We start from the raw sequence: 144,179 nt of genomic DNA on the forward strand, positions 1-144,179 counted from the left end.
TAATCTTCTGGAACTTCCACAGTGTTCCAAGATTTATTGAAAATCAACATTAATGGTCCAGTGAGCTCCTCAGCCAGCTCTTTTAAAACTCTTGGACGCAAGTTATATGGACCTGCTGATTTAAAAATGTCTGACTCTAGTAGCTGCTATTTAACATCCTCCTGAGATGGAAATGGAATGAAAAGGGTGATATCATTATCATATGATATGATTCTATCATCTTTTTTCCCTCTTCAGGACTCCTTGTCCCAATCTATTCTCCTGACAACCCCAGGTCTGGCTGTTTTGTCCCCTGTGTTCAAATCAGGCAGCTTCCTCCACTATGTTGCTTGGTCCCAGCAGGGAGAACACAGTAGAGAGAGAATCTGTGCTCTCAATTCCAGTGCCTGGATCCAGCCTAGGGATGCAATTGCAGGGAAAGTTCAGCTCAGCTCTGGGCTGTATTATGCTCAGTGATGACCAAATCTTTGGTGTTTTTAGTTGCCAAGCTGTAACACATTTCTGAGCATGTGAAAACTGCTGTTTTTCATAGGCTTATAACTTGGCCAAATTTGGGCAGACTTTCACAGGAACAGACTTTCACAGGAACAGCGAAAGATCTGTCCCAGACACAAAGGCCACCCCCTGCCAAATTTCAAGTCCTTGCTTCAACGTATGGGGATGCTAGAGCTTCTAAAATAAAAAGTTGTCAGCATTTTTAATATGGGCAAAACCATATCTATTTCAGTAGCCTCATTCTCAGAAGTAACTGAACTGTTTTGGCTGAAAGTTTTTTTTTTTTAAAAAGGAGCCTGAGGCAGACATGACATGTAGAATTTCAGCCTGAACAGTTAAAGTTCAGCAAAGATATAAGCAACTGAAAACAGGGTCTTAGAATGGGAAGTGTCGGACAACCTTAGTAATATGTGATGCTACCAGCCTAATCTACAGTATATTCGTACACAAAATCTCTGTTGTGCATTAGTTAAGGTTGCCCCACATCTACTATGCCTGACACAAACCCAAGGAAATGACAGGTTAAGTCGCCTAACAGCATATATCTTCTTCTCCACCTATCACTACCACAACTATTGTACACCATATACTACAAGCAAACTGTAACTCTTTTCCCACCCAGGTATGCCAACCTTCCAGAATGCCCTTTACCAAATTACTCCATCCAAATACACCAGGCTACTTCTTAACTGTCCTCTTCTGCATATATCCAAGATTACTGGTTATTTTATGTTTGGGGCAGAGGAAAGGAAATGTAGAAGAATCTGCCTAATGCCTAATCAGTCAACTGAAGATGCATAATATAGATTAAGAAGTCCAGAAAGTGTGTGGTCAGTCGATCTGGGAAAATAGGGTTAAAATCCTATTCATTTAAATGTTCAGATGAATTTATTTCAGCCATAATCATGCACCTTTTGTATTAAAGTTCAATGATATTTTATTGACACGTGTTTGTGGAAAGCAAGTTTTTACATAAATGTCAATATTCTTCCTAGAAAGGGTTAGCTTAGAACATTCTCATTCAAACAGAGAAAGCTGGCTGGCTGCCTGCCCGGACAAATTATGTTCCTCTTCTACAATACAGCCACTCAAATGAAGAGAATCAGAAATGGATGCTATAATTTTTTTTTCTTACTTTAAATATAGCATATACAGGTATTGAGATTTTTTCATTATGTGAACTTTCATAGGATTCATTCTGTGGTTATCTTTAAACCAGTACTGTATTTAAATAGGATGGAATCTGGTTTATCTTAAACATTGGGCACTAACTGAACTATTAGCCGTTGATAACAGAACACTTATCGTTCCATACTTCAGGATCAAAGAGAATGGATACTCCTGTTATATTGCAGGAAGTGGGAAGTTTTATCATAGGAGAATTTTTGCAACATATTATCATCATGACATTTTTTTCACTAATACAATCTGAAAAGTATAAATATGATTACAAGCTTGCACTGTATTCACAAATATTAATTAAGCAGAAATGTCACTGTATCATACAACTGACCTTCTAGAAAAAATGAATGGATTGCAATTTTCTAGTAACTTTCCAAAATTATTTTCAATCCTCATTAAAGGGGAAAAAGCCAAGCACAGCTGGGTAGAGAAACATCCGAGGCTGACTTTACTGATAATTTGTTAGTTTTGCAACAGCATAAACAAGCACACTCAGTCACATTTTTTTTTAATGCCATTCGTTTAAACTGAAGTTGCCAATACATCTTTTTAGAGTTGAGTGAACTTGCTTTATTTTCTTCATATCTACATGCATGTACACACTCCTGGATTTATTAAGTAATAGGGTAAATGCAGAATGGACTTTAAGGATACGATGCAATATATCTGCAATGGATACTTGATTTGGATTTCTTAACAAAAAGGGTACTATAGAACTTTCTTAAGCCAATATTCCTATATTACTGCAATGCATATAGTGAATTCATTAACTCTTTGTATAGTAATCCAAGTGTGAAAAGGATTAATACTAAACACTATTTACACGTATAATCATGCAGCCACTCTTTCTTTAAGTAAATTTTATAGGAAATAAAGCATAAAGCTTGTTAAAAATGTGCAAAAATAAAAATCTTCAGTTTATTGTTCCCTTCTTGGAACAATTTCCTAAACAAATTGAATCTTCTTTTCACAAATGATCAAGTGCAATCTTCTTAGCTATAGTTAGCCTCCTGTAAAGATATAAAAATCACATTTAATAATAAATTATACTTTGCACTGACATATAATGTTCCATCAAAGGATCTAAAAATAATGTATACATTTTAATGAACCAAGCCTCAACATCCCCATGAAGTTAGGAAATGATACAATTTTTTAAACACAGAGAAACAGAGGCACAGAGAGAATGACTTATTCAGGGTCACTGAGGAAGGCAGTATCAAAACCAGAAATAGAAACCAGGGGAGAAATCCTGGCCCCATTGAAGTCAATGGCCTGTGGTGTTCAGGAATCCCTTTGGGCCCACGGTGCTTGAAAGAAATACTCAATTCACCGACCAGTTCCACTGCCTCTGCATAACAGAACATGGGCGTCTGCAGCACCACTTCCCAAACTCCCTGTCTATGAAGCTATGCCACTAAAAGATACAGTCCTCAAATCACATCTTCCTTTCCCAGGCAAACTTAATGATAACAACACTTAAATAATGTGATACAACAACAATTCCAAAATGTATAACCCACCTGCTAACAAAACTTATTAACAATGTTCAATTAATCTCTGAGGTGCCTTGCACTGTTCCCTGGACTTGTGGACATCTCCCTTGAAAAATGAGTACTACTGTTGCCAGGAGATGGTAATTTGTTCCGGTAGTGTTATGTCCTGGGGTTTGTCTTTCTCAACCTGTTGTATTATCTCAACTCACTGCTTCATATCTCCCTCCCTTCTGGAAACTGGAAAAGAAGATGTTGCCTACTCCTCAGCACGTGTCTATCTGGTGCGATGGCCATTAAGACTGTGGGGCAACCTCATGTGATACCACTGTCACTGATCTCCATCATAGATGAATACAACATCATTTTCAGGAAGTGGTGGCAGTTCCCAGTTCCCAAATCAGGCTGCATTTTTATGTTTAGCTTTATCTGTCTCTTCATACTTCTGCAAGTCCCCACTTCCTCTGACATCAGCTTCTACCATTACAGGCATTCAAATTCTCAGTTTTCTGATAAACAATATTTCTGCAGATGACAAACCATATTTTATTGAGGCCATCCTGCAACTTTACAGTGCTAAGTACAGATTAGAGTCTGACTCTGCAGCCTTTTTCAGTTACGACTATTATTTTAACACCACTTTCCACCAACCTGTTGGATTGGTGATAATGGGGACTAATGATTACATGTCTAAACCCAAACTGTACTGTAAACTGCTTAAACCTATGCCCAGTAAGCTGTGGTCCTGTCAGAACATTATGATGTCAGAAATACTATGCCTAGCAAAAAAAGATTTGACATGTATCTTCTAGTACTATGTGTTACAATAATACAGATACAAGAGGAATACAGAGGAACAAGAGGACAGAGCTTTGACAGGGTGAGGCTATTTTCATCAGCATAGTTAATTATTAAACTGCTTTGATGCAGTGGAATGCAGAGGTGTTCTTTTAAGAGGCAATGTTCTACTTGGAATGTCAATATGTACCAGGAACATGGGGCAGCAGTTGCAGGTGCTTTTTGCCATCAGTGCCTGGTACGTTCAACACTGAAGGAATCAATAGGAAAGTATAGAATCATAGAACTGTAGGACTGGAAGGGACCTCGAGAGGGCTTCTAGTCCAATCACCTGCATAACTAAAAAGAAAACCCAAGACAAGATTATGGCTTTAAGTCTCTACCAGTACTATGTGGGTGAGGAGAATGAAGCAAGGCTTTTCATTGGCAGAAGCTCTCAAAGACAGACAAAGACTCTCTGAGAACTCAGAAAATGTACACAAAAGTAGTCACTACTGCATCATTTCCCAAGGGGCAGCATGCTCTCTCCCAGAATTCTGTCCACCAAATCTGCGCTGCTCATGTGGAGTCTAGTACTATTGTTCATGCTAGACTGCCATGGTCCTTATGCAACAGAAATGTAAGGTGCCAGATGCACCCTGTAATGGGCTTAACTCTCCCACATTCCCTCTGCAGTCATATTCGATTTGTCAGGTTGGAATGCAGCAATTTTGATCGAGATTTCAGTGTTAGGATTTTGTATTAGAAAAGTTTCAGAGTAGCAGCCGTGTTAGTCTGTATCCACAAAAAGAACAGGAGTACTTGTGGCACCTTAAAGACTAACAAATTTATTTTAGCATGAGCTTTCGTGAGCTGCAGCTCACGAAAGCTCATGCTAAAATAAATTTGTTAGTCTTTAAGGTGCCACAAGTACTCCTGTATTAGAAAAGGTACTGAGAAGATACTATCTCACACCTAAGGGGCACGCTAATAAATCTGACAAGGGTTCTCTAAGTAATCTCTTACCTATTTCGTGCATTTAGTGAGAGTATAGTTCATAAACCAATGTTAGCTAAGTCTAGGGAGGTTCTAGCAAAACTGTCACACAACTCAAAATATATGACAATCAGGAACAATACTATGAAGGATTTTACCCTGAAATAGGCTGCAAATTACAACTGCTAAATTAATGTGTATGCAGCCTCAGTCACGCATGGAAACCAAAAAAAGAACAGAATTGATAGGAGTGTGTATAAGAGAAAAATGTTTAACAAAAGGTAAAGTTTTTTAGTTTCAATGATACTACTGACATCTAATGGTAAAACATAGTAACTTTTAAAAAGCTTAAACACCTTTGCTGAAAGATATGCATTATAAATTAAATCGCTAATACCTAATTAAGTGATAAGACAGCATTTACAGTTTCATAACCTTTGTTTGTGACAAACACATTAGAAGTCAAAACACAAATGTAATTTACTCTTCCTTATTATTTTAACACTGGCTGAAAAATACTTTTGTTTTCTACCTGTCTTGAAGAATCACCAACGAAATTAGATTGCTCTCTACATAAATTATTAATTCCTATAATTTTAGCACTATGTAGCTATCAAAACCAAATGAAGATTAATATTTTGCAAGTTAGCATTTTAAAATTTGATCTTCATTTCCATACTCTTAAGATGTTCTGACATATTATCCTCCAAAACAAACAGGATTAGATAGTGACAACACACCTCTTTCATCACACCAAGGCGCTGATGTTAGGAGGGCTGGGGGTAAATCAGTTGTACTCTGGAGGTATAGTTCTTCATGTTGGTTTATTTACAATATTTACAGAATAGACCCTTTGGGTTTCTTTAAATGAAAAAACAAAAACAAAACCATTTCCTAACTTCCACTGGGGTACTGCCTCATCATATGCTGGCCCCTCCCCAAACAGAAATACACGCAAGATTTCCCTTATAGAGAAAAACAACTCTTTACCTAGGAGAAGCCTTTTCCCCATGCTCTACACAACCTTTCCACAACTTGCTTCCCTTTCCTTCCCTCCTATCCTCTCTTTCTCTGGAACAGGTTTTGAAAGGTCACAGGCTGCCCTTAATTAGCCCCAGGTGTCCATAATTAACCTGAGGTAACCTCTTTCAGTACACAGAAAACAGAGCTTTAACCACTCTAAGACAGATATACCTGCCCCGTTCCAGACTGTCAGGTCTGACTTTAGGGTATGTCTACACTTACAGAGTTTTTGCGCTGACAGTTTCACCAGTGATAGAGAACCAGTGAAAGTAAAGCGCTGGTTTGTGTACTCACTCAATTCCTCAGGCGTCAGAGAGTGTTTACACTACCAGCACTTCCATCGTGGATGAGAGCAGCACTGTAGGGCAGCTATCTCACAGTGCAGCTCTCTCCATAGGTCTTGTGGGAAGGGGGCAGGGGGTGAGCAGAAGGCATTCTGGGTCCCTGCTCAGTGCCCTGTGCTGCCATGCTTCATGTCTCAGGAGCCCCATTACTTCCTTGTTTCTTCCGTGGCATTTTTTTTTAAAACCTCCTGCTGTCTGGCTGCTTTCCCTGCCACATCTACAAACAAAGGGGAAGGGAGCTTCAAACTTCCTGGGGCTTATGGGGGAGGGGCGGACATCTGTGCATCAGAGCAGTGGAGATGCTGGCCAGAGTGGTCGCTTTTGGAACTGCGGGATATCCTCCGGAGGCCAAAAGGTGTTTACACTGCTAGAATGTGTCTTCACTTTCACAACAGCACAAAAAGAACAGCAATAAGAGCTGTATGCCTCCCGTGAAGGCGGTTTTCTTTTTGCGGTGAAACGTCTGAGTTTCACCACAAAAAGTCATTAACAAATGTAGATGCTCCCACGGTTTTAGCACAAAAAAGGGACTTTTTGAACTTTAAATGGTAAGTGTAGACATAACCTTAGAAAGATAATGTGGGTGAGGTAATAGCTTTTATTGAACCAACTTCTGTTGGTGAGATAGACAAGACACAGGTCTGACTTTATCATGCTGAGTCTTAAAGTGAAATAAATGTAGAGGGATTGAAATTTGAGGAATTTACATTCCTGTTCTGAGATTAAAAATATTAGGATAATAGTATACTGTATTGTGGCATGAAAACATGCAAGTTACTTTTAGCAAATTACTGTCTATTAGTGTGAAGTTAATATAGTCCCGTCCCGTCCCCTCCTTCCCCCGATTACAGGTCCTTGTATGAAGTGTCAGGCAGCACTACTTTTTTAATTTAAAGAACCTGCACTTGGGCTGGTTATATAGAAATGCAACCTCAATGCTGAACTGAACACTGTACAGAATTTCACTCAGATCCTTCTGTAGTTTGCTTGTAGTAACCTCTCTGCAGTCTTCTTTAGTCAAGTTAGCTATGTCAATATTTTTTTAAATTATTTTAGGCTTTGCTAATCTTATTGTTTGGTATCCTTCACCAAGGCTAGTGTATGAGATTCGTGAACGCATCTTTTGACTAGGCCAAAGTGTTTAGTGGCCATTACCTGATTACTTGATGTTTGGTTTGGTCTTCACTTAGCTTCAGGCTCCTGAGTTTCTGTTTGATGTAATGCTTCTATCTGAACAGAGCCTCGATGAGATGCTTCTGTTTGCCCAGCAGGCTGACCAGATGCTTCTGGATGATCAAACGCATCTAACCTCTTTTCAACCACCTCACGAATCAATGCTGAAATGACAAATGTAGTTACTATAGGGCAGAACAGACATTTTTATAGATAAAAAAATGCAATATTTAGAGATGATTTTATACATTATTATATTATTGGTTGACTCACAGGGCAACAGTGAAATGTAATAGTAAATGCAGAAAATTTTACCTGAGATTGTGATATATGCTTAGCCAAATTAGCTCTAGTTACCTCAAGGCAATTATTTTAAAAGGTTCTATTCAACTGTTTTATTGTCTCTCTTCTCTTATCTTTGTTCCTTCATAACTGCTGGAGCAGGTCACAATGCCAGGAATCAGTACTAGTGAGGGGACAGTAAATATTTAAGGCAAGGGATCCCTCCAAAGCAAAAAGAATCTAACATATCTCTGGAGAGCAGTGCAGTTCACTTTCACTGAAACAAAAGCAGCAGCAAAATAATACTGTTTATTCCCTTAAAGATCAATAAATATCACAAAGTGTGGGATCCCACTTCAAAAAAAATTAATAAACATGACAAATGAAAATAGCCCAAAAATTAATCAAAAAAGGTTTTTATTTTTAAAACAATACAGAAAATGGAACAATATAAAGGTGACAGTAACAGCTCTATGGTTAAGACTGAGTTGAGTTTTGCACTTAAAGAAGATTCACCCTCTCTGTTATGTATCCTCCCCAAAACTGTAGCACTTACTCTTTGAGTACAGAATAAATTTTCTTTGAATTTACAAGTAAATCCATTCATTAATTTCCAACTTAAAATTAATTTAAAAATGGATTCCATGAGAAATTAAGCACTGTATTTGATCTTTTATTTTTGTTCTAAATGGTCTCAGCTCATGCATTATCTAGCTACACAAAAAATGGGAGATGGATGATTTTTAGTAGATCTGATGCAATGGGCAATTTTTTAAAACAGACCTACTAAACACTGAAGGCAGGTGGAGAAAAACTAAGGTGGTGCAACAGAACGTAGGGGGTAGGAGGGCAAAGTACCTGTTAACTGGTCAGCATGCTCCAGCTACTTTGCACTGCTGTAGGATGGTGCAAAGCAGCTAGAACACATTGGTGAATCTGGCCCTAAAAGTTAAAAGCAAAGCTAAAAAAAAAAAAAAAAAATAAGATGGATACTACATATCTTCCAGTCATTAGTATATCACATGCTTGTGGAGTGTTCATGGATGAACTTTTTAATAATAATAAAAAAAATTCCTCAGACAAAATGTCATTAGTAAGGAGTTAAGTTTGAGAAATACATATCAGTAATTTAGGGTAAAATACATAAGAGGAAAGTTGTAATTATCAAAGAAATAAGGTCTAGATTATCGACCCAAGAAATTCAGAATTCAGACTAAATTTTAAAGAATCCAAAGTCAAGGTATAGAAATGCACAGTTAGGGTAGTCAAACAACCTTCTTGAGTCTGACTTGCAGTGACACCATGAGGAAGAGATATATGCAAAACAGGATGAATTTGTGTTTAAAAATAATTGTAATCTAATCTGGGACCACACACTGATATACATTAATTATAACTGTATGATTATTGCATGGTTTAAGATTGGTGCTTTAACTGCAGCCTGTAAAGGTAGACATTTTTTAAAATACTGTTAAGCTCTGAGGAGCCAATCAAGAATCAGAGACTGGTTCATTTACCTGATTAATTACTGCTTTAGTTCAGGGGAAAGTACAGTATTATTGATTACTGAGGAGCCAAGCAGATGTCTCCATGAAAAATGTGATTGAGTTACACTGTTCCAAACCACCATACTGATTATATCTAAAATTAATAGTGGAAAGTTACTAGCCACATGACTTTTCAGCCAATCATGACCAAGAATTTTTCTTCTGTTCTTATTCTTTCATTTAGAATGACCACATTGCTACATAGTTGGGATAATTTATACATGTGAGGCCATAGGCCTTTTGTTATATACCAATGGCCTTAAACAATGAATATGCTTTTCAATTTGAGGAACAAAAGGGCCTTCAGTTTGTTCAATGGAAAACTAAATACAGTAAAAACTTTGGTATCCAGCATGTTGCAGGCATGGGGGGTGCCGGTAAGTCAAAAATTTCGGTTAACTAAGAGGGAGGGAGTTTGGCTGTGAGGGGGGCTCAGGGCTGGGGGTTGGGAGGGGTTTCAGGGTGCCGGATCTGGTGGCGCTCACCTTGGGCAGCTCCCCACAAGTGGCGATATGTCTCTGCTGCGCCTAGGCAGAGGCGCAGCCAGGCGGCTCTGTGCGCTGCCTCCACCCACAGAAGCCGCCCCCACAGCTCCCATTGGCTGCGGTTCTTGGCCAATTGGAGTGGTGGAGCAAGTGCTCAAGGCAGGGTGGGGGCAGCGCACGGAGCCTCTGTGGCCATTCCCGCGCCTAGGAGCAGCAGGGACATGTCGCTACTTCTGGATATGGATATTAAAAGTCCAGTTGGATATCAGAAATACCAGTTTCTAGAGCTTTCTGGTTGGTAAACTGCAGGATAACACAGCTTTTACTACACAAGAACATAGTTTATATTTCTCATTTATTTCACAGACAACAAAACTATGTAAATAAAAAGAGAAAACAATTAACATTCATTAACCACTTCACTTCTGCTGAACATAACAGTAACCTCTGTCAGAGACATTCCACATATGCTGTGTACTGTCAGTAGAGATGTGCTGCTGAAACACGCTTGGTATTTCTATTTTTTTTTCACTTGATCAATAATTACAAATCACCAGCATAAAATGGGTCTGGGAATTGTCCAACAGTCAGAAGGTTAAAAAAAAGAAAATGGTAAAATACCATCCCATCTGGACAATTGCAACTGTTGTTAAAATATCATCTGCTTCTTTATTTCACAATAATCTGACTGAAAAAAGTTAAGCAGGGTACATTATATTCCATGACTTTGTAACTTACTGTCAAGCACTGCCCTTCCCAGAATCTTCTTCTCCAATGTCTTATCTACTTCTGCCATCACCCATGGAAGGAATTCTTTCTCAACATCTGTAAGATTTGTGGAGAGAAAGCAAGATAAAGTATTTTTATTAATGATGTGTTATAGGATCTTAGGGTCTATTTTTCACTTAATGTATGGTTGTTTCCCATTGTTGAATGACAACTGGTGCATTAAAGACACTTGTCCTGTAAAGATCCGATTTTACAAGGAATTGAGTCTGACTTTAGTGGTTGTTGAGAGTGCTCAGCCTCTTGCTCAATCAGGCCCCAAGTTAGAAATGAAAAATTGCATTTAGTTAGACGAAAATAAGGTTCAGTAATTTAGGATAGTAACAGTTCTGCTTTTAATTTGAACATATCCTGGCCTCTGTCCTGTCCAAACTGTTTAATTCTCTATGCCCAAGGAGTTCCTGCTTATCCTGGTATTTACAACATTATCATATTTTAACAAGGCAACCCTATGTCTTGCCATATTTGCAAGATATACACAGGTTCTGCTTGTGCCCAGTGACTGATGCTGTGTAAAAAACTTAGATTGAAAGTACTTTCAGGGCCCATGAAATGTCACTATGTTCAACATGATGTTTCAATGCAACATAACATTTGCATGTAATTGTCATACTGACAAAGTTTTCTCTCATTACTTAGGTCCTCAAAAGTGGCATTACTCAGGCAAAAATAAGTTGTACACCATAGCAGGCGGCTTGTAGCAAAAGGCCACACAGAATTGTATTGGAAACCTTGGGGATGCTTTAAAGTAATCAATAATGGCAGCAGTTTACTTATTGGAAGTGCCCTTAGGTTTTACTGTATTAATAAATTAAAAAGCAAGAATTACAGAATTGAACTCCTTGGACCTGACAGTACCTCTCTTCTTGCCAGCTAGACCTCTACTTACAAGTAGTCATAATAAGACTCTGAGTGTTTGTTTCTGAGATAGACAGATCAAAGGGTTAGCCAAATTTACAAGTGCAGTGTATGAATGACTGGACTGACCCACAAGAAGAATTACTGTTCGAGCTAACCATGTGATTGGGGTGATTTATTAGGCCAAATTGTTAAACCTTCTGGACTCATCATATGGGACCAGAAAAAAAGGGCATTCAAAGTTCAAAATTCTATTTCAGTAGTTTGAACTTCAGCCACTGGTAGTAGCCAAAATAATTCAGAGAGAGCATTTTCATTCAATTCTAAATATGTGATATCCGCAGACATCCATGGTATCAATGTGCATAAAAATATGCCATAGAAACTTTGTTTTGAAGCAGGAACCCAAGGTAGTAGGAATTTGGCAATACATCTTATCTGATTTTCTCACATCTTTTAATCTACCACTATTTATCCCCATCACTCTCTTTTTTTTGGGTAAGTGAATGTACTGTTTGTGAAAGATGGAATGATGGCATTGAGAAAAAGTCCTCTCCCCTTAGAAACCCAGGAAGGAGGGACCATTTCTAGAGCTGAGCATTTGGCTCATTTTTATGGCTGTTCAGCCCTAGATCATTCTTCTTAGACTGCCATCAAGAAAGCCAAACATGATGATGTTTTCTGTGTCATGGACACCTATCACTAGATATTCCTCAGAGACCCACAACTCATACCACAGAAGCCAAAGAAGAGCCATTAAGTGGTAATGACCTTCAGGGCCTAACTGAGACAAGAAGCAGAAGCACAGGTTTATATTTTGCATGCAATGCTGGATATACATGTAGATGTGCATAGCTAAACAGATGCCCTCTTTTTCATGCACAGAAAGGTATGCACCTACTTCTGGCAGAAAATCTGGCTCTCAATCACTGTGATTCACAGGAGTGACCTAAAGATGATGGGTTTCATGAATTATTATAAACTCCTTGAGCCATCCAGTTCTGTCTCTTGCACTCCCTTTTCACATCCATCCTGTCTCTTAAGGTGACGACTACTGGTTTTCAGTTAGGAAGAAGAAATTGCAGTTTTATTTATAGCTGGCTTTCACAGGGCACTCCATATGTAAGCTGCATGGAATTATAATGTCTTCACTACACTACAACTGTAAACATATTGTGGCAGCCAATTATAACATAGTTGCCCCCCTCCAGTCATTGTTTTAATACTTTTTGCTTTTTCCAGTATAGAGGGAAACAAACTGTTATAACCATATTAAGAAAACCATAATACAGCTCTGATTTTGTCAGGTCTGTAGTATGGTTACAGCAAGGTAGGGTACACAGACTAGACCAAACTAAGTTATAACACAACCTGGGCATTAAGTTAGATAGCTGCCTGCTGGTATGGTAAAATATTGTCGTGCAGATGGTTTCTTGGGCAGCAGTTTGTGAAAGATGTTCACCTCACGAGCTGAGGAGTGTGACTGTAACATGCAATGACCCTGCTGACAGAGGGTGGAAAAGCAATTGTGTACTTTTTAAACACCAGTCTCCCTCTAGGCCAATAATTGCAGGTGTGCCACAATGTTATTCTTCCAGGGACCTAAAAAGGTCAGACTTTGAAGCCACTGATTTGCATAACTGCTATTTCCTTTTTAACAAATTCTGAAACTTTCCATGCCAGAGAAACAATTCACTTTAGATTTAAAAAATGTAAATTCTTGATTATCTTTCTAATAACATATCTCTTTGTGTAGTGTCCAGTTTGAATGGCAACAAGGTTTGCTCTGATTGCACTGGCCTGGAAGTCAAATGGTTATTTTTTTGAATACCATGTACCTAAGTTGCTGAAACTAGTAGGCACTTGGCTAACCTTTTCATGCCATAATCGCTGAGCTTCTAGGGTGATCCAAGCTGCCAGAAATGGAATATTCAATCAGTAGGTTCTCTTTTGTGGAGTTTTTAGTGCTCATGAAAGCTGCCAGACTGATAGCTATGGAGACTCAGTCTTCCATTTGTTTGAAGGGCAAAGCACAGGTGGAGCAGTGCTGTATCCTCATGTCACAGAAGCCATGTGAAAGCAGGTGTTGGGGTAGGCAAGAGCCTATCCACAGCATCCTTCAGAAGCAGAATGGGAGGGTTTCAAGAACAAGGGGTGAGGAATCAAGGAGCTAAAGATAGTATGGGGCAGACTAAAGGAAGAGAGCAATTAGTGGAGTAAATCTAGGACTTCTGCTCCCCACACTGTTTTCTCACTGTTTACTCCCTGTCATCCATTCTGCCTTCTGTCCTCTGTTCCCCTGCTTGTCCCCTGCCTGTCTTCCATTCCGTCTCCACTTCTGCCCCTGCCTGATTGGCAAGATCCTTGTTCCAACCAATTCCTTCCCTCTTCTGATAATGTTTAACAGCATCAAATACCTCAAAAACATCTATGTGGGTGAAACCAGACAATCACTATGCTCTTGAATGAACTCACTCAGAAAAATGATAAAAGACAAAAACACCATCTCTCCTGTGGGTGAACATTTTTCATAAAGCAGTCACTCCATATTTGATCTTTCAATACTCGTTCTCAAAGAAAACCAGCATAATCACCTTCAAAAGGCAAACTTGGGAACTGAAATTCATAACTCTGGTAGATACCAAAAACCATAGACTCAACAAGGACACTGGTTTTATGGCTGATTACAACAATCTGTAACACACCACACTGCCTGCTACCCTTAATTGCCCATTTCAAATGCCTTCCTTATGCATAACAATCTAACCCTCAATTGCCCGCTTCATTTAGAGTGACTAGCTACAACGTGTTACCCCTTATGCTTAACAATCTGTCCCACCTTATATTTTGCTCAAATACTGATTTCCTTCCCCGAACTTGAAGAAGAGCTCTGTGTAGCTCAAAAGCTTGTACCTTCCACCAACAGAAGTTGGTCTAATAATAGATATTACTTCACCTATCTTGTCTCTCTCATATCCTGGGACCAGCATGGCTACAAGCAACACAGCAAACAATCTGTAACAGGGTTTTTAAATGATTCTCAAAAAATCTGAACTCTCTGAGCGTCCCACCTACAGCTCAGCCTATGTTTGTCTGTGTTCCCATTAACTTTCACTTTCCATTTAAATTAAGTTGCAAGTTTTTAATGCATTGAATTTAGCTCTTTTCAATAAAACATTATTAGCTACTGGTGTAACAAATAGGATCTAGTTGTATATGAGCGACCAGTAATGTTAGTTTTAAAATTGACTTTTTTAAAAAAAATACCAAATATGCCAGTCACAAATGTAAATAATGAATGAAATTTAATTTTATTGTTTACATCTAGATAACCAATACTAAATGAAAAAAGGATTGTAAACGTCTTAAGTTATTGTGAATTTTATGGTTATTTTGTGCGTTAGAGTTAGGACTGTTGATTAATCGCAGTTAACTCATGTGATTAACTCCAAAAAATTCATCGCGATTAATTGCAGTTTTAATTGCACTATTAAACAATAGAATACCAACTGAAATTATATATTTTGGATGTTTTTCTACATTTTCATATAGTATTCTGTATTGTAATTGAAATCAAAGTGTATATTATTTTTATTACAACTATTTGCACTGTAAAAATGATAAACAAAAGAAATAGTATTTTTCAATTCACCTCATACAAGTACTGTAGTGCAATCTCTGTGTTGTGACAGTGCAACTTACAAATGTAGATTTTTGTGTGTTACATAACTGCACTCAAAAACAAAACAATGTAAAACTTCAGAGCCCACAAGTCCACTCAGTCCTACTTCTTGTTCAGCCAATCACTAAGACAAACAAGTTTGTTTACGTTGACGAGAGATAATGCTGACCACTTATTTACAATGTCACGTGAAAGTGAGAACAGGCATTTGCATGATACTTTTGTAGCTGGCATTGCAAGGTATTTATGTTCCAGATACGCTAAACATTCGTAGGCACCTTCATGCTTTGACCACCATTCCAGAGGACATGCTTCCATGCTGATGACGCTTGTTAAAAAAATAATGTGTTAATTAAATTTGTGACTGAACTCCTTGAGGGAAAATTGTATGTCCCCTGTTCTGTTTTACCCGCATTCTGCCATATATTTCATGTTATAGCTGTCTCGTATGATGACCCAGCACATGTTCATTTTAAGAACACTTTCACTGCAGATTTGACAAAGCACAAAGAAGGTACCAATGTGAGATTTTTAAAGATAGCTACAGCACTCAACTCAAGGTTTAAGAACCTGAAGTGCCTTCAAAATCTGAGAGTGACGAGGTGTGGAGCATTTCTTTCAGAAGTCTTAAAAGAGCAACACTTAAATGCGGAAACTACAGAACCCGAACCACCAAAAAAGAAAATCAACCTTCTGCTGATGGTATCCGCCTCAGATAATGAAAATGAATATGCGTCAGTCTGCACTGCTTTGGATTGTTATCGAGGAGTACCTGTCACCAGCATGGACATACATCCCCTGGAATGGTGGTTGAAGCATGAAGGGACATAAGAATCTGTAGTGCATCTGACATGTAAATATCTTGCAGCAGCGGCTACAACAGAGCCATGCGAACACCTGTACTCACTTTCGGATGACACTGTGAACAAGAAGTGGGCAGCATAATCTTCTGCAAATGTAAACAAACTTGTTTGAGTGATTGGCTGAACAAGAAGTAGGATTGAGTGGACTTGCAGACTGTAAAATTTTACATTGTTTTACTTTTGAATGCAGTTTTTTGTACATAATTCAAGTTCAACTTTCATGATAAAGAGATTGCACTACAGTACTTGTATTAGGTGAATTGAAAAATACTATTTCTTTTGTTTTTATACAGTGCAAATACTTATAATAAAAAATAAATGTAAAGTGAGCACTGTACACTTTGTATTTTGTGTTGTAATTGAAATCAATTTATTTGAAAATGCAGAAAACATCCAAAATATTTAAATAAATGGTACTCTGTTATTGTGAACAGTGTGATTAATCATATGATAAATCACTATTAATTTTTTTAATCGCTTGAAAGCCCTAGTTATATTACATGCTTTCTGTAAAGAAAAAAATAGTACAAACCTCTTTCTACAGGATCATAGAAATATCCACTCTCACGAAGACTGCTAAAGACTGAAGGAATGAGATCAGCCAGGTAACGCTGAGCAAATGCCCTTGCTGCAATTTTCTCTGAAGTCTCCTTCTGCTTTTGAAGCAATTGTGACTGTTGATTTTTGCGACGTTCCTGTCAAAGGAATGTTATATGTAAAATTTTCAGCCTTTTAGCTGTTAATTCCAACCCCCCAAAAGGAGAATTTAATAAAACATGAACTTTTAAAACACACAACAGGCATATAAAATGGGGGAGGTCAATTGTTCCTTGGATAAGTACACATAACTTATATGGGGTCCACCTGTGTGTACACGGACCTGTCAGGTGGAAAAAAATGTTTTTAAATTGAAAAATTATATTCAAAACTGCTGAATGCCCAGAACCACATTATTCACAGCCATTTCAGCAAAATGGTTCCCTTCATTTACTTTTTTTATTTTTGGTACATCTGTAAAGCAGTGATTTTGCATTTGCTGACTTCATGCCCTTCTCTGGTGTCTCAGCATGAACTGGGCTAATGACATGGAAATCCCTATTGTTGATAAGGCAGGAGGTCTGCTTCTGGGGTGGGAAAAGGCAAATCTGGTTTTACTTAAAGATTTTCTAAAGTTTTCAGTGCTCTTATTTTCTGTTCTATTTAGTATAAAATGATAGTATTAAAAATACAAATAAAACTGCTGAATGTTAAACAAAAACAGTCACTATTGGTCAGAGCTCCCTAAGGGAAGAACCACAGGCAGAAAGTCCAGTTGGACATGCTGGGTAAGCACAGTCAATACACAGAGGTACTGTAGCTGAGGACTTCGTCTACGAGTGGGAGAATCGCAGAATTCCACCCAAGAGACGGTAAGGGTATGAGAATTGACATCTTATGGGGTGCACTCAGGGAGACCAGAGAAGGAGAAAGAGATGCAACTAGTCCTGCAACCATGACTATCACCGCCACTTTATGGCTGTCTGAGGATTTCCGGCTCTTTTGATTGCCACTACAGGATCTAAGCATTTTAAAAAAGATTACATCTAAAAAAAAGTTACTACGGTCTATGGTGTAATTTTCTAAATACTGCCCTTTGTTTCCAAAAAATGCTTATTGCTGAGAAGTTAAACACAATGACGGCTGGGCACTTTAATATACCTCATTTGGTACATACAGACCATGAAAGAAGTGTTTGCACACTCAGGATTTTGTGCATTAAAGAAGTTGGATGTTTTCTTTTTCACTTTAGAGCACTGCAAGCATTCATTTGAGAGGTATCTTTGTGGAAATCTCCAGTTAACTGCTTGACTAAATTATTTTATCAGATACATAAGGCAAAATGCTGTCAGGTTCTTTGCTATGTATGAGGTACATTTCTGTGAAGTGGTTACATTTCAGTTTGAATATCAGTACTTTACAGAAACCACAACATTCTGCTGATGTATGGAAACTACTAAAAATGCAGCAGTAAAGGCATTAAATCGAGCTATTTTTATAATGGTCTAACCTGAGGTTGCCCCTTTAAGTTAATCAAACTTATTTTAGGTTTTGTCTTTGTCTTCCAGTGGTGTAAAGCCAAATGAATACAAGCTTGCAGAAGACCGAAGGTCAAGACACTGACATTGCTGGACTGCTTTATCATATTGATACCTTTTCTTCTCTGTGTCGCCTCTCCTGCTCCTCAAGACGTTGTACTTCAGCGAGCTCGGCATTGCGTAGTTCCTCATATGCATACTGATGTGTCCGCAGATTGGCCAGCTCCTCTTCTTCCATGACTTCTAGCAAAGCTTGTTCAATGATTTTTCCAATCAAAACTTCTAGCATTGGTTTGACTTCAATGTCAAAGTCAAAGAGCTGAGGATGAAATCAAATTAAACAGAGATTTATGTATCCAGGTCCCAATCAATTTAAAGTCTTATCAAGGTGAACAGAAATGCTTACATCTGCAATAGCTGGTGAGATCACTAGTGTCTAACACAGGGCTGGGAAGACAGTTTTGTGCAGCTGTAATGTTACCAACTGTAGCAAGGAATGTATGAAATTCTGAACTCAGAATGGGACAAAAAGAGAAGCAAAGGATAAGGTGCTATTTGGTAGATGGGCAGTACCAGATCATATGGAGGACTTAGGTTATTTCACAGTTTTAAAAAAGAATTAATCCAGTCCTCACTAAGTGATGTGTATGATCCAGACTAAATACCACTAAACATGAATACTGGTAGTTCTGTCATTCTCTCCCCTCCTCTAACGGTAGTTCCTGCCACCTCAGCAGCTCAGCCTTTCTCTCTGTCTGAGACCCTTTCAGGCTCCCCTCTCTTTAAGAAAGCATCCATAGCAACGTGCAATAGGTCTAAGTCTGTCTGGTGAGCCCAATCAACAGACCAGTTCAAAACACAGTCACTTTTGCAGCCTCCAGTCAGAGGCAAAAGGCTAGACTGGACCCAAACCATGCTCACATGCACATCCCTAGTCCCCTCACACTGAATTTTATTATTCAGACATGCAGAGAATTTCTGAATGTTTTAATTTTTACTGCAAAGAAGTAAAACATTAGCATTCAGGGTGAGGCATTTTCCTTAACATTATCATTATCCTCACAGTAAAGTACTCTAGACATTATAGGGAATTTTTAATCTCTCTACAAAGAGTAGTTCCTCCATGTTTCTGAAATGTTTCTTGACTGAGTTAAACTCTTCATTTTGTATCACAAACTTATTTCGTACATAAGAAATGTTGCTATGGTTGCAGACCCAAATTTGCATTTGTACCTCTCCTTCTTCTATCTGTGTGGCCACATCTCTCCCTGTTTTGGCTGGGATGAAGAGTGGAGTAGGTGGTCTGTCCAGAAAAGCATCTGTTTGACACTCCACATCAACCTCTATTATGCGGTCACCAAGCTCTTCCAGATACAACTCTATGAAGCAATAGTGACGAATACTGTATGTAAGGTTGTTTTTCACAAAAAGCCAATGTGGCAAACTTATTGTTAACAGAGGTAAATTATCATATTAAAATAATGTACAATAAAATGATTACTACAAAGTTAAAGTCTCAATGTAATATTTACACCCATTTTTCTGTGTAGGAGCTACCATTCTCCTATTGTCCATAGTGTCTAATATATTTAATGGGATATGATTCATAAAGTGATATTTCATTTGTCAGATTTCAGAAGTTGACAAGGTCATTTTGATTACGCATAGACTATCAGGTTTTAGCTCACTTTGTGAAATACTGTTGCAGGTGGAGTTAATTCTGATAAAGCACGTTAAAAGAAAGGCCACAGATAGTATATCTACTACCAGCTATGTTTAAAATGTGTGTGTGTTTTAATTCTCCATGGTATGTTCATTCTGAGAGGCAGTTACTAAGTGGATGAGAGTAGGTCTGCTGTACTGAGACATGGGCTCTCCTTCTACCTTTTCAGAAATAACCTTCAGACAAATGAGAATCTGAGTACTTTCTCATCTGTAAAATGTGTGTGTGGAGGGGAAGGGCTGAGATACAAGACCTTGCTCAGTAATAAGGGCTGGGAAGTGTACAAGATTAACACTATTCAGTGGATAAAGTAAGAGATTAGAACTAATTGGGTCAAAAGAAATGTAAATGGAGGGAAAGCCATTGCTGCTGCAATTGGGAAACAGGAGGGCGGGATGCTCACTTGAGCCTGGGAGCAGGTTCAATGTCACTGGAAAATTCAGAAAATTAAGATCAAGTGTCCTGTGAGCATGTGCAAATGGCATTTTTCCCAGTGTACAGCTCAGCCAAATCTGAACAGATTTTCAGAGGCAGCTAAAGACACTGCACTGACCTGAAATCTACCCCCTTGCCAGATTTCAAGTTCCTGCTACAAAACCATTGAGGGCTAAAAAAAGATGTAGTTTTTCTTTATTTTCCTAACAGTAGCTTTAGTTTTGGAAATGGCTCCACCATTTTTGTCCAAACTTTCAAAAAAAAATTTCAACCTGCGCCAGATACCAAACATGGAAAATTTCAGCCTGAATGGATAAATTTGTTAAAGTTGTAAACAACTTGAAAACAGGACGTTATAATTGGAAGGGACAGACAACCTTAACTACTGATGTTACTATCAGCTCCTCCTACAATACTATTAACAATGTGAATTAAACTAAGTATGTTAATATGGATCAATGAAAAGTTTTTTGTTTTTAATGTTAGATCAAGATTTTTTCAACATTCTACCTGTCTGCACATCAACATGCTTTCTGCCCTCTACAGGCTCTGGAGTTCTTGACTGAAGCTGCTCTTTTGCTCGTTTTCTGGCAAGTGCTTTCCTGTGAGCCTCTCGCTGCCTTTGGAACTCAAGAGGGTCAGGCTGAGCAGTCTGGGGGTTGATACAAAAAGTTTCTTAGTTTTGCAGGGAAAAATTCCAGCACAAATTGTACACAAAATTACTACTAAATAATTTCTAAATATAAGTGATTTTTTTAAATTTCTACAAATCAAATAATTTAGATCTGCTCTAAGATATGGCCCCTGCAAAGACTTCCACAGCTTCTTAACTTTACAAACTGTGAGTAGTCCCATGGACTTCAGTGCATAAAATTAAATGGGTGTGTAAATCTTTGCAGGATAGGGGGCTAAGGAAGTAGTGTGCTATTTGGAAATATCTAATAGCTTAAAAGTGTGGTTCTATTTTGAAATATAAGCTGTTTAAAAATGGCATGAGTTTACTAACAGATTTGCTCTCTGAAATTTTTCAGTCATGCCTGCAGGCTTACTTTATTGTCTAAAGCAAGTCTTTACTCCAGTTAGCAGAGCACAGCCCAGACAGCTATGAGGGTGAAAAGGATTCTGTTCTAGGTTGCATATTGTCAACAGAATTGTTTACTAGCTTCTGATTACAGAATCTTTATTGTTGGTGAAGGGTGAGCCAGAAGGTACCCATGACTTTTAGATTCAAATATTGCATTTGCAGAATTGTCAGTTAGGAAACCATTTTTTAAACTTTATAAACAGAGCAAATTTGATATGTAATCAGAAAGAGATAATAACCATGGAACCATTTCCACAAAGTCACTTTTGAGTACAATGTCCTTTAAATCCAAAAGTTGATCTACTCTAAAAATGATCTGTTGGAGAACATTCTCTGGAAACTAAATCTCTCTAAAATATTAATCAGAAATATCACAAGACATTGAATGCCTCTGCTTCAAATAAGCATTGCTTGTGAACACTACGCCCAACAATTCTCTGTAAAGGGCTATAATGTATCCACCTAAACCAAATGGAACCAGACTGCTGGCACTTAAAATTAAAATGGTCATAGAGCAGTTTTTAAACTAAGGGCTGGGGGAAAGCCGACAGGTGCGGAGGAGCATGTAGCTCGGATAGAGACATCCCTTGGGGGAGGATCTATTAATGGAGCTTCTTTATGTCCTAGTAAGGAAAAGAGGATGGAAGATGATAAAATACAGGTAGGATCTAATGAGAAACAGTCAACTGAAAAAGAGACCCATTCAATGACATCATGTAATGGCAGACAGCTAAAAAGTGACAAGTTTTTAAAGTGCTTACATAAAAATGCTAGAAGTCTAAATAATAAAATGGGTGAAACAGAGTGCCTCATATTAAATGAGGATATTGATTTAATAGGCTTCACAGAAACTTGGTGGAATGTGGATAATTAGTGGGACAGAGTAATACCAGGGTACAAGCAGCAAAGAATCCTGTGGCACCTTATAGACTAACAGACGTTTTGCAGCATGAGCTTTCGTGGGTGAATGCCCACTTCATTGGATGCAAGAGTGGAAATTTCCAGTGGCAGGTAAATATAAGCAAGTAAGAAGCAAGCTAGAGATAACGAGGTTAGATCAATCAGGGAGGATGAGGCCCTGTTCTAGCAGTTGAGGTGTGAAAACCAAGGGAGGAGAAACTGGTTCTGTAGTTGGCAAGGCATTCACAGTCTTTATTTAATCCTGAGCTGATAGTGTCAAATTTGCAGATGAACTGGAGCTCAGCAGTTTCTCTTAGAAGTCTGGTCCTAAAGTTTTTTTTGCTGCAGGATGGACACCTTAAGATCTGCTATTGTGTGGCCAGGGAGGTTGAAGTGTTCTCCTACAGGTTTTTGTATATTGCCATTCCTAATATCTGATTTGTGTCCATTTATCCTTTTCCTTAGAGACTGTCCAGTTTGGCCGATGTACATAGCAGAAGGGCATTGCTGGCATATGATGGCATATATTACATTGGTGGATGTGCAGGTGAATGAACCGGTGATGGTGTGGCTGATCTGGTTAGGTCCTGTGATGGTGTTGCTGGTGTAGATATGTGGGCAGAGTTGGCATCGAGGTTTGTTGCATGGATTGGTTCCAGAGCTAGAGTTACTATGGTGCGGTGTGCAGTTACTGGTGAGAATATGCTTCAGGTTGGCAGGTTGTCTGCAAAACGTCTGTTAGTCTATAAGGTGCCACAGGATTCTTTGCTGCTTTTACAGAACCAGACTAACACGGCTACCTCTCTGATACTTGATACCAGGGTACAAAATATATTGGAAGGACAAAACAGGTAGTGCTGGTGGGGTAGTGGCACTATATGTGAAAGAAAGCATAGAATCAAATGAAGAAAAAACTTAAATGAACCGAACTGTACCATAAAATCTCTATGGATATTAATTCCATGCTCGAATAATAAGAATATAGCAGTAGGGATATACTACTGACCACCTGACCAGGATAGTGATATTGACTGCGAAATGCTCAGAGAGATTAGAGAGGCTATAAAAATAAAAAACTCAATAATAATGGGGGATTTCAACTATCCCCATATTGATTTGGTACATGTCACATCAAGATGGGATGCAGAGATAAAGTTTCTTGACCCCTTAAATGACTGCTTCTTGGAGCAGCTAGTCCTGGAACCCACAAGAGGAGAGGTAATTCTTGATTTAGTCTTAAGTGGAGCACAGGATCTGCTCCAACATGTGAATATAGCTGGATCACTTGGTAATAGTGTCCATAATATAATTAAATTTAACATCCCTGTGATAGGGAAAACACAACAGCAGCCCAACATGGTAGCATTTAATTTCAGAAAGGGGGACTACACAAAAATGAGGAAGTCAGTTAAACAGAAGTTAAAATGTACATTGCCAAAAGTGAAATCCCTGCAAGCTGCATGGGAACTTTTTAAAGACACCATAATAGAGGCTCAACTTCAATGTATACCCCAAATTAAAAAACATAGTAAGAGAACCAAAAAAGTGCCACCGTGGCTAAACAACAAAGTAAAAGAAGCAGTGAGAGGCAAAGAGGCATCATTTAAAAAGTGGAAGTTAAATCCTAGTGAGGAAAATAGAAAGGAGCATAAACTCTAGCAGGTAAAGTGTAAAAATATAATTAGGAAGGCCAAAAAAGAATTTGAAGAACAGCTAGCCAAAGACTCAAAAATAATCACAAACAATTTTTTTTTTAAGTACATCAAAAGCAGGAAGCCTGCTAAACAACCAGTGGGGCCACTAGAGGATTGAAACGTTAAAGGAGCACTCAAGGATGATAAGGCCATTGTGAAGAAACTAAATGAATTCTTTGCATCGGTCTTCATGACTGAGGATGTGAGGGAGATTCCCAAACCCGAGCCATTCTTTTTAGGTGACAAATCTGAGGAACTGTCCCAAAGTGGTCATTTTAACATGTTGATAGTGTCACTGTTTATCCGGATTTCTATGGTAATGGCACCACTTCACAGCTCCACATCATACATCATCTTAACACCGACATAAGCTTTCAAATGATGTATGATGTGTGTGTGTGTGTGTGTGTGTGTGTAGGGAGGATGTACTAAGTGTCTACTGCTCACTTACTGGAATAGTCCTGCATCTACAGGATAAGTGAGCACAAGTTAACTTAGAAACAATATTCCCAGAGTTGTGCTAATATCACTGAGATGCTGATGAACAAACCGGGAAGTAAATAAAGTTGTGCTGGCTTATACTCAATAGCATATACACAAAAAGGAAATGAAAAAGGAGAAAACATCTTAATCTAAAGTTTTCCCAACACTGTTAAAACAAAATCTGAACAGTGGAAGTTCACATGAAAATACATTACAGCATTTCTAGAAACTAAAACTGTGAAAACACCCACATATTAGTCCAAGAGGAGAATCCATGATTGTGCTTTATGTAAAATTAAAGTAGAAATGGGTAAAAAATATGATTCTATAATAGTTCTATGGACTCTTAGTTTTTAACAAAGCTATAATAAGATTTATGTAAACAGAACCTACCCAAGGTAATGTATGAAGGGCATAAGTGTTGCCTCGTACCACTCTCCTATCGTACATGAGGTTCGCATAGCGAACAGGTTCTTCCTCTCTGTAACACATCACATCATAAAGGAACAAAATCAACAGATCTAGTTATGGATTGAGTCACATTTGGGACCCCCGCAACAAGCCGGTTCTGAGAGCGTGCGGAGTCGGTCGATGCTACGCCCGGCTCATGAGACAGCTCATGGTGTCCGACACCATCAGGTGGTCCAGAGACATTTATACGGAACACATCACAGGACACCATCAATACCGCATTGACTAACTGAGACCGCTGACCAGGGAAATAACCCGCTTCCTTCCCTGACGAACCAAGGGTCGCACCCCACCCATTCACTTATTCACCACACCGTTACTGACTTGGGGGACAGGACGGGGCCGGGGAACCTGGAGATGGGTGTCAGGGGGACGCTGGAAGATGAGATGGGGGGTCAGGGGACGCTGGAGGTGGGGACAGGGGGGCGCTGGAGGACGGGACGGGAGAAGGGGCGGGGGCGCTGGGGGCGGGGGCCGAGGCTCCCGGGGGCGCGGTTGGAGCCGGGCTGGGCAGTGCGGGCTGCAGGGGGCGCCGCGGGCCGGACTCACTGCTCGCTGGGTCCCGGGGCGCCCCGGTATCTCCGCCGGGCGGGCAGGGCCCGGGGGCGGCTGCAGTAGCTGTAGGTGCCGCTGGCTGCAGCCGCCGCCTCCTGGTTGCGCGCGGGGAGCATGGAGGCCGTGGCCATGGCCGCGGCGGGGGCTGCCGGGCGCGGGGCTCAGCCCAGCCTCAGGGCCCCGCGAACAATCCTCGGTCTGTTGTTGCCCAGCGACGCGGCGTTCGCTCCTTGACAACCGTCTCCAGGATAAACTGCGACCCGGCCGGCAACAGGGCACTTCCGGTTCGGGAGGCAAGCCTAGCGCAGCGCGCATGCGCACGCCGGCCGTCACGCTTCACTGGGCTTGTGATGGACGGGAGCCGCTGTTCCTGACCGCGTGCAGCTCTGTCTGCCCGGCTCCTTACACACCTGCAGGTGGCACACGCGGGCGTGTGTGCGAGGGAGAGATGCAGTCTGTCCGTCCCCACTGTACAAAGATTATGAGTCAGGCCCTTTAAAAATCATAAAATAGGCTCAAATATGAGATTCAACAAAGAATAATTTGTTGGTGCTTTTCATGTCTGCTGGTTTTTTGCACCTTTAGGGTTTCAAGCTTTTCTCAGGGTGGCTAGAAACGTACATAATAAAATAAAATAATAAAAAAAAGCTGAGTCTCATATAAACACCTGACTCCAGGAGCTGGGTCATTAAGAAAAATATTTGATTCTCCAGTGACTACCCCTCTTTCTGCACCTCAGGCTAATGAGCCTGTCTGTACTTCATCACTTACACAGACACCCATTTGGTTTGAGGAAGAGGCCTTCTTGGGTTGTCACAAAAAACATGTTTTCTTGGAGCTAGTAGAAGTAGTATCATCCTGTAAAACATTAACTAAAGTCAAAACAAGTTTTGAGCCAAAATCAACTATATATTTTCTGTTTATAGCAAAGCACAAAAATGTGGGCAAAAATGGAAGCTGGATAGAGTCTCCTTGAAAAATTTGGTTCTGTAATACTGCATTTCTTCTGAGGAGTTATGGTTGACATAAACAATAAGATGAAACCTTGTGTGGCTTGTTCATGTTGTTAGATGCCAACTGGCCTAAACATGCATATCTGATGTACTGATAGATTGTCTAATATACAATAGAAACCACACTAATCCATATAATTTGCACACAAAAATTGCAATCTTTCACCCTTTCTCATCACATGTTTAAGGACTCTTATTATAGCTTCACAACTACTTTTACAAAACATATAGTATATTGTGAAGTATGATCATAATTAAACTGAACAATTGTGAAAATAACAAAATATGTGTTGTGGTGCATTATCTTTGATTTTTTAAATGTTCACTTATGCTCAGAATTCAATAAATCATGATTCGTTTTGCAAATTAATGAAGTTGTATTGTAAAATAGATCTCCCTGTCACATTCTTTTCTTCTACTCCCCATTTCTGTAGGTCAAACCCACTCATGTAAGGTATGTCTACACTGCAATTGGGCTAAAAATAACAGTGTGTGGGGCCTCCCCAGCTGGATCACAGATCCTTGTCTCCAGCCTGAGCCTGAACATCTACACTGCAATTTTATAGCCTGGCAGCCCAAGCCCCGTGAGCCTGAATCAGCTGACCTGGGACAGCTGCAGCCATGTCATTGCAATGCAGACATACCCTTAGACTCTGATCCAGTGAACATCAAGCTTGATTTCAGTGGGATTATTCATGGCAGTTGTCATAGAATCCAAGATCAGAAGGGACCAATATGATCATCTAGTCTGACCTCCTGCAAGATGCAGGCCACATTAGCCGATCCCCCCACTCCTTTAGCAAGCGACCCCTGCCCCATGCTTCGGAGGAAGGCGAAAAACCTCCAGGGCCACAGCCAATCTACCCTGGAGGAAAATTCCTTCCCGACCCCAAATATGGCGGTCAGCTGAACCCCGAGCATGCGGGCAAGACTCTCCAGCCATACCCTCTGGAAAAAGATTAAGAATATCATATCATTGACCCATTGTACTATTTACCAGTGTGGCACTTAATTAACCTATTGACTAAGCCCGGTATCCTATCATACCATCTCCTCCATAAACTTATCTAGCTTAGTCTTGAAGTCATGGAGGTCCTTCGCCCCCACTGTTTGCCTCGGTAGGCTGTTCCAGTATTGCACTCCCCTGATAGTTAGAAACCTTCGTCTAATTTCAAGCCTAAATTTCCTAACTGACAATTTATATCCGTTTGTCCTCGTGTCCACATTAGCACTGAACTGAAATAATTCCTCTCCTTCCCTGGTATTTATCCCTCTGATATATTTAAAGAGTGCAATCATATCTCCTCTTATCCTTCTTTTGGTTAGGGAAAACAAACCGAGCTCCTCAAGTCTCCTTTCATACGACAGGCCTTCCATTCCTCGGACCATTCTAGTGGCCCTTCTTTGTACCCGTTCCAGTTTGAATTCATCCTTCTTAAACCTGGGAGACCAAAACTGCACACTATACTCCAGATGAGGTCTCACCAACGCCTTATATAACGGGACTAGCACCTCCTTATCCCTACTAGAAATACCTCGCCTAATGCATCCCAAGACCGCATTTGCTTTCTTAACGGCCACATCACATTGCCTGCTCATAGTCATCCTACGATCAACCAGGACTCCTAGGTCCTTCTCCTCCTCCGTTACTTGCAACTGGTGCGTACCTAGCTTATAACTAAAATTCTTGTTAGTCATCCCTAAATGCATAACCTTACACTTCTCACTATTGAATTTCATCCTGTTACTAATACTCCAGTTTACAAGGTCATCCAAATCTCCCTGGAGGATCTCCCGATCCTTTTCCGAATTGGCATAAATATAAAGGGAAGGGTAACTACCTTTCTGTATACAGTACTATAAAATCCCTCCTGGCCAGAGGCACAAAATTCCTTTTACCTGTAAAGTTGTTAAGAAGCTCAGGTAACTTAGCTGGCACCTGACCAAAAGGACCAATAAGGGGACAAGATACTTTCAAATCTGGGGAAGGGGAAAAGGCTTTGTTTTGTCTCTTCTTGGTCTGTCTGTTCTGTGTGCTTGCTGGAGACAGATCAAGAAGGCAAGCAATCCAACTCAATTAGAATTAGTAAATAATAATAACAAAATGTGTTAGCTTACTTTTATTTTGGCTTGTGATTTTCCTTGTCTAGAGGGAGGTTTATCCCTGGATTTGTAACTTTGAGGTTTTGCCTAGAGGGGAGATCCTCTATGTTCTTGAGTCTTTTGTTATTCTGTAAAGCACTTACCATCCTGATTTTACAGAGGTAATTCTTTTATCTTTTCTTTAATTCAAATTCTTCTTTTAACAATCTGATTGTTTTTTCATCGTTTTAAGATTCAAGGGTTTGGGTCTGTGTTCACCTGTACCAATTTGTGAGAGATTATTCTCAAGCCTGCCCAGGAAAAGGGGTGTAGGGGCTTGGGGGGATATTTGAGGAAGGTAGGGCTCCAAGTGGCCCTCCCTAAATGTTTGTTTAAATCACTTGGTGGTGGCAGCGTTACTTAATCCAAAGAATAGGGGAGTTTTTAACCTAAGCTGGTAGAAATAAGGGGGTCTTCATGCGGGTCCCCACGTCTGTACCCTAAAGTTCAGAATGGGGAGGGAACCCTGACAGCAGTAAAGTTAGGCACATGAGTAAGTGTTTAAAGGACTGGGAATTTACTGTGTATTTTACCAGCTTTGTTGTACATACACCCACTTGTTTCTGGTCCCCTCATTAAGTGACAGTTTTCTATTCATTCATTCACTGACAATTTTTCTATATATCACAAAAGACGAATTACTTTTCATTTCATCATGTACCTTTATAAAGTAACTTTTTTCTTATGATATCAGCACTTGAACAATGCTAAGATGGAAAAGCCCAGTGTTTACATGTCTGTTCTAGAGTTTCATGTATTATCTAGCATTGATAGAATTTTCACAAGGACCTTTTAAAATAATAGTCCCATATGTATATGCATGTTAGAAATTAATAGCTCTCATATATGTATATAATCTTATCAACTTTATTACAATTTTAAGAACATCATATTAATATTGTTTTCTTCTGTTTCAAATATTTTTCCAATTGCACTGATACTTTAGAATTAATACATTATTTCCTTTTATATCAGTTACAGAATGATCACACATGTTGTCAAAAATGAATGGAAAACACATACAAATAAAACATTCTAAAGGAATTGAGAAATTATATACAAATAAAATTATGATTATTAAAATCCAACCAGAAAATAGAGGAGCAGGATCTGTTCATACATGATTCTTCTTGCTAGAATGAGTTAGCTTATTTGAACTTTAGGAAAGTTCAGGCCCAGATTCAATTCATTGCTTGGCTCCATCTCTACCAAATTTATGAGACCACCTCCTAATCAAATTCACTAACAACATAATATAAAATAGACTCTAACATTAAAGGATTGATTTTTAAACCTAATCTCAATTTTTATGGGTATTTAACAATCTGATTTGTGAGAAAATTTAGATAGTTGCACCTATAAATATTAACACAAACTCCTAAAATCAATCCACTAGATCCAGCTGCCACTCCAAATGATGGATGAATGAAGAAACATATGTTTCCATTCAATGAGAATAAGTGGTAATTTTTATATGTTTGATTTATTTATTTTATTAGTCATGTTGAAATATTAAGTAGAAGCTATAGTTCTAGTTATGCTTTTGGTTCAAACTCCTGGGCCAGTTGGCTGCTTAGATTATTTTTAGAAATAATCTTTTTAGTGGATATACTTCTACTTACAATACTGTATCTTGTGTGTTTTTTAGAAAACTTCTATGGAGCAGAAGAAATACTGTATTAGAAGCACCGGTATCAGCCGCTTGTTGTCAGACAAGTCTCAAGAATATCATAACTGATGTAAAAGGATATTTTCACCACAAGGTGTCACTGTAATTCTTTTGTCTTTACAGGAAAGTCCCTTGCTCTACAGTGAAGGACTCAGACTTTTAAGGTCAGAAGGGACCATTATCAGGGCCGGCTCCAGACCCCAGCATGCCAAGCGCGCGTGTGGGGCGGCAAAATGCCGGGAGGGCTGCAGGCGGGTCCGGCGGACCTTCCGCAGTCATGCCTGCGGGAGGTCCAACGGAGCCGCGGGTCCACCGGACCTCCCGCAGGCATGACTGCGGAGGGTGCGCTGGTCCCGCGGCTCGGGTGGACCTCCCGCAGGCATGACTGCGGAGGGTGCGCTGGTCCCGCGGCTCGGGTGGACCTCCCGCAGGCATGCCTGCGGATGCTCCACCGGAGCCACGGGACCAGCGAACCGAAGGTCCACTGGAGCCGCGTGATCAGCAGACCCTCCGTAGTCATGCCTGCGGGAAGTCCGCTGGTCCCGCGGCTCCCGTGCACCTCCCGCAGGTACGACTGCTTGGGGCGGCCAAATTCGTAGAGCTGCCTCTGACCATTATGATCATCTAGTCTGACCTCCTGCACAACGCAGGCCACAGAATCTCACCCATCCACTCTTGTATCAAACCTGTGTCTGGCCCATGGAAGTCCTCAAATCATGGTTTGTGTGAATCATATTTAAACTAATATTTACCTTTGCTCATTGGGAGGAATAAAATTTAACAGTAGGGTAGGCTCTGATGCCAGCCGTCTGACAAGTATGAGCATAAGCTTGACAGTCAAATTTTCCAGCTTTTCCTTTTCCTTTTACAGAGCTCAATCTGTTTAATATATCAAAAAGAAGACAGAAAGGTGACTTGATTACAGTGTGTATGCACTTTCTTGTGGAGAAAATACTGGGAGGGCTCTTTAATCTGGCAGAGAAAGGCATAAAAATAACCAATGTCTGGAAGCTGTAGCCAGACAAATTCATTTTAGAAATTAGGCACAAATGTTTAACCGTGAAGTTAGTTAAGCATTGGAACAAACTACCAAGGGAAATGGTGGATTCTCCATCTGCTGATGTCTCACATCAAGACTGGGTGCCTTTCTGGAAGATCTGCTTTAGCCAAACACAAGTTACTGGGCTCAATACAGGGGTAACTTGGTGTAATTTAATTGCCTGTTATACATGAGATCAGACTTTTGGCCTTAAAACTCCAAGACTCTATGAAAAAGCTTACCTGACACTTCCTATGATAAGATCCTAGTTTAAATTGCTTATAATTTTGCCAAACTTTAACCATTCAGACTGAAAATTTCCATGACCAGTGTCTTCCCCAGGCTGAAGTTGTTTGGAAGGTTTCAGCAAAAATGGTTTATCCATTTCAGAGAACAAAATTGGGTAAATAAGTTGTTTTGCCCATATTAATGAATTGGTTGTAAGAATTTTTTGGAGAAACTGTGCAGCATTGCCAGTTCTCATGATTTCATCACCAAGAATGTGTTTTTGGACCTTACTTGAGCCAGTCTCTCAATGATGCCGGAAGTTCCAGCCTCCACATGAGTTCCACCCCTCCCTGGGGAAAAACTCCCTCTGATTGGCTGTCTTCCCCACTTCCCAGCCTCCTGGGGAAAGGCAGCCAAACTGGGCTGCTACAAGAGGTGGGCAGAGCTCCCCCTTAGAAGCCCAGAGGAGATTTTTGGGTGGGGAGAGGTTAAAGGGGGCAGGTACCATTCTCAGGGGGGGAAGAGCAGAAATAGCTCCTCAGTCTGGCTTTGCTCCCTCCTCTCCCTCTCCTCACATGAACAATAGGTCAGTCTGTTCATCCTTCCCTCTCCATTCCGGCAACAACAGACTTGGGGGGGGGTGTTTGTGAAGAAACACTGCAACTGCAGAGGGAGTGGAGGTGCTTCAAGAGACAGATGTGGGTTTGGGAGTTTGAGTGCATAATACATTGATGGGCTGAAGGATGGGCAGATAGAGGTCTGGTGGTGCATAATTATTTCTGGGCTGGTGGGGCTGTGATAAATGAAGGTGGGGGGAGCTCCCTTTTATGGACACTCAGCCAGTTAGTAGCTATAAAATCCCTCTTAGTAGCTGTCCTCTAATTGCTCTACCTGTAAACGGTTAAAAAATCTCACTGCTATGTATAGGTAAAAAGAAGTGAGTGGGCAATTGGCCAAAAGAGCCAAAGGGAAGGCTAGAACTTTTAAAAATTGAAACAAGACTCCCCTTTTGTCTATCTGTCTGTTGTTCTCGGGGAGAGGCAGACAGGGAGCAGTTATGCTGTGAGAAGCTTGGGCCAGGTATGAAAAATCATCCATATCATACCTAGAAACTACTCATCTAAACCCCCAGATATGTAAGTAGATCAGGACATGTCTAGGAAGACGCGATTAGGTTTATCCCTTTTAAGCTGGACCTCAAGAGAGCTATTCTTGACGCTTAATCCTTGTAGCTGTTTTTTTTAATCTAGCAAAAGCCTAAATTCCCAGATGTATTTGCTTCTTTTTTTTTTACTAATAACATTTACCTTTTTTAAGAACAGAATTGGATTTTTGTGTCTTAAGAGGTTTGTGCACATATTGTTTAATTAGCTGGTGGCAACAGCTGATTTCCTTTTTTTTTCTTTCTCAGATCTTCACTGGAGGAGGGGTGAAATGGCTCGAGGGTACCCCACAGGTAGGAATTCCCAAGTGTGCCTTCCTGAGTTCTCAAAGGTTTTGCATTTCGGTGGTGGCAGCATCTACCAATCCAAGGTCAGAGAAAAGCTGTAACTTTGGGAGTTTAATACAAGACTGGAGTAACAAGTATTAATTTTTAGGGTCCTTGTGAGCCCCCCACCTTCTGCACTCAAAGTGCCAGAGTGGGGAATCAGCTTTGACAGGGGCACAGAATTAATTAATTAAAATTTTGGGATTTGGAAAGAAGCTGGAAACTCATCAACCAGCCTGCGAGAGCTCCAGTTGCAGCAGCCAGATCACTGTACTCTTACTCTGAGAGAGCTGACTACTAGGGTTGCCAATTTTGAAATACAGTAGAACCTCAGAGTTATGGACACCTCAGGAATGGAGGTTGTTCGTAACTCTGAAATGTTTGTAACTCTGAGCAAAGTGCAGTTCGGGCTCCAGATCCAGCAGCTGACAGTCCAGGCCAGGCTTCAGCAGCACCTGAGCTCCCTCCTCAATCCTGGCATGGGTTTGCAAGCTTGTCCCATTCTGGGCTCTCTCTCTGTGTGTGTGTGTGTGTGTGTGTGTGTGTGTGTGTGTGTGTGTGTGTGTGTGTGTGTGTGTGTGTGTGTGTGTGTGTGTGTGTGTGTGTGTGTGTGTGTGTGTGTGTGTGTGTGTGTGTGTGAGTGAAAACAGCATGTCACTCTCCCTTTCACATGGTGTCTGGTCGACCAGTCAGTCCATAACTCTGGTGTTCGTATCTTCGAGTTTCTACTGTATTTAAAAACTGTACACTCCAGCAGGAGTGCCAGAACCTCCCCCACCCCGCCTCTTCCCTGAAGCCCACCCTTGCCCTGTCTCTTCCCCCCAAGGCTCTGCCCCTGCCCCACCCTTTCCCTGAGGCCCCGCCCCTGCCCCACTCCTTCCCCCATTCACTCATCTTCCCCCGTCTCCCTGTCACTTGCTGCTTTCCCCCTCTCCCTCCCCTCCCTTCCTTCCCACCCCACCCCACCCTACCCAGGTTGGGAGGGACTCATGTGGGGCCGGGCTGGGAGCTGTAGCCACCCGATGCAGGTAGGAGGCAGCCCTCGTGGAATAGGGGCTGGCATGGCACGGGTGATGACCTGTTGCCTCCCTGCCTCCTCTGCCCACAGTAACTGGACTTTGAGTGTCTGGTTAGTAGATCTGATTGGATACTGTAACTGTCACACAGAGTTATGAGCCTTTTAAAAATAATCACAGTTTGCATATCCTCAGTAGAGACTTGTCAGAGTTTGGCCACTAAATTCTCCAAAGATTCTGTCTGTACTGAGCATGCACCAGCCCCTCTTCTCTCCTGTGTCATCAGACTGCATACACCATCTCTCCAGAGCAACTGAGCATGCTCTCTCCTGGAGCTGTAGTAGCTGAGCAGGACTTTTACCCCACTGTGATACCTGGCACCTGAACTAAGCAAGGAGACTGTTTTTCTTATGCTCTCAACGACCCTCTTGCTGGTACCCAGGCAGTGAGAGGAAATAAGAAACAGCCTGATCTAGAATGCAGAAGGGTGAGGAATGGTGTGTGTATGTTTTGGAAAACAGTGGGGAAAAAAGAGTAGGGCATTGCTTGGTACTAGGTCTCAGTTTGGTCCCTGATCTTTAAAGTGCAAATGGCAGTGAATCTCCCTGTCCACCCTCTTCTCAACCCTGACAAGAAGGACATTTTCATTTCCCCACTGAAACACTCTGTTTTCTTCTGCTATTAAGGAAGCCTTGAATTTGTATTCCAGCTACCTTTTTTCATCCTTTCAATTCCACAGCATCTATAGTTACTCCTGGGGGAATTGTGCACCACTGTGTGTGTGCAGAGTTCATTTCCCCTGCAGATTTCTTTGCACAGAAAAATGACTTTCTGACAGGGAAGCAAAGGGAAGCTGCAAAAGCAGTCATGCACCATTCCCTAGAAGTGCAGGTACATAATTTCAGGCAGCTGGCAGAGAGGTAAATCACCACGGGGCTATGGACACCTCAGCCAGTGGTTCCTACCCTGAGCTGGGATCAGCTGCTAGTCCTGGCTGGGCTGCAGGCAGGAGAAGATGGGACTTCCTCTTCCCCTGCAAGGAGTGGCTGGGGCTGTGTCAGACCCACCCCCAGAAACCTCCCCCAGCTGCAGGAAGCTCAGTATCCTCCCCTGCTTCCTGCCCCCCCATCGCTCCTCAGCTGCAGGGGGAGGGGGTCACTGTGTGGGGAGTTGCTCCCCCATCCACTCAACCCTGGCGCATCTGGACCTGCCATACCCAGACACCCCCTCCCAAGTCTCACCCTGTACATCCAGAACCCCCCTAGCCCTCCATACCCAACCCCTCCCCACTGCCTCTGGAGCTCCCCTGCACCCAGACCTCCTGCCTCTTGACCCCTACCTCTGAACCCAGACCACCCCCCACTGAGTTCCCTTTACTCAACCCCCCACCCTGATGAGTCCCACCCCCTGCAGCACCCTGAGCCCCCACATACAGACCCCCAAGCCACTGACCCCCAACTTGCTGCACCCAGACCCCCACCAAGCCCTACTCCTTCAGCACCCAGACCCCTCCACTGAGCCCCAACCACCTTCACCTGGAAGCCCCTGCAGAATCCCATTGCCCCTGCACCTGGAACCTCCCCCAAACAAGCCTCTGTGCTTCCAGATCCCCCCCACACATAGACCCCCCCCACTGAGCTGCCTGTACCCAGATTGCCCCACACAGAACCCTCTCATCCCACACCTCGATCCCCCCACACTGGGCCTTTCCACACTTGGATCCTGCCTAGTTAAGCCTGCCTGCCTCACACCTGGTGTGCCTGGTGCAGAGAGGCAGGGCCCCAATATGTTTCTGGGACAGGTCCAGGCCTTGTGTTGTGTCAGGGCTGGGTACAGCATCACTGCTGAGTCAGTGTCCCAGGGGGTGGGGGTGTCGCAGGGTGATCTCCCACCTCCGTGCAGCCAGTGGCCTGTGCTCCCTTCTGCCATGCTGGAGCCTCTGCATTTATTTATTGACAAATAAAACTTGCAGAATTTTAAAATATTATGCACAGAATTTTTAATTTTTTGGCAAAAGAATGCCCTCAGGCATATACAGTCATTATTCACCTGCATTATCTAGGGACAAATTTGTAGAGCATCAGCCTTGCTTATCCCTCTGTCTGTAGGCTGGGAATGAGATCTGAATATCAGTTTACATGACTCCTGTCTCTGTAATGTGATTGCCTAACAAGTTTCTAATGAATTTATCTTTACAAATCCTTTGGAAGTCAGAGGAATATAATCTTCATTTTAGAGATGAGGTACCAAGGCATGGAGAAGGTAAATAACATGCCCAAGATCACACAGAAAGTCTACGGCTGAGGCAGGAATTGAACTCCTATATCCTTAGTACTATCTAGGACCTTAACAAGAAGACCACCCTTCTGCAGTCCTACAGCATGGAACTATGCTGCACTACACATAGGAAGGTGGTGGCTCTCTCCTGTTCCCTAGACCATATGCATAAGGTCTTAGAGGCCTCAGCATGGGAATGTACAGTGCAGCAAAATATTGCAATATTTGCAAGAAGACATCTGTTGAACTGAGTATGTAGTGTTTGAGTTTTGATCATAGTAATCATGGAACCTGGAAGGAGGATCATGGATTGCTGATTGAATAAAGAGCTGTTTTTCTTTAATAAGTATGGAGTTGTCTCATGTCATTATCCAGCCTGTGAAACATAGATCAGAAGACAAACCTGGCTTTGGATTTTTGCTTGAACCATTTGTTCAGGTGTACACACCATAGGTGCTGGAACTCGAGATGTGGGGCGTGCTGCTGCACCTGCTGTCTTGAGGTGGTTTCCAGTAGATACAGGGTTTACAGCTTGGTTCAGTGGCTCTCAGCATCCCCGCTATACAAATTGTTCCAGCACCCCTGGTACACACTTGTAATTTTAGTTATTATTTGTCACATGTGCCTAGAGAGTGGCCTTCTCTCTCCTTTGTGGAAGAGCATGAAGAATCTAGAACTGGCTGCACCCAAAGCAAACAGGAAATGTGAATCAAAACACTTACCATAGCAACGGAGAAAGGTTAGCTTTAAACAGAAGTGAAGCATAGGTATAAGCTCTATAGAAAAAAACCCAAAGATAATTAGATAATTTCTATTTCAGAGTCCCCAGTAGGCACACCTATCGGGTAGTCTAAGCAGAGGACAAATCCAGGGAGAGTTGAAACTGGGTGTGTGTGGATGAGAGAGGAATGCACAAGGAGGATTATGCTGACTTTCACATGATAGAGTCTGTAAACCAAATAGATTATTGTTATTATTTAAACTGTAATCACCCCTCCTGAATTCTAGGCTTTAACAAGTTCTGCTAGAGAGTAGTCACACATTGCTCTGATGACACAAGAGATAAACACTGACTGAACAAAATTCTGAGAAACCAGAGAGTACTGTGGGTTTCCTGTTTCCTTTTAGTCAAAGTTAGCTCTGCTGGAGATTTATAAAATAGAATTAGGAGTTACTGTTGCTAACAAAAATTAATGGAGACCATAGGTATAATAGTTGCATGTGATTTGCACCTGGACTTTGTGATTTATAGGTTTGAAACACTTGTGAGGACAGAATATCTAAATGAGTCACTGTGTCAGTGACAAGGACATGGGTGATCATTCCCATTGGTTGGAGCAGGAGTCAGGCCTAGTGGTTAGCACAGGAGTTGGTAATTAGGAATTGGAGCCAAGGGTTAGAATCAAAGGCTAGGGGTTAACAGGCACAAGAAAAATCACAGCCATGGTCAAATGCTTTGAGCTGCCATTGAACTGCTGCTGGGCTTAAGAGCCAGTCTGCTAATTCTGCTAACCAATCAGTCAGCCTACTGCAGGCCAGATGTGCTCCTTAGGTTGCCTGCAGACTGGCTCTGCTGTAGTAGGCCCTGACCTGAGAGTTGGTTGCTCCACTTCCTTGCACCTCATGTAGTCACTTGCAAAGGGAGTGCAAAAATACGACCGGAACAGAGTGATAGCATTTGCCACCTACTCTGCCCAGGTCTAAGTGTCCACATGAGGTGAAAGCAGAGGGGAAGTAGTTCTATTAACAGAATCCATTCTGCAGCATTAGTAGAGAGGTGGAATGATTAGAGTGCATATTACGTGGCAACGGGCTTTATATTGAATAAAAATGTTGAATTATATTGAATCACAGTTTTTCATTTTTTCTATCTCTAATTTTCTTTCCATTAGAGGGAATGGATTAAGGGATTTATTGGAGTGGAGAGACTATGAAAATAGTATTTTTGCTTTGGAGGCTTTGGCAGTGTGATCTACTCAAATTTCTTTTGTATGTTGGTTTTGTGTGTCTGTCTGTTAGTTCAATGTAGGTGGCTTTTTTTCTTTCTGTGGATCCTGGGGAAAGGAGGTTCTCAAGAGAAATCCAGTTGATAGAAGCATAAGATGCCTGACAGCCCTCATGTAGTCATGTTTTTCTTCAGGGAATGGTTGAGATTGGAGCCCCTAGAAAAGGAGAGTAGAAGTTCCCTTTTCTTTTCCCCAGGATCCTTTGTTTCAGTTTTAAATCCTCTGCAGTTCAGGGAATTTTTCTACTTCATTCCGCTCAAGCCTTCATCTGTGTATGAGATGTGAGTGTGCTACTTTCCGTTCCCTTTTTGTCCCAAATCTCTGTGGCATTTCCCATCTTTGGTTCCCCAAGGTGGAAAGAAATTATTCTTCTTTGTCCTTGTGTGCTCTGGTAGGCCCTCCAAATGCAGCTCTGTGACTCACTACTTCGCCATTGGAGGCCAGTATGTAATTGTCTTCATGCTTAATCTTCCTTGTAGGTCCTGCTACTCCACTCAGGTGCCTAGTTTATGTGTCTAGACTTTTGTATTGGGCTCATTTCCCACTGGCCTGCATAGTACTCAACAGGACAATAGTTTCGTTCTCTGAGTCAAGAGCTCTGCTCAGGTGCAGTGGAAGGCTGCCTAAAATTGTGATCTGCAGCCCATGGGAGTGGTGTCGACATGTACTGGTGTGCAATCAAACAGCTGCAGCACAGCTGTGATATAGAGGTCAGGCAGCAAAAAGCAGAACAGATTGGAGACAGAACAGCAATTCCTGTTGTCTGTCTAAAAATAGTTCAGACAGGGGTTTTCCTTTGGGGTTTAAAATCTTTTTTGTTTTATGTTGTACTTCTGTATATTGGTATTTGATGCCTTAGGTTAGGAGAGAATGCTGTATGGAACTGTTTTGTGTATGTAAATAGGTGCACTTAGTAATTTTGAGTTTGGGTTTTTCAAATTTCAGAAGTACACATGAGTCTAAGCTGGAACCCTGGGTAAGTATAGCTTTGCACTTTTGGTAAATTTGTGTCTGGAACTAGAGGAAAACTTAGTTTCTCAGATTCCTTTCCAATCAACATTTTATGGAGACCCCAATCTCACTTAAAAAAAAAATCTCGAGAAAGTACTCGGCTTCATTTTAGTCCACAGCTCAATGGAGTGCATATTAGCCTATGAAGTACTCTGATCCTATCACAGAGGGTATGTCTACACTGCAATTAAAACCCCCCAGCTGGCCCGGGCTTGTGCTAAGGGGCTGTTTAATTGCTGTGTAGACATGTGGGCTTGGACTGCAGCCCAGGCTCTAGCACCTTGTGAGATGAGAGGATCCCAAAGCTCAGGCTGCAGCCTGAGCCCCGACATTGACACTACAATTAAACAGCCTCTTAGCCCAAGCCGCTGTGAACCTGAGTCAGCTGGCATGGAGCAGCTGTGGGTTTTTAGCTGCAGTGTAGATCTACCCAGAGAGAGTCCTGGTTGAGCCAGAAAGATGTTAGTGTTTCCTATACTAGCCTATTTAAAACTCTAGTGATCTTTGTCAGTGCAGGATGTAGAGTTCTTTTGTAACGTATATTATATCATGTAAAGTAAAAAACTTCTCGAAATTAATTGGATAGTGACAAAATCCAAGAGAATCAATCTTTAAAGCAAGGTAAATTTATCAAAATAAGAAACTTATTTGTCAGTGTTATCAGTGTCAGAGGGGATCAGGCATGAATAAAATTTGGGTAGTAGTAATGTTGTCAGTGTGGTGCTCTGCTGTGTCCACTGTTGATAACAGTCGGCTGTGTGCATGTGTTCCCTCTGCTTGCTGCCCTGGCTATGTGCAGATAGCTGGCACAGCAGACCCCAAGAGAAGCCCCAATGACCACAGACTCTGATAAGGTACGAAGGCACCTGGCCATGTTTATTGCCAAACAAAACACAGTCTAGCTCCCCGGATCAGATGTCTACAGTTCCGCTAGCTCCCTGACAATGGACCGGCTCAATCGGTGGCAGGATTCTCCACTGCCCCCTAGGCCAGACAAAGGCAACCCCTCAGGGGTGCATTCTTCAACACAGGTACAAACAAGTTACACCTCACTCCTGATGTATTGAGGTACAACCCCTCTACATAGTAAGGTGCTGCCTATCACCTTGTACATGTTGGTTCGATCAAAACAACCCCATCCATCATATTACCCTTTTGCCCCTGTTTTTAGGATGGGTCAGCATGTTCCTTGTTATCTGTGTGGAATGTGCTAGTATCGGAGTGTTCTGGTACCATCCTGGCATATGTTTATATCTCTAGTGTCCAGTACATTTTAGGTATGTGTGTTTTTGCAATATCAGCCCTGTCCTTGCCAGACTCTGAGCAGGGCCTGCCTCTTGCTCACAGCTTAACTTTGCTTTATGTTAACAAAGTCTTGACCATTACTGTAGTTCAGGCCTTAGGCCTCATACCGGGCCTCTGATACAAGGGTTTATGTTTCAGGGCCTCATCTTATTACATAAGGAACTACTGAATGTAAGAGTATTAGAATCTGGCCCTTTTATCATTTACACCTGCTTTGAGCAGAGTTAGACAACACAGTAGTTGAAAGCCAGCGATGGGTCTTCACTAGTGCTCCCACAGTTGCTTCTACTGGGAGAGGTGCACAGGTAGTAACCATGATGGGAAATGTTAGGAAAAAGGGGCAAAGGTAGACAAGCCAAAAATGGTGTTATGATTCCAAAAGGGTGTGTGTGTGTCCGTCAGAATTAAGAGTTTTATTTGGAATCCTTGTGCAGCAAAGTGAAAGACTTTCTAGGAGGACCTCATGGCACTGTGACAGTGGAAGGAATTCAATGCATTTGTTTGCTGCACACAAAAAATCTGACATATCCATGATAGTAACAGTGTATCATCGTTAATTATTCACATACAGCATTAGATCTTTCAAAAAACCAAAACCAAAACCAAAAAACAACCCCAAGGAATTCAGCATCTGTTTGGTTCTTCCATTTCCCAGAAGTAGGTGTGTTCCCCAGACAACAGGGGTGAGCTAGAATGGGAGAGAGCTGCTACTCCATGACCCTGACTGGACAGATAGCAAGCAGTGGTGTACTAGATTATGCTGGCAATCAGTATTCCCTCTAATTTTTTATGTCCATATGTGGAATGAATTTTGTTATGTGCACCAATATGGAGGTGGGGGTGAGGCCGAGGGGTTTGGCGTGCGGGAGGAGGCTCAGGGCTGGGGCAGAGGGTTGGGTGCAGAGGGTGAGAGCTCCGGCTAGGGGTGAAGGCTTTGGGGTGGGGTGGTGATGAGGGTTTCGGCATGTGGGAGGTGGCTGAGGCCTGAGGCAGAGGGTTGGGGTGTGGGCTCTGGGGTGGGGCAAGGGATGAGGGGTTTGGGGTGCAGGCTTCCCTGGGATGCAGTGGGGAGAGAGGACTCCCCCAGCCCTCTCTCGCTGCAGCAGCTTGGGGCCGAGGGAGAGGTACCTTTCCCCTGCTGCGGCAGCTCCGGTGGGGCTGGGTTGGGCTGAGGGAGGGGCTCCTCTTCCTGGCAGCTCTGGTGGGCCCGGGCCGGGGGAGGGGTTCCTCTTCACCAGCTGCGGCAAGTCCTGGGCAGGTCTGCGCTGCGTCCGGTGGGGAGGGGCGCGTTGCCTTGCTGTGGCAGGTCCAGGCATCTCTCCCTGCTGCAGCCCTGAGCCTCTGCATGGGGCTTAATAGCTGCAAGGCTGTGCAGCCATGGGAATTTAGCTGGCAATGCCTTGCCTCAGAGAAGAGAAAAACATGACAGGAAAGGTCCCAAAGAGCATGGTACAAGAAGACGACATTGCTTTGGTGAGGCTGAAGAAAAAGTGGCTTGTGATTTCAGACTAATCTTTATTTATTGTAAGGTTGTCTATAGCACACACCACTGTAGCATATAAGGCCTCGATCTTTCAAACAGCGATGCGTGGGTGGGCCCTTTCAGCTTCATGAAGCCCTGTTGAAGTCAAGGAGCTCCATTTGGATGCATCGTCTGCCTGTACTTGGTACCACATGATATTGTGATTAAAAAAAATTAGAATAATATAAAATTAACATAGCCAGTTTTCAATTCATTGAATTTGTGCCAACTGATAGGTCTCAAAATGTAATTGTAAAAGGGGAATCATCATCAAGCAGGTGTATTTCTAGTGGGGTCCTGCAGCGATCAGTTCTTGGTTCTATGCTGTTTAACATTTTTATTAATGACCCGGAAGAAAACATAAAATTACCATTGATAAAGTTTTCAGATGACACTAAAATTTGGGTAGTGGTAAATAATAAAGAGGACAGATCACAGATTTAGAGAGATTTAGATTGGTTGGTAAACTGAGCACAAGCAAACAATATGCATTTTAATATGGCTAAATGCTAATGTATGCATGTGGAACAAAAAATGTTGGTCATACTTAAAAGATGGAGGACTCAATCCTGGGAAGCAGTGACTGAAAAAGATTTGGGGATTGTGGTGGGTAATCAGCTGAACATTAGCTCCCAATGTCATGCTGTGGCCAAAAGAATGAATGCAATCCTGGATGCATAAACAGGGGAACCTCGAATAGGATAGGGATGTTATTTTACCTCTGTATTTGGCACTGGTGTGACTGCTGCTGGAATACTGTGTCCAGTTCTGGTGCCAACAATTCAAGAAGGATGTTGATAAATTGGAGGCGGTTCAGACAAGAGCCACGAGAATGATTATAAGATTAGAAAACATGCCTCATGTTGATAGACTCAAAGAGCTCAATCTATTTAATTTAACAAAGAGAACATTAAGGGGTGATGTAATTACAGTCTATAAATGTCTACGTGGGGAACAAATAATTAGTAATGGGTTTTCAGTCTGGCAGTGAAAGGTATAACAAGATCCAGTGGCTGGAAGTTGAAGCTAGACAAATTCAGACTGGAAAGAAAGAGTAGATTATTGACAGGGAGAATAATTAACCATTGGATCGTGTTATACTTTTCTCTGCTAGATTGAAGAGCCATTATTAAATATTTGTTCCCCAGGTAGATATATTAAAATCAAGATTGGTTGCTTTTCTAAAATATCTGCTCTAGGAATTATTTTGGGGAAGTTAAATGGCCTGTGGGGATCAGACTAAATGATCACTAGTGAGCTGCAGGATGGGAAGAACACTGTGCTTTCTAGTTAAGCTCCAGGCCTCATTTAGATCATTATTGGACTTCATGAATATTCTGCCTTTTCTCCCTTCCATGATAGGGAGATACTGTGTGGGAGATACATGTATGTATTTTCTCCCCCTCTGCCAGCTCCCATTAGTTTGGCTATGGTGGGAATGACTGACTATGAGCTCTGGATCAAGCGATTTTGGGTTGAATGGTTCTTGTCTCAGTGTATGTGGACAGAAAACTAGCCAATTGGGCAAGATAAATTTTGGCTTGAACATTCCTCTAGCTGAGTTTGAAAAAACATTTATATAGCCCTTGTAGAAGTGTGTGCATATCTATTATCAAATCTTTATATTAAGGTGGGGCTGGTAGCACCACCTGTTCTTAAGGTTTCCCAATATTTCCCATTATAAGACATTGTTTTCAGTTGCTTCTAACTTTGCCTAACTTTAACCATTTGGGATGAAGTTTTCCATGCTGCGTGGCTGTCTCAGGCTGAACTTTTCCAGAAAACGTCAGCCAAAACAGTTCAGTCATTTCTGAAACCGAGACTAGGGAAAATACAATTTTTGTCCATGTTAAAAAATTATGGTGACTTGAACTTTGGCAGGGAGTGACTTGTATATGGGGGGATGTGCCTTTAAGTGTTCCTGTGAAAATCTGCCCAAATTTAGCTGTTGTGAGCCTTTGAAAAATTGCAGTTTACACATGATCAGTGCAGACTAGCAGCTAAAATCTCAGGCTTCTGCCCTCACTGAGCATACCCAATCTCTCACAGCTTCTGCTGTGACTGAACCACACATGTGCCATCTCCACAGAGTGACTCAGAATATTGCAGCCCAGGAATGGCTGCCCCAGGCTGGAGTGGGTCTGGGCACTGGAACAGAGATCAAGGAAACTCTGCAACAATTAGGGCTAGAGTCTTAAGTTTTTAAAAATGAAGCTGAGGTTCTACATATCCACTTGTGTTCAGGAGCTGGGGCTTCAAGTAAAACACCAAGTTTCCCAGGACTTGTGGTAAAACCATAAGATCTGACAACTCTGGAGAGCTTTGCTGGAGGCAAGTTCTCTGGAAAGCGGCTGCCTCAGCAGTCTGCCATCTCCCTGCCTGCACCAACATTCTGACAAACATTACCAACCTTTCCCACAGCATCAGCCCCTTGCAACTCCCCCACCCCCAACCCCACCCAGAACTAATGCTGCTTTGTGCCAACATAACCTGGTTCCTTGGTAGAGATATTCTGAGGGCCAGACTCAGCTCTCAATTTCTGAAAGCTGCAATAGCAGTAGTAATGCTAATCAATAATTAGCAATTAGTTGCTATCCTATTACTCGGGTATGTCACATTATGCAGATAGTGTGTGAACGTTTGTAAAAAGAAAGAGACCATGAATAAAATATAACAATTAGATGTGCAGAAGAAAGTGCTTTATTGTAGTGAAATTACACGGGAGGAAAAACCAAAAAGTCTCCTCAGTCCTGGTTCAAGGCACTGAACCATAAACTGGAGATAAGTGCTGTTAACATGTGAGTTACTACATGTGAAAACACATTACACTTCCAGTCATTTTTATTCTTGTAAGGTTAAAAGACACTGTCAAGTATTTTTTATAACTAAAATGTCCCTCATTGTAGGTTTTAAAGAGCTGTTGGAAGCTCGAGTGTGAAGTGTTTTACTTGCAGGATTTTTCTTGTTCATGTGCTCTGTAAAACGGGGATAACAATGCTTCCTTTCTCCCACCTCTGTGCGCCCTGACTATAGACTATAAACTCTTCAGGGCAGGGACAGTCTCTTACAGTGTATAGGTACATGCCTAATAAAATAGGTCCCTGATTTTGATTGGAGATCATGACTGACTATATCATAATGCCGATTAGTTGTTGTAAGGTTGCACTCCTAACCACCAAGTAGGGAGAGGGATTGTTTAGGAAGGCAGTAATGAGTATAACTGGAAGTGATGAGATAAAAATCAAGAGAAAGGAAATTTAGCTTGAATAGTAGGAGCAACGTCGTAAGAGTAAGGGTTATTAGAGTGTGAAGTAGTATCCCAAGGTAAGTGGTGGAAACATTGCTTGAGTCATTTAAAACCAGACAGAGCTCTAGAAAAGTATGTTGTGAGGTGCAATCCTGCATTAGGAGAGGGTGGGACTGGACTAGATGATGAAACAGTTATTTTCCATCTTTAATGTCTCAAATTCTGGGACTGAGGGATTGCTGACCCATTTTTTAAATTAAAAAAAATCAGCAATTCATTATGTTAGAGGGGAAAAACATATAACAAATTACACAAAGCCTTCATACATATATAGGAGAAAAGGCAGGTGGGCTAAATTTTGGCCCTCCCAGCCCTGAAAGTGACCTCTGAAGGATAGAAACACAACACTCTATTTCACACAGCTCTCACATTTCTACTATTTTCTTTCAGTGTAATATATTATGTGCAGTATATACACTTTTTTACATTATAATGCACCACACACCCCCAATGCTGGAAAAACATGATACATTAGGCTGACACCCAGTTTCAGAAAAGCTTTATGCAAAAGAAGTGTTCACGCCAAGCTAGCTTAGTCTTGGTCATTTTAAAGTAAAATGTTGTGGATGATGTTTTGCAAGACAACTATTTGTACATTGTGTTGGGAATGGACAGTCTATTTAAACATAGGATTCCTTAGCATATTTGATCTGGTCAACCTCAAAGACTGGCTGACTGCATCGTCGTATCAGATACTCTTGTTTGTTCTTTTGATAGGACTCAGACATAGTCCTGAGACGATAAACTCGAGGGGTTACAGGTAAACTTGCACGGGAATTTATTCCAATGTCAATGGTTTCAGTTTGTATCTGAGAATCATTTACCACAAAAAGTCTGTCAGAGGGTAGATCCTTCTGATCCGTATCTGTTGTAACCTCTCTATTGCTGAGACATGGATGAGGAGGCAAAGAGTCTTGATTTGACACAGTTGCTCTCATATTCTGAACTGTTAAGGTACTGTATGAAGGGACCTTAGCAGCCAGGCAGTTTTTAGTAGCCTCTTCATACGATGGTGGTTTGCCAGGATTTTTCTGGTCCACTTCTCTAAACACCTCATCAGCTGACCTGAAACGAGATCTTGGTTGATATATCACAGATGGTTTGCCATTGTTGGTACAGTGTTCCTGGACTATTCTGCCTGAAAACTGATTTTCTTTCTTTGAGTCCTTCTTGAAGCTGTTTCTTTGAAAGCCCGTAGCTTTTCCAGGCTCCCAACTTTGGGTTTTTGTTAGCACTTTCTTGCGGGTTGCAAAAGAAAATGACATGGAGTGCTTTTTGATCTCTCTGATGGGTGTATCATTTTCATCGGCAGTCTTGGTGGAAAAGGACTGGGGTCTGGTTACGAAGTTTCTCTTGGGACTGGAAGGAGAAACTAATGGTGAGCTGGTAAAGACAGAGCAGTCAGAATTGGATAAGGAGCTATCCAAGGAACAGTTGGAGGATGTTTTGGGTAATGAGCCACTTGATAATTCTGATGGCAAGTTGGTTTTCACACTTAAGTTTAGTGGCTTTTTAGTCCTATAGTGACCTCCAGGAAAAAATTCCCCTGGCAGGCGCTTTTCCAGTTCTTGACCTTGCAACCTCAGTTGTTCCTGCTGGATGGTGAAGTTATCCTCACTTTTGGTTAGCTTCTGGCTCCTTATCTTGCCTTCAAGGCAGTCCTGCAAGGACATGTCTGGCTCAGAGAATCTCCTATCCAGTGTGCTTATGGAGTTTTTAAAAACGGTTAGTGAAGAGGCAGAGGGTGGGAGGTCCTGTGGTTTTTGGCATTGTGGGTTTCTACTGCTCAGGCTGCTGGTTTTCCCTTTGGCCTTCTGGAGCTGCTTGATTTGAGATATGCTGGAGCTGCATTCAGCCTCGGGATCAGTGCTTTCGTAGGCAGAGTCATTTTGCTGAGTGGGAGATAACAGTTCTGTGAGAGAGGAAGAAATTGTCAGTCCATTACATGCCAAGCGAAAACTACTTGAAAATAACCATTATTGATGTGCTGATCTCCATTTATTCATAGTTATGGTGCCAGATCCTCAGCTGATGTAAACTGACTTCAGTGGAACTACAGCAACTTATACCAGTTGAGAATCTGACCCATGTAGTTCAGTCGAACACCTCAAGAGTTCTTATCTGACAAATTCACTAAATTCAGGTATATACCCAACTAACTGTAGCATAATATTTTTTGGAGGGCTAAAGGGGGAGAAAGGAAGGTAAACAGTTTTACGAATGGGGATAGAAGAAAACAAGTAGAAAAACCCCCCAGCTATGAACAATCACTATATTCTATAGCTTCCTAATGGGGCACATTTGTTTCAATTTTCATAGTTATTTTTAGGAACAATCTTCTTAATCCATTTATATGAAAAAGGGTGGTGGGTCTCCTTAAAATCCATGGTGTCAGACTTCAATGGGAGCTGAGGGCACTCAGCACCTTGCAGCATAGAGTCCTATCAAAGGCTATGAATATTATGAGTTTATAAACTGTATGAGCAGCTGATGCTCGGCATTGGGAATGAGTCTGGCCTTGTGGGATATTGTCATTTTATGTGATTTCTTTAGCATGTAGAGCATGCTCCAATAAAATAACATTGTCAGTTTGTGTCTGGCACCCAGAAAACCTCTGCACTTTCAGTAAAATTTTAATATAAACGTGCTTCGAGAACTTGATAGACCAGATACCATGCATAAATATATACATGGATGTTATTTATCCAAATCTAAAGTGGGTCCAGTACACCCAATATATAAAATACATCAACACATCATAGTACCTGTGGAGCTGTCTGTGTGTTCCAGTGAATCATCAGCTGATGGACTGAAGAGCAGAGATATATCCTCCCCAAATACTTCAAAGTAGTTATCAATGAGGAATTCCACTAATGTCTTAACCTGTGAAAATAAAATAAGTATTTGTGTGTATTAAACTAAGCATTTGAACTGTCAGTTTCATAACTGGCACTGGTTTTGTTCTTATTTTGCAATTTAAGATCTAGGTTAACAAATTTATTTTAACCGAAGGGGTACAAAGAACATGTATAGTATATACTAATCTTTCATAATACGGTACAGTACTTTTGCATATAATACTGCAGCAGCTGGGTAGCTGCTACAACATTAGGTTAAGCTACTCCTTTATAAAGAGTTCCACATATCAGACAGCAAGGTATCTTTGAACAGAACCATGCTGAACGATGAAGGGCTTGCAAGAATGGATGGATCCTGTGAAAATGTTAGTCTCATGCTACATAATGGGCCACCTTGGAACAGGAGTCCTGGACCTATGGATATGTGGATCTGCTCAGATTTATCCAAAAAGACTTAACTCTCAATTGAAGACTGCAACTCAAATAGTGTATGTGTGTGTGTGTGTATCTAGATATACACACACACACTTTATATTTTATTGATATATATATGTGTTCAGTACATTTATATTCAGGAGCTGGAAATATGAGTAGCGTGTACTCTAGGCTAACTCGTTGTTTGTACAATGTAGATGATGAGTCAAGGAGACTTGATGACCCGTTTCTGAATAGACCAGTGAAGGGTTGACCCAGAGATGGTTGGTAGTGGTGCCTCACTTAGCTTCTGAAGGCAAATAGTAATGGTAAGGGTCTGTTTAGGGGAGCGGCAGAGGGAGGAAGCCAAACTAACCTTGTCATTCATCTGTTTCTGGACTTCGAGTGGTAAAGTTTCAGCTTGCTTTGGAGTCAGCAGGTTTGGCCCAATGCAGATAGCAAGATTGCTGGAATCCATCCGGTTGACCTCAGAGGTTTTGCTGAGATGGTGAAGCACAAAGACCAAATGCTTGAGCAAGAGGAGATTTGGTCTTGGTAATTTGTCTGCAACCCTAAGAAACATGAAAAAATGCAAAATTAAGTAGGTGACAATGACCTCTTCTTTGTGGGAACAAGTTTCAGTTTAGCTCCCATACACGACACTTCCTCTAAAAAGAGGAAAATCATTTTCTTAACTGTTTTACAAAACTACCATTCAAAAATCCCCAACAGCAGCTGACTGTGTGGTTAACCAGAACGTCTTGACTGACAAGCAAGCATTAGAATACTTTTAAAATAAATTAACAATCAATGTTAATAAATGATATGCCATCTAGAAATATCACTGGAGAGGTTCAATAATATTGATCCTTAACACGTCTAAAGTCATGTTATGTAGCTTTATAGTGATTTAATATAAGTCAGCTGTTAGTTATAAATTATATTTTTCTGGTTTTTCCCCCCCACAAGAATGAAAAATTTTCTTTTGTTTTCCCAGGACCAAGTTCAAACCAATGGAAGCTTTTCCATTGACTTCAATGGGCTTTGGATCAGGCCCCAACTGACTGTCCACTGTTGACGAACAGCATTAATCACTAAAACATTGCAAGTCTGTTTGTTCATTATTCTGGGGGGTCTTATGTTTTTTCAATCAATCTCACATACATTAGGATAGTATTGTTACTAGAGAAATGCTGTTCTGCACCGTTTTCACTCCAAAATTAACCACTGGAGGAGTTGCACCAACTTTCTACAAATGACATGAGTGGAAATGTTTCCAGGCAGGTCATTGGATTTGGATTCTCCATATCAATGGGACTGATTGCAAAACTTACTCTTTCAATCCTTCAATTCTGTCAGGATTGCTCTGCTTCTCCATCACTGTCATCCACTCATCATAAAGTTCAGATGAGAGTAGCTTATCTGGGATATTTCGGAGGAAATCCTGCAATGAAGAGACCTTTGGTTTAGCATTTGGATAATACCATTTACCATGGAATGAACATAAAGACGTTTCTTGCCTTTTGATTATTACTATGACTTTGACTCAACACAATGCTCATCAATTTTAGCTATGTGGTATATGAGGTACATCTATATATACACACAACCATTTATGTATGTTGTATGAATATATACAAAACAGCATGAAGTGCTTCACAAAGAAAGATAAAATATAGCTACCCCCATTTTACAGAGGGGAAAACTGAGGTTTTGAGGTGACTTGTCCAAGGTCACATAGGAACTGGAAGTCAGTGGGAGAAAAATAAAATAAGAAATGAAAAAGGTTATCAATTTTTTCTGAAGCTGAGAAAGTTTAGTCTAGCTTCACTTTGGTTTTAATTTTGGTTCCAGGTTAGGATCTGTTCTAGTTACTAGTTTGCCCATTCCTGTTAGAAATTTACTCTCACAGCTAGGGGTCAGGTGCATTTACCTTAAAGACCACTGCTAATAGATGCACGGGTTTGCTTTCCAAGTCAACCTTTGCTCCTGAGTTCAGTTCTTCCTTCAACTCCTTGCGTGCTTTTTCATTGGCAGCTTTTCTGAATATTCCTTCAGTGAAAGGTCCTTTAAAGTACAGTGTAGTAAGGATATCCTATAGGAAACACACATACCGGAATGGAAGAATGGTAAGGAAGGCCATATAGAGCATAACTGTGTTATTAAAGATATAAGTGGGAGCCTCACTGTTCTTAAAGTGGGATACCATCTAGTGTTGGTTTGCAACAAATTACACTTTAAGGGCTTGACTTTTCTCTCACTTTAACTTGACATCAGCTTCAGTGGAATTACTCCTGATTTCCAGCAGGAGATGAATTGGGCACTCATGTTTTCGTCCCCACTCCCATATTGAAAGTCTAGTGAAGCTCACTTTGGAAAAAAACATCCATTGCTTGAATGTGGGCCAAGTCCAGTTCTAAGCTTATCAGACAAGTGGCCTCGACACACGCTTCCTTTGCTGAGGAGGCATTTGTGTGGGTCAGAAGTTGTTTGCTCAAAAGCTGAGTGCTTTTGTCAGGGAACTATGTCATTCATAATGTCTTTATGCTTCTGAAATATTTTAAAGGTGAAGTGACTTCCTCAAGATCACACATGCCAATGACATGATCAAGAAGGTAACTCACTTTTCCTGACTCCCAGATCAGTGCCCTCGCCAGTGGACCACACTTCTAACCCAAGCTACAGGGGCTGAACCCAACCCCCCACACCTGAATACCCTCAAACTTTGGATTTGCATCTGAACTCTGCGACTAACCCCTTTTTCTATAGTGAATCAAGCCAAGCTTCTCCATCACCCTGAACTTCACAGCTTTTCAGCTGCTGCTTTTCTACTGACTTATGATGGTCTAATCCATGCAGTTTTTTGTATAGTCCCTTAGTCTGTAATCTTCATGTGTGTAATTCTCATTGAAGACAATGGGAGTTGAGGGATTGGGTTTTTCTAGGACAGAGGAAAATCCCCATCTTGCATAGTAGCACTATTATTTGCACATGAATATTAATACCAAGCTCTTATACAGAGATTTTCATTGGTAGGTCTCAAAACACTTTTCAAATTGAGGTATCATTAGCCTCATTTAACAGATGGGGAAACTGAGGCAGAGTGAAGTGACATGCCTAAGGTCATCAGCAGACCCAGAAGCAGAACTGAGGTCTCTTGAATACTAGTTTAGTACCCTACCTATTAGGAAATATTGCCCCCATTAGACATAAGAAGTACCAAATGACTACTACTAGCTGTTTGCTTACCTGGATGGGTTTAGGGAGTGTGTCATCTTCACCACAGACAATTGACAGAGGCTGATCAAATAGAGAAGTCTTCAGATGAGATTCTAAATGTCCCGAGGACTCTGATATGGTAGAGTTCCATCGCAGTGCGAAGGGCCATGATATCACCTTCTTTCTTTTCTTATTACCATCTATTACAAGCAAAAGCAAAACAAAAATGAAAGGAAAGTCTGTGAGAAAACTACAGTGGATATGATCTGGTTTGCTCTGTGACAGAGGAAATAATATCCACCATACACATTAAAACAAGGATGCCAAGCTAAACAGAGCAAAGCTAAACTGAAAGACAGCTAAGCTGTTACTAAGGAAACAAGTCCTTAAGCTGTAACACTCTGACCATCTCTATAAAGACAGCACCTTTCCTGTTTCTATGTCGTACTCACTGTTTCCTCTTAGCATTAGACTTACAGCAGGAACGTGCGCAGCCCAAGAACTGCTTTTGTGGTTGATTCAACAGTAGCGGATCCCCAGTTTGCAGTGTTATAAATTTTCTTTCACTACGTTATTTGACCCTGCTCAATGTCTCTATTAGTGGATTCATGGAAGTGGGGGCTCTTTCTTTCTTTCCAGCACCTTGCAAAGCATTGATTACAAGCACATCCTTTCATATCTTGCACCTTGTGGATACCAGTGCTCCAGGCCTCTCATAGATCACTCACTAGCCCTTTTTTCTTTAATAGATATGGACTTTTTTCTGTTTGGGGATGGGTGGCTCTGGCCATCTGCATATGTGTGTTGTTGCTGGCCCACTGGATGCAAGCTATGGATATGTGCCAGGGAACTCAATTCTTGTGGCAACTAGTCTGGGTAGTAGGTAGGTCCAAATGGGCATGAATTCTGTTTCAATGCCCTCTTTTAATGTTTCAGAAACTCAAATACAGTGACTCGGTGGGTCAACACCCGCTTTAAGACGTTAAAGGTTTGTTCTAGGCAGCCACAAGGGGGTGCCCTAGAACACAGCACACACACCTGGAGGATATCAACAACACTCCTTGCCTTCTGCTGTTTGAGGTTCCTAAATCTCCCATGGTTGGATTTGAACCTGGATCTTAAACATGGTGGCATGTTGGGAACTTGAAGATTGCAGTGTACTGAAGCTTATGTTTTCCCCATAAAGCGTAAATGGGAGTGTTTTCTAAACAAGTTGCCTTCTTTGCAGAAGTTGAATATCCCAACTCCAAAATGAAATGGAAAATTTGCTATGTGTGCTAGAGGTTAGCAGAACCTGCACCTGTGGCTCACTAAAGTCCTGATAATTAAGGGTTAAAAATAATAACGATGTCACATAATGTGATATTAACACACATAATATCAATTAACAACAAACTCTGTTTTCCTGCTTCCAGTACTAATATATATATATATATACACACACACACATATACACACACACACACACACACCAACTTCAGTTTTGCAGAAATACCAGCTTTCAACACTTATGTAAGAGGAAAGTTTTTTTTCAAAACTCACCAATCAGATGGCAAAGCCCATCTTCACTGTCACACGACACCAACAAGTGGCATTTCTTGATATCACCCTAAAATAAATGTTAATCAGTTATGAAGCAGGCAAAGATAAAAAAACAACAGCCAACCAAATCCGTATCTCAAAATCCCGTGATATGTTTCATATACAAAATGGAAAAATATAGCATCACAGAATTAATTATTAAGTCTAGCAATTAAATGTAAACTCTGTATTATATAGAACTATCCAGTCCTAATGTTTAAGTTGCTATTAGGAACCTAGGAATTGCCAGACTGGGTCATACCCAAGCCTGACAGGGGCTAGCACCGGATGTTTCAGAGGAAGATGTAAGATCCCTGCAGTAGGCAGATGTGGGATAATCTGCTTTCCACATAGCAGTAGGTCTCATTCTGATCTCTAATAGTTAGAAATCTGCTTAAATCCTGAAACATTCCAAAATATTTTCAATAACTATTATGACTGCATATTCCTGATATCCTTAAAAATATCCAATCTCTTTTTGAATCTTGCTTAAACTAACTTTAAACATCATCACTGCTGCATATTTGCTCTTTAGATGTAATACCTAAACAAGGCACAAATTAAACACACAACAAGGTCTGGATCCTCAGCTTGTGTAAATCAGCAAACTCCACTGACTTCAGCAGAATGATGCCGTTTACACCAGCTGAGGATCTGGTCCCAAGTTTGCCAAGGCATCAGACATGAACATACAATAGGAATTGGATGGCGTTAGAGATTGTTTACCTCTGACTGGCACTCAATCAAAGTCTCCATATTGCTGGCATTTAGAGGTTTTGGCTAAGAAAGAAAACAAATACAAAACGTGAGAAACTATTCCATTATTTGTAAAAATTAACATTTTGTAAAGTAGATCCTTTGACTCATTAAACATACTTACAGCATTGCAGCTGCTTAACACCTTCATTAGCAATTTAGTTGATGGAACTTTAGTGATTCTGGTTCCCTTGGTTTCTTTTGTTTGCCTGTGCAGAATGAATGGACAAAGAAATAACGATTACCCATCATAACATTTAATTGTTCTTTTGTGTCTCTACTGCAAGCCAAAATATCATTTAAAATATATCTTGAAATAAGTCAATTTCTCTATCCTTAGCAAACTATAAAACATTATTATGAGAGTTGAAATTGTATCTGTAATGCATTTAGTACAATTACCATAGATATGCCTTCCTTTAAAAAAGAGCTTTTCACTTTCACTACATGCAAAGAGTAGATAATAAATGCTGAAGGCTAGACCATATAACAAAACTCTAATCTGACATCAGTGCTAATTTTCAAATCTGACACTAAACTCGCTCAATCATCTATGCACAACAGCCACAATGGCAATGGGTGACCACCTCCCCCAGCACGTAATTTCTGCAGTCTAAATTTGTAGTATTACACTAACTTTAATATTCACTGGGTATCTTCATTTCATAGGCAGAACAGGGCTTACCAGAGGATGGTATCCAGCCAGAGTTCTTTTACCTCGAGCGAACTATAGAGAAAAGGAGGAACAGCATGACTCTCTCTGCTGCTACTAATCCTCTGCAGAGACAGAAGGAGACTAAACAGTTCTACCCCCACGTGTGCTGCATTATAAACGAATAGGGGAAGGTGGAAATTCACAAACTGAGACAGGAAGAAGCATCATGGGGCAGGACAAGATTCTCTGACCGACACTTCAAAGTTCTAGCTTCCTCTTTCCTTTTAGGGCAGGTGCAGTGCTTTTATTTTTTTAAAATCTTGTAGCTGTTATGCATGGAAAAGACGAGTCATCTGGCAGGTAAAGGTTCCATGTAACGTCACTGTCACCAGGTAGGATGTGTGAAAAGGATGATGCAATGTAGGCAGGTTAAAATTAATTTTTAAAGGGCAATTTGCACTGTTTAACACCCCCATGCGAGTAGAATGCCATAGCTTTCGCAATTAAAAAGACACCATCCGTTTAAATGTGACCCTACATTTAGGTTTGTCAAGCTTTTCATGACACCTTAGACCAATAGACATGTTTCTATGCATTATTTTTTAAAAACTACAATGGAAACTGTTTTTAAACAAGTGCAACAACAACCTTTGCAGCACTGGGCTAGTTTCTGAAAAATCTAAAAAAATGAAATGGACTAGAGAGTGACAATGAGTTTTTCATTGACACAGTTGAGTGCAATTCAAAAGATAAACACACTGCGCATAAAGTGAAAGGTGAATCTGAATTTTAAAGGCTTTTCCATTTTAATAATCTAAGTTATTAGTAGCAGTGGTAAGTAAATCTGTTTATTAAAAGTAAAACCAGTTTGTCTAGCTAATGAAAAGGGATTTGAATAAAACTAATGAAAAGTCAAGAAACTTGCAGTAAGAGCTCCCTGTGCCCTTTCTTTACAACAGCTTCTTGTAAGAAATAAATCTGAGTCTGACACTGACTTCTTTTGTGGCCTTGGAGAAGTCACTTCTCTGCCTCAGATTATCTGCAAAATGGGGATAGAATAAGAGACTCATAGGATTGAAAGGGACCTCGAGAGGTCATCTAGTCCAGTTCCCTGTACTCATGGCAGGACTAAGTATTATCTAGATCGTCCCTGACAGGTGGTAACAATGCTCAGATATATTGCTAGAGATGTTGTGCAGATTCAGTAATGTTTGCAAAATAAAGATGAAAGCTGCTACATAAGTGTGAAATATTATAAAGAAAGTAAAGGTTTAAATTTATTCCAGACAGGAAGAGAGAGGGGCCATTTTTCTCTCTTACTCATCAAAGGTGCATACATCCATTTCACTGTTGGTTTTTTTACAAGTATTAGAATAGTGTACTGAACACATAATCTGAACTTTCCTTTTCTTTAACTAGTAACTGGGCCAGGATACCTGTAGATCAGGGGTTCTCAAACTGGGAGTTATTACGTGGGGGTCGCGAGCTGTCAGTCTCCACCCCAGACCCCGCTTCATCCACCAGCATTTTAATAGTGTTAAATATAAAAAAAGGTGTGTTTTTAATTTATGGGGGGTCACACTCAGAGGCTTGCTGTGTGAAAGGGGTCACCAGTACAAAAGTTTAAGAACGACTGCTGTAGATTGTAATCTGATTAATAGGTATTTTAGACTTTGCTTTATCTCTAATGCAAATTCCATACGACTTGGTGCAGCACCTCGTATTTTCACTGGTTTATCACAGCAGTCCTGCAAGCTGTTCGGCATGGGTGGACCCTTTTCGTGCATGGAATTGTGCTGAAGTCAATGGGGTTCCATGTCAGGGGAGGGATCTGCTCACAGAGAATAGGTTGCAAGATCAGGGTCCATCTCTGTCCAGTACCTGACCCCATGGAGTCCTGATACTGATTGGGGCCTTTGGGTGCTACCATAGAAACAATAATAGCAATTAAGCCGTGCAAAACAATTGCAAGGGAGGTAACTGCTATTCATGTTATAAACAACAAAAGTGAATCACAGAGAGATTAAGATACTGGCTCAAGGTCACTTAGGGTACGTCTACATTGCAAAAAGAAAAGACCTGTGGCAGTGAGTCTCACAGCCCAGGTCAACTGACGGAGGCTCACACTATACTAATAAAAATGGTAGTTTAGGCATCCAAGTTCAGGCCGAGACTCATAGACTTTAAGGCCAGAAGGGGCGATCATGATCATCTCATCTGACCTCCTGCACATTGCAGGCCATAGAACCTCACCCACTCACTCCTGTAACAGATCCCTAACCTCTGGCTGAGTCACTGAAGTCCCCAGACCCTGGTTTAAAGACTTCAAGTTACAGAGAATTCACCATTTACACTAGATTAAACCTGCAGGTGACCCATGCCCCATGCTACAGAGAAAGGCGAAAAATGCACAGGGTCCCTGCCAATCTGACCTGGGGGAAAAATTCCTTCCCGACCCCAAATATGGCGATCAGTTAGACCCTGAACATGTGGGCAAGACTCACCAGCCAGACGCCTGGGAAAGAATTCTCTGTAGTAATAACTCTAGTGCCCCATCACCAGCTATTGAAGATATTTGCAGCTAGCAGTCACGAATCAGCTACACGCCATTGTAGGCAGTCGCACCATACCATCCCCTCCATAAACTTATCAAGCTCAGTCCTGAAGCCAGTTAGGTTATTTGCCCCCACTGCTCCTCTGCTGTTCCAGATCTTCATTCCTTTGATGGTTAAAAACCTTCATCTAATCTCAAGCCTAAACTTGTTGATGGCCAGTTCATATCCATTTGTTCTTGTGTTCACTGGTGCTTAACTTAACTCATCTCCTTTCCTGGTATTTAGCCCTCTGATGTAGTTATAGAGAGCAATCATATCTCCACTCAGCCTTCTTTTGGAGAACCTCCCTCTCGCTGGGTTTCAGAGCCCAGGGTCCAGCGCAAGCCCAAATGTCTGCACTGCTATTTTTAGTCATGTAGCGTGAACTCCATGAGCCTGAGTTGGTTGACCTGGGCTCTGAGACTTACTGCTGGGATCTTTTTTTGCAGCGTAGACATGCCCTTAGTGACTCATTGGCAAAGCTGAATTAGAACCAGGACTTCTGGCTTCCAGTCCCTTGTTCTAAATCATTAAGGGTATGTCTACACAGCAAAAGCTGTACACAGGTTAGCCTACCCAAGCTAGCTTGAATCCTACTAGTACAAGTAACGTAGCAGTGGAGACAGAGCAGTGCAGGCTTCAATACAGATAACACAACCTGGCACAGTCTCTGGGTGTATGCTCAGCCCCCTAGCCTGCTTTGAAGCCCATGCTGTGCCGTCTTCACTGCTATTACCCACGCTAGCTGGATTCAAGCTTGTTCAGACAGGCTTACCTGTGCACAGCTTTTGCAGTGTAGACATCCTGCAAGCCGAAAAAGGGGACTAAAAGGGATTGGAAATAGGCCCCAGGAATCTTTCATCTTTAGCCACATCTGGTAGTGCCCAAAAGTTATTTGAAATGAATTGGTGGTCTCAGTTCAGTTCCTAGTGGGCAGATGTCTACAATACTAAGCCCACTATCTTAGCCCATATTGAAAAATCCTATAGAATGTATTCGGGATGAAACTAATAGGGATCAAAAGCAATTATTCTAAAAACCTTAAATATTGATTAGTGATTTTTTAAAAATCCTATGGGATTTTATAGCAGATAAATGATTCCCTATTAAATTCTAGGTATGCCTTACAATTTCTATGGAAACATTATTGCTCTGTATTCAGTGCTTTTCCATAACAATGACAGGCAGCGGCAGGACCCTTGCTGGCAGTCTCACCAGAATATCCAAGGACTGATGCTTTGGGACAGGGAGCATGCTCTTTTTAATCCATCTGTTAAGTACATTGGCACACTATTTGGTGGGGTATAAATATATTAATATGTAAATAACAATGATTGAACAGGCATGACCAGAATAACCCTCTTCTCACTCAAAGTGGTTCCTCCAGGACAAGTTTCAGACACATAGACAGGCCACTGTGGGGAAGTTTGACCTGTTCCATGGATAAATAAGGATGCTGGAACTGATCCTTGAATTCAGTGGTGGTTCAGTGTGCAGTGCTTTGCAGGACCAGACAATTAGCTTAGTGTAGCCAGACATATGGGGTAAACCTTCTAATTTCCTAGAGGCAGTATTTCTCATGGGGATTGGTAGGTTGTTAGTACTTTCTCAGATCTTTAGTTAAGATACATTGCTACACCTCTCTATCTAACCACACTCCCTGTGTTAGCAGGCATCCTGTGTGTATTGCAGATCTGCTTTAGAAAATTATGGGCATGGTTTGAGCAGTGGGTGTGTATAAAAATTAACCAATGTGGGTTCAGATTTAAAATCCCCAACTATATCCCTCAATTATCATCTGGTGTATTTCATAAGCATTGAATTCATGCAGCAATAATATAAAAGCAATGTGTTTCACTGTAAGCAAACTCACTTCTGAAGAGCAAGCATCCCAAATAGGCATGTCTCTGTGTAGCTATTATATTGTCACATACAATTCACAGGATCACATTCACAGAAAGACAGCATTAACTTGTGAAAACTCAGCTTCTGTTCAGCCCCACAGATTTCCCTCCTTCCCTTGAGATCAGAACAGTTGCTACTAGGGATGATATCTCAGGCAGCACCAGGTGGATGAAAGAAAGAGAGCCAGTAGGGTTCGACCTTCCCTTGCAAGCAATGGCTGTAGTAGTTTCACAGCTGGCTCAATGAGAGTGTGAAGAGTAACACAGTACCAGCAATCAAAGCTGCTCTCACACCTTAGAGGTAACAGATGCAGGATAAAAAAATGCACTATCCACGTGGAACGTTCCCAGGCTATCATAGAAAAAGCTCTAAAAGAACTAGACCACTATTTTTTTGGTAAGTGAACAACTCCCTTCCCACCACAGATCTAGAGCTAAATCTTGAAGGCCTTTGGCATGGTGTATGCACAGCATTTGTGCCAGTGTAACTACAGGATGTCAGTTAGGGGTGTTTGTTTTTGTTTGGTTGGTTTTTTTTACTGATATAGTTATACAGTTACAACCCCTAGTGTCAGATGTCCCAACAGTCCTGGGTTTCGTGGGACTGTCCTGCTTTGACCCATAAAGCCTGGTCCTTTTGAAACGGCTCCTGTCCTACAGGGCTGTCTGGGCTTGGCTCCCTGCTCCCAGCACTGTGACCTGGCCTGTGGTGCACAGGCTCACAGTGCTGCTCAGGTTTGGCCCAGCCCCCCTGATGGGGGGGTGGCTGGGCCAAATTTGAGTAACCAGTGCTGCACCCCTGTGTGCCAGGGTCAGGTTGCAATGCCTGGAGCAGGGAGCCACGCCCAGCCAGACCCATAAGACAGGAGCTGCTGTTGCAGGGTAAGTTCAAGGTGGGCTTGCTTTGCAACCCCCCAGGCCTCCCATCCCTCAGGGGAAGGATCCCACTTTAGCATATGCCTAGAATGGATGCAGTTATGCAGGTATAAAGGTGCCTTATTTCGGCATAGTTTAATCTCCTTTCCATATGGAAATACTAGTGCTAAGCACATTTATATCAGTATAACCAGGTACAGGGGATGGGGGAAAATGGAGGGTTTATAAGGTGTATACTTTGTGTAGAGAAGGCCTGAGAGTTGGGACACAAGCCTTTAAAGTGTATGACAAAGACTCTAAGGTTGTGTCTACACAATAAAGCGTATCTTGATTTAGCTTTGTTGGCTCAGTTGTGTCTACACTGGGGGTTTTGCTTGCATAGCTATGTCCCCCAGGGATGTGAATTTTTCACAGTTCTAGCTGACATAGGTTTGCCAGCAGAACTCTGTAGTGTAGATCAGGCCTAAGTTTGGTGTGCAACGTGAAATAACAAAGGAGGAAGCTTGCAGTGAGGTGAGATGAATGATTTTTAGTTTGGTGCTCACCTTAATTTTTTTCTGACTGCTTTCAGTGCTTCTTCCTCATTGTGTGCTGTGGTGATCTCATGTGTCGAGGTGTGCTTCTTAGAGAAGTAAGAATGAAAAGACTGCAAGTTCATCCCCCGGCCAGTGCCTGTGGTACCTTTGTGAAGCCAGTTTTAAAGGACTTGAGTGACGGGCCTTCCAAATCATTTTAACCAAGTCAACTATATGCCAACTTTTTATTTAGTTATTTATGTTAACATTTTAAACCTTTACTTTGATCAGTGACATCACCTTCCTGCAGTTCAAATGATTGCTAATCGCAGCTCATTGACGTGCCCTAGACTATGACAATAAGAGGGAGCATCATTTGGGGCAGGGGAGAGAGAGAACTGATAAACTAATAGTCAACAATAGAAGGTAGAAGAAAATAATCTGCTAAAGTTCCTTTCACGGAAGTGTCTGTTTTTTTCCCTTATCGAACCACAAATGGGAAAATCCCAGCTGTGGTTTGCTTCTGTTTGTTTCAATAGGACTTTCACAAATGTGACACGTGATGGCTTTTACAAATCGTTCACATAAACATATCATGAAACGTGCCTTTGTTCTGATGTCTTACTATTTGGAAGACTGCAGAGGTTTAGCTGTGACAAGCATACAACAGGATGCTACTAAAGGCGGTGGCTCTTTCAACCCCGTATATAATCTAGCAGAAAGAGCCAGGTTCTGCATCAATGCCTCTGAATGTTGAAAACTGGTTGTATTCCAGCTTTCTCTCAATTGGCCCAATTACTGTCTCCCTGGGGACAATGGAAACATCAGGGCCGCCGAGAGCGGGTTCAGGCCCCGGTGAAAATTTTTTTTCGGGCCCCCCAGCAAGGGCGGACTGGCTAAACAGGGCCGACGAAGCCGGGGAAGCCGGGCCCCGGGCCCCCTTCCGGACCGCCGGGCCCTGGTAATTTGTACTGGCTTCCCCCCCGTCTCATCGGCCCTGGGAAATTTACCAAAATAAGGGGCGCCGTTACGCAAAAGCTAAGGACTGCTTGCTTGCTTTCCTTCGGGGGGTGAGGTGGGTGGGAAGGAAGAGACTGGACTGCGTGACCTGGCAGTAGATTCACACAGCACAATGCTAGTGTAGCTAATCGGGACAGGGCACACTCACACACACTTTCTTTAGCTCTAATCTTGTTCTGCTCTCTAGCACATATCAGATGAGTTTGGGGATGTTCGCATATGGAGCCTTGAGGCACAGAGTTTAAAGGCACACAGCACCACCAGATCTGATCACCTGTATATCACAGGCCACCAACACCACCCAGCACCCACATACGAACCCCAACAACCAGAATTAAACCAAAATCTTACAGCCCACAGGAGACTAAACTGTTAGCACCACAGGGAGAGAATAGAAGGGACTGAGATGCACCAATGCCTGAAGCCCCCCACAATGTCAGTAGAAGCAGCAAAGAATCCTGTGGCACCTTATAGACTAACAGACGTTTTGCAGCATGAGCTTTCGTGGGTGAATACCCACTTCTTCGGATGCAAGTAGTGGAAATTTCCAGGGACAGGTATATATAAGCAAGCAAGAAGCAAGCTAGAGATAACGAGGTTAGATCAATCAGGGAGGATGAGGCCCTGTTCTAGCAGTTGAGGTGTGAAAACCAAGGGAGGAGAAACTGGTTCTGTAATTGGCAAGCCATTCACAGTCTTTATTTAATCCTGAGCTGATGGTGTCAAATTTGCAGATGAACTGGAGCTCAGCAGTTTCTCTTTGAAGTCTGGTCCTAAAGTTTTTTTGCTGCAGGATGGCCACCTTAAGATCTGCTATTGTGTGGCCAGGGAGGTTGAAGTGTTCTCCTACAGGTTTTTGTATATTGCCATTCCTAATGTCTGATTTGTGTCCATTTATCCTTTTCCTTAGAGACGGTCCAGTTTGGCCGATGTACATAGCAGAGGGGCATTGCTGGCATATGATGGCATATATTACATTGGTGGACGTGCAGGTGAATGAACCGGTGATGGTGTGGCTGATCTGGTTAGGTCCTGTGATGGTGTTGCTGGTGTAGATATGTGGGCAGAGTTGGCATCGAGGTTTGTTGCATGGATTGGTTCCTGAGCTAGGAGAACACTTCAACCTCCCTGGTCCTGAATGCTGTATATTGGTATCTGTTACAGCAGCAGAGGAATTGCGACTGGAGTAGAATTTAACTGTTTGCTGGATTATGGCAAACAACTAAAACTAAGAAGGGTGAACAATAATAGTTTAATGCCATTATGTATTGAACTTTCTGCTTAGATGTGCCAAAGGGATGTGCTGCTAGTTCTTATTCCAAATTTAATGTTAAAAATATGTCTCAATGAGAAGTTACTCTATCACTTTTTTGTTATACCCACAGGTTTGGCCTCTTATTCTGTCTGGTAAATAAATTCTGCTTCTGCACATTAACCATTTAGGTACCAGAAACCTAGATATAGTTTTTTTGCCAAGCTTAGTTGCTTTGAGGGATAGACGGTGTTCTCTGTGCCACCGAAACCAGAATGGTGTGAATCTTGGTTTTGATTTGCAGTGATTCAGGTTAATATTTCCTTTAGATTTTGCTATGTGTGGGTTTGTCTCTCCCCTGCCTCTACACCCTGAGGTTTGCTTTCAATTTAGGCATCAAACTAATCCAAAATCTCAAAGTGAAAATCAGAGAGAACCTGGTTTTCATGTCAAATTGCAACTTGCACTTGATTTCTGGCCAGAAACTGGCCTACATTTACTCAAATGGTTTGCAAACTTTCACAGGCCTTTGAATAAATCTGGTATGAGTTTGTCACAAAACTAAATCTCAGTGTAATTTGGGGTTTTGTTGTGAATATTTCACATAGATGTAATAAAAAGAAAAGATGCCAAGGACTCTGTGGCTCAGGAAATTGGTGATGGAACACCATCTCAATTCACCCGTTCTTAGACTGGAACATGGGTCAAACTACCCTATGCCTACCAACCACTTACCATCACCAGACAATTGCTTAAAAAATATACCCAGGTAAGGAATCTCCAAGGGTAGTTAGAGTCTAATGGAATGTGGCCTATAGTATGAATAGTCTTGCTCTGGTTTCCAGCGGACAGGTGATGACATCTCAAAAAACATCACCACAATTGACACGGGCTGTCTCAGGAGAGCCACATGGAACGCCATAGAGACCAGACGAGCCCCGAAGAAAAAAGTTTTAGACACAGAATCCTAGAAGCTAAAAGACAAATACTACGAGCAGTATAGCAAGGCACACCGAGAGGTCAAACGCCTTGTGAGAGCAGACGAACGGCATTATATTGATAATCTGGCAACACAAGCAGAGGATGCAGCTGCTTGTGGTGAACAAGGAACCGTCTAGAAAATGACACGGCTTATCAGTGGTAAATGGCAGACACCAACAAACACTCTTATCAGGAACAAACAAGGCCACCTACTAACAAGCGAAAAAGAACAAGAAATGCACTGGACAGAGCATTTCAAAGAATTGCTGAACAGGGAACCACCTAAAGAGGAAGCAAACATCCAGGAGGCAAAAGAAGATCTTGATATCAACACAGACACCCCAACTAAGGAAGAGAACATTCAAGCCATCAAATCCTTAAAATATGGGGAAGCTCCTGGCAAGGATAACTTGAATGCAGAATTGTTCAAGGTAAATCCTAAATTAGCAGCATCTATCCTGACCCTTCTATTTACATCAGTCTGGGAAAGGGAAAACGTGCCACTTGAGTGGACCAATGGGATTATAGTGAAGAAACCAAAGAAAGAAGCTCTCAGTGATTGTAATAACTGGCGTGGTATCACACTTTTATCTGTGCCAAGCAAAGTACCGTGTAGGATCATAGTGCAGCGTATATCAGAGGCAGTTGATAGCATTCTCAGAAAAGAGCAAGCTGGGTTTTGGAAAGGGCATGGCTGCACAGACCAGATTTTTATTCTACGAAACATAATAGAACCGTGCTTAGAATGGCAATGGCAACTTGACATACATTCAGAGACTTTGAGAAGGCTTTTGATAGCATGCACAGGACCAGCTTATGGCACATTCTGCGGGCATATGGAATTCCTTTCCGTATAATAAACATCATCAATTTTCCATTTCTATTTCAACTTTACATGCAGTGTTGATCACAGTGAGCTCAGTTTTGAAGTCAAAACAGGAGTATGTCAGGGGTGTGTCATGTCATTGTCATGTCTGCAATCCTCTTCAACATTGCCATCGACTGTGTAATGCAGTGTACAACAGAAGATATGCCAAGAGGCATTAAATGGACACTCTTCTCATCCATTGAAGACCTGGACTTCGCAGATGATGTTGCCCTTCCATCACATACCCAACACCATATACAAGAAAAAACAACTTGACTCAACGCGTTCAGCCAGCAAATTGGACTGAAAATCAACTGCAAAAAGACAGATATCGTGACCTTTAATATTGCCTCACCATCACCAGTACGGATAGAGGATTATGTTCTCACCAATGTAGAAACATTCACATACTTGGGCAGCACCATCAGCCAGGACGGGGGAACAAGCCAGGGCATCTGGAACAAAATCAATAAAGCCAGGAACACCTTCAGGAGCTTAAATACAGTCTGGAAATCATCAAAATACAACACCAAAACCAAACTCAAGATTTATCAGAGCTGTGTACTTTCAACACTACTTTATAGTGTGGAATGCTGGTGAAATGAGAAAGTATGACATATCCAAACTGTCTTCATTCCATACAACCTGCCTCAGAAAAATCCTCCATATCTTTTGGCCCAGAACAATCTCAAACCAAGATCTATTGACACAGTGCAGCCAAGAGGATCTGAGCACCATCATTGCCAGGAGATGGATTGGTCATGTGCTTCGGATGGAAGTAGCAATAAGATGGACTCCTGAAGGTATGCGAAAATGAGGCCTCCCGAAAACAACATGGTGAAGAGCTGTAGAAGCTGAGCTGAAAAACCTGGGGCAGAGCTGGGAAACCATTGAAAGACTTGCCAGAAACAGGAGTGGAGGAGCTTCATCACTGTCCTAAATGCCAGAGGCGTAATAGGAACATGATGATGATGATGATGGTGTCTCAGGAGACAGTCCAGCAATTGACTCTACTGAGAGACACTACTGAGGGAGATTAAGTTAGCTTCTTACCCATAATAGTTCAGCATTGAGGCCCATTGTTGAGTAGAGTGGGGAAACCTGGCCTACCACTGCCTGTGTGATTCCAGTTTCCTGGATAACAAACAGAACCATCCGTGACAGAGCTCTTATAAACACTAAATTTTAAATGGAAAGAGCTATAATCCCATGGACTCTCTCCTCCAGCGCTATCCTCCAAACAAATCCCATGCTGAGGCCAGTTGATTTGTAGCATAACTCCACTGTCTTCAGACAAGCTACCCCTAGCTGAATTTGGCTCAGTACCTTTAGGTATTTAGGTGCAGTGACCAGTTATGCTTTTTGTGCATGCACACACACATACACAGAGCAGAACAAAATGTTCTGAGAGGCTTTTACCACTCATCAAAATCAAGATTACAGATTAGAAACAAATATCCCTAGATTAGATTGTGGTCTCAGATTGTTGCCACTAGCAACTGCTGCTGCTTTATTTAAACACTCCAGGTTTGTATGGCTGTCAGCATTTTAAAATTGGACGGCCCTACATCATTTTTAAAGAGCAAATTCTCCTTATAGGACAGATGCTGACCTCTGCCCCAGGGCACATGAGAATACCTTTACCCCTGCTCGGGGGCATGCTGGGAGCAGGAAAGGGGGAGGCTGGAGTGCCCAGCACTGATCCTCAGCTAGTGTAACAGCCCCACTGGGAACATTACAAACTGGCAGAATCTGGGGAATCCCTGATTTTGCTCGATGTTACACTAGGGGAATTGGTCTCTGATAGCTCCAGAGATTGGGGAAGCATAAAGGTGGCTTTAACTCACCATCCGGAACGCTGACACAGATGAAGTTATGGCTGCATATGATTATTCAAATACAAATCACAATGTGTGTGTTGTGAATGTTTTATTTGATCCCAGATTTGGTACAACTGACCAGAGATGATGATGATGTATGGTATAAAAATGGACTTTAGCCGCAACTCTCTGAAACTTTCCCTGGTTCAGTAATATCCTGCCTGAGGTTTGCAAACAGAGCCAAAGGTTTGCTTTTTTTCAGAACTTTCCCCCCTTCAACTGCCTTTTAAAGTTTCATTTTGGTTTTACCTTTTCTCTCATTTACCAGATGAATGAATTACTTTGGGACTTTTCACTCTGCAGACAATTGCAGTTTGTGGTCTTTCAGTCAACAACCGTGCCTTATTCGGTATTGACATAAAAACTCCCTAAAACTGTCTCAGTCAGGGTCTTCTCAATGAGATATCTACCAGACCTAGAGTGCAAGCAAAAGCTCCATTATAAAAGGTAAACTTAATGTTGGTTCAAAACTCCAACAGTCAGCCTATATGGTCTAGCGACTGTTATGACATTTATGCAGTATGACTCAACTGCAATATGCGGTTTTAAGGTCAGTTGTGCAACAGAGAGGTCCAGTTCTGACCTTGTGTAATCCAACTGAAGTCAGTGTTCAGAGGATAGAAATGAATATGCATTATACTATATGTGAGAAATCCTGAGAGACATAAGAGAGGGGTCCTATCGGGTTCCGGGAAGTGGGCGGATATATCAGCCCTAGAATGGTGAAGGCCCTGTTGTCTATGAGTGATAAAAGGTTACCTCATGTTAACCAGAGACACCTGAGGCCAGTTAAAGGCTGGCAGTGACTTTTAAAAACCCCTATTTTGGTGTGAGAGGGAAGGGGTGAGATGAGACAAAAGCTCCAGCAAGAACTTGCCAGGTTGCCAAGCTGTCCTGCTTTCTTACACGGAAAGAAGCTTGGGCCTGGTCTACACTAAAAAGTTAGGTCGAAGGAAGATGCCTTAAGTCGACCTGTTAATGTATGTGTCTCACTACCAGGTCCTTTACGCCGACTGAAGTCGCCTACAATTTCAACTTCTGTAATCCACCTCTGCGAGAGACGTAGTGCTTAGTTCGATTTTCATAGGTAGACTGCGAGGTAGTGCAGACGCAGCATTGTATAATTCGACTTAATTGGCCTCCAGGTGGTGTCTGCTTTGTGCATCGATGCAGGCGCTGCTAGTGAGGACGCACTCCATCGAGACAATGAGCATGGTGTGGCCACGCACAATCGACTTCATTAATTCGGAGGCTTGAGGTTGAATTAATTTTGTAGTGTAGACAAGCCCTGAGTTAACAGCTGCCTGGGGAAGGACTGGCAACTAGGAGCCAGTGTAGTAAGACAATATCCCAGAGAAGGGGTAGGGAAAAGTATTTCTGTTTGTGACAAACGTGTCATAATTGTCAGAAGACTGAAATGAAAAGACATAATATTTCTGTGATAGCCCTTGAGGAAAAATCCTACAGAATTTTCTAGGGTTGAAACAAGTAGGGTTTCTATAAAAATTAAATAGGATTATTCTAAAAATCCATAGAGTTTAATAGAGAATGATCTCCTTTCTATAGAATTTTAAATCATATCCCTGTGACAAAATTCTACAAGTGGGTTTAAAATTTTGTACTAGAGTTGTTATTCTATAGACTGCCCTATAAGGGGCAACATTGAGAAAAGTGTTTGAGCCAGTAGTTCCCTTTCATCAGGTAGAGCTGTGGTCCAATGGATGAAGCTCCTGGCTGGGTGTCACCTCTGCTCTGGATTTTCTGCGTGACCTTGGGCATGTATAACAGGGAGCTAATATAGCTTATCCCTTTGTGCAAAGTGTTCTGATATCTTTGGGTAAAAATAGTTACTGTTGTAAAATCCATTAAAAGTCAACATTTGTCAGTTATCACTGATAGCTTTTCCGGAAGTGGCCAATGGGAGCTGTGTTAATTCTAATTTCACTGTGAAACTGTTGACAAATGTAGGCATTCTAACTGTAACCACCGTAAAGGCAAAGTATTGTTAGGTTGGGTGTATACTGTGCTTGTATGCAATCATTAACCCTGAGTACCGTATCTTGAGGTCTTTGCAGCTGTATTATACCACATCTCCACTACAACATTCTTCACACTTTGCAAATGGCCTATTTAGAAAGTGATGGTCACCCTCTAGCTAGTTCAAATACTATATTATTTTGAACACAGAATTTAAAATAATGTTTGAACAAGCCTTTTTTCTCTTGTTGCATTTTTGTGCTGGAAAAGTCTCTGTGCAACACCCAGGGAAAAAGAGGGCCAGACGTGAAGGAGAAGGTGAACCCTTACGACATGTAATCGTATCTTAACCCATACTTTCAGAGTGGTCCAAATACAAGTCACTGCCATGGGGTAGGCAAGAGTCCCCATGGCATGCACCCTTTGCTTGGTCTGATCCCTGTGAGCCCCAGCCAGCTGAGCTGGGCCAGCCACAGGTGTTCTGTTGCAGTGCTGACATACCCATTGGTTCTTCATCAAACAAAACCTCTTCCAGATTTAACTGGATTGCCACTGCTGGGTTGAACTCCTTTATATCACATTTAATATATCACGTATTGGTTGGGTTTATGAGATCAGACATGTACTGGTAGGCATATTGAAACATTCTTGAATCCTAGGCACTGGCACTTGTAAACTTTAATTAATTGCAGTAGTGGTGAGGGGAGGAAATAATTACTTCATCTTTAAAAATATCTCTCCCACTGTGCTATTGCACATACAGAGTTAAAATTCTGCGGTCCCTGCTTAGAACTTAACTCAGACAACATCCCACTGAGATCACAGCCATGCTGTCTGCATTAGAACGGTGGCCCGACTTCAGCCAAGTATTTAAGCAGGGACTTCAGTCCATCCCTCTTCAGTAAAGCACAGAAATGCTTTGCTGTAGCAGGATGAACTACAGAATTGATGCAAGAATGGCAGGACTTCGTCCATAGATCAGAGTGACTATTTTGTCATTGTAGCCAGTATCTCATAGTACTTCTGTCACCTCTCATCTTTTCATCATAATACAGAAAAAAGTCAAAGGGCCTTATGCACCTAACTCACTTAGGTTGTTTTTATAAGTTTTTCCTGTTTTCCACACACTGAGCCACCTGGCCAAGGAGCTATGGCCCATTTTGTGTCTTGAGGAGTGTTTTATTTATGTTTAACAGTTAAAAGGAAGCAAAGGGAGAAGAAGCCACTAGGTGATTTAGTGGAAGCAGAGCAGGTACCCTATCTGTGATCGCATCTGACTATTCTTTATTGGAGGACGGTGTGTGCAGGAGTTTGGCTACATGTTTAGGTGGATAGTTTTAAGATTTTAATGAAAGCAAATTGAACTTGAGATGCTGGTGGTTTTCAGCTCAGGTCCAAGGTGCTAAATCATGGAAAGGTGGTTGGGGGAAAAAAAAATCCCCACCAACATTTGAATGTGATTGCTTAAGTTCCTATTCAGAAATAAACCCCAAAAGGAAATTACAGTCACTCCCTGATCTCTCTTCTTCCTTCTTATTTTCTATCTTCTTTAACAGTGTTTAGCAGACCTTGGTTTTACTTCCTTAAAACGAACCTTCTCTTTTTCTTTAACTGTGTCACTTCAGTGTAAGTTACAATAGTTAGCTGCAGTTTGAAGGTCTGAAGTTGAAAGTCCCCTGCCAAAAAGCCCCATTGCAGGTTGTGCTGATGTTTCTGTGACCCTGCAGATCTCTTAGAAGAGGGAGTGGTGACAATTAGCGCCTGATTCTCCACTCCCTTGCCCTCTGTGCAGTCGTTTATATCTGTGCTATAAAATACAACCATTCTAATTTGGGTTTCACATGTATAAGTGGCTACAAGAGGTGCGGGAAGAATCAGGGCCTCAGTGTCCAGACTGCGCTGTCCTCAGAGCAAACGCATGCAAGTCTTTACTGCTTTGAAAGGTTCTACCATTTTCAGTGCTATAATGGAGAAGTCCAATAGACACACAGCGGAGTCTTTCAGAATGGTACATATGCCCCCTGTGTGTAATCAAGGCCCTACCTGAATCTAAAGGGACACTTGGAGCTGGAGGTGTGATTCTCAGCTCAAGGAGACATTCTCACACTAGCTCTCATCAAGGTAGTGCACTAAAAATATTAGTGTCACTGTGGTAGCGTGGGCAGCAGCAAGTGAAATGATGGTAAAACCAAAGCTAGTAACAGGGTCCTTCATAGGAACCTCCCCCCAGCCCTGGGGGGAGGGAATTAAGAAGATTTTAAATTATTTTAATTGTTTTAATTATGTTACTCTTACCATAATGTGTCCGGGCTTGGAGTGAGGCTTGCTGGAGCTTGTGAATAAAGAATGAATAAAATAAGACCAAGTGATAAAAAGTATCAACCTATGAACTTGTCATGACGCAGCCCCTAAGGAATGGTAGAAATGTCTTTCTTTCGTGGTCAGATAATAATGTGCTCTTTCATTTTTCTTGGCAGGCCCTTCCACCTTTGCTGAGCAAGAGGCAAGGAATCAGAAACTCAGCTTACGCAGGAAGAGGAAAAGAATCAGCGATGAAAGGCTGCAGGACACTTTGGCCAAGGTGAATGAATAGCTGCAGAGGGAGGAGAGGCAGTTGCAGAAGGAGAAGGAGGCAATCCAGCATGAGGAGAGAATGGTGACACAGTTCCTGGAACATGACCAGATGTGGAGGGAAGCACAGCAGAAGGACCTTTTCGAGAGGTTGCTCACTCTCATGGCCACCAGGCTATAGGCCCCAGCTCCAGCTACTGTCCGAGATTCATGCACTGAGTCCCCACCATGCTCCCCCATCCTGCAGCCTAGGCAGCTAATGGACGATTCTGGGGTTGGCTGGATCATGACCTAAGCAATGAACAGTTTGTGGAACAATCAAATATACCCTTTGCAACAGTCCACCCTGTGCAATTGAAGCCCACATGTGCAGCACACTCCAGAAGGGCAAGGAGAAAAGGCACACAGGGGGCATACAGTTCTGCAACCAGTGAGACGTAGCGGTGGCACTGTATACGGCATTTGGCATTGTGGCACTTTTGTTGCTTTGGGTGTTTATTTAGTACTTTTTTTGTTGTATTGTCTTTTGCCTCTTGCTGGCAGCTGGGCAGCCTATAAGATTTGTAATTGTGATTTAAATACTTGTTTCAAATAAAGTGTTTTGTTTGCAAACAAGAACAAATTTTAAGGTTACAAGAACAGGCTTTATTAAATTCATAAAAATCACAATGCATGTTAGCAATACATCTGCTGTATATAGAGCTACATTAACAGGTTTTATTAAATTCATAAGCTTCATTGACCCCTAAAATTGTGGGATAAGTATGGGAGAATTTGTATGTGATAGCTACATTACTCATTCCCCTCATCCATAGCCCCTGCAAACCCTTCATGTGAGTGTACAAGGCATCCCTGATTTCCCTGGCATGTGGGGATCCCGCCCCTGTAAAGATAAGTGCACTTTCTGGTTGTAATGTTCCTGCAATCTAGCAGCGTCCTGAGTCCATGCCTGGCAAAATGGTTCTCCTTTCATCTTGCAAATGTTATGTTGTGTGGTGCACCACAGGCCACAGTAATGCAGAAGGCCCTGGTAACATTAGCATCCAAATGATTCTGAAGGCAGGGCTATTTTGACTTCAACCTGGCAAATGTGCATTTCGCCACCATTCTACAGTTACTGAGTGTGTATCTGACCCTTCTTTTGTCAGGTCCTCTGAAATCAGGGTACGGTTTCATAAGCCATGGCAGAAAGGGGTATGTGAGCTCCCCTAGAATAACAGGGGGGACAGAGACTCCATGTATAATAATGTCATTTGAAGGGAATAAGTTCCCTGCTCATCCATGAAGAAAAAGTCCTGATGTCCGAAAAACTTGTGTTTGTGGCCCTGCTTCAGAAGCGCTGGTCTCCACGTGGGGAATATGCAATGATGACAGCTGGCATCAGCTGCATCCATCATGTTGCGGATGCCATGGTTGTGTCCCTCTCTGAGAGCTGCTTTCTATAGAACAGATACTGCAGCTGAAACATCCACCAGCATCTCGCAGATGTTCTGCCTGAATCCTCAAATAGTGAAATTGCAAGCAGGGAAAGGTCTTTTACTGGTGCTGGACTGACCCAAAATGGCTCATCTGCTTGTATTGGTGGCCTAAGAACACTTCCGGTCAAGTGTCACGAGATGGACAGACAAGTTCTCCCACAATACACTATGAACCAAGCCCTAAAGCAGTTACCGTTATCTATGACCCTGGGATATATGTCTGAAATGTGTCAGCATACCACAGTATGGATGTGCCAGCATAGGTATAAGATGTGCATAACAGTGCAGTGTGAACACTCAAAGGAGGGCTTGGAATGAATAGGTTAGCAAGCACAAGTGCATGGATCTGGGTATACTACGCAAGACAGACATACCCTCAGTGTCATAGCATATCAGAAGTAATGGAAACTGAATTTGCCCGTCTTCTGGATTTTCACTTCTTTTGCCATTTTTCCATGATATGTACAATTTTAGGGGGGTGGCTTTAGCAGCTGGGATTAGAGGATTGGTATTGGAATGTATTTCAAAGGCAGGGATGGCTGTAGCTGGGTTCAGTAGCTGTGGATAACGGGGTCAGGTCACTCTGGGGGAATGCTGGATGATAGTTCACCGGTGTGAAAGTGGGATCAAGTCACTTGCAGGAGGAAGTTAGGCACATGCTGGCAGTGACAGCTGTAACTCCTGTTTTGATTCTGCCCTTTTTCATGACCCGTGTGCAGTGTAAGATCTCTGAATCATCACTCAGACAGGGCCACACACACAGTGGGAGAAAGAGTTCCAGACCCATTTGTTGTTGGTTCCTTTCATTGTTAGGATGACTGAAAGGAGGAACAGGGAGTCAGCATGGTGGATTGCCGGAGCTCTCTCTATAGGAAACAGAAATTACTGAAACTCAACCCAAACCTCCTTTGATAATTATCGAAAACAGGCTTATGACTATGTGGAGATGGGCCTGAGCTGCAAAATTTGAGGGCAGCAAGCTTCAGGATTTGTGTCTGGCCCATTCAGTTTTGGATCCAGATTTTAAGTCATGACTCATCTCTAAAAATATCATTGAGCAGTATGACTTAAAAATTGTATATAAGTCAGAAATGTCAGTCTGCAGGGACTTCACCGTGCCTCTGAAAACAACAAACATAATTACACATACCACACTAGCTGCTGAAGTGAGATGCGTGCATCCGTGTATCTGGCTGCTGGGTTACTGAGATTCCTTACCACGGCTCTTCCGTTGTGCCACTATAATGTCAAGCTTTTGCTGGACTTTGGCATATTAAGAATGTTACACATTGATACAAGCTATTCCATCTGCCAGAATTTGGTGCATTAAGAATAACATGCAAGATCCCAGCAAAATGAGCAGCGTATCAACATGTAGCAATCTTTACTATGCAATGTTGCAATAAAATACAAAGTCCTGTTGAAGTCAGTGGGATTTTATGAGGCATTCAGCTGTGCCCATGAAATAATCAAGGTTAAAGGCAGTACATAGACAAACACAGAATATCAAAAGTATTAACTAATCATGCACAACAACATATGTATTTTTTAGATTTAAACAGCTTGGACTATTTTCAAATATGGCTTTTGAATTGTAGTAATATCAACCTGTTGATTGGAGCTAATCTCTTGCTAAATGATGGGTGCATAACTCAGCTAGTTTTGATCTAGTGATGCTGGGTTAAAAAGCAGACAAATCTTACTTTTAATTTTTTGTTTTTTTCCCCCTGTGAATTTGCTGGTTAATAATGAGGCAAAATAAACAAACACCATGTCTGCTCTAAGAAGGTAGGTCCTTTCAGCCACTTGTGAATTTAAAATAGCTGAATTGTAATAAAACCCCTGGATTTATAAAGGAAAATCTAACACACAACTAGAGCAGTACTATAAGTGTCACTCTGACAAACAGCTATGATTCATTTTGGTGCTGCAGTACAATGCAGAAAAGCCTTCTGACATTAATTTTTGGGGACTATATCTGGCTTTCCAATATTGCATATGCAGGATATGGAAAAATGTAGTGGGAACTGGGTAAACTGCATTGCAAATGGATTTCTGGATTTTCACTTTCATAAACCGCATAAACCAATCACAATCTGCTGCTGTGGTGAGGGCAGGGATGTTGGGATTGATTGCATGGTATCATCAAGACAATGGGGATCACCATATCACCTCCTGGTCCATTCCTGAAGCAGCTGGTGATACTGGTGCGCCTCTGCACCTGCAGAAAATATTAGTCAGCAGACTTCACCAATCCTCACTGGGCCTTGCCACATTAGTGTGGAAATTGAGAAAACTAGTATTCAGCCAGTTCAGTTACACCTACAGTACTACATACAAGAAGCCATTAACAAAGTAATCTCCAATATTCTCCTTGCCCCTTTGTGCATGTGTATTATGAGATCATATTTAATTACATGATCACACACTAGTTTTTCCACAAGATCCCTGCCTCATTCAGGGCACAGGATGAATGCCCAAGGGGACAGAATTAAGGTTGCTTGAGCAACTATAACTCTGGCAGTCTTAACCTTTCTAGTACTTGACTTGGCAACCTAAATAACATTCTTTTAACATAGTTTTTGAATGCTTTTTATGTTTATATTTATAAATATAGGGAGGAATTTGTTGCAGATCTGAAGGTTCAAGGCAATTTGCGTGAAAGTGATCTTGAAATGATAGATTTCATGATTAGGAAAGGGAGGAGTGAGAGCTTCAGAACAAGGACAATGGACTTCAAAAACGCAGACTTTAATGAACTCAGAGAACTGGTAGGTAAGGTCCCATGGGAAGAAAATCTAAGGGATACAGGAGTTCAGGAGGTCTGGCAATTTCTCAAAGAGACAATATTAAAGGAGCAACAGCAAACTATCCTGATGCTTTGTTTTAAATAGGATGAATAGTAAGAGGTTAGTATAGCTCCAGCAGGAGCTCTTTAATGAACTGAAAATCAAAAAGGAATCCTATAAAAAGTGGAAACATGGATAAATTGCTACAAAAAATAGTACAAACATGTAGGGACAACATCAGAAAGGCTAAGGTACAAAATGAGTTACATCTAGCAAGGGACGTAAAAGGCAATAAGAAGAGGTTCTTTCAATACATTAGGAGCAAGAGAAAGATGAAGGAACGTGTATGCTCTCTACTTAGAGGAGAAAAAGAGCTAATAACTGATGACATCAAGAAAGCAGAGGTGCTTAATGCTTATTTTGCTTCAGTCTTCATTCAAAAGGTAAATTGTGACCAGAATCTTAACTCAAGTCATATTAACAACAAGGGGGAAGGAATGCAAGCCAAAGTGGGTTAAAGAATACTTAGATAAGTTAGATGTATTCAAGTCAGCAGGACCTAGTGAAATTCATCCTGTGTTACTTAAAGAATTAGCTGAAGCAATCTCATAACCATTAGTGATTATCTTTGAGAATTCATGGAGGATGGGTAAGGTCCCAGAGGACTGGAGAAGGACAAACATACTACCTATCTTTAAAAAGAAATTGAATTATAGACCAGTTGTCCTAACTTCAAAATGTGGAAAGATACTGGAACAAATTATTAAACTATCAATTGTTTAGCACCAAATGGGTAATAAGGTTATAAGCAATAGCCAACCTGAATTTTCCAGAACAACTCATGCCAAACCAACCTAATTTCCTTCTTTGACAGTTTTACTGGCTTAGTGGCTAGGGGTGAAGCTGTAGACATGATATATCTTGATTTTAGTGCAGATTTTGACACAGTCCCACATGACATTCTCATAAGCAAACTAGGGAAATGTGATCTAGATGAAATTACCATAAAGTGGGTGCACAGCTGCTTGAAATTCTGTACTCAAAGAGCAGAAGAGTAGTTATCAATGGTTTGCTGTCAAACTGGGGGCTGTATGTAGTGAGGTCCCACAGGGATCTGCCCTGGGTCCAGCACAAGTCAATATTTTCTTTAGTGACTTAGATAATGGAGTGGAGAGTATGCTTATAAAATTTGCAGATGACACCAAGTTTGGAGGGGTTGCTAGTGCTTTGGAGAACAGGGTTAGAATTCAAAATGACCTTGACAACTTGGAGAATTGGTCTGAAACCAACAAGATGACATTCAATAAAGACAAGTGAAAAGTACTTTACTTAGGAAGAAAAAAAATCAAATGCCTAATTGTCAAATGGGGAATAACTGGCTAGGTGGTAGTACTGCTGAAAAGGATCTGGGAGTTAGACTGTATCACAAATTAAATCGTATGAGTTAACAATGTGACATAGTTGTGAAAAAGACTAATATTCTGGTGTGTATGAACAGGAGCATTGATAAGACATGGGAGATAATTGTTCCTCTCTACTTGGCCTCAGCAGGAGTACGGTTTCCAGTTCTGGGCACCACACTTTAGAAAAGATATGGACAAATAGGTTGAGAGTCCAGAGAAGAGCAACAAAAATGATAAAAGGCTTAGAAAACCTGACCTATGAGGAAAGGATGAAAAAACTGGGCATGTGTAGCCTTGAGAAAAGAAGACTGAGAGGAGACCTCCTAACAGTTCTCAAATACGCTAAGGGCTGTTACAAAGAGGACAGTGATCAATTGTTCTCCATGTCCACGGAAGGTAGGAGAAGGTAGGTCTAATCTGCAGCAAGGAATATTTAGGTTAGATATTAGGAAAAACGTTAACTATAGGGATAGATGAGTACTGGGGCACTCTTCCAAGGGAGGTTTTGTAATCCCTGTCATTGGAGGTTTTTAAGAACAGGTTAGGCAAACACCTTTCATGGATAGTATATGTTTGGTCCTGCCTCATTGCAGGGGACAGGACTAGATGACCTCTCAAGGTCCCTTCCAGTTCTACATTTCTATGATTCTTTATGCAGATACTACACAACTTGCTGCCATTGCAATTCTATGAAATACCTAGTATTCCATTCTGGGTGAGTAGTTTGGACTTCTTAGTTTCAATAATCCTAAATTCCAGATGAGACAGGATCATACTGTCTAATTCCTTTGGTGCACTCCCTTGTGAGCTTTGGCCATGTCAATCCCGAGCTGCTTTCACAGAATCTGGATCCTCAAAAGTCAGGTTCTTTCCCTTATGTTTTCTTGGAATCTGTTATGTAGCCAGCTTCCTGAAAATATATTTTTCACTGGCTGGATCTACAAAATATTTATTGACTCAGATCATGGAGACTGATGTTGCAAATCAAAAAAATTACCCCATTGAAACTAAGTTTCGTTTTACTTGAATGTTACCCAAAGAAAGGAAGGTGACACAATGGAAACAAAGAGGAACAACCGAGCCAGAATGCTCAGCCTTGAGCCTGTGACTTTTGTATTTCTCAAAAGCATCCTCATCCTAATCTCATCATATTTGCTAGTAGGCGGGCAGCTGACTGAGGGGTTCTTGAAAGATGTCACACTACTGATGTGTGACTGAATATGTCTAAAACAACCAGACAATTCTGTTTCAAGAAGAGGTCAATGAGTCCAGAAAAGTTTGGATTTGGATGTTAGTCAAAGACAGGGGCGGCTCTTGGCATTTTGCTGCCCCAAGCACGGCAGGCAGGCTGCCTTTGGCAGCTTGCCTGCGGAGGGTCCGCTGGTCCCACGGCTTCGGTGGACCTCCCCCCGCCAGCAGAGCGCCCCCCGCAGCTTGCCTCCCCAAGCACGCGCTTGGCGTGCTGGGGCCTGGAGCCGCCCCTGGTCAAAGAGGATGGCAAACCTGAATCTCATCTGTCCTTAAATTCCAAGCATGGAGTGCAGGTCTCTTCTGGGCCAGACACACTGTCTGGGGAGAGGATGAGAGAACAAACAATACAAGAGAGATATGTAGTCATGTTGTTTAATGCACTCTCAGAAGGCCCTCAGATACTATGGTGAAGAGTGCAGTATAAGAACCTATATAGAATAGAATTGCATGTATCTGCATTGCAATATTGGGCCAAATCCAGCCTGGTGCAAGAGGGTGAAGTTCTAACAGGGGAAATCTAGGCTAGTCTCTTTCCCCGAAAATGCTCACTGTTGCTGTCACTGAGGGGGAAAACACTGCTGGCTGCCAGCATCCTATCAACACTACTGCTGCCCCTGTTGAGGCTGCATTAGTGATTGCAGAGGTCGGAACTGTAAGTCAAGTATGTCTAATGTAGATAATGATTTTCAGAAAGTAACCTCTGCTTTTCCACTACAGACTAGTGTCGCGTTGGTCCCTGCACATGCTGTGCAAGTTTCTTTGCAGTTTTTTTACTTAGTGCAGCACTTGCTCCCATCCTGCAGTGCAATACTTATTTTATCTGTTAATGAAAACAGATTTGCAATCTGGCCTCAACTGCAGTGGTGAAAGGCTTAATAACAATTCATCATCTGGTCTGTCCCTCTCTAGAATATTCACAGCTGTATGTCAAGGCAGTGTATTCTTTGATAATATCTTGCACTCTTATAACACCTTTTCATCTATAGCTCTCAAAGTATTTTACAAAGGTGTATAGGTATCAATATCCCTGTTCTATTGCTGGGGTAACAGAGATACAAAGAAATCAACTGACTTCTCCATGGTCAAACAGTGAATCAGTGTTGGAGTCAGATGCCAGAAACAGTGACAGTTGCACCTTAAGTTCCCAATTGAGATTGAGGCTGTACAAACATATTGTAAGAGACAGCCCTGCCCCAAAGAGTTTACAGTTTAAATAGACAAGAGGGACAAAAAGTGGGAGAAAGGAAGTAGTAGTATCCCCATTTTACAGATGGGGAACTGAGAGGCACAGAAAGATTCAGGGTCTGAGCCAAAGCCCATTAGAGCCAGCAGGAGTCCTTTCATTGGCTTATTTGGGTTTTGGCTCTATTCATCCTTTATGGTGCATATGTACTGACAGTTATTGTCATGAACTAATGATAGATCAGTGACTCTATTCTCCAGATCGTGTGTCAACATCCTAGTTCTTCCCAGAATTATTTTTTCACTGTTAAATGGAAAAAGGAAAGGTTATTGAGCTGGCAGAAAGGATGATGCTTATTGGTGCTAAGATGGTTTTATCTGACAAAGAAAGGCAGGGCCTCTGTGCCTGTAGTGAACAAAAGTGATTGCTTTTAACTGCTAAACAGTACACAGAAGATGTATAACTGTGTACCCTGCTGGTCTGGTTGCCTCTGTTCATACACACAACCTGTGAACCCCACCCTCACTTCCCAGGTTGAAACCTGACCTCTGCACTCTGATTCTGCATTGTCATGTTCTTATTTTAAAATGATGGTTACTTTGCAAAAACCTAGCGGTGTCTGCACGTTCACTTCCAATATATTGAAACAAGCCTGAGTGATAACAGAGGGGACTGAAGATTGTACCACAAACAGCCAACGTTGCAACTGGGAATGTCCCCAGGACTCATTGGAAAGATACAATGCAGACTCTGGTGGGCTAGATGAGGATGACGGAACTCTTAGAGTTGACACTGAAAGCACAAGCTTCCTCCTCCTGCTCTTCTTCCTCCTTCTCCTCCTCACTGTGTACTACCCACAACTCACAGAGATCCAACCTGTGCTTTAATCTGAAGGTTGTGCTGTCTCTGAAGAGAAGAACAGGGATTCAGTTCTAGATTTCACTCCTCTGGAAAACCACTAGGGTCATTTGTGCTAAAAACATTTCACTATAATTTAGCTCCACTTTCAAAGCTTTCATAACTCTCAGCCAGATTCTCAGCTGGTGTAATTTGGCATAACTTCATTAACTTCAGTGGAGCTACAGATTTACACTAGCTAGGTATCTGATGCACTGCCTTCTCCCATGCTGCCATCTACGCTGCTCTCTGTGGGATCCAACAGTTAACATTAAGCATTGGTTGAGCAGTTGAGAACATTTTGAGTTCTACAAGCATGATATAGATTCATTTTACATTATTCATTATTATTATTTATTTATGTACTATTTGTATAAGACGAGACAACAGATAGAGACAGACAGATTGGGGAGCAAGGAAACAATGAGACATTATTGATCAGCATGTTAGGCTGTGATCTCAGCACACCAGCAGCCTAGCCATAGTCAAGTTTTTTGTAGGCATAACGTGTTACTGCTTAAAGACAACATTGCAGAGCCTAAATTTACAACATACCCAGTGATATGTGCTCACTTATCTGAGATGAGAATTGGGACCAACATATTTTCCAAATGAAGAAGTAAGCCTTGAGAACATGACTGTCTTCTGTACTTTCTTCCTGAAGAAACTTGCCTCTTTCCTTGGCAATATTGAAGAAACAGTGTTATCCTTATTCAGTGCTGGGTGAATCATTTGATCATTTTCGTATTATATTATATTTAAAGAGACAGGCACATTTCTCTGCTCTTGTGTGTGTTCAGATGTGCTTCATTTGCCATGCCCCAGATTCCACTGGGCAAAATGTTTATGTATTAGCTTCATCCCTCTCTTAGCACAAGCTTAATGACAAAAATTTGGGATTCTCTTATCCAACCTTCAGAGGTGCCTGTGACCCCAGGGCCCCTTGGTGTTAACTGGCAGAGGGCATGGGATGTGTGTGTGCATAGGGTTTTACAGGGACCGCCTGTAATAATAGTTCACCTAGGGGTGGGCTCAACATAATACATAATAGACTCTACGAACTACCTAATAGCTCACCTAAGGTAGTACTCTACCAAGAGCCACTAACCTACTGGTTGTCACAATCATGGTGACGTGTATGTATGGATAATATTTAAGGAGTTATGTATCTATACTGAAAATTATGTTCTTAAGTTCCTGGAGTTAAGGGCAGGTCACCAGGAGGGGACATACCTTGGAAATGTTCTTTTCAGGCAGAGGTTGATTGACACTTCCCTCTCTGGTCACGTGCATATTGTGTAGCTTGTGCCTCACAATGTATGGCTGTTTGCATATATAGCCAGATGTATACAGTACTGAGAGACTGCAAAATCTACAAGAGAGTAAATCTGCAGGAACAAACAAACAGCATGGAGGTGCCCTGTTTATGAATAAAGACAAAGGAATGTTCTGGTATACCTATAACAGGGGTCGGCAACCTTTCAGAAGTGGTGTGCCGAGTCTTCATTTATTTACTCTAATTTAAGGTTTTGTGTGCCAGTAATACATTTAAACATTTTTAGAAGGTCTCTTCCTATAAGTCTATAATATATAATTAAACTATTGTAGTATGTAAAGTAAATAAGGTTTTTAAAATATTTAAGAAGCTTCATTTTAAATTAAATTAAAATGCAGAGTCCCCCAGACTGGTGGCCAAGACCCGGGCAGTGTGAGTGCCACTGAAAATCAGCTTGCGTGCTGCCTTTGGCACGCGTGCCATAGGTTGCCTACCCCTGACCTAGAAGTACAAAAGCACACACTGGATCCTTCACTTAGGAGGCAAGCTGGCAGCATAGTAGCCTCTGTGGAAGAAGTGTCACAGCCAGCCTGGCTGTAAATTGCTCCAGGGATTCTGGGTGAGCAGTACTTGGTTAAACAGGAGAGTATCTTGTTAATTAAGTCTAGACTCTAGAATGTATGATATGATTTTATTTGATAAGCAACTGTTTCCAATACTTCTGCTTGCTATCACTTGAATCTCTATGCTACATTAAATAAACTTATACTTGATTTCACTATAAATGAATGGAAGTGCTCTGAGTTAAGCAGAGCGGTGCTCTGAGGTGAAACTGGCAAACAGGGGTGTACTGTTCTTTTGGAAGCAGGGCTGGCTCCAGACCCCAGCGTGCCAAGCGCGCGCTTGGGGCGGCGTGCTGCGGGAGGGCGGCAGGCGGCTCCGGTGGAGCTCCCGTAGGCATGCCTGCGGAGGGTCCGCTGGTCCCGCGGCTCCGGTGGACTTCCCGCAGACGTGCCTGCGGAGGGTCCGCTGGTCCCGTGGCTCCGGTGGAGCATCCGCAGGCATGCCTGCGGGAGGTCCACCGGAGCCGCGGGACCGGCGACCGCCAGAGCGCCCCCCGTGGCGTGCCGCCGTGCTTGGGCCAGCGCAAATCCTAGAGCTGCCCCTGTTTGGAAGCAGCGGGTCTATGGATACTGTGGGTGTCCAGTGGCTGTGGGGCTGGACATTCCAGGGAGATGCTCAGAAGGCTAAAGGATTGGAGTGTGCCTACCGATGACCTGTAGAGTAACAGTGGGACCTGCAAGGTCTAGAGGGGAGTGTTTGTGCTGCCCGTGGAGCTGGGGAGTGACCCACAGCAGGCACAGACATGACTTCCTCATGCTAAAGGCAGATAGTAGCGAGGTGCCTCACAACCTTGGGCACCCCAGGAAACATCACAGAGTCATAAAATGTAACAACTGTGTGGAAATTGCAAACCTCAACTCAAATAGGTCATGCAGCGGTGCCCACAGTAAATCTCCTTTGCTAACATCTGAGCTTGTAGAATTGCAAATGCAGAGACTTTGGTTGCTGGGTCAGGGTCTCTGTTCCAGCTAAATTCTGCTTGGTAGAGACAGAGGGAGGGGGCAATGGTGGGTTTAAACCACTTCTATGCTTCCCTTACTCTCACTCAGGCTAGGGGCCTGCCTAACCCCTGGCGCAAGCTGTGTTGTGGTTTTGAAGGGGGATAGCATAGGTGTCCCTTAGGTGAGCTCTGCACCCCCTGGAAAACCCTCTTTTATCAGGGTTATTCCCCAGGGGCTGATTCCACCAGCTCAACTGAACCTTGATGCTCTTTTATGCTTGCAGAAGCACTCACCACTCGGCCCCTTTGCTCTTTGTGTTTACACCTGTGGAAAATGGGTGTAAAATGCTACCAGATCAGAATGATGGCCTAAATGATAACAGAAGGCAAAGGAGAATCAAGACTTTTGGAACAGGATTCTGATCGCACTTACAGCACTGTATTTCAGGAGAAAGCCCCTTGAAGTCAGTGGAGTTACCCCAGTTTAAAAGGGTGGGAGTCAGAGGAGAATCAGGCCCATTTTTTCACACCCTCCTCCTCAAGGAGAAAGGACGTGGGCTCTGAAATGTGATGCTTTTTTATTTGTATGTGGGAGGCTGTTAAATTGTGTTGCTTGGCCCAGAACACGCTTCTATTTTCTCATGCCAGATTAACTAGGCAGGTGGCAGGGAGGGACCAAGAGCTGCAACCTGACAAGATGCTGCAATTTTATATTTATGTCAGTGCTAAATCTGCAAATGAAAAAATAAAAGTTCAGCCACTATCATAATCTCATAGGGCTGGTAGATGTCTTTATCAACCTTCCTTTTCTTCTTACTTCTCTACTGAGGATTGTTGTTAATGCTGTTTGAAAAAAATCCAGAATGCTACCAAACGTGGGAGGAAACAGAGCCTGATAGGAATTAACCAGCTGATTAGCCCGAGTGAAAGGAACAGCAGTAGAGTTTACTCTGTAAAGTGGGCTCATGTGATTGATGGAATCACATGATCAGTCTGAGCCGGCTGGCATCTTGCTTCATTACTTGGTGGCTTGTTGTGAAATTGTGCACATTTTCTAAAACTAAATCCTTCCACAGCTTTTCTGCGGTGGCCTCTTCATCTCACCCACCAGGAAAATGGCTTTGCCTATTTCTTTGGTGCCATTTAAAAAAAAAAGAAATTTGTTGTTCCTGAAATGTGCTGGATTATAAAGCCCAGTGACTGAAATCCTCTATTTACAGGTACAGCATGGGCAGCAGCGGTGCAAGCTTCCCCACGCTGCCCCATTAGTGTGCCTAACCCTGCCTTGGAGAGCTCATCTTTAGTTTGAACCTCAGGCCAAATAGCCTGGTCTATCTGCAGAACCTACCATGAGTGTCAACTGCGGTGATGTTTTCTGTGATGGGGTTCATAGCTGTCTACTAGGCACTGGATTGTGTCTACTGCAGGGAGACGAATGAAAAAGCAATCTCAGAAAATACGTTCCTAGATAAACAACTTCACTTTGAATCATTGGTATTGATGGGCTCAGATTATTCATTGTTTATGAATATTTGGGTGACTGCCAGTAGTCATGAAAATATTTGTGAATCCTGAAAGTTTTGCAACTTCACAACTGACAAGGACGATTTGCTATTTGTCATTCTCCTGTTAAAGGGTTAGTCGTTCAAAGATGAAACAGAGACAATATCACATGGCCAATCATGCACCAGGGATTGGGAACCATGAAGAGTAAATAGTTGCAGTGAACCTCGTCGCACTGTCTGAAAATTGTTCATCCAACTATTTGGCGAATATTTTTAAACAGTGAATACATATGCAGGAGCCAGGAATGGGTTGCAAATGATTTGTGAATTAAAACCCAAAAAGACGATATTTGTCAGATTCTTGCTTTGACAAATACTGTCCAACTATCCTTGAGACAAAGTCATTTCATGCAAGTCAGTGAGAAACCATCAGCTACTAACACCAATTTAGTTGAATGTAAGTGATCCATTTCCATTTCTCACATGGGCGGGTGATTACAGCATAAACATTTCAGAAATGAATTCAAGACTTGTGCAGGCCTTAGGAAACCCGCACAGAAAGAGAGACTTCAGACCTGCTGTGTTAAATAGGGGGACATGCACAGGTGAAAGGATCCTCCTGTCTTTCTTACACTTACATTAAAACTCTGTGGGCTCCACTGTCAAAACTCAGCACATTGTTTGCACTTGTAATATCCAGGCACTGGGGCAGATTCTTTGCCTTGCTTTACTCCCCTTAGGCTGCTCAGGCCCAGATTCTCCTGACCCCTATAGCTGGGGATTCCCCTGGCATGGAAGAGCCCCCAGGGCGATGCACAGTAAGCATAGCCAGCTTCAGTGCCACCCTCCCCATGTTAGGGGACATATTAGGGGACAGGGATGGACATAATGAGGATGGAGAGGAGGCATGGCCAGAGTAACTGCACTCCAGCTATCCTCAGATGATGGATGGCTCCTTGTTGAGCACCGCCAGCTGGTGCATGTGACAAGGCCCCTATCCTAGAGGTTGCTCTAACCTAATTCCAGGGCCAGGATTGGGCAGAAAATCAGGGAACTGCAAGCGGCTCCCTAACAGCCCCCTTCTCTGCCGCACCCAGCAGGAGCTGGATACAGCAGAGAATCTGGCCCATTGTACCTAACAGTTCATGCCTAGCTGTCACATGACAATGGATGCGTGCAGCCACTTCAACAGACTAAAATCAGGTGCATTTGTGTGACTTTTTCTAGATCTTTTAAAATTGGTGGCGATCAAGTAGAGTTCTGCATATTGTTGGGCCAGCATAATTTGCAAAGAAAACCGTTCTGGGCAGCTTTCATTCCAGCCAGGCAACTGGAGTCAAATGAAAACCCTGACCATGAGAAGTTAAGAAGTGTTTTCCTTTCAGCTGTAGACAGGAATTCATCTGCATTTGTATGCTCCGGTCCTCAGTGAAAGTCTGTTGTCTAAAGTCAACAGGATCTAGCCCATTAAAAAGCATAATCGTGCTATATATAAACAGCACCCATATTTCTAAGCAATTTTATGTTTCTCATTTCTGACAGGAAGAAAAATAAAGACACTGCACAGATTTGTATCCCGTCAGGCTCTATTTGCAGCTTGTCTACATGCAGGGTGCTGCACCGAGCCCAGGTCAAAGGGACAGTTTCACTATTGCATTGCCCTGATTCTGCCACAGTTCTCTGCAGGGCTAGTCCCCAGGACCGCCCAGAGGATTCCGGGGGCTTGGGGTCTTCAGCAGCGGCGGGTCCTGCTTCAGTGGTAATTTGCCCACTGGGGGTCCTTCAGCCCTGGAGCGGAAGGACCCCCCGCCAGCGAAGACCGGGAGCAGAAGAAGCTCCGGGGGCCCGGGCCCCGCGAGAGTTTTCCGGGGCCCCCGGAGCGAGTGAAGGACCTCACTCCAGGGGCACCAAAAAACTCTCGTGGGGGCCCCTGCGGGGCCTGGGGCAAGTTGCTCCACTTGCCCCACCCTCTGGGCAGCCCTGCTAGTTCCCATGCATATTAAAACAGACTGAGGGCTTCCATAACTTATACAGGCAGCAAAAGGCCCCAAGGGCACATGGATATAGCCCCCTGCAGAGGTCACACAATCGCTTTGTACCTTGTTTAGAAGCGGATAATACCTCCCAATGGGCAACGTTCCAAAAGTTCAGTTTGCGGAAACACTCAGCACTGCATGTGATCTGGAAATCAGGCTGACAATCTTATAAGCTCAGTTTCTCTCATGAGCCCTATGCTACTTCCTGATTCTGTCTAGTTCTGCAATACCACAAAAACCATTGTTCTTGCAATATTATGGAACTTCTCCTTCCAGTCTGGACTGAAACCAAAGAGTATGGAGGCGTGTGTAGGGGGAAGAGCCTTAGCGGTGAGCCTGGACCTAACCTCTGTATCTGAACACTCCCAGACTTATGGAACGTTTGGATACAGATCTGAACTTTTCAGCTTAGGTCAGCTCCTAGAAGAAAAATAAACACACAAGAGAGGAGCACAGGAGCTGCCATTCCAGGTCAGATCTGTGATCTATCTAGGACAGCATTTGGTCTCCAATGGTGGCCAACACTAGATGCTTCAGAGGAAGTTGAAGTATAGAATATTGTGGCCATATAGGAAGTTTCTACCCAAGCTAACTAATTTTATTTAAGCTGAATAAAGCTTCCATTTCAGTTTGGGTGCAGGTCTGTTTTAGTTCTGATTACATCAGAAGCGGTTTGTCTAGCCCTAGTAAGAAGCCATTCCTCAGACAGTTTCTCTTTCATCAAAACATCATTTGCTTTTGTGGAAAGAGGATATTGTGTGCAGCTCTTTACATAAGAATGGTCATACTGGGTCAGATCAAAGGTCCATCTAGCTCAGTATCCTGTCTTCCGACAGTGGCCAGCCCCAGGTGCCCCATTGGGAATGAACAGAACAGGAATCATTGAGTGATCCATCCCATCACCCATTCCCAGCTTCTGGAAAACAGAGGCTTGGGACACCATCCCTATTCATCCTGGCTAATAGCCATTGATGGAACTATCCTCCATGAACTTATCTAGTTCTTTTTGAACCCTGTTAGAGTCTTGGCCTTCACAGCATCCTCTGGCAAGGAGTTCCACGGATTAACTGTAAGTTGTGCGAGAAATATACTTCCTTTTGTTTGTTTTAAACCTGATGCCTATTAATTTCAGTTGGTGACCCCTAGTTCTTGTGCTATGAAAAGGAGTAAATAACACTTCCTTATCTACTTTCTCCACATCAGCTCTTTCAGATAGCCTGTGATGATGCCACCTTTGAACAGGGGATCAGTGCAGAGAGGAAGAGACCCTCTTTACACCTTCACTGCAATAGCTGGGTGCTTATCAGAACACTTGATTCTATACATTTTAGTTCAGTTTAGCAGAAAGGTGTTACCCCTGACACCAGTGTTGTCTGATATTGTTCCTAATTCTGGGAGCAGGTAAAACATAGTTGATCAAATTCTGCTCTCAGTTATAACTGTGTCTCTCCCCTCCCCCACCTGCCCCCCACTGGCATGGCAGAATGTAACAAAGAACCTCTGTGGTCTTAAGATTACTAACAAAGGGAAAAATGTGTTTTGTTGTTTTGCTTCTCTCTGGTGTATAAAGAAGTTCTGACAATTTTTTCAAAATGTTTATGTTAGAAATCCAGGCCTTGTTGACTCTTCTCCCCCAGAAGACTCTATGGACAACTGGAGAACTAGTAGGATGATGACATCACTGCTATCAAGGAAGTGAAATCTGAGCAACCGAGAGGAAAAAAAGGCTTTTTATTCAGATTCTTTAAAATTCTGTTTTTGTTAACAACTATTTAACTCAAATGCCTAGCAAGCAGGCAGAAGAAAAACATTCTGTTAAACACTCAGCATTTCTGCTTCTTCAGATAAGGGCTAACAGTTCCTGTCCACTTTTCTCAATCCTTCTGGGAGAACTCTAGAAAAATGAAGAAGACAAGACTTAAAATTTCTGATATTTCTTAAGTCAGAAGCAAGCAGTGAAAAAACCCTGCAACACAAAGAAGCAGAAACAAACAGCAACAAATGCACAAACACAGGTTTTTTTCAATGGCAGATCATTTTTTAAAATGTCACTTCAAAGCATTGTTTGTAGCATTTCTGATGGGAAATGTACCTAATACTATAACTGAAACTTGTTTAACTGCCCCAAAACAATAGAACTGAAAAAAACTGTATCTGCACAGGCTCTGCTGAGAGGAAATCAGAAAGAAATTTCTTTTCTTTTTCAATCAATGCCCTGACAAGTGAGATGCTAACAGCAGAAATGAATGGTATTGATGGGAAACATGAGCTGCACTTTGCCTATTACTAATGTTAATATTGCAACCAGAGCTGAATCAGAGGTGTAGGATCTGTTATTTCCCGAGCCCTTGAGATCGATAAATAAAGCTTCACATGAGTAATCTGAGAAGTGTTGGGTTGATGGAGAACAACATACTTTTTTGAGTGTAGGAGAAGCGTGAAAAGTCAAACCGCACGGGGGGGCTTCTTGTCCATTGAAGAAGCTTGAGATCGTCTTGCCTGGTGCAAGTGGGAGGTTAATTAGGGTCTGCTGCAGTTCAGGGTAAGGCAGAGATTCGCTTGTGAAACTTCGTTTTCCCAAGTTTGGAACTTAGCTATCAAAATGTTCTCTTCTGGGCTCAAACTTGGTATGACAGTTTCAGCTCAGGAGATGATATTTGTTACAGCAAAAGAGTGAAGAATAATGGGTTTTGTGTTTTATTTTAGGTTGAAGGCGAGACAATAAAATAAAGTCACTGATTCCAGTCACTCCCTGGCATTCCCATAAGTCAGTCTTGAAACAGGGCTCTGATTCTGATCTCACTGACAAATATCAGGAATAGCTCCACTGCATTTAGTAGAATTACAGCGATGTAAGATCAGAATCAGGTTCTGAGGCTCAAATTCTCTTCTTGGTTGCACTGGTGAAACCCTTCTGACTTCACAGGAGCTGCACTGAAAAGAGAATTTACTCCCTATTCTTCCCAGAAGCACAAGTTCAAAACTTGAATTGACTCAGGCCTTCATTTTCTGAGCTAGATAACTGGACTTCCTATACAGTCTACTGTGAGGAGACCATTCAGATGAGGTCCTGTCTGCCCTTTGTAGACATTACAATCCCTATTACCCTTTTTATAAAGCTATTGGTTTGCCCAGCAGATTACGTGATCCAGCTGAAAGAAGTGAATAACAAAAGCCCAGTTTTTCCCACTGAGTATTAATGAACCTCACCCTATGTTTGATTGCTTATTTTAAACTGATGAAATTTGGAGGCAAATAGCACCCGATGTGCATGGGCGGCAAGTTATATACCCACGTGGTGCCTGGGCACCAGCAATATTCAGAGCCCAGGGCCCAGCTCCACCAATGTTTGGGGCTGGGTTCCCCCTCTGGCCTCACCTGCCACCCCCCTGCGCCTCCCCAAGTGTCCCCCAGCCCCTCCTTGCTGGCCCCGTGCATGTCCCCGGGCCCCGGAGCAGACCATCCCTGCCTTTTCCATGCAGCTCCATGCTGCCACCCTGCAACAACTGGTGCCGCAGGGTCCTAGTGCCCCCATATCGACTGCCTGAGCCTGCTCTTACACCTCAGACCCTTCCCTTTTCCATCGGGACCCTCCACCAGCACAGCCCCCCCACCCTCTCCCGCCCGCATTCACCACTTCTGCCCCATGCTGGGCAAGGAGGCAGCCCCATCCCCCACCCCCAGTGAGGTTACAGTCAGGGGCAACAGCAGAGGAGGAAGCACACACAGCACCCCCCCGGCACCCACCACAGGGGAGGCGAGGAGATTCCTGGACCTGAGAGGGGCCCCTAGGAGCACATGCAGTGACAGTGGTGGGGGTGAGTGTGCTGCTGGAGCGGGGAGAGGGGGCTCCTCCCCCAGAGCTTGCTGCAGCCACCAGGGAAAGGGCTGGGGGGAGTCTTCCTCTCTGGCCCCTGTCCCGGAGCAGCCTGCCTGCACCCCAAACTCATCCCCAGCCCTTCCCCACCCCAGAGCCCACACCCCCAGTCAGAGCTTTCACCCCCACTGCACCCTCAACCCTCTACCCTAGCCCTGAGCCCCTCCAGTACCCCAAACACCTCAGCCCCCGCCCCAGCCAGAGCCCTCACCCCCCACACTCCTACTCTCGCCCTGAGCCCCTCCCACACCCCAAACCCCTCATCCCCAGCCCCAGCCAGATCCCTCACCCCCCACACTCCTACTCTCGCCCTGAGCCCCTCCCACACCCCAAACCCCTCAGCCCCAGCCCCAGCCAGAGCCCTCACCCCCCACACTCCTACTCTCGCCCTGAGCCCCTCCCACACCCCAAACCCTCATCCCCAGCCCCAGCCAGAGCCCTCACCCCCACACTCCTACTCTCGCCCTGAGCCCCTCCCACACCCCAAACCCCTCATCCCCAGCCCCAGCCAGAGCCCTCACCCCCCACACTCCTACTCTCGCCCTGAGCCCCTCCCACACCCCAAACCCCTCATCCCCAGCCCCAGACAGAGCCCTCATCCCCCACACTCCTACTCTCGCCCTGAGCCCCTCCCACACCCCCAAGCCCTCATCCCCAGCGCCAGCCAGATCGCTCACCCCCCACACTCCTACTCTCGCCCTGAGCCCCTCCCACACCCCAAACCCCTCATCCCCAGCCCCAGACAGAGCCCTCATCCCCCCGCACCCTAACCGTCTGCCCCAACCCTGAGCCCCCTCCTGCATCATGAACCCCTCATCCCCAGCACCACCCCACAGCCCTCACCCCACTCCCCACCCCTCTGCCATAGCCCTGAGCCCCCTCCCACACCCCAAACCTCTCATCCCCAGCCCCACCCCCAACCCAGCCCCACCCCTGCACCCTCTCCCATCCCCAAACTCCATCCCAGAGCCTTGGGCAGGTGGGGGCCAGAGTTTGGGGGGTCAGAGTTGGGGGGGCAGGTTCTGGGCACCACCAAAATTTCTACAAACCTGCCGCCCATGCCGATGTGGGCTGCAGCCCTTGTATATCTTGAAAAAGAACAAGTCAGTTAAGTAAAAGATGTGGTCTTATGTGTGGTCCCCACATTTTTACATCAGAAATGTACAAAGCCTGGTCCCACTGAAGTCAGTGTGAGTGTTGCCCCAATGCCATTGACTTCACTGGGAATCTGCCTACACCTTCATGTGTTTGGAACCAGTTTCTCTGTACAGGGGTAGAATTTGGGGAAGAAGTGCAAGTGCAAATCTCTTTCAGGGCACAGAGCCGAATCCATAGGGACTCTACTTACTGTTGCTGTGTCTGTCTGAGGCAGGATAGTGAGGTCGGACCAGAAGATCTGTCACCAGCTGATTCCTTTCATTCCCCCACTCTTAGAGGTGGGAGTACGTAGGGCCATGGGACATATTCCAGCACCTAGACTGGGACAGTGGCTGCAGAGCCACTCCATTTTTGCGATGCTAATGGGACAGGGAAGATTCCTCTCACCGCCAATGAGTTCCCCAGTGCCTGGTACAATTATCTGGCCTGGGGCCGGCAGGATTTGGTTCCTAATATGTATGTGCTTCAAAACACATGCTAATGCCTGCTAGCTTTCAGAAAAAAATGTCTCCTTCTAGTGTTATAGATGAGCTTTTTCAGTGTATTGGGCACATACTTAGCTAAAAGTCCCTAAATAATCCTATTTATTTATAGTCTACAACATCACAATTAATCCCTCAGACACCTGTTTTAGTAAAATGACATTCTCCTGTTAATACACGTTCTCTAAAGCACTGTATACTCTACATGATAGTCACAAAATAAGCAGTTTAAAAAGGCTCTAAGGACATTTTCCCTCAATGTGCAGCACTCCTCTTAATATTAGTGTTCCATACGCTTGTGAAGGGAAGAAGGGAATCCAAAATATGCAATTGCATAGCAGTGTCTCCCAAGAGCTATTATAATCTTTCATGCAGATAAAATGTGCTTTAAAAGTGGTTCTAACTTTTCCTACAAGTCTCTAATCCATTAGAGCTAGGTCACAGCCACCTAGGGGACACTCCCTCCCCCTGAAGTATCAACTTGAGTTGATTGAATTTCAAAGTCCTCTTTAAAATAAGTCAGCATTGGTAGATTTCTCACATCTCCTTCTGTGAAAGCATGAAGGGTTCTGGCTCAGTAGAAAGAACCCTAATTAAAGACTGTCTCATGCGGGTCAAACTTAGACCTCCAGATGGAGATCTGTATCTGGATGATGAATATCACTGCCCTATTCACAATCTTTTATCAAGAGCTGATCCATATGTGAATTTAAATAATTTTTCTTCAAGGTAAGTGCACATATTTTTGAGTCATTCTTGTGAAATAAAAAAATATTGTCTTCTGTATAATACTTTGAAACCATAGCACACTGCAAATGTGAGAGTCAGTGTTTGATATTAAAATATCAGGTTAATAGCATTCCAGTTTAATGCAAAGATTTCCTGAGTTCTTTGCGTTGCTTTGCTTATATCCACCTGAAAACTTGCCATGTCAATGCTTCATCTATTGAAAACCTGGTTTTGAGATTATTATCATTATTATATTAATCATGTTTATTACAGTAGTGCCTAAGGGATAACAAAGAATAGGGTCCCAACATGCTTGGCACTGAACAGACAGATAGTAGATGGTCCCTCCCCCAAAGAGCTTACCATCTAATAGACAAGACAGACACAGGGTGTGGGAAGGGATATAAGTTTCAAGTTGATCTGGTGAACCCCTTTCCTATTCTGATATTTTTCTATCACTTTCAGGGGAAATATTTTTGTAGCCTAAACATAGCGGTCATCCCTTCAGGATTATAGTACTTTCTTCATTTAAAAAAAATGCTACAGTAGTCCCAGGTAGTATGAGGCAGACCAGTGATAATTAAATGGGGTTTTTAATAGGATCAAAGTTATGAGGATGCTTAGGAAAAATCAGTTTAATGCAGCACCTCACACAACAAACTCAAGACTAAAGTTGGTTGGGAAATGATTCCCACTCCTCACCCCCCTGGAAAATTTCAATGAAAACAAGTTTTTTTTTACAATTTTTGTTGAAAATTTTCAGTGTTCAGCAACTGAAAACTGAATTTTTTAGGCAAACCAATTTTTTTCCACAAAAACTTCTGTTCAGTTTAAAATACATTTTTCATTTTTAAAAAGTTTCAGTAAAAAAATTGTGAATTTTTGATTTTTTTCTAGAGCCTCTTTCAAGTGAGTAAAACAGTCAATGTTTGTTTCAGCAGAAGAAGAGGCTAGCATTCACAACTGCTGGTTCCTGCCATAGAGCTCCAAATAGCATAGAGTTTCACTTTCAGTTTGGCCTCACTCACTCATGTGCTAAACTTTGAGAAATCCCCACTGAAACAACCACCAGAAATACTACTATTGCTTCAGTGTAGGGTTTTCCCAGCATCTGTTTACAGCTAACTGGGGGGATTCATGTTTTTTTTTAAAAATAAAGAAAGGGGAATTTTTAGTTAATTTTTAGAAATATCTTTGGAATCACAGAAATAGAAGAACTGAATAAATTAATTTTACTTCATATTCACCAAACACAATTAGTGTAAACTTAACATTGCAAAAGAGGAATGTTTATTTTGTTAGCTGAAAAGACAGACAGTTCCTTGTCACTCGGGTTATGATAGGGTTTATCAAAGGGTCCTTTCAAGGCCAAATCTAGCTTGCTTTGCTCAGGAGCAGTTTCATTTTCTGTAATTAAATAGTGTTACTGGCATGAGGTAGAGGAGCAGGATTTGGTTCTTAACCTAGCTCTGGAGGTGTTTTGTCACTCCCAGGCCTGGTCTACACTGGGGGGAGGATTGTGAATAACGTAGCTGAAGTCGACGTACTTAGATCGACTTACTGTGGTGTCTTCACCGCGGTGAGTCGACTGCTGCCGCTCCCCTGTCGACTCTGCCTGCGCCTCTCACGGCGCTGGAGTACAGGAGTCAATGGGAGAGCGCTCGGGGATCAATTTATCGCATCTAGACTAGACGCAATAAATAGACCCCTCTGGATTGATCGCTGTAGACATACCCTTAGAATGCTGTTCACTTTGCTACCTTGCAATCTATGTGCCCAACCCTCAGGGCTGGCTTAGGGAAAATGGTGCCCTGGGTGAACTTGTATTTTGGCACCCCTGGCCCTGGCTGCTTCTGCATCCATCCCTTCATCGCCACTAGCTCCCACTGCCTCCCTGGACTCCCCACCATCCCCTCATCCCCTGCTGCATCCCCAGGCTTCCTGCCTCCCCAATCCCTGCCTCCCCAGGACCCACTGCCTCCTTGGGCTCCCCACCCAACCCCCTGACCCCCGCTACCTCCCCAGGCTCACCACACCCCTGCCTTCACCCCCAGGCCCTGCTGCCTCCCCATATTGCCCTGAGCTCCCTTTTGTGGCCTTGCACTCCAGGCCTGCCCTGCTCCTTGTCTCTTGACCATGGCACCCCCTGACCACGACACCCTGAGTGGTTGCCCACGTTGCCCACCCATAAGGTTGACCCTGCCAACCCTATTCTCACTGTGGAGAAGTGAGAGAGGGGTTTCAGTGAGAGCAGGATCAAGTCCTAGGTTAGAAAAATAACAAAAGTGTAAATCTGGAGTCTGATCTTGAAGCAATGTTTCAGTGAAGTCCATGAGAGTTTTGTCTCAGTGTGGACTATGGGATCACTGGATGCCAAACATTAAAAATAAAAAGTATAGATTTTCCTTATTTTTTTTTTATTTAATAAATGTAGCACACCTAGAATCATAGATTTTAAAACCAGAAGGGACCATTAAATCATCTAGTCTGACCTCCTGTATAACACAGACCATAGACTTTCACCCAGTTATCCCTATATGGAGCCCAATAACTTGTGTATGACTAAATCATAACTTGTGTTTGGCTAAAGCATGTCTTGCAGACAGGCATTCAGTCAGTCTTGATTTGAAGACTTCAAGAGATGGAGAATTTACCACTTCCCTTGGTAATTTGTTCTAATGATTAATCACTGTTACTGTTGAAAATTTGTGTCACATTTCTAATTCAAATTTGTTAGACTTTAACTTCTAGCCATTGGGTCTTGTTACACCATTCTCCGCTAGATAACGGAGCCCTTTAATACCTGGTATTTTCTCCCCATGAAGGTACACATATGGTGTAATCAAGTCGTCTTGTGATCTTCTTTTCATAAGCTAAACAGATTGAGCTTCTTTAGTCGCTCTCCGTAAGACATTTTCTCCTGCCCTCGATTTTGTGGTTTTTTTCTTCACCCTCTCCAATTTCACAACATCCTTTTTAAAATGTGGACACCAGAACAGTATGCAGTATTCCAGTCCCAGTCCCATCAGTGCTGTATATAGAGGTAAAATCACTTCTCTTCACTTATTCACTACTCTGCTGTTTCTACATCCAAGGATTGGATTAGCCCTTTGCGTCACAGCATTGCCCTGGGAGCTCATGTTCAGTTGCTTGCTTGCTATGACTTCTAAATCCTCTTCCTTCACTGCTTTCCAGTCCTTTTCATGTGTACAGATACATTATAAGTAGATAAGATACATTTAAAGTAACACACTGAAGTGGCCAATGTTCACCGTATCTAACTGAATTGATACAATGCATTATTTTAGAGGCTAAATTGTTCCTTTATGAAGCAGACCGTAGTAGGTGTGGTGTGATGCTGCCTCATTGCAACAGGAACTTAACATGCTTCTGCATTGTGCCAACTCTTTTGGCTGGTGAGAATGACTGCACCATTGCACTTCGTCTCGCCTCTGTTGGAGAAGCTACAGTTCACAGCAGCATTGGTCTTTCATAGTCCTTGTCTCTTGTGCACTCATGCAAGTCCAGACACACCTGAGGCCTTAATGTATTTCATTTATACATACAGGCCGTATAGATTAAGTTGCAGGACATGGAAATAAAAGGTAATCTGGATACAAAGTTTCCGAGAAGAAGGGAAGGTTCAACGTACTCAATATACACTGGGGACGAGTCTGCATTTTGGATGAGGGTTATTTTTGGATAATTGAGGTGTAGCTGAACAAGGTTTGACAGTATTTATATTATTTGTATGGCTCATATTGTTCAATAAGAAACAGATACCATGATCTTGACAGCAAGTCCTTCCCCTTGCCTTATCATGGGGAATCTAATCCTGTTTCATTTTTCATTACATCATTTTCATGTTGGTTTTCAGGCTGTTCCTGATTTTTTACATGGAAAATTAATGCAACTAAAATAGAATAGCCTCTCCATCGAGGGGCATGTGCTGTGCAGTAAGTATAGTGTAAGTATTGTGTAATCTTGCTGTATTTCCAAATGATTATTCTCAAATTCTCAACTCTGTACAAACACAGCATCCAAAATCTCAGTCACAATAAGTGCTTTCATCCTCAAGAACAGCCACATTGCATTGGGTTGCAGCTATTGGGCTTAATTCTGCTCTCAGGTGCCCTGGAGTCAATCCAATAACTCCACTAAAGTAATTCAATGGGAATACTCCGGACTGATACCAGTGTAATATAGGAACATATAATGAGGTCCTTTATCAGGGCCTGATTCTATCAACATTACTCTCAGTGAGTGGTACCTTACTCTGTGAGTAGTGCCATTGATGACACCAGGGCCGGCCCTAGACCAAATGGCGTCCAAGGCAAGTAGCATCTTCAGAGCCCCCCCTATTTGTTAAACTTTTGAATACCTTGTTTTTTATTGCATTTGTAGCCCATTTCATGACTTTGAGGCACAATTTACATGTGTGATTTATCCCTGTCATATAAGACCATTAATGTGCACACTAGGATCTGTACAACAAAAACAGCACCCCCAGCCTGGCGCCTCCCCAAGCCTGGCATCCCAGGCAGTCGTGTAGGTTACCTGGTCCTAGATGTCAGTGGAGCAAAGTACTACTCCTTGTAAGTGTGGTAGAATCAAGCCCTCAGTTCTTATTCAGGAAAAACTTCCAGTGACTTCAGTGGGTGCTTAACTGAATAAAAGCTGAAATAAGGGTGTTAGGATTTGTCCAGTGGTTTCTAATCTCAGCTAGACACTGTAGAAGAGAGGAGAGAAGTTTGATTATATAGTCTTACTTTAAGTTGGCGATAATAAGTGAATCACTGAAGAGGAAAAGATGAATTGCTTTAGTCTTCATGCCTTGTGTTAGCTGCACACACTCATTCAGGATCAGCTTTGAATTCTTACTGGTCAGGCCCAACACAAGTGGACACTGCTCAATGGATATTGGGTAACTCAGGCTATCTCTGGAAAACAAACAAACAAACAAACAAACAAACAAACAAACAAACAGTTGTTCTAATCTTCTCATATCTAAGCATTGCAGGGTCAGATTCTGAACCTGCACTGGGGAGCAGTTACTCACATGAATGATATACTGAAATCAGTAACTGCTCGCAAAAGGTGAATAAGGGGGTCACTAACTGGACTGGTGTTTTTCTTTTCTTTCTGTTTTTGTGAACCAATTTATTACCTATTGTCTTCTGTAAGCAAAGCAACAGGATCATATGTTGTCTGTATGCTTGTAATAAAAAAAAGTCAATACTCAAATCATCATCCTCTATGTTTTGAACATTTGGAGACTTCATTGCTTCCTCCTAAGCATCCACTTATCCTCAAGGCTGAACAACATCAGTATTCTAAGGGTTAAAATTCATGTAAGGAGCTTTTGTTGACATTTACATATTCACACTTTTGCTTAGAGTGAAGCAAAAGGTTACAGTTTGTAGGAGGTGATTTGTGGGTCAGACACAGTAGGGGGAGTAGGTGTGATACAATAAGAGCTTTTTTTTAATTGTAAGATCAGTTTGAAGCTTATTGTTTTTCACTCACTAAACCCATTATGGAGTCCAGCTGCATGGATGCTATAGAGCCACCTTCACTGGCTGGTTGTGGAGTCTCTGGCTTAGGGTATCCCCAAGTAGTGTAGAGCCAGCATAGAGGGAGTGTTGGGGGAAAGGGGGCAAGACCAGAGTGCCACAGTCCCTCCTGGCCCTGGTGCAGGGGCAGTGTTGGGGGAAGGAGGCAGGGCTGGAGTTGTGATCTCCAGCTGGCAGAATGGCCCCACAGAGGCTGTTACCACCCAATACAATGGAGGCTGCTCTAAATTGTGCTGGGGGCTGAACTGGCTTCTCTCTGGTCCTAGGACTGGGGAGTGGATGGGGGCATAAAGGTAATATACAGGGACCACTTGGGTTCTGGAGCCCTCTTTCTCCTAACCTAGTGGCTTAATTGTTCTTGTGTGAAGTGGGCTTTATTCTCCTTTTGCGTACACTGGTTTTACATTAGTGGAATTCCGTTGACTTTAGAGCTACTCCTGATTCTCCACTGTGAGTAAGAGCAGAATTGAGCCCACCTTTCATAAGTATAAATATCCAATTAAGATGCAAAGCAATGTAGCATCAGGCTTATTGAAACTGATTGGCCTTGGTCTATACTATGAGTTTAGGTCGAATTTAGCAGCGTTAGATCGATTTAACTCTGCACCTGTCCACATGAACAAGCCCGTTTTGTCGACTTAAAGGGATCTTAAAATTGATTTCTGTACTTCTCCCTGGTGAGGGGTTTAGTGCTGAAATTGACTTTGCTAGGTCAAATTTGGGGTAGTGAGGAGGCAATTTGATGGTATTGGCCTCTGGGAGCTATCCCAGAGTGCTCCATTGTGACCGCTCTGGACAGCGCTCTCAACTCAGATGCACTGGCCAGGTACACAGGAAAAGCCCCGGGAACATGTGAATTTCATTTCCTGTTTGGCCAGCGTGGCGAGCTGATCAGCACACGTGACCATGCAGAGCTCATCAGCACAGGTGACCATGGAGTCCCAGAATCGCAAAAGAGCTCCAGCATGGACCGAACAGGAGGTACTGGATAAATAAATAAAATGTATAAATAAATAAATAATCTGATCGCTGTATGGGGAGAAGAATCCGTGCAGGCAGAACTCCATTCCAAAAGACGAAATGCCAATATATTTCCCAAAATCTCCAAGGGCATGATGGACAGAGGCTACAACAGGGACACACAGCAGTGCCGCGTGAAAGTTAAGGAGCTGAGGCAAGCCTACCAAAAAACAAAGGATGCCAACAGTCGCTCCAGGTCAGAGCCCCATACATGCTGGTTCTATGATGAGCTGCATGCAGTTTTGGGGGTGGCCCCTACCACTACCCCACCACTGTCCATGGAGACCTGCAAGGGGGGGAGTCTCACACAACAGGGATGATGAGTTTGAAGATGAGGAAGATGATGATGAGGAGGTTGAGGATAGCGCACAGCAGGCAAGTGGAGAATCCCTTCTCCCCGCAGCCAGGAACTGTTCATCACCCTGAAGCCAGTACGCTCCCATCCCTCCCAAGGTGGGCTCCCAGACCATGAAGCCAGAGAAGGAACCTTTGGTGAGTGTACCTTTGTAAATATAATACAGGGTTTAAAAGCAAGCATGTTTAATGATTCATTTACCATGCCAAACCAGTAGCAAATAGTCTGGAATCATTGCAGAACAAAACCTTGCAGCGAATGGGCCCAGGCTTTGGCTGTTGGCCTTTGGCTGAAAATAAATCATCCCCACTGTTAGCCACGTGGTGGGGGGAGGCTCGTTCATGGATGACCCAGATCTTCCCTGATACTAGCCATGTGGTGGGCAGGGGAGAGTGAAGCCATCATCCCAAAGAATTGGGTGGGAGGGGATTTTGGATTGTGCTGCACATTCACCCTAAAACCACAGCCCCTCCTTTTAAATCGTCAACCCAATGGGCTTTGCTCGGTATGGGAAAGGAGGGCGCTGCTGTTTGAACCCGCTTCCCATGTTATGAAGGTTGAAGAAGCTGAAACCCTTTGCCTTACCATGGCTGCCTGCATGGCTGTTGCCCAGCCAAGCATGTGTGATGTCTCACACCAAACCAGCAGGCACTCAATATAGGAGGCAAAATGCGACCTTGTACCAAAAGCACATGTGCTATGTAATGTGAATCACTTGATTCAGTATGAAACAGTCTTCCCTTTGTTTTCTAAAATGTATATTTTTAAATATTACTCTCCTTTTTTTCTTCTGCAGCTGCAAATGTTTCTACGCTCCCCCTATCATCTTAGTTCCAGAGGCTAGCACAGATTAGAAAGCGAAAAAAACGCACTCAAGACGAGATGTTCTCAGAGCTCATGAAGTCCTCCCACACTGAAAGAGCTCAGCAGAATGCATGGAGGCAGACAATGGCAGAGTCCAGGAAAGCATTAAATGAACGCGATGAGAGGAGGGAGGCGCACGCTGAAAGGAGGCAGGATGCAATGCTGAGGCTAATGAGGGAGCAAACTGACATGCTCAGGCATCTGGTGGGGCTGCAGGAAAGGCAGCAGGAGCACAGACTGCAGCTGCAGCCCCTGTATAAGTGCCTGCCCTCCTTCCCAAGGTCCATAGCCTCCTCACCCAGACGCCTAAGAACGCAGTGGGGGAGGCTATAGGTATCTAGCTACTCTACCCCAGAGGATTGCCCAAGCAACAAAAGGCTGGCATTCAATAAATTTTGAACTGTAGTGTGGCCTTGTTCTTCCCTCCTCCCCTCATCCACCACCCCACCTGGTGCTTCCCTCCTCACCCACCCTTCCCAGGCTACCTTGCTAGTTTTCCCCCAATTTGTGTGATGAATTAATAAAGAATGCATGATTTTGAAACAATAATGACTTTATTGCCTCTGAAAGCAGTGTTCGAAGGGAGAAGGTTGGTTTACAGGGAAGTAGAGTCAACTAAGGGGGCAGGTTTTCATCAAGGAGAAACAAAGAGAACTGTCATAGTGTAACCTGGCCAGTCATGAAACTGGTTTTCAAAGCATCTCTGATGCGTACTGTGCCCTCCTGTACTCTGCTAACTGCCCTGGTGTCTGGCTGCATGTAATCAGCAGCCAGGAGATTTGCCTCAACCTCCCACCCCACCATAAACGTCTCCCCCTTACTCTCACAGATATTGTGGAGTGCACAGCAAGCAGTAATAACAATGGAATATTGGTTTCCCTGAGGTCTATCTGAGTCAGTAAACTGCACCAGCAAGCTTTTAAACATCCAAATGCACATTCTACCAGCATTCTGCACTTGCTCAGCCTATTGTTGACAAGTTCCTGACTACTGTCCAGGCTGCCTGTGTACAGCTTCATGAACCATGGCATTAAGGGGTAGGCTGGGTCCCCAAGGATAACTATAGGCATTTCAACATCCCCAAAGGTTATTTTCTGGTCTGAGAAGAAAGTCCCTACCTGCAGTTTTTGAAAAGGACCAGAGTTCCTGAAGATGTGAGCGTCATGTACCTTTCCCAGCCATCTCATGTTGATGTTGGTGAAACATCCCTTGTGATCCACCAATGCTTGCAGCACCATTGAAAAGTACCCTTTCAGTTTATGTACTTGCTGGCTTGGTGCTCCAGTGCCAAGATAGGGATATGGGTTCCGTTTATCGCCCCATCACAGTTAGAGAATCCCATTGCAGCAAAGCCATCCACTATGACCTGCACATTTCCCAGAGTCACTACTCTTGATAGCAGCAGCTCAGTGATTAAGTTGGCTACTTGGACCACAGCAGCCCCCACGGTAGATTTAGCCACTCCAAATTGATTCCTGACTGACCGGTAGCTGTCTGGCATTGCAAGCTTCCAGAGGGCTATCACCACTCGCTTCTCATCTGTGAGGGCTGCTCTCATCTTGGTATTCTTGTGCTTCAGGGGTAGGGGAAAGCAAGTCACAAAGTTCCATGAAAGTGCACTTATGTATGTGAAATTTTCGCAGCCACTTGGAATCATCCTAGAGCTGTAACACTATGCGGTCCCAAGTCTGTGCTTGTTTCCCTGGCCCAGAATCAGCGTTCCATGGCTTGAACCTGCCCCATTACCACCACAATATCCAAATTGCCAGGGCCTGTGCTTTGAGAGAAGTCTGTGTCCATGTCCTCATCACTATCGTGATCGCGCTGTCGTCACCTCCTCAACTGCTTTTGCAGGTTCTGCACATACTGCAGGATAATGCACGAGGTGTTTACAATGCTCACAGCAGCAGTGGTGAGCTGAGCGGGCTCCATGCTTGCTGTGGTACGGATCTGCAGGAGAGCAGGAGAGCAGTGTTGCAGTGGAAGATGATGATTAGCACCGTGCACATGTCCCAAGGAAGAACACACATTCTTCCCGGGAATTTCCCGGGAGCCCATGACAGACAACATGGAGAAATTCGCTATTGAGGCATTAGCAGCAGGGCAGAGTTGCAGAGAAAGTGGTGTATGATGATGGTTTGCAGATCTACTGCACCGTCTGCTGCCAGCAGCACCCAGGACACCAGAGCGGCGATGTCGGTGAGCTGAGCGGGCTGCACGCTTGCCATGGTATGGCATCTGCATGGAAAAAAGGCATGAAACGATTGTCTGCCGTTGCTTTCACGGAGGGAGGGGAGACTGACGACATGTACCCAAAACCACCCGTGACAATGTTTTTGCCCCATCAGGCATTGGGAGTTTAAACCAGAATTCCAGTGGGTGGTGGAGACTGTGGGAATTGTGGGATAGCTAACACAGTGCACCGCTCCATAAGTTGATGCTAGCCACGGTAGTGAGGACACACTCTTCCAACTTAATGCGCTGAGTGTGGACATACGCAATCGACTCTATAAAATTGATTTCTAAAAATTGACTTCTATAAAATTGACCTAATTTCGTAGTGTAGACATACCCAAAGAGATAACGGGTACTAGAGTAAGGAAGGAAGTAAATAAAAAAAAAGACAAAGGATAAAAAAAATGCCTGCATGACTTAGGCTCCTAGGCTCCATTTTCAAAAGTCTTGGCTCGCTTTTGAAAATGTGACTTAGGTTCCTAAACCACTTAAGTGTTTTTGAAAATTTATCTTTGGTTTGTGAGGCCATCTGGATAAAGTCAAGAGGGGCAAAAAAAGGAAGGTAGGCAATTTTGAACTGGATTCTGAAATCTAGGGAGCCAATGGAAGTGTCTGGGGAGGATGTGATTTTGTACTTCAATGTTTGAGTGAGCAGGCAGGCACCAGCATTCCACACACGCTGGACTCTGGATGCTGGGCTCTGGGGAAACCAGAATCTGTCCCCAGCCTTGGTACCAACTAACTATGTCACCTTTGACAAGTTACTTCAACTTTCCGTGCCACAGTTTCTCCATCTGTAAAACTGATATAATAATACTTGCCTGCCTCACAAGAGTTTTGTGAGGTCCAATCATAAAGCAGCATGAAAGCATCAGATGTGTGAAGTATTTTGATTAGTGTTTATTTATTATCAGTACTTTTCCTGGCATGATCTAAGCTGTAAGGTGCTCCTCACTATGCCAAACAACTAAGATATGTTTCCTGGTTGGGTATAAAAAAACCCAATTAAAAACCCAGTTAAATCAAGAGAAGGAAGGAGAGGATTTACAGAGGCCTAGGAAGGGAGGCTGGACTGGGTGGAACAGCATAGCATATCCTCCTCAATGAACACCACGGGGCAGCTACAAAATGTTATGTGGCCTCATATATTGTATCTTTTTGATGACCACCCCGATTTCTTCTTCATGCTGTGGAATGTCTCTCTCTGGAGTATTCCAGGATCAGCCAGAGGACTTCACTGCAGCAACAGACAAAACTTCCCCATCTCTGGTGGATTCTCTGAGATCTGCCTGGCTCTTGGGGAATCTGAGTTCAGGGGGCAGAAGCTCCTGTTGGATCTGTGGGTGGGGAAAACTCATATTGCTCCCTCCCATGCCACATAATGGATTTCTTTTCTGTTGCCTTTTCCCTTCTTCTTCCCCCTCCCCAAGACTTCTTCCGATGGGGTTTTCCATAGGACAGTGGCATTCTCAGGCCAACCATAATTAGAGTTAGTGCGACTGATCATTATTTTCAAATTACTTTGGGTTCTTTACACTGGGATTTTATTTTTTCCTTATGGGTAGGAAACAATGTGTGGTGTCACAGAGCAGGATGTTGGGCCATGGCTAAAAAGAAACTGAGTGCTATATTTTGAGCACATAGGAAGCCTTCAGTACTCTAAAGGGTTGTACGAAAGGAAACCCTGTTTTACCTCTGTGTGGTAACAATCTTCCACTTGTAGAGGGGAAACTCACTGTGGGTTATAAAGGTGAGAGTGATGGTAGCCCTTAGAATCTCGTGTGTGACCTAATCTGTACTTTCTCTAAATGTGATTGGAGCCTGTCTGAGAAATATTCATGCAAAACAGGGTGAAGGATAAGGCTGTTCTTGGGGGCTGACCCAATACGATGATAATATTGTAGCATTATTTATATAATGCCATAAATGTGCCGGGTACATCAAAAAACCAAGTAGGAGGACTTGCAATAATCTAAGTTAAGACAAGAACAGGAGGAGGTTACAAACATAGAGAGCCAGATTTCTGAGTAGATTAAGGTCCTCTTATGTCCCTCTCCTGGCAAACCTGCCTTAAGCCTTGACGGAGCACCCTGACAATAATGTAGTGTACCTGGCGCCTGATTCTGTCTGTATTCGCCATACCTAGGGTGGTGTATGCAACCGAGTGTAAATTGATCCTTGATTGGGCCTACCATAACATAAATAAATAATAATGGGAGGGTTTTTCCAAATGTGTCTAAGTGACTTAGGAGCACAAATTCAATTGAAAGTCAGTGGGGCTTGTGTTCCGAAGTCACTTAGGTGCTTTGGAAAATCCCACTTAATAAATAGCTGAACAGTGCACCTGTAGATGAGCAAAGCTATGCGGCCAGAGGGAGTGAGGGGCGGGGAATAGGTGGGCGTTTGTCCAGTCATGGGGATTCTTAGTGATCCACTGGTGACATGGATGTAAAACCACACCTACTTAAACTTGCACTCAAAGAACACTCAAATATGGTTGCAGAGCTGAGGTCAACCATGTAGCTGGGCAAGGAGAGGGTGGGGAGTCCCCCACACCAGGCCAGCTTACCAGCTCTGCTCCCCCCACACAGAGAAGCACCACTTTGCTGCCTGTCCTCCCACCTGTACCGCTCCTATCCCCCCAAGCCTCTTTACCACATTCTTGTTTTCATCTCAGACACGATCAGGTTTACAATTGCCACCCCCAGTCTGTAGGTGTAAACGGCACGTCTGCACACACATGTGGCTAACTGAGTGTAATAATGTTCAGTAGTCATGGTTCAGGGGAAATACCAGTCACGAAGGTCAGTCCTGTAACGCCTACTGTATGTTTCCTTTCCATTAGCAGACAGGATGTAAGAAGTCGTGTGTATTAATTAGCCTTCATTAAGATCAGCAGTGTCTATAGTTCTCTTGGTTTCAATCAGCATTCTCTTGATTTGAGGCTGTTTCTTCTAAGACCAGTCCTTCTATAGGGCTAGCTCCCTGCTCTGCTAGGACTTTTCTCTTGTTCTAAATATGCCCCTCTTCATAACACAGGGAATCCTTACTTTCAGAGAGCAGCCTTACAGGGTGAGTGCAGTGGAAAACATCACATGTTTGGATACAGTGGGCTAAATTCATCCTGGAGTGACTCCACAGATGTCACAACAGCTATGCTGAGGGTGCAAGTGGTCCAATGTTTATTGTGTGAAAGTGTGTGTGTGTGTGTGCACATGCACGGCCGTAAACTGTTTTGTGCCTATCGCTGTATGTACATTTGTGTCTCATAACACTCATGTTTGTTGTTTGGTTTTTTTATATAAAAAAGAAAGTTATAGAGAAGCTGGCTACATGTAAGGGCTTGTCCACACACAGAAGTTGTACTGCTTTAACTATGCTGACTGCTACAACCCTCTTCTGGTGGAGGCAGTTATACTTGTATAAAGCTGATCATACCTGTAGAACTAGTTTTGTATGGGAAGGGGAATAAGCTATACTGAGGGTACATTTACACTACGGGATTATTCCGATTTTACATAAACCGGTTTAGTAAAACAGATTGTATAAAATCGAGTGCACGCGGCCACACTAAGCACATTAATTCAGTGGTGTGCGTCCACGGTCAGAGGCTAGCATCAATTTCTGGAGCGTTGCACTGTGGGTAGCTATTCCGTAGCTATCCCATAGTTCCCGCAGTCTCCCCCGCCTCTTGGAATTCTGGGTTGAGATCCCAGTGCCTGATGGGGCAAAAATCATTGTCGCGGGTGGTTCTGGGTAAATGTCGTCAGTCACTCCTTCCTCTGCAACGGCAGACAATCATTTCGCGCCCTTTTCCCCTGGATTGCCCTGACAGACGCCATAGCATGGCAACCATGGAGCCTGTTTTGCCTTTTGTCACTGTCACCGTATGTGTACTAGATGCCACTGACAGAGGCGATTCAGCAGCGCTACACAGCAGCATTCATTTGCTTTTGCATGATAGCAGAGACGGTATCAGCTGTTCTGTACCATCTGCTTCCATTGTAAATTGGCAATGAGATGATGGTCATCAGTCCTTCTGTACTGTACTGTCTGCTGCTGTCATAGATGCCCCTGGCTGAGTTCGGCCAGGGGCGCAAAAGACAAAAATGGGAATGACTCCCCGAGTCAATCCCTTCTTTTTGGTATTTAAAAATAGAATCAGTCCTGCCTAGAATATGGGGCAAGTGTACTAGAGAACCAGTGTATCAGAGAACCAGAGAGCACAGCCGCTCCGTGTCAGATCCCACAGAAATGATGAGCTGTATGCCATTCACAGAGGGTGCCCCTGCAACAACCCCCCCTGTTGCTTCCCTCCTCCCCCAGCCTTCCTGGGCAACCGTTGCAGTGTCCCCCCATTTGTGTGATGAAGTAATAAAGAATGCAGGAATAAGAAACAGTGACTTGTTAGTGAGATAAAATGAGGGGAAGGCAGCCTCCAGCTGCTATGATAGTCCAGACAGGACATTAAGCAGTGTAGGGGAGAGGAGCCCAGCATCCCGCTGCTATGATAGTCCAGGCAGTACAGAATCTATTCTTTACATATGAAGGGCGGGGGCTGATGGAGCTCAGCCCCCTGTTGCTATGATGAAGATGGTTACCAGCCGTTCTGTACCATCTACTGGGAATGACCAGGAGTTTTTTACCCAGGTACCTCCAGCCGACCTCACCTGAAGCCAGCCAGGAACACTCACAGACTGATGATGAGAACAGATACTAGTCCTTCTGCACTGCACCATCTGCCACAAGGCTGATGATGATGACGGACATCAGTCATATTGCACCATCTGCCACCAGGGAGAGGGAAAGAGGATACTGCAATTCACTGCCACAGCATTGCGTCTACCAGCAGCATTCAGTAGACATAGGGTGACATTTAAAAGAGTTAAGAGATGATTTTTTCCCCTTTTACTTCTGGGGGTGGGTGGGTGGGGGTAAATTGATGAGCTATGCCCTGAACCACCCTGGACAATGTGTTTGACCCTACAGGCATTGGGAGCTCAGCCAAGAATGCAAATGCTTTTCGGAGACTGCAGGAACTGTGGGATAGCTAGAGTCCTCAGTCCCCCCTCCCTCCCTCCATGAGCGTCCATTTGATTCTTTGGCTTTCCATTACGCTTGTCACGCAGCAGTGTGCTGAGTCCCTGCTGTGGCCTCTGTCTGGAGATTTTTTAAAAATGCTTTGGAATTTCGTCTTCTGTAACGGAGCTCTGATAGAACAGATTTGTCTGCCCATACAGCGATCACATCCGTACGGTCCATGCTGGAGCTCTTTTTGGATTTGGATTTCAGACTGCATCGCCACCCGTGCTGATCGGAACTCCACGCTGGGCAAACAGGAAATGATATTGAAAACTTTGTGGGGCTTTTCCTGTCTACCTGGCCACTGCATCCGAGTTCAGATTGCTGTCCAGAGCGGTCACAGTGGTGCATTGTGGGATACCGCCCGGAGGCCAATACCGTCGATTTGCAGCCACACTAACCCTAATCCGATATGGTAATACCGATATTAGCGCTACTCCTCTCGTTAGGGAGGAGTACAGAAACCGGTTTAAAGAGCCCTTTATATCGATATAAAGGGCCTCTTAGTGTGGATGGGTGCGGCGTTAAATCGGTTTAACGCTCCTAAAATCAGTTTAAACGTGTAGTGTAGACCAGGCCTGAGATAAGAACCTTTATAATGGTATAAACTGTGTTCATACTAGGGGTTGTACCAATACAAGGATTTTAGTTTAAAAAAAAAATCACACCGCCTAACCGAAAGTTATACCTGTACAAAAATGGTGTAGGGCAGGCCTAAGACACATAAAATATGCTGTTATATGTCATCAGTTCAGATTCTGATACCCTGACTCATACTGAGTAGCACCTTACTCTCCAAGTAGTTCCACTGACTGAAGTCAGTTAGGGCTAGATCCACAGAAGAACTTAGGCGATTAACTGTTACTTTAGGAGCCTAAAGTCGACATTTAGGCACTGCCGAGAGCCTCAAAACCCCTGCACAACAGCCACCTAACTCTGTACGTTTCCCTGTTAAAGTCTTTTAGGCACCTACATTTCTGACAGTGAGCATGCGCACACAACTGCCTCAGTCTAGGCGTCTTTCTCAGCACTTAAGCCCAAGCAGGCTCCCCAAACTAAGCATTCCCCTGCCTATCTCATGTGTGGGGAACCTGGTAGACATTCTCAGCACATTCCTATCCCCACACAAATTAAGTGGAGGTCTGTTGGGGAATCCAGGCTTCCAGGAACAGCACTGTCCCCAGTGCAGATCCTTGGGGTCCCCAGCATTTACCTTTCCTTGCTATGCAGCCAGGAGCCTGGCAGCCCGAGTTGGAGGTGGGGCTCTCAGAGCTTTTAGCCTCCCTAAGCTACTTCTGACATTGGGATTCTCCCCAGGGACAGTGCGAGGAGTACCCAGGGAGCTGGGGCCAGCTGGCTGCTCCATTTCACATAGGAAAAGTTCAATGGAAACATGCTGATTTTTTCCAAAATGATATGTTTTTTTCAAATTTCCTTTCTGCAGGACATTGCAAGATGTCCAGCTTTTGTTCCAGCTGAGGACGAAAACCTTTTTGAAATTTTGACATTTCTGAGTTTTGACCAGCTCTAGTTTCCAGTACCCTTGTCGGTTTATCTTCCAGTGATCATATTGTGAGATACCTTCATCTGACTCATCTGTGCCTGCCCACTCCACTTCCAATGTCATCAAGAAGCCCTCCCACCTTGTTGAACCACAACCTTCCATCAGAGGGGCTTTAACCACAGTTAAGCACTTTTCACAAATGTAGTTATTTCCTTGAACTTTTTCAAGTTGGCGATATGGGTCTGGGACACCTTGATGAACTAGATTTAAAGTAACCAAGCCTAGCTAAATGAAGACATAAATCAGGAGTGTCTCAACCTCCAGTTAGAGTCCAGCATCTCTTAAAAAAATCCAAGCAATACTAAACCTTATAGCTTAAAACTAAAGGTATGTCTACATTGCAAAGAAAAACCCGTGGTGCCAAGTCTCAGAGCCCAGGCCAATTGACTTGGGCTGCGAGGTTAAAAATAGCAGTGCAGATGTTCGGGCTCAGGTTGGAGACCAGGCTCTGAAATCCATCAAGGAGGGAAGGTCTTAGAACCTGGGCGCCAGCCCGAGCAGGTATATCTACACTGCTATCTTTAGTGCCGCAGCCTGAGCCCAAGTCAGCTAACGCAGTCTCTGAGACTCAGCACCGTGGGTTTTTCCTTTGCAGCGTAGATATCACTTTTTCCCAGCCACAGAGGGTCACATCTAGTTCTCATAGCCCTAACTAGAGGAAAGAACAGAATTATAGACAGACAGACTCTAGTCAAGAACAGACTTCTCAGACACAGATAAACATGGTATGTTGGGGAAGAGACAACACAGCTTTTGTAAAGGGAAATCATGCCTCACCAATTTACTAGAATTCTTTGGGGATGTCAACAGGCATGTGCACAAGGGTGATGCAGTGGATATAGTGTAGTTGGACTTTCAGAAAGCTTTTGACAAAGTCCCTCACCAAAGATTCTTAAGCAAAGTAAGCCGTCATGGGAAAAGAGGGAAGGTCCTCTCGTGGATCAGTAACTGGTTAAAAGATAGGAAACAAAAGGGTAGGAATGAATGGTCAGTTTTCACAACGGAGAGAGGCAAATAGCAGGGTCCCCCAAGCATCTGTATTGGGGCCAGTGCTTTCCAACATATTCACAAAGGGAAAAAGGGGTACACAGGGAGGTGGCAAAGTTTGCAGATGATACAAAATTACTCAAGACAGTTAAGTCCAAAGATGACTGCAAAGAGTTACAAAGGGATTTCACTAAACTGGGTGACTGAACAAGAAAATGGGAAATGAAATTCAGTATTGATAAGTGCAAAGTAATGTACACTGGAAAACATAATCCCAGCTCTACATATAAAATGATGGGATCTAAATTAACTGCTAGCACTCAAGAAAGAGATCTGAGAATCATTGTGGATAGTTCTCTGAAAACATCTGCTCAATGTGCAGCGGCATTCAAAAAAGCTAACAATGTTAGAAACCACTAAGAAATGGATAGATAATAAGACAGAAAATATCATAATGCCACTATATAAATCCATGGTACGTTCACACCTTGAATACTGTGTGCAGTTCTGGTCACTTCACCTCAAAAAAGAATACATCAGAATTGGAAAATGTACAGAGAAGATGGGCAACAAAAATGATGAGGGGTATGGAACATCTTCCATATGAAGAGAAATTAAAAAGACTGGGACTGTTCATCTTAGAAAAGAGATGACTAAGCGGGGTGGAAGATATAATAGAGGTCTATAAATTCATGACTGGTGTGGAGAAAGTGAATAGGGAAGTGTTATTTACCTCTTCACATAACACAAGAAACAGGGTCACCAATGAAATAAATAGGCAGTAGGTTTAAAATAAACAAGGAAGTACTTCTTCACACAATGCACAGTCAACCTGAGGAACTTGTTACCAGGGGATGCTGTGAAGGCTAGAACTATAACTCAAAAAAGAATTAAATAAGTTCATGGAGAATAGGTCAATCAATAGCTATTAGTCAAGATGGGGTCAGGGACACCACCCCATGCTCTGGGTGTCCCTACCCTCTGACTGCCAGAAGTTGGGACTGGACAATAGGGGATGATCACTTGATAATTGCTCTGTTCTGTTCATTTCTTCTGAGGCACTTGGCACTGGCCACTGTCAGAAGACAGAATACTGGGCTAGATGGACCATTAGTCTGACCCAGTATGGCCATTCTTATGTTAATGAATTAATTAGCTTAGAGCACACAGATTCTAGATTTTTCTGAACCCCTCACTCAATAATTATATCGCCTTCATCATAGTATCTGAGCACCTCTGAGTTATTAATGGAGATTATTCCCATACCACCCCAGGGAGGTAAATTCTATCTACAGTTTATGAATAAGGAAGTGAGGCACGAGGTCGTTAAAGTGACTTGCATAAGGTCACACAGCCTGCAGCTGCGCAGGAGTTGAACCCACGTCTCTTGAGTCCTAGTTTGGTGCCATCATGTTTACTAGACCACTCTTCTTATGCACCAACATGTTTTATTTTAATCATTATACCAGAGCCTCAGCTGATGTAAATTGACACAGCTCTAATCAAGTCAATGGGGCTTCTGGCACACTATTTATTCTTACAATGTAGGATATTTGGGATAGGGACCTACCATCTTATGTGTTTGGATTATGCCTAGCATAAGAGGACTCTGGCCCTAGGTAATATAATCATTAAATATCAGTGTTGTAGCCTAGTATGCAACATGTAAACTAAATGTTAGAGGTGCAGCAAAATGTCCCATGTAACGAGCTATTTTAGGTGTCTCAGTCGGCCAGGGAGGAAATGTGCACTTTAAAAGGTTTTGCTCTACTTACAGTATTTATTTGAAATTTCTCTATATTCTTTCAGTACATGTTATATCATAAAAAATCCAGTGGTTTTATGGTTAGTTGGTTGGTTGATAATCTGAGATATAGCCTGTGGAGCATAGTTACAGTATCTTACTGGTATCTGTGGTAATTACTGATTTTGTGCATGTTGTGTCTGTCAGCAAGACGCCAGGCACGATAGCAATGTTACCCATTGAACTGAGTCCACCATCCCGTGGCTGGACATGCATTAGTTTGTGTTTGTGTGTGTCCTGCATGTTACTGCAGCTGTGACTTGACCCAAGAATTCATATCCTATGAAGAAAGATAGTCTCCACCTTGCTGAATGTACAGAAACAAAACAACCCTCCCCAACCCCAAATCCAACTCCCTTCCACCTTTCTAGAAAAATGTTCCTCAGTAGCTGTGTCCAGCTAACGTAATTGCTTTCCTTTGTCCAGTCATGTGATGTTTTTGGTGTGGAGGGGTGGGAGTGAGTGAAAGGAGAAAAATCACTGATCAGTTGCAATGGTGGGATATAGGGATATTGGATGCCCCAAGGGATTGGCAGTGAGAGTGTGGAGATTTCCATTTCTAGCTGCAATTCAGCCAAGATGGATAGCATCTGTAGACCAGGGATGGGCAGCCCAGGGGCCACATCCGGCCTGTCAGATTATTTTATTTGGCCAGCCACGACCCAGCTCAGGGCATCAATCACCATCACTAATAGGACAGGAGTACTTGTGGCACCTTAGAGACTAACAAATTTATTTCAGCATAAGCTTTATGCTGAAATAAATTTGTTAGTCTCTAAGGTGCCACAAGTACTCCTGTTCTCTTTGCGGATACAGACTAACACGGCTGCTACTCTGAAACCATCACTAATAGGTGTCATTCATTGGTAGGCTCAGAAAAGAGGTTAGGAACCAAATGTGTGGAGACTTGTACTACCCTTTCACCCCTAGAGCCTGTGCCTTCAAATGAGGGTTAACCAGTGTGAGCAAGCTCTGCCCATGTTGAATGTATTCAGTAGATAAAAAGGGCGCTGAGGTTGTCAATCCGACACATTTAATAAGCACTACATTCATATAAAACTGTTTTAAAAGATATATTTATTTTTAAAGTGAGCTGTCCTTAATAAACCAGAACCTCAAAGGCAAATCCATCCTCTTTATGAAAGATGTTATTGGTACTTCTGTGAAGTTCTGTCTACCGGTGAACATAGCAGAGACATTTCTACATATGATGCTATATATCTACAGGTTCAAATCTATGTTGGTAGTCACCATTCCTGGTAGTGTTTGCTCATGATCCTGATACCACAGAGCAACAGGTACCTAGAAAAATACCAGGGAATGTATGCATTGGTGCAAGGACAGGTTTTTAATAGAGCTGGTTGAAAGATAGAAAGAGATTTTTGGAAAAAAAAAAGAAATTTTGAAGTTGTTTCCATTTTGCAGTGTTCCAAATGAAACATTTTTCTGTTTTCACAATTTTACAAAATATTTTTTTAAATTGAATTTTCAAAGTTTCAAACAATGGAAATTTGTTTTGTCTCTTCACTTTCTCTTTGCTACCAAGTGCAATAAAATTATGTCTAGTCCCGCAACATACATTTTTTCATTTGCTACTTTGTAACTTTTCAAGATTTCCTCAACTTTGAACAAAGTTACTGAGTGGCAGAGCTACAGAGGTTCATTTTTCTTTTTGCCCCTTGGTAATTTTTCCAAAGTTGAGGGAAATTTTAAAAAGTTACAAATAAATGAATGAAAAAGGCAGAATGAAATAGAAAAGGATGAGAAAATTTAAAAGTGAAAAACCTTCCTGTCAACGAATGGCATCCTTCCAAGCACCTCATGTGGCCTCAGTACAGCCCTGCAAGCAGTCCCTTGCCTCAGTTTCCCCCTGCAGGGGACTTCCTCAATAATTCACAATCACTTTTATCCATTATCATCACTGCTCAGGGTGTGCTTTATTACATTAATAAACATTCAAGTCCATCCATTCTTCCAGGCCTTTGCTACTTATTGTCTCAGTCCCTGAATTTCAGGTTTCTCTGCTGGAGCCTACTCACTCCCAGCTGCCTCTTAATTGTGTGTACTTACTGAGAACCCTCTCTGTGCAGATTCCCGCTTGTGTTATAGGGGAATCTGGTGATTCCTGGTTAGGTTAGCCTCCTTAGTCATCAGGATTGACTGGTCCCAGGCCTCTAGCCCTGAAGGATATGTTTACACTGCAATTAAACAGCCACAGCTGGTCTGTGTCACCTGACTCAGGCTTGCAAGGTCAGGCTGCAGGGTTGTAAAACTGCAGTATAGGTTCTGGGACCTTCCTCCCTCATGGGGTCCCAGCCAGAGCTCAGGCTCCAGTCCAAGCCTCAAATGCCTACACTGCAATTTTAACATTCTGTAGCCTGAGCCCTGCAAACCCAAGTCAGTTGACACAGACCAGCTGTGGGTGTTTAATTGTAATGTGGACGTTCCCTTAAGGACCAGCCACCCTTTTATGTTCCCCTACAAAAACCCTTCGCCATAATTAATTTTATTTCACTCATCAGTGGCAGAAAGAAATAAAGTAAAAATGGTGAGAAAGAACAACATTTTGAAGTGCTCAGTTTCAGCAAAAACTAAAATATTGGGGGGAAACCCCAAGTTTTTGAAAAAAAGGTTTTGGTTAAGAAAAAGAACGTTTTTCCTCAGAAAGGTTTCAAATGAAAATTTTCAACCGGCTCTAGTCGATAGACACCCCAATGGCTCTGTGGACATGCACTATCATGCCACACGTTGGCTGCCCTGCAAGGACCAGAATGTACCTTGAAGGCACTGGCCTGCGTGTGGAGGTGTGGGAGCTCTGGGAAGGATTGTACCTCAGAGGCAGAGGAGAACGGGGCATGGCCAACCTCCTCCAGCCTTCACATCACCTTTGGTGGCTTACTGTCTGTGGTGCATTGAATGGAAGCAGTCCTTGCCCTTGGGAGAGTGCAGGGGCTCCAGCTATGTCTGGCCCTTTGTGTGTGGTGTGTGTGTGGAGGGGGTAATCCTCCATGAGTGCTCCCCTCATCTGTAAATCCATCCAAGGGACAGGTATGATCTTCAAATTACCTACTTACACCAGTACATATGTCACCATATCCTCCTATGACTGACATAAGTAGGGTTAAGATAAATGAGGCTTGTCACTGAAACAAAAAGAGGGGATCTATCTGTAAATCCCAGGGAGATCATGCCCCAGAATGGCTATAACTTTTATGAACAAAGTTTTTATTCTCTCTGATCCTGAAATTGGAGATCCAACAGTCTGGAGTCTTTGCTCACATCAATGGGTTCTAGTACAATGTTAAAACAGGAGGTGAAGGCTTAGTAAGTTACCATGTCATAGCAAAACAAGCAGATGACTCATGGACACTTCTTTAGAATTTAAGAAATACATGTACCCTTCAGATTGTTGAACTGCACAATAATTTTGTGTTCTGAAATGATGACTTGTGGAGGAGTAGAACAGGGTTGTTATTAAGACTTCACTCAGGAATGTTGCCAGTGAAAGAAGAATGTGTTAAAATAAACCCTTCTGGTAAAATCTGACAGCTTTTGATGTTCACATCAGGAAAGTGAAGGCAGAGATGCACCTGTTCTGAGGAGAGATGTAATTAAGGAATAATTAACTCAGAAGGCATAAAGAACACTACATTTAAGCCCTGAGTGAGGGATGGTAAAGTACCTGAATGTATATTATCTCAACTCCTTGGAGGTGGTAGTCCCTCTCTCCTACTTTATTTAGGTAGCTGCTTTCACATGTAATGAGCACACCTGGAACCTGGACTGACAGTATTATACAGGCACAACATACAGTTCAGTTTGGCCTGCTTATTAGGGCCTGAGCTATAGTGAAACAGAATATGATCCAATGTGCTAACTGCAATTCAGATCACAGAGATCCTCTGTTTATCATGAACTTGTTTAATGGATAAAATGACTTAACTAGGAGCCTAATCCAAGTTCACTGAGGCTAGTGGGAGTTTTGCATTGATTTCAGTGGGCATTGGATCAGGACTATTGCAGGATAACATGCTATCAAGACACAATAAGCCACTGTTCCAGTGGCTTTGCTACTTGTAAAGAGAAGAAATAAGGAGGAAAAGAAACATTCAGAATTTTCTGAAAGGAAAAGCCATTAACCAATCTATAGTTGTTAGCTAACTAATCCTCACTAAAGCGCCTGTGAGACAAGAAACTATTGCCGCCCCCTTTTTATAGATGGGAAACTGAGGCATAGAGCAAGAAAGTGACTTGCCAAAGCCAACAAGGGAATCAGCGTTAATTTGATAGTAGCCTGGAATTCCTCTATTCCTGTGTTTAGACATGGTCTCAGTCTCTGATATTCAAGCCATTTAATATTGTCCTGGATCCTTAGTACTAGATTATTTCTATATGCACTAGGTACATTGAACGAGAAACACATACCTGGCTGTCGATGACCAGGGCTTGCTTACAGCCTTGCTGAATACAAATGAAGGTGCTGAACTTCAATGGTGAGCAAGGTCCTTGATCTGCTGAAATCAAATGAATAAGCTGATTATCATTTTTCATCATCATCCTGATCAGTGCTTTCTGACAAACCCAATACTGGGAGAGGGATTTGACCCCTGAATGAGTAGCATTCAAATACAGCATGCCCTGTAGGAAAATGGGCAATAGGATTAAGTGGTTTCTCATAATGCTCCTAAATCTTAATCCTCAAATCCATCCATACATGAAAGAGCACCGATGACAAAGAAATGATAGCTTCTCCTAATCAAATAGCTTTCTATTTCTCTCCCTCACCTCATAGCATTGATCTCATCCTTGAAAAAATTTGCTAAAATATTGCAGGTTGTTAACAGTAGAATCCAAATTTGGGTTAAAAAGAGTTTTGTTTTCATACTGTGGCTGCTGTTTGGTATTTTCTAGACCCAAGACGGTACAGCAGGGACTCTTCTGATGTCTAAGCACCAGCTTCACATAGAGTGACCAGATGTCCCGATTTTATAGGGACAGTCCTGATTTTTGGGTCTTTTTCTTATACAGGCTCCTATTATCCCCCACCCCGTCCCGATTTTTCACATTTGCCGTCTGGTCACCCTAGCTTCACATCACTCACAAATGGTCAAATTCAGCTCTGTTGTGCAATTCCATTGACAGCCTGGACTGGACTGACCTGGCCCAAAGTCTTCAGAAGAGGTGAGCTACAGAACTTTTTAAAAAAGGAACACATCTAGCAATAAAATAGGAAATCTGTCAGAGTGGACTGTTGGAAAGGATAGCAGCTGAGTGCCCCTTAGTGGTGGATCTCTGGCATTACGGATTATCTGAGGGAGACAAGGTAGGTGAGATCTTTTGTTGAAGCAACTTCTGGAAGACACAAGCTTTCAAGCTGCACAGGGCTTTTCTTTTCAGGTCTGGAAAAAATAATCAGAGGCCTGGTCTACAGTAGGAAATTAGCAAAAACAACGAGGAGTTCTTGTGGTATCTTAGAGACTAACAAATGTATTTGGGCATAAACTTTCGTGGGCTAAAACCCACTTCATCTGATGCATGGAGTGGAAAATACAGTAGGCAGGTATAAATACACAGCACATGAAAAGATGGGAGTTGCCTTACCAAGTGGGGAGTCAACTCCTATCTTTTCATGTGCTATGTGTTGATACCTGCCTACAGTATTTTCCACTCCGTGCATTGGATGAAGTGGGTTTTAGCCCACAAAAGCTTATGCCCAAATACATTTGTTAGTCTCTAAGGTGCCACAAGGACTCCTTGTTGTTTTTGCTGATACAGACTAACATGGCTACCACTCTGAAACCAGTAGGAAATTAGGTCATTTTAACTACATCACTCGAGGGGTGCGAAAAACCCACACCTTGAGCAACATAGTTAAGCCAACCTAACTTCAGGTGCAGACAGTTCTATGTTGATGAGAGAATTCTTCCATTTACATAGCTACCACCTCTTGGGGAAGTGGATTACTCAGTGGTTCTCAAACTTTTTGTACTGCCGACTCCTTTCGCACAGCAAGCCTCTGACTGTGATATCCCCCCCATAAATTAAAAACACATTTATATTTAACGCTATTCTAAAAGTGGTATTTGTATGTTTGTTAATACCACTTTTCATAGTAGATTTACTAGCACAGACTTCACAGCAGACTTGCTAGCTAGCTGGAGGACATTGAAAAGTGGTATTCATATGTTCGTTAATATCACTTTTCACAGCAGACTTACTAGCGAGCTGGCAGGCATGTACTCATGACCCCCATGTCTGAGAACCCCTGACCTACACTGATGGGAGAACCCTTCCCACTGGTGCAGGTTGTGTCTATACTGAAGGGTTAGCGGGTTACAGATTGTTGTATGATCTATAAAACCAGTGTCTCTGTTGAGCCCAGGATTTTTGGTGTCTAGCAGAGTTATTAATTTAAGTTACCAGGCTTGTCTTTTGAAGGCATTGTTCAGGTTTCCTTTGAGGATGAGGAGAGAATTGACATGGTGTGATGGCTTTGTGACAAGTGTTCACCCACGGGTGATAGGGTGTTCTTGTCTTATCATTTTCCTGTGCGAGTTCTTTGGAGAGCATAATGACTGTCTGGTTTCACCCACGGTTGTTATTGGGGCATTTGGTGCACTGGATGAGGTACACCACGTGTAAGAACTAAGAGCCTTGAACGGTGTGTTGTGGAGGGTATTGATCATCATAGTAATCGAGATATACATGTAGGTTTTGCATCTGTTGTTATAGCAGGGTCTGGTGCCCCTTGGGGCTGGTGTGTTACAGTGTCCTGGTCTGTGGTGAGCTTGCTTCTTGTGCTTTACCACTAAGAACAGGCAGCATAGTGTGCCTGATGAATGCTAATATAAGCTCCAGAGAACATGGTTATTTAAGGAATAATGTACACGACAGAGGACTATTCAAGGGAATAAGTGTCTTTCAAAGCTGTTTGAGTCTAGAACTGAGCAAATAATAGATTTTTTTAGGTTCAGTGGCTGAACCAAAAACATTTGAAAAAAATTGCTTAGTTTGAAGTTTTTCAAAAGTTTTTAGAAGTTTTCAGAAGTTTCAGTTTTTTTGTATTTGTTTTGTTTTTTTGCAAATAAAAAAGCCCTCCAAATTTTAGTTTGGGTAGAAATAAACCATTTAAATATTTATGAAATTTTTGTTTTTACTTTTTTTCAGCCAAAACTATTTGCTGAATAATTCTCTGAATTCACAAATAGTTTTAGTGCCCTGAAAAATGCATTTTTTGGTGAATAAATTATTAGGATGAAAAGTTTGTCCAGCTCTATTTGAATTCCTTGTTGCTCCTGATACCACAAGCAGTTCTAGTTTCCATGTTCCAGAAGAGCCTGCTGGAGACATCCAGGGTGGATAGTCTTTCCTCGGGTAGTTGGCTCTAAACAGCTTTGTGATGGGGTGTATAAACCTCATAATGGTAGTGATTGAGTTAAGGGGAACCATTCTGTGGCACCTGGAAGGGAGACAAGTAATTAACAATTAGACCCAGGTGGGGAGAACCAGAGTGTATTATTCCTGTGAAGGAAAGACTGTAGGGCTAACAAGGGAGGACTGAAAGGAGACAGCCACTGTAGGGAGTATATATGGTACTCTACCTTCAGGGCAGCAGGGGTAAAGAGATTCTAGGTAGCTACTAGAAAGGCTGGGAAGTGCTAAGAGAAGGCTTTTCAGCAGTAGATTGGCCTGAAGCTGTTTGAGGAGTCAGGCTTTGAGAGAGAGAGAGAGAGAGAGAGAGAGAAGTGGAATATGTAGTTCTGGGAAAGGTGCTTGTAGACAGGCAGAGGTAGGAAGCAGCCAGGGCTTGTACAGAACAGGTTTTAGCTGCTTACATACAGCACCCTGGACAGGAAAACTGAGAAGGGGGCAGCTCTGGCTTTCCCTACCAGCCCTAGGAAGGGGACTAGAAAAGCCCCCCTGAGGAAGGGGGCAAGGACTAAAGGGCACAGGCCAGGGCTGGTGTTCATGATGTGATACAGGGACATGGGACTTTTGGCCTGTGGGCTTCTTTACTACTACTGAAGGAGGTTATGAATGACTTGGCTTTGGACTGCCCCTGTGAGAAGCGGCAGCCCGCTGCAGGGACAAACTGTCTTGTGGAGGAAAAGGAGGCAGAGTTGCGGCAACATAACACCCAACTGTGAGGGGAATGTGCTGGCTGGTAAGTTTGCTCTGTTACAAGCCTCTAGTGCAGCTTTGGGCTGATCAGGCATAATGTGAGTGTGAGGGATGAAATTCTGCAGAGAGCAATTTAAACCAGAGACCGTGTGTGTGCTCTGTACAAAACTCATGAAAGATCCATTCACATGGGGATTGTTCTGTATATGATGAGTATTGTCCTATATGTGGTGAACATGTGCTGATGCACTGAACTTGTGTATGAGCAAGTAATAACAGATGAGCTTGATTTCTAGAGCACATGGTAACTAGTTACAAAGGCTCTCAAACTCAGATCAATAAATTCAAATATAAATGGCTTGATTCTCTTCTGCTTTCTACCTTGTGTAGTTGTTTGCAGTTATGAAAAAGGGGTGTCCAATGCCACCATTCTGATCTGGAAGCACCTGACACTCATGTTGCACAGGGGTCAATGACTGTGCAAGGTGTAAGGCAGTGGAGAATTGAGCCCATTGAAACCATGTGATAGAATGGCCCATGTGACTCAAAGCAGTTGTAAACCCATCTCAACAGGATGGCTAAATGGGGTTTATGGCTGCTTTGTCACCAAAGCAAGGCAGAGCATGCTGGTGAATCTGGCTGAGTATGTTTAATACATAAATGTTCTGCATAGTAATGTATCAGTTTCTGAAGTTAAATGTACTGGTATATACTTCCACGAAGAAATATTTACACTAGAAAGATAGGTTATACTGCAAATCCCAGTATAAACTGTAGAAATACCCATCTTTAGAATGGGTATTTAGAATACCCATATTTAGAATACCCATCTTTAGAATGAGAAATATTTCTGAGACCATGGAACATTTCATTAGAAGGCCAGACTCTCCACTGGTATAAATTGATGTACTTCCATCAAGATCAGATGGGGGTCTGGTCCCAATTTTAATAGTTATACCTTATTTTTAGTATCATAATACTTTCAGCTGCAGAAATTTGTATTCAAATACCTTAAATATATAGCCTGAATATAAGAAATAAGTACAAATATGCAAAATGCTTATTATGAGTGTCTCTTCCTGTTATTTTTAATTTTTCTTAAAAAGTCAGCCACCTATTGTTACAGCACAATGCGTGACATCGCTATTGTCACCCACATAACACTCATGGTAGAGTGGGCAGATGCATGCTTGTTTCTATAAACGTTAGTAGCTGAAGATGGTCCAAGAAAGTGTTCTTGTAATTTGTGCGCACTGGGATTTTAGCTAGTGATGTAGCTGTACCAGTGCAAACCCATAGCGTAGATACAGTACTTCTGCATCTTACTCTGGCGCAAATTCTATCTACACTAGGGAGTTTGCATTGGTGCAGCTACACTGGTGGCTAACACCCTAGTGGAAATAAGACCTTTCCTATAGATTCTTTAAAAACAAAAACAAAAAAAACCCTTGAAAAACCAATACAAAGGTGTGATTATGAATTTGTGTTTCGATTAACCCTACATTAACTTATAATGAGTTTCGATTAACCCTATATTAACTTATAAAACTGCCAATACTGTTTTCTCTAAAATTATCAAGCCTGCCTTTAAATCCAGGTGTAGTGTTTGATTCTGACCTTCTGACAAACTACAGATGGTGTGAAGCTGCATTTCTCTTTGCTGGCAAACTTTGCAATAAATTAAGATGGCGATACAAACTGGGAACCTTTTCAGGATCTGCTTAGTGAAAGCATAGGGAGGTTTTTCCTGTGTCTGGGAAAACTTAACACAACTTCCCTCCTGTTCACACCAGTTTGGACAAACAGAGGTTAAAACCAGTAGCTAGTTAAACACACTGTGTTGCAGATTTAACTAAAATGGTGATGGGGGGGGGAAAGACAAAATTAATAACTATAAAGAACTGATTTGCTTCCTCTGCCTGAATCAGTCCAAAGCTAATCATTCTTTTTTATTGATGCTGTTTGAGCTACCAAGTAAAGTAAATAGAGCTAAAGATTAACAGACAAATATTTCAAGTTGTATTTTGGGCATGAGCTAAAACCCAGAGATGAAACCCCCAAAATGTTGGGGAAATTCAGATTTGGCTCTGAATTGTGATGCCTTAGGCCTATCTCTAAGGGCACAACTATGAGCCCAGCTGTGTGCTCAAGCTGGGAAGTGAGAGAGCATAAAGAACTCCCTTTGACTCCTGCTTGAGTTACCTGCACCACCAGATGCTGCTTCTGGGTTTGGGGTAAGAGAGAGCAGGTTTCTATTTCCTCAGGTAGCCGAGAGTGGGAGGAGTGTTGGCTCAGTCTCCCACTTCTGCTGACTGGCCTGTGTAGTTGAGCAAGAGTGGAGGGGGAAGTAAAACTGTGCCAGGAAAGCAGGGCTGGTGCAACCACTTAGGCAAACTAGGTGGCCACCTAGGGTGCCTAGTGGTTGAGGGCGCCTAAAAGCCTGCTCCGGCGAGGAGGTGGAGAATGGAGGTGAGCTGGGGTGGGGAGCGCAGGGAGGGCAACCTGCAGTAACGTGTGTGTGTGTGCGCACAGGGGAACCACTCCCTGCCCCAGATCATCTCTGCTCTGCCTCCTCCACTGAGCACACAGTCCCCACTCTAAGTCTCCTCCAATTGGCGCCACAAGCCTGGGAGGGGAGGAGACTTAGAGTGGCGCCGGCGTGCTCAGCGGAGGAGGCGGAGCAGAGGTGAGCTGGGGTGGGCTCCCCAGGCGGGGTTAGCTGCCGCGGGAGGTTCCCTGGGTGGGGTTAGCTGCCGTGGTGGGGTAGCTGCTGTGTGTGTGGGGGCTCCCTGGGGGGCAGCAGGATCCCTGGGTGGGGGGCTGAGTTAGCTGCCGCAGGGGGGCTCCTCTGGTGGGGGGGCAGGTGGGTGAGGTTAGCTGCTGCGGGCGGGGTTAGCTGGGTATGGGGGGGTGGCGCAAGGGCTCAAAACCTCCTTGCACCAGCCCTGCAGGAAAGGGAGCCAGGGAGCAGGACTTCCAGTCACGATTTGGTTCCTGCCCTGCAGCTCTTGGGATAGCGCAACTGTACCCTGCCCCTTACTTGGACAAGATTTTTCCCCTCCTCTCTATTTGACTTCATGCCCCTCATAACTTCCTCTGTCACTCACTTAGAGATCCATCTGCTAAAAGGAAACATACTAACTTATGGAGTCATCCCACAAAGTGCTGACTACCCTCAACTCTCATTGAGTTTACTGAGAACAGAGGGTGTGAGGCAGATCACAGAATCATGTCCTGTTCCCTTCCATCCTTGAGCAGAAAGGTCAGGAGAGTGAGGAGCAGCTGAAGAGGCTTTGAAACGAACTGCTGTTCGGAAGGACTCATTTTGAAAGGGATTTGACTGGCCTCTCTGTGTAGTGGAAGCACTCCTGCTTCACAGGAGAAAAGTTAAGCATGGCCCTGGGTATGCCTAGTGGAGCCTGCAGTTCAAGGCCTTTTTCCCTAGTGAGGAAAATAAATCTTATTATGAAAAAGATCAGGGATCTAACGTAATGAAGTAGTAAAGGACTAAATCTAGGAAGGGGGAGGCTTTGGGTGTGACAGCAGCATGTAGTATCTTTGAGGTATATGTATCACTATGGGCCCACGAGGGTGTGCAGGTCCATGGGGGGAGGTTGCCACAGTTCTACCAGTAACTAAGCACAATGGAGGTGGGGGGTGGGGTGATTAAGGTGAATCACTCAGGTTGTAAACCCCTCCAGAGAAGCTTTTACGTACTGGTTCAAACTGGGTATTCCAGAGACCAACAGCTAAAGAAAGAGCTTCTGGCATTAAAGCTGCATTTGTAGTGATTCAGGGCCTTCTTTCTGATCCAGCAAACAGAAGGGACTTTCTGTCCAATGGAGCCCCAACCCTGTGGAAAGATTGGAAAGATTTTTGACTTGCTAGGGCCCATAGGACTGATGGGTGGCTTCTGGTATGTTTAGTGTGTGTTTAAATCTGTGTATTGTTTCTATATGCTTTCTCTGTAATGCTTTTATCTTGAGATTAAATGTGCTTGATCAGAGCTGCGTAGTAACTTTTAATTGCTGGCAATATGCTGGTCATAGCCCTTGGAGAGAAAGCAAAGCAGAGGCACCGGCCTTTAGACTCTCCGATTTGCTGGGGATCTCAGTGTAGATCAGGGAGCTATGCAACCTTAACACCTCTGGTCAGAAAGGAGAGCGATGTAGGTCTCTACCCAAGAGGTGACATCTGGAAGCCAGAAACGTTAACTGGGTGCCCTTGAGGGACCAGCCAGGGGAAATATGGGTGCTGCTATCCTGAAAATGTGACATTGCAATGTGTATATGGCATTAATACATATATGGAAAACATTTAAGGTCAACGTAGATCACTGCTTCATCGAGCCCCCAAAGAGTCTGATTTTTTTCCCCCATTTAGAATGGCTAAAACCTTGTTAATCTAATTTACAAAAAATTCTCAGAGCTGTTAGCACCAATTGAAGTGCACTGGTGTTAATGCTGTTTGGAGCTCTTTCTGACCCCTGCAGCCTGTTCCAGCACCTTGTTGATTAGATTTACTCTGAGCAAGTAGAATTGACACAGTGCTGAAACCAGTTGCCAGAGCGCTGTCTACATTAAAGCTCCTAACATGGCTAATGCTGATGTATCTGAATGGGCATTAGCAATGGTAGGAATTTTCCTTAATGTCAATGAAACTTAAATGAACACTAGGGCTGTAGGATAGTGTCAAGTTTAAATCAAACACAGAAATATCAAAATCACATAGTATGTTAGGGTTAAATTCTCCCTTCTGGCCTAGTTTTGCTCAGCACAGGAGAAGCAGGGTGGGAGGCTGTCATAGAGATGATTGCAGATCCTAGATCCTATGCCACCTAGTCCTTTGTACTTCACCACCAGTATCACTCATCTTCACCAATGATACCCCCTTTTCCCAATGTTCTTTGTTCTTTTTTTCTATTGCTTGTAATATGTGTCTATTTTTGTAATTTTAAAAAACCATTACAATTCTATGACACTAAAGTGGGCTCCAGCTGCAAAATTTGGACCTGGACAAAAATAAGATTGTCAGGATTTTGAGTTTTGGTTTAATTTTTTTTCCCCTAAAGAGAAAAGAGAGGTGGTTCTCAGCTGACTTACAGAAGTAAATGGACAACATGAGGTTTGCATATTCTAGCAACATTTAACTTATTTCTGGGTTAAATACTGATACTTGTAGAATATTTACAACGTTAAGATTCCATCTTACTGAATGCTGGCGGCTAACTGGCTGTTGGCTATGAAGGCCGGGAACTAAACCAGTAGTCATTTCAGTGTTGTTCCAGGCTTAATGTTTACATGCGGAGTGTTGGACTAGTTGATATTTTCTGGTGTTGGGCTTTCAAGATGGACAACATCCAATCAACCTGTTTATTTAATATTCAGCACTGATTTTGGGCTGAGTGTTAGTAGTAATAATTGCACTTATCTAATGGCATTCTTCCAAATATATCAAACCATGTTACAAATATTGTAGGTTGAAGTGGTAGTGCTGCCTATACTTAAGGTTGCCTTACACTTTCCCTTATAAGATCTTGCTTGCAGTTCCTTGTAACTTTGCCGAACTAACTATTAGGGCTGAAATTTTCCAGGCCTGGTGTTTGCCTCAGGCTGAATATATTTAGAAAGTTTCAGCAATAATGGTTCAGCCATTTCTGAGAAGGAGATTAATGAAACACTTGTGTATTTTTTCCCCTAAGGAGCTCTAGCACCTCCAGGCTTTCATGCAAGGATTTGCATGGGCGCCAGATTTGCATAATATTTGGTGGTGCCCAGAACGGGTCCAAGCAGAGCTGTCCCATCCATAGGACAGACCAGGGCAATCGCTACAGGCCCTGCGCTTTGGGGACCCCCACGCTTCAGGGGGATGCGGGGTCCAGGGCAGCCTGGGGAGGGGGCTGGGTGGGGCCTGGCGCTGGCAGCAGTGAGTGACCCAGACCCAGCTCTCTCCGCTCTGCTCTGCCTCATCCTGCCAGTGTCATGAGGGGAAGGGGGTGGAATCTGGAAAGGGGGAGGGCTGGGGAAGGGTAGAATGGGGCAAGGAGGGGCCAGAGCAGGGGTTGGAAGAGGTGGGGAGGAGGCCTAGGGGGAGGAGTGCAGTGGGGGTGGAGCAGGGCTGACTGGGGCCAGGTCACTAGCTGCTAACTTCCCAGGCTGCCCTGGACCCTGCATCTCCCTGAAGCATGCCCCCCCCACCAAAGTGTGGGGCTCAGGGTGGTTGCCCTGGTCCGTCCTATGGATGGGATGGCTCTGAAAATATAAGCCCAAACATTGGTGGAGTTGGGTTCCTGAATATTGGCAGGGCAGCCCAGAGGATTCCGGGAGCCCGGGGTCTTCGGCGGCGGGGGGCCCTTCCGTTCCGGGACCCGCTGCCGAAGTGCCCCGAAGACCCGCGGCGGGGGCCCCCCTCCGCCAAATTACCGCCGAAGCAGCACCCGCCGCCGAAGTGCAGCCCGGTCTTCGGCGGTAATTCGGCGGAGGGGGGCCCCCGCCGCGGGTCTTCGGGGCACTTCGGTGGCGGGTCCTGGAAGGGAAGGACCCCCCCCGCCGGCGAAGACCGGGAGCGGCAGAAGCTCCTGCGCCCGGCCGCACAAGAGTTTGCCGGGCACCCCGGAGCGAGTGAGGGACCCCGCTCCAGGGGCCCTGAAAAACTCTGGTGGGGGCCCCCGTGGGGCTCGGGGCCTGGGGCAAATTGCCCCTCTTGGCCCCCCCTCTGGGCGGCCCTGAATATTGGTGGAGCACAGGCACCATGGGCCCACAAAACTCGCCACTTATGACTGGACTTGAACATGATTCAATGGCTGGAAGTTGAAGCTAGACAAATTCAGACTTGAAATAAGATGTGAATTTTTAAACAGTGAGTAATTAACCATTGGAACAACAGTAATTAACCACTGGAACAATTTACCAAGGGTCATGGTGGATTCCCCATGATGACTGACAATTTTAATATCAAGATGGGATGTTGTTTCTAAAATACATGCTCTAGTAGTTATTGTGGAGAAGTTCTATGGCCTGTGGTGTACAGGAGGTCCGATTATAATGATCTCTTCTGGCGTTGGAACCTATGAATCTGCAGGTAACTTTGGCATTTGGCACAGGATCCCAGAGCAACAAGACTCTTTTCTGTGCTCTCAATGCTCCCCCTGCTGGTGATCAAGCAGCATGGAGGAGGCAACAGCCTGGCTTGAATACAGAGAGGATGAGATCCAGGCTGGGGTATGTGTATGCTGTGGAAGGAGACTAGAGGATGCTATGTGAGGATAGGATGGCTTGCATGAGGAGTCAAGGGGTGTGTATGGGAACTTGAGCTGGCTGGGTAAGGAGCCAGTGGCAAGGAGGGAGACTGAGTCTGGATGAGCAGCTCAGGGAGGGAGACTGGGACTAAAAGTTAACATGAGGGAAAGACTGGGGCTTGGACAGGGAGCCTGGAGTGGGAGACTAGGACTGGTTGGGCAAGTGGGTAGGGGGAAGACTAGGACTGGTATGAGGAGTGGGTAGGGGGAAGAGGCAGGACTGAGACAGAAACAGGCTGGAGGGGATGGGAGATGGGACCAGGCTTGAGAGGAACAGGGTAGAAAGGCCTATACCCCATAGAACGCACTACCATCCAGAACCTGGAATGGAACTCAAGATTCCTGAGTCTCACCATTCCTCTGGTGGAACAAATAGCATGTGATCATGTAATGAATAATGCATTTGTACAAGAGGGCCAAATGAAGATTGCACAGCGATTTCAGAGTTACAGTGGTGTAACTGAGGACAATTTGGTTCCACATATTTTAATATACACTGTATCTTAACTAATTTCTGAATTCTGAAATGATTTCCTTCCTCCCCAGAGAATTAAACTCCTCCACTTTTTAGTCTAGCTTGTAAAACTCTGTTTGGAGACATAGCAACATGTAATACCCAAGAAAAATGTTCACATTTGAATGAATCAGAGTTTCAGGTCCATTCCTTGGGAGCAAACCATTTAATTAAACCAGAATATATGCTGCCTAATGTCATAATTCTAGCAGCCACCTGCTGACTTCTCATATAATCAGGCTTCCATGAGGCAAGCTGCATGCAAAAAACTACTTGACTGGAACATGTCTAGGAATATCTAGGAGAGACTGCAAAGATTCCTATTATTGCTCAGATTGCAAAGGGACATAATGCACTGAGTGACTAATGCATGTGTTACCAAATAATGCTCTTATGAAAGCGGCAAGCAAGTACAACTAGCAGTTCATTCATGAGCTCACAGCTTTGGCCTCCAATATTACTTGACTAATAGACTGAAAAATGGATGTGTGGCCATTCATCATTAGCTAGATTAAACAAATGCAATTCTGTAAACACAAATACAACACTGCTAACTCTCTCTCCCAAAACCTTTGCAAGTGAGAATCTTCTTCAAAAGTTTTAGGGCAAGACTTTCAACAGTGCTTAGTGATTTGAGGGATCTCAGTTGTTGGGTGGCCAACCTGACACTTTTATGGGGCCAGATTTTCAGAAGGTGGGTGTTTATCACTTTCTGAAATTCAAGCCTCTTTTCAGGTGTTTCAAGTTGGTCATCAAAAATCACTGGTCATTTCTGGAAATCTTGGCCTTAATTTTTTTTAAAACCACTTCCAAAATTGCTATGAAAACTCACCGGCTCTGGCAAAAGGAATGGTATTATTATATTAATTATTGTATTATATCAACATGACAGATGATGATGATGATGTGGGGCAGTAGCGGGTAAACAAAATCAAATGATATTTAACTTACCAATCAAAAGAGATTATTCACCTGGGACAAGAAGTCAAACAAAAATTTGCAAGGATATTTTAAATGAAGGCTATTTGTTATTAACTATGTAACTGCTTAGTGATCTCCAAAGTAGTTTGTATGGAAGGATAGAAAAATAAACATAGAAGGATGGGAAAGCAAACAGAAAAATGTAAAAAAGGAATAAATGAAGGAATTCTCTGCCCATTATTCTAAAGGAGGTAGTCTTGGAGGTAAGACCCCCGCTGCTCGCCTCCCCAGATCACCACATCAGCATGAGAAGGAATTCAGGCTTTGTGAAGCTGCTACTCCAGCTGCCCACACTGTGCAGATGTGTGGGGATGGGCAGAGAGGGGCTAGAAATTGTCAGAGCCTTGGCTCCATATGCCCATTGTACAGCGAGCACAGCTGAGCCAGTGCAGAGGAAATAATCTGCTATTCATAAGAGGCAGCAGTAGATTAATTTCCCCCCCAGGACCTAGGTCGGGAGCAGGGAGGGAATTATGCCTGTCTGAGTCACAATTATTTCTTGGTGCAGTTGCACACTACCCCTTACACCAGGCAGTACCGAAAGGAGCAGTCTAATGCTGTAATGCAATAAGATTGTGAGAATGAGCTTTGCCTGCTGCTGCAGGATTGAAGAAGGAGAATATACTTGAAGACTTTAGAAATGGTTTCTGACTGCATTGCTTTGGTGGTTTTCTGGGCTTTCCCATCTACCTTTCCTTTATCTGATGAAGAGTGAGAGGGAGGAGGAAATGGTTGTAGGGTAAAAGGAAACCATAACTGGAAAACAATAACAGCGTAAGGAATTGCGCTACATGAAATAGATGCGTCAAATGGTAAAGTGAAGATTATTAGATGTTAAGCTTAATCCTCCACTTCTGAAGGCTTCCTTTTATGGGCAGTATTTACATCCCACCAATACCATACTTGCTGTTATCCTCTGTTTGGTATAAGGAAGTAAAAAATGATAGAACTAAATCCAAGAATACTTTTTTTTCTCTGAAACTGTCAATGCTAGTGCTGTTCTTAAAGTGATCATCATGACCTTTGGTCACTTCACCTACATAGTGTCCTAGCTAGTGAAGGGCAAAGCATAAAAGAATGAATATTAAGAACTCCAACATTGTTGTTTAGATGTACACAGCTTTACAAACACAGAGGAAAAGATATTCCCTGCTCTGTGGCACTGATAGTCTAAATCAATGACCATCTGAATCTCTCAATGAGGAACAGCATGAATTGTGTGTTAAGGTACAACGTTTAGGTTAGGCTTAAAAAAAAAGTTTTAGAAATATTGTGCAAGCCAAGCACAACAGAATTGCACTGATGAGTGAGAAACAAGACTGGCTGACTCACACAAAGTCCAGCAACAGAGATGAGATCCTTCCACAGATGTCTCCTTTGTTGTTCTCACCTCAATTGTGTCTAGGGTGACTACCCATCTCCAATTGAGTAGGACAGTCCTGAAATGTACATTTCAAGTCCCGCTCACAGGCTGAATGACTCTGGGACAGCATTTGACCTCAGTTGTTCCCTTATGGATACTGCAATACACATAATTATAAAAAATAACACGAGAGATACTAAAAGCAGCAAAGAGTCCTGTGGCACCTTATAGGCTAACAGAAGTTTTGGAGCATGAGCTTTTGTGGGTGAATACCCACTTCGTCGGATGCATGAGAGATACTGGTAACCCATAATGGTAAATTGAGCTGTGTGCGCAAATCTGTGGGACTGATCCAGACATCTTCACTCAGGCAACACTCTCATTGAAGTCCATTGTAAGTCTTGCCTGAGTAAGGACCATGGGTAAGAGTTAAAGGGAATCCTGCCATTTTGAAGCGCATAGGCCTCCTTTACCTCTCAGGGTCATGTGACCTCTGTCATTTGCTGAAGGGGGAAATGACTTTTTGACTAAACAATTTTTCATTATCTTCTTTTTTTTTTGACCAGACCCCGCCCCCCCCTTTTTAAAAAAAAATACTAATTCCATTTTACAAAAAAAGCTTTCCATGGAAAACTTTGAACAAAACCAAAAAAAATTCTTTCTAGATTGAGTGGAAACTGCTTACCTTTTTCAATCAACACTTTTCTTCTAAGACATGTTCATTTCTGCCTGCACAGTTTCTTCCCAAGAACAGCAGCAGCAACAAAAGGGCTGATCAGCTGGCATGTAATTCCCGTCCTAGTTTTTGTTGTCCTATTTGGAAGCTCTGGTGCTTGTTTTTTATGATATAATATCTGAATCTCTATGTAAAGGCTAAAGCAGTAAGCATGTATATAGTCACTGCCACTCATTTATTTCTGAGTTGGAGACTCTCTTTTAGAGGAAGAGTTTACTTTTTAAAAGTCAACAAAGTTCTTGCTTCAGGCTATTGTACGTGATGCACAGATCTGATGAAATTCTGTGTTTTAGTGCCCAGCCTTTGGGCTTTAAAAATCTATGAAGCTCTATGATAGACCCTTTTTATTCTTGCGGAGAGAACTGCTTGTGCTGCAGCTGAGAAACGCCTTGGAAATTATTGGTCTGATCCTGATCCTAGATCAGGCTCTCAGGTGATGTTGCCCAGTGCTAACAGTAAATCATCATGTTAACACACTGATAGGTTTTTCTTACAACAAAGTTTTACAGGCCTTCTAGTTAAAGAAAAAACAAACAGAACCCTCACTCTACATTAACTAATATGTTTTCCATTGCATATGCTTTTTTCCAGGGTGCTGTTACCGCACAAGCTGTTTGCCTGCTTGAACAATCAACCTACTGTTATTTGCAGAAGCATAAACAAATACAATCTTTAAATTCTACACCCAAAAGCCACCTATCTCCTGAGAAGCAGTGGGCGATAGCACATACCGACAATACAAATGTACAGACATCTGACTTCTATGGATTTTTTTAATGAAAGAAGGTTTTGTAGTGTAGTACCCAAAGCATAACCCTGCTGTATCTGTACACAACACTGAGCCACATGGTACAAAATTAGTTAGGACCATCAGAAAGTATTTTCAGAGTCATATAGTTAAAAACTGCATTTTAATATTAATGAAAAAAATTCTAAGTCATATTTGAAGATCTGGGTGTAACTCACAATATTTATTCTGTCACAAGCCACAGCAGCTATAATTATTATTTAAAACTGGTCTGAATTAACAGCAATTTATTTTTTGGCTAGGAAAGATGTTTTTTACACAGGTTTCTCTCCCTTCTTTTTATGATCTGATATTTATGTCCCTGGTAAGATGCACAGTATACAGAAGTTTCAGTGCAGATTCTCTTGTACTCACCGCATTCTTTGTAGTAATGTTGCTGTTGTAGCTTCCCCTTCGCACTGTGCTCTGAGACCATGGGCCAGACATGGTATATTTAGCCAACTTTATGGGGGACTAAATTACAGGTGCACGACAAAGCTGGAACTGAAGAGGGACACTTGACTAACTATTACATTCAGTGCTAATGAGGAGGAGATACTGTACCAAGCTGCACGCACACACACACACGGAGGGGAGGAGCGGCTCTCTGAACTGGTTACAGAAACTAAGTGGCCCCTGAGGATGCTAAAAGAGGTCAAACAAACATTGCAAACCAGCAGGGTTCATGCTGTACACCAGGCTAACGCGAAGCCCCTTGAGCACATGAAAAAATGGAACATTTGCAGGAGTTAGAAAGGAAATCTGTATAAGCAGGTTTGTGCTGCACTCTAGGACCTGGGAAGTGGGTCTGAAAATCAATATAAACATTGACTGAGGCTTGGAGAACATTGGGGCATCCATCAATTTGCTGGCCATTACTGCCTTAAAAACAAACAGTCCATTCCAAATGCTTAACGAGTGAGTTTGTAGAAAAGTTCTGTGGGACAGATCCTCAGCTGGTATCAGCTGTCATTGCTTCATTGTTGACTTCAATTTACACTCACTGAGGATCTGCTCTGATGTTTTTCTGGAAGTCCATTAATCTGACTGTTTAATCCAAACAGCACCAAAGACATACTTTACTGTCTAATACAAATGACAAGTTCCTTCCTTAGTTCCTTGCTAATTTTTTTTTTATTTACTAAAATGTGTAGACAGTATGTAGTTGAGAGGTTGGTTGAAAAAAGGTCCTTATTTGTTTTGAAAAGTGCATCTTTTGGAATCTGTGGCATGAGGTCATGTGATGTGGGTAATGATATTAAAAAGAGTTAATTGTATGAAATTATTCTAAATAAAAGTGGTGGTGTATAAATAAGGTTGGCAGGGTCCAGACTCACTATGCTGTACAGGTTTGATTTTTATTATTAGTATAGTTGCCATGTTGTCTTAATATGGGCATTTGGCTCCTGTTTTACTACGAATGGTATTGTAAAGAATTTTGGCCATTTGTAGTCCAAGACTCATTTTAAGTTGTGGATACGTTCAGCTTTGGTAAAATTAGTTCTTTAAACTATATTATGTAAATGGGAGGATCTCTCTCTTCTGTAGGGTTTTCTTCTCTCTTCACTTGGGTAACTGAAAAATTGCAATTGTAACATTGTTTGGGCAGGAAATGCTCCCTCCCACACTGTATTACTGCTCCTTTGATATCCTTATGTCAAACAGAAATCCAGTAAACGAGCTCTGTGAAATCATCTCTGAACTTTCTCTCCTAAGAAACCAAAGGCGTAACCCCACCTCCAAACACAGCTAGGTGGGAACTGCATTCAGGTTCAAAAGTGGAAACCGCTTCATTCAAATTAAGTTGTCAGAAAATTCCAGCACTGAACTCCATGAAGAAGGGGTGGGGAAAAGCCCTAATGTAAAACACCCAACCTTGCATGATAATCTTTCAATCAGAAAAGTATTTTCTAGCACCCCCTAATGCTGATCTTAATGATAGATCCTTAATTGTACAGCCCCAGAGCAGTCTTATCCTTCTGAGGATGAGGGACTAAGTTAGTTTGTTTTCCTTCGTTTAGGCCCTGATACAGTAAAACACATAAGTGCATGCTTAACTTTAAGCACACGCTTAGTTCCATTACATAATGGCCTGTGTCCCTGAGCTATAACATAATTTTTCCTCTTTTGGGATTTGCATTAACCACCAAACGGAATTGTAAACATTGTGCACTACTCAATGTTCCTACAACAGTGGGGAGGATCCTTATAGGAACATTGCAGGGCTAGGAGAAAACCACAAGGTCATCCAGACTAACTCAAACTGTTCTTTCAGGCATTCAGGTGCTAAGGTCTGGGGTTAAGGACTTTTTCAATGAATAAATTACAGTAGGTATTTTCAAATGCCATAGGAAGGCTCAGTGTATTCATTTCCACTGTGTGTGTCATAACCCAGCAATCCTCCAAATGCTTCAACCACAGTTTTGGACCCCCTGAAAAAACGGCCAGAAAATTGCCAGGGCCTAAATCTGTGCACTAAAACATAGCATGTCATCAGATCTGTGCATCACGTACAATAGCCTGAAGCAAGAATTTTGTTGACTTTTAAAAGTAAACTCTTCCTCTGAAAAAGAGTCTCCAACTCAGAAATAAATGAGTGGCAGTGACTATATACATGCTTACTGCTTTAGCCTTTACATAGAGATTCAGATATTATATCATAAAAAACAAGCACCAGAGCTTCCAAATAGGACAATATGATATTTTCTGTCTTATTATCTATCCCTTTCTTAATGATTCCTAATATTCTGTTAGTTTTTTTGACTGTTGCTGAACAGTGAGTGGATGTTTTCAGAGAACTATCCACAATGACTCCAAGATCTTTCTTGAGTAGTAACAGCTAATTTAGATGCCAGCATTTTATATGTATAGTTGGGATTATGTTTTCCAATGTGCATTACTTTGCATTTAAATTATTTTGGTTAAATTAGTGTGGTGGTAATACCCTGCATAAATAATAATAATTCCAACAATATCCATTGAAGGTGGTAGGGCAAGAAGTCCTGGGCTTAATCTGCAGCAAGGGAGATTTTTGTTTAAATATTAGGAAAAAACGTTCTAACTGTACAGGTAGTTAAGCTCTGGAATAGGCTTCCAAGGGAGATTGTCTATCCCCATCATTGGAGATTTTTAAGAACAGGCTGTATTTACTTGGCCTTGCCCCAGTGGACTGGATAACTTCTCAAGGTCCCTTCTGGTCTTTCATTTCTATGATTCTATGATTCAATTGCCTTAACCATGAGACTGTCCTCTCTTCCTGTAGTCCTCTGCTTCATTCACTACCAGGGTGACCAGATAGCAAGTATAAAAAATCAGGACACAGGTGTTTTTTTTGTGTGTGGGGGGGAAGTATAGTTGCATATGTAAGACAAAGCCCCTAATATTGGGACATCTGGTCACCCTATTCACTACACTCCTGCCAACTTCTGCAACAAATGAGAGCAACAAACAACAGCCTCCTGCACTACACAGCACTGATTAATCCCCCTCTCAGCTCCCAGTTCCAATCTTAATCCTAAATTCCTTGTCCCAATCTACTCTCTCTGCCCTTGCTCCTTGGTCTAACTCTTCTCCCCTTTGTAGTTCTGTCAGGCTGCCTTCCTCCTCCTCCATGCTGCCTTAGTGCCAGCAGGAGGCACACTGAGAGCACAGACAACACAGTCTGCTCTCAGTTGCTGTGCTTGGTGCTGCAGCATCTGCACATGCAATTACAGCCTTGGACTAGAGCATGCTCAGAGCAGCTGGAATGTTCAGAGGATTTGGCTGTCAAACCGAGTCTCTACTGAACATGCACAAACTTTGATTTTTCAGAGGGTCATAACTTGGCCAAATTTGGGTGCTTTTTCACAGAGACTGCAAAGGGCACATCCTTGACACAAAAGTGCTCCTCTGATAAATTTCAAGTCCCTTTTCCAAAACACAGAGGCACTGGAGCTGCTCAGTGAAATGGCTGTAACATTTTATTTAACATGGGCTAAGCAATGTATTTTTCCTATTCTCATTGTTGCTGAAAGTTTCAAAAAATATTCAGCTTGAGCCAGACACCCACCATGGAAAATTTCACCTTGAACAGTTAAAGTTTGCCTGCATTAAAAGCAACTGGAAACAGGGTCTTATAATGGGAAGTGTCAGCCCTAACTTACAGGTGGAATTACCAGCTCTAGCTATAATAATTTATAGTAAAAGAATGTGAGTGAGGATCTTCTAAATCTCTTTCCTGGTGCTATAAGCGAATGAGTGCAGCATTAAGAAAAGATTAGATGCCCAATTCTTCCACTGTAGTATATGAATACCTCCCATTTCTAGTAGCCTGACAGTCTGCTTCTAAATTTAGGGCCAGAATTGTAAACATATTTCAAAACACTCCAAATCAGAATGGTAGAAAAAACAGGATAAGGCTGCTAAGCTTTCAAGTATGTGAATTCACTTGCCAAGGATTTGTAGCATGTGTTCCCTTAGTTATAGTTAATCTCAGCTGGAACAGAATAATGGAGGCTATCAGAATAATAATGCTGGAAAAAACCCACATTCTCTTTGGTATCAAGTGCCATCCCAATAGTATGGAATGTACCATATCAGTCAAAGAGTTGCTCCTGGAATTCCCAGGAACTCCAAAGAAGGCTGAGAGAAGTTAAGGAGGCTTCTCTGACCAGAAGAAGACATTGGGAAACATCTTTCAGCTGAGGGGGAGAAGATTTGAGGATGTTTTCTTACCTGAGGTATAAAAGAGAACATAGGGGGCTTTCAACTGAATGGGAGAAATGAGGGGATGGGGCTCTTTCACTCAAATGGAAATGAAAGTTGAGCAACCTCTCTCTGGGGAGGGAAGGGAGGAAAGGAGAAGGGATCAAAGTCTCATAGGGAGGAAAAAAGGAGCATAAGAGTTAGACTCTCTCAAGTGCAGGGGGTGACAGCCTCACCAAAGGGAGAAGGATGAGGGCTGGCTGACTCACCAACAGGGCAAATTGGATGGGTCTCTTCTCTCAGGACTCCCCTCTATTCATTCCATAACCTGCTTTCTTCCACAGCTGCCTCCTGTTGTTGCTCCGAGCTCCTCTGTGTCAGGCCCTTGAGAGAATCTCAACAAGGTGAGCTTTTCTATCTTCCCCTCTTGGACTCACTTGGTTCCCCAACCCTGTCTCTCAGAGAACCCCGCATGCTAGGAACACTATGGAAGCCACGGTGAAATGCCATTTGGAGCCAGACTTCTAGGAGAGTGGCAGGATTCTCCCCCAGGACCAGTGTAGGGATATGGAATAGCTTTTACCACTTTATCAAGGATTCATTAAAGGACGCTTATCTAAGCTTTAAATTAAACCTTTGAGCTGGTTGGTAGGGCTTGTGTCTTTGCTCTTTAAACAACAAAATCATACAAGAAACCACCCAGGTACAGTGGGGTTCCAGGCAGCTGTTGGCTAAATATATACAAACATCCAAGGCCTAGCTACATATACACACGACTGCTCTGGCTGGTGTCATAGATTCAAAGGCCCTGGGGGATCATTGTGATCATCTAGTGATCCTCCTGTGTGATGCAGGGCATAAAACTTTCCTCAAATAATTCCTACAGCAGATCTTTTAGAAAAATATCCAATCTTGATTTAAAAAATTGCCAGTGATGGAGAATCCACCACAACCTTTGGTAAATTGTTCCACTTGTTAATTACCCTCACTGTTTATTTTTGGGTTTTAATAAGGCATACTTTAAAAAAAAATCCGGAAGCTCTGTAGTCAGCAGGATTTGAACCTGAACAGGGAGACTGCAGTGATTTCAAATTGCCTTAATGATTCTGACACAACTACCTCACATGTTCTTGGAGTGCTAGAGAGCTCGCAAACTATGTAAAGGGATACTGCTCAATTCCTATATACTACAATTAGCTGTGGGAATTATTTAACAAACTTTAATCTGGTACTCAATTTCAAATGATCCCAGAAAAAAACCATGCTCTGACAGTACCCTAACCTTCTGGAGAGAGAGGCTATTTTAAAAAATTATGTATAAGGCTATTTTCTCTCTCTCTCTCTCTAAATATATGTGTGTGTTTAAAAAAGAGAGGTCATTTGTCCTCTGCTCCCATTGGTGTAATCAGGAGCCATAGGGATGCTGGATCCACATCTCATCCCTCTCAGATTTTGGATGGCACTTTAGATTCTTAAACTGTGGGCTGAGCACTGTAGCTATTTTTAGAAATCTCACATTGATACTTTCTTTGTGTTTTGTGAAATCTGCAGTGAAAGTGTTCTTAAAATGAACATGTGCTGGTTCATCATTCAAGACTGCTATAACATGAAATAAATGGCAGAATGTGGGTAAAACAGAGAAGGAGTTCAGTCACAAATTTAATTAACACATTATTTTTTTTAACAAGCACCATCAGCATAGAAGCATTATCCTCTGGAATGGTGGCTGACACATGAAGGGGCATATGAATGTTTAGCATATCTAGCATGTAAATACCTTGCAGTGCCGGCTATAAAAGTGCCATGCAAATGCCTGTTCTCACTTTCAAATGACATTGTAAATAAGAAGCAGATAGCAATATCTCCCATAAATGTAAACAAATTTGTTTGTCTTAGTGATTGGCTGAACAAGAAGTAGGACTGAGTGGACTTGTAGGCTCTAAGTTTCATACTGTTTTTGAGTGCAGTTATGTAACAAAAAAAATCTACATTTGTAAGTTACACTTTCACAATAAAGAGATTGCACTACAGTACTTGTATGAGGTTAATTGAAAAATACTATCTTTTGTTTATCATTTTTACAGTGCAAATATTTGTAATAAAAACTAATAATATGAAGTGAGCACTCTACACTTTGTATTCTGTTTTGTAATAGAAATCAATATATTTGAAAATGTAGAAAAACATCCAAAAATATTTAATACATTTCAATTGGTATTCTATTGTTTAACAGCGAGATTAATCAAGAGAAATATTTTTAATCGCGATTAATTTTTTTGAGTTAATCGCATGAGTTAACTGCGATTAATCGACAGCCCTATTTACATCCTAAATACAGAGACAAAAAATATGCTCATTTTATAGATAGGGAACTGTGGCACAGAGCAGTTAAGTAACTTGCCTAAGTCACAGAAGAAATCTGTGACAGAGGCAGGAAACTGAACCCAGACCTTCTGCATCCCAGTCCAGTATGTTAGCCCCAAGGCCACCTTTTTCCCTCCTGTGCATTATGTGTATGTACAGTATGATATTCTTAAGTTTAGGAAAACTTTTTCTGATAGAAAATACCTAGTGTGTTTTGTTACTTGAAAGTAGCCTTGGTGGACAGCAGAGTATAGTACAAGCCTTGAAATTCTATTCCTTTTCATTCTTGAGGGACTCTGTTCTTTCTTTATTATTATTTAATACACATTAACAAAGCCATTTAAACTGGCTAGAAGTGGGAAAAAGATTTATGGGCCAGATCCTGAGCTGGTGTAAACTGGTGTAGCTGTCTTGCAACCAGTGGACCTATGTCTATTTACACTGGCTGAGCATCTGGCCCTCCAAGTTTATAATTGTGTTCATCAGTTCTAGTCTTGACCTGCTTGTCCATTTTGGAAAAGAGAATGTTTTGTATTTGTTTTCTCACCACCAGGCCCTGTTTTTAGAGCCAAGTTACACTTGCAAACCACAGAGACTAGTGCCACATTGTTTGGAGTATGCTGTTGGAAACAGCCCTCTCAGAGTCTTGAGGAAACATATCTGGCCTTTTGGCTCACATCAAGAATAGTACCAAAATAATAGATGTTTATATATAATCCCGCTTTGGGAAACTGCCCTGTATTTGTAAGAGGACAGACTCGTGCCAAAGGTAACTACTTTGCCCCCACCTCACCAAATTTAACAGATTATGATTTATTCTGTACCCATTTCTAAGGAGCTCCTTTGATGTTAATATTCAACTTGATTTACTAGAGCAAAGCAAAATTATTAGAAAAAATGTAACATTTCAGTGATCTGTAATGTCTGGAACACAGTGCTGCTCAGTGCAGAGATGCCACTAATACAGTGTGGCCCAGATCCTCAAAGGTATTTACGAGCCAGACTTCCAATGGAATCAAGGTACCTAAATACCTTTGGGGATCTCGGCCTATGTCTCTTGAGAGAAATGCAGCAGGAACCAAATTTAGTTCTGTTAATTTCTCTACAATATACTTTACAAAATAAAGTGCTATTGCACTGCATAATCTGAAGAGAGTGCTAAATGCTAATAGACTATTTAATCCACTTTGAAATGACTTTCCAAATGTTTGTTGCATCTGATCATTACTGCACCATGGATTTCAAACAACTGCATAACATAATGTATGTCTTAATCGCAACAGGACCTTTCTGAATATTTCGTAAATGTTTCCATGGTGGAGAGGAGGGGAGGGGAAGAAAAAATTAAAGTTTAAAATATGGAGTGTTGTTGTAGCCATGTTGGTCCCAGGATATTAGAGAGACAAGATGGCTGAGGTAATATATTTTATTGGACCAGTAAAAATCAAATAAAAGATATTTCCTCACCCACCTTGTGTCTCTAATCTTTAAAATAAGCAGATACTTAACATGAACTATGGTTATAAAATAAGTGTCCTTTAAGTCTTTCTACACATCTCTACTCCCGGGTCATTCTATAGAAGTATTATTGTAGATTGGGTTCTTATACTGTGGGATTGTAAACTACCTAGGTTTAATGCACTTCAAAACTCAGGTGTAATTCCTCCTTAAGTGGGGCCTGATGATGACTTTAGTGTAATCTGTGTTTTTCTAGACATACTGAAGGCTTTTTGTGTGTGGCCTTATAGGATACATCTACACTGTATCTGGAGATACAATTGCTAGCTCAGGTAGACATACCCACACCAGCTTTGATTGCGTTAGCTCTCTAAACATAGCAGTGTAGCTATGGTGGCAAAAATGGTAGCATGGGCTAATGGCTTGAATACATATGGGATTGTACTTGGGTGGCTAGTCCCTCCTGCTGCCTACACTGCTACAGCTACACAGCAATTTTTAGTTCACTAGCTTAATCAAAGCTAGTATATCTACCTGAGTTGGCAATTACAGCTCCAGCTGCAGTGTAGGCATAACTTTAGTGTTTAATTGTTTTTATATTGACAACTTTTTGTTGCAGTGAAGGGGTGAGCTTTTAAAACAGTATTATTAATTTTCACTGAGATTTGTGGGCCAGATTTTCAAGGGCTCAGCACCGACAACTGAAGGCTAGATTTTCAAAAAAGCTGAGCAGCTGACATCTTGAGCTCCTTGGGAATTCTGGCCACTTATTTTGGTGCCTAACTGGGAACTGCGTTCTATTGAAAGTCTAGCCCTTGGTTTCATTTTTTTTTTACTGTCTATGTGTAAATATCCCTGTCTCATAGAATACGTCTCTACAAAGCGTAGAGCAGACAGTACAGCATTCTCTGTACTAGAGTTCGTCAAAACTTTGTCATGAAACCCCTAAATGTGGCAGGTTACAGGTTTCATTATGAATCTGATACTTGGCACAGATTTTTTTCTACTTCCTTCCTCCTCATGAGTACCAAGGAAGGATTTTGTAGTAAGCCTTGCTCTTTCAAAACTTAAACTCAAAGTGAAAGTCAAGGAGCGGACCCGCCCTGCTTACCAAAAAGCTCCAGCCCACAATGAGAATAGATCACAAAGGGGGAAGTTAGACTTTGAGAATGATCATTAAGCTTAGACCTGCCCTTAGTGTAAACAAGCCTTTAAAGCACCGCAGGGGTGACGACACACTGCTACACCGACAGGAGAGGTTCTCCCATCTGCATAGTTAATCCACCTCCGCGAGTGCTGTCTATAGTAGGGGTTAAGGCAGCATAACTGCATCGCTCAGGGGTATGACTATTTCATAGGTGATGTAGTTATACCGATGTATATTTATAGTGTAGAACTGGCCTTAAAATGCTATAGCGCTTCAGTGTAGATGCTACCTACATTTATTGGAGGGGTTTTCCTGTCGGTGTATGAAGTTTACATCTCCGAGAGGCGGTAGCTAGGTTGATGGAAGAATTCTTCCATCTAGCTAGTGCTGTCTACATGGGGACTCAAGTTGGCTTAGCACTACTTAGGGGTGTAGATTTTTCACATCCCTGACCAACAAAGTTAAACTGATCTAATTTTCTAGTGTAGACCAGGCCTCTTACACTCTAGTTTCTTCTGCTCCCAGACCTAGATTTGCTGCCCCCATGACCAGACTCATAGACTTTAAGGTCAGAAGGGACCATTAGGATCATCTAGTCTGACCTCCTGCACAATGCAGGCCACACAATCTCACCCATCCACTTCTATAACAAACCCCTAACCTATGTCTGAGTTATTGAAGTCCTCAAATTGTGGTTTCTCCTCACCAGCTGGTGCTGTGGTATCTCTTTAGGACCCAGCGCTCCAGCAGTGGGGCTCGGGTGGCGATTTAAAGGGCCCCAGAGGGTAGTGGGAGTCCCGAGCCCTTTAAATTGCCACCCGAGCTGCGCTGCCGGAGCCCCGGGGTAGCAGAGGCAGCTGGGGGCTTGGGCGGTGATTTAAAGGGCCTGGGGCTCCGGCTGCCGCTACCACCTTGGGCCCTTTAAATCGTTCCTGGAGCCCTGCTGCTGGAGCCCTGGGGTAGCAGCGGCGGTGCTCCGGTGGCAAGTTAAAGGGCCTGGGGCGGTAGTGGTGGCCGAGCCCCTGGCCCTTTAAATCGCCGCCTGAGCCCCTGGCTGCTGCTGCTATGCTGGGGCTCTGGCAGGCTTCGGGGATGATTTAAAGGGCCAGGGACAGTAGCAGCTACCGGAGCCCCAGACCATTTAAATCATCCCCCGGAGCCCTGCTGCCAGAGCCCTGGGGAGGCAGCGGCGGGTCTCTGGTGGCTATTTTAAGGCCTGGGGTGGTAGTGGCTGCCGCGGCCCCAGATCCTTTAAATAGCCATCGGACCCCCGCCACCGCCACCAGAGGGCTCGGGGGACAATTTAAAGGGCCTGGGGCAGTAGCTGCGGCAGATGCCCTGGGCCCTTTAAATTGCCGCCCGAACCCTGCCGCTGCTTCCCCAGGGCTCCAGCCCCGGGCCCTTTAAATTGCTGCCAGGGGAAGTCGATCCACTCCAGTACGGTGCACCGGCTCTTGCTGGTATGCCGTACTGGGGCGTACTGGTTTACTTTCACCTCTGAAGGCACCTAAAAGGTGTAGGCACTGCAGTACTGAGGAATGAAATGCCCAAGTCCCTGTGTGGATCTACCCCTCAGTGCCTTCCCTTCACACACTTCTTTCATATTTTTCTGCCTCTGAATTCTTGTAGACTTTAATGCCCTCTAGTGGCTAACATGTTGTCTCACTCCAATTTAGATTGCTTGCAGATGAAAGTTAACCAGTCTGTGGCTTTGAGCGCTCCAGTGAGAAGGGAAAAAAAAAAGATTGGAACTCCATGGAAAATATGTGCAGCAGCATTTTTACTTCTGTTACTGTATATGGCTCCTGAAGGATGCACAGTTAGGCTATGTCTATACTAGAGACCTGATAATGGCCCAGCTGTACTGATGCAGCTGCGCTGCTGTAAGGTCTCCCGTGTAGCTGCTCTATGCCAAGGGAGAGAGCTCTCCCATTGACATAATAAAACCATTTCAACGAGTGCCAGCAGCTATGTCAGCAGGAGACCATATCCTGCCGACACAGTGCTGTTCCACACTGGCATGTCTGTTGGTGTAATTTATGTCAGTCGGGGTGTTTTTCACACCCCTTTTGTCGGTAAGGGGTGTGAAATCCCCCCTCCCCCAACTGCGAAGTTTTACCGATAAAAGTGCTAGTATAGATGTAGCCTTAGAAAGAGAGAGAGAAGTTAGACTTGCAGGAGCTGGACTGTAAGTAAGGAGCCCTCACTCATGGAAAACTTTGACTTTGTGATGTTTCTTTTAAAGTGGGTACAGCTGGACCCTTA

General features: G+C 42.9%; 2 protein-coding genes across 2 annotated transcripts; both read right to left on the reverse strand.

The window, feature by feature from the left end:
- Positions 1-1,432: 1,432 nt before the first annotated feature.
- Positions 1,433-25,679, reverse strand: RSPH3 (radial spoke head 3). Its single transcript, XM_045008422.1, has 9 exons — positions 25,401-25,679; positions 24,774-24,861; positions 20,730-20,871; positions 19,295-19,440; positions 18,177-18,380; positions 16,519-16,681; positions 10,536-10,622; positions 7,466-7,647; positions 1,433-2,687 (listed from the first exon to the last, which is right to left on the reverse strand). The coding sequence occupies exons 1-8, from the start codon at positions 25,535-25,537 to the stop codon at positions 7,493-7,495; spliced, it is 1,122 nt and encodes a 373-aa protein (XP_044864357.1). The 5' UTR covers positions 25,538-25,679; the 3' UTR covers positions 1,433-2,687; positions 7,466-7,492.
- A 19,128-nt stretch (positions 25,680-44,807) lies between these two features.
- On the reverse strand, positions 44,808-55,032 carry LOC123365618 (T cell activation RhoGTPase activating protein). Its single transcript, XM_045008358.1, has 10 exons — positions 54,944-55,032; positions 54,383-54,467; positions 54,229-54,282; positions 53,464-53,530; positions 51,952-52,121; positions 50,636-50,797; positions 50,037-50,146; positions 49,079-49,274; positions 48,196-48,313; positions 44,808-47,342 (listed from the first exon to the last, which is right to left on the reverse strand). The coding sequence occupies exons 2-10, from the start codon at positions 54,407-54,409 to the stop codon at positions 46,051-46,053; spliced, it is 2,196 nt and encodes a 731-aa protein (XP_044864293.1). The 5' UTR covers positions 54,410-54,467; positions 54,944-55,032; the 3' UTR covers positions 44,808-46,050.
- Positions 55,033-144,179: the final 89,147 nt, after the last annotated feature.

Source organism: Mauremys mutica, chromosome 3 (genome assembly GCF_020497125.1).
Source record: "Mauremys mutica isolate MM-2020 ecotype Southern chromosome 3, ASM2049712v1, whole genome shotgun sequence".
Lineage (NCBI taxonomy): Eukaryota > Metazoa > Chordata > Testudines > Geoemydidae > Mauremys > Mauremys mutica.

What these genes read in the sequence shown, in the direction of transcription:
- RSPH3 (XM_045008422.1), bottom strand. Translation starts at nt 25,537, where the DNA reads ATGGCCACGGCCTCCATGCTCCCCGCGCGCAACCAGGAGGCGGCGGCT. An exon ending in CTATGATCCTGTAGAAAGAG is followed by an intron (nt 10,623 to 16,518) that starts GTTTGTACTATT and finishes CAAATCTTACAG; the next exon opens with ATGTTGAGAAAGAATTCCTT. An exon ending in GGGAAGGGCAGTGCTTGACA is followed by an intron (nt 7,648 to 10,535) that starts GTAAGTTACAAA and finishes TTGTCATTTCAG; the next exon opens with CATTGATTCGTGAGGTGGTT.
- LOC123365618 (XM_045008358.1), bottom strand. Translation starts at nt 54,409, where the DNA reads ATGAAGGTGTTAAGCAGCTGCAATGCT. An exon ending in TATTAGCAGTGGTCTTTAAG is followed by an intron (nt 50,147 to 50,635) that starts GTAAATGCACCT and finishes TCTTCATTGCAG; the next exon opens with GATTTCCTCCGAAATATCCC. An exon ending in ACACACAGACAGCTCCACAG is followed by an intron (nt 47,343 to 48,195) that starts GTACTATGATGT and finishes CCTCTCTCACAG; the next exon opens with AACTGTTATCTCCCACTCAG.